This window comes from Mustela putorius, unplaced genomic scaffold, assembly GCF_011764305.1.
Source record: "Mustela putorius furo isolate JIRA1106 unplaced genomic scaffold, ASM1176430v1.1 tig00003901_pilon_pilon_pilon, whole genome shotgun sequence".
Taxonomy (NCBI): Eukaryota; Metazoa; Chordata; class Mammalia; order Carnivora; family Mustelidae; genus Mustela; species Mustela putorius.
In genome coordinates, this window is record NW_025422049.1 from 13,790,040 (window position 1) to 13,916,013 (window position 125,974).

Here is a 125,974-nt window from a genome sequence, read left to right on the forward strand (position 1 = left end):
AATTCGGGGTCTCTTCTGATTCCATATAAATTTTTGGATAATTTGCTTCAGCTCTTTGAAAAATACTGGTGGAATTTTGATCGGAATGGCATTAAAAGTATAGATTGCTCTAGGCAGTATAGACATTTTAACACTGTTTATTCTTCTGATCCAAGAGCATGGAATGGTCTTCCATCTTTCTGTGTCTTCTTCAGTTTCTTTCATGTGTGTTCTGTAGTTTCTCAAGTACAGATCCTTTACCTCCTTTACCTCTTTGGTTAGGTTTATTCCCAGGTATCTTATGGTTCTTGGTGCTATAATAAATGGAATGGATTCTCTAATTTCTCTTTCTGTATTTTCATTGTTAGTGTATAAGAAAGCCACTGATTTCTGTACATTGACTTTGTATCCTGCCACGTTACTGAATTTCTGTATGAGTTCTAGTAGTTTCAGGGTGGAGGCTTTTGGGTTTTCCATATAAGGAATCATGTCATCTGTGAAGAGAGAGAGTTTGACTTCTTCATTGCCAATATGGATACCTTTTATTTCTCTTTGTTGTCTGATTGTTGTTGCTAGGACTTCTAATACTACATTGAACAAGAGTGGTGAGAGTGGGCATCCTTGTCGTGTTCCTGATCTCAACGGGAAGACTGCAAGCTTTTTCCCATTGAGGATGATATTTGCTGTGGGTCTTTCATAGATTTTATGAAGTTCAGGAATGTTCCCTCTATCCCTATACTTTGAAGCGTTTTAATCAGGAACGGATGCTGGATTTTGTCAAATGCCTTTTCTGCATCGATTGAGAGGACCATGTGGTTCTTCTCTCTTCTCTTATTAATTTGTTGTATCACATTGATTGATTTGCGAATGTTGAACCATCCTTGTAGCCCAGGAATTGGCATATAACTGTTGATAATAACTTCTGATGATTGTTTCTACTTCCTTGGTGTTAGTTGTGATCTCTCCCTTTTCATTCATAATTTTATTAATTTGGGCTTTCTCTCTTTTCTTTTGGATTAGTGTGGTCAATGGTTTATCGATCTTATCGATTCTTTCAAAAAACCAGCTTCTAGTTTCACTGATACGTTCTACTGTATCTCTGGTTTCTACCTCATTGATCTCAGCTCTAATCTTGATTATTTCCCTTCTTATGGAGTTGGTTTGATTTGTTGTTGATTCTCCAGTTCTTTAAGGTGTAGAGACAGCTGGTGTGTTCTGGATTTTTCAATTTTTTTGAGGGAGGCTCGGATAGCTATGAATTTCCCCCTTAGGACTGCCTTTGCTGTATCCCATAGGTTTTGGACCAAAGTGTCCCCATTCTCATTGGTTTCCATGAATTGTTTCAGTTCTTCTTTGATCTCCTGGTAGATCCAAGCATTCTTAAGCAAGGTGGTCTTTAGCTTCCAGGTGTTTGAGTTCCTTCTGGACTTTTCCTTGTGATTGAGCTCAAGTTTCAAAGCCTTGTGATCTGAGAATGTGCAGGGAATAATCTCAGTCTTTTGATATCGGTTGAGTACTGATTTGTGACCCAGTATGTGGTCTATTCTGGAGAAGGCTCCATGTGCACTTGAGAAGAATGAGTATTCTGTTGTTTTAGGGTGGAATGTTCTGTATATATCTATGAGGTCTATCTGGTCCAATGTGCCATTCAATGCTCTTGTTTCTTTATTGATTTCCTGCTTCAGTGATCTATTTCTGAGAGAGGTGTGTTAAGATCTCCTACTATTAATGTGTTCATATCAATATGACTCTTTATCTTGATTAACAGTTTTCTTATGTAATTGGCTGCTCCCATATTGGGCGCATATATATTTACAATTGTTAGATCATCTTGGTGGATAGTCCCTTTAAGAATGATGTAGTGTCCGGAGCACCTGGGTGGCTCAGTGGGTTAAAGCCTCTGCTTTCAGCTCAGGTCATGATCCCAGGGTCCTGGGATCGAGCCCCACATCGGGCTCTCTGCTCAGCGGGGACCCTGCTTCCTCTTCTCTCTCTGCCTGCCTCTCTGCCTGCTTGTGATCTCTGTCTGTCAAGTAAATGAATAAAATCTTAAAAAAAATGATGTAGTGTCCTTCTGTATCCCTGACTACAGTCTTTAGTTTACAATCTAATTTATCTGCTAGGAGAATCGCTACCCCGACCTTCTTTTGAGGCCCATTGGCATGAAAGATGCTTCTCCATCCCTTCACTTTCAGTCTGGGTGTATCTTTAGGTTCAAAATGGGTCTCTTGTAGACAACATATGGATGGGTCCTGTCGTTTTATCCAATCTGTAACCCTGTGCCATTTTATGGGTGCATTTAGGCCATTCACATTGAGACTGATTATTGATAGATATGTTTTTATTGACATCGTGTTACCTTTGAAGTTTTTCTTTCTGTAGATTTTCTCTATATTCTGTTCAATGCTTTTCTTAGGATTTTTCCTCTTTTATAGAACCCCCCTTAATATTTCCTGCAGTGTAACGTATTCTTGGCTGCATGTTCTTCTCATTTAGTGCCCTGAATATATCTTGCCAGCCCTTTCTGGCTTGCCAGGTCTCTGTGGACAGGTCTGACATTATTCTGATGGGTTTTCCTCTGTAAGTAAAGAGGCTCTTTGTCCTAGGGGCTTTCAAGAGATTATATCTACAATTATGATTCCTCAATTTGACTCTCAGTTGCATTGATGTTTTCTGGAATCTATAATCTTGGGTGGAGAACGTTCAGCCTCTAGTACATGAACACTGGTTCCATTCGCAAGGTTGGGAAAATTTTCATGAAGAACTTGTTCCACTATATCTTCTAGACTTCTTTCTTTCTCCTCCCCTTCAGGGATTCCAATAATTCTGACATTGGAACGTTTCATGGCATCATTTATTTCCCTGATTCCATTCTTGTGGTTTCTAAGCTGTTTGTTCCAGGCTTCCTCCTGATCCTTTCTCTCTATCTGTTTGTCCTCCAGATCACTAATTCTATCTTCTGTCTCAGTTACCCTAACTTTGAGAGAATTTAGATTAGATTGGAACTCATTGAAAGCATTGTGAACCTCATCCTTGGTAGTTTTTAGCTCTGCCCTAACATTGTGAACATCATCTCTGGTCGCTTTTTGTTCAGCCCTAATCAATTCTGTTTGGTCATCCATGGCTTTCTCCAACCTAGCCATTGCCTGGATAACTGTTAGCCTGAATTCTCTTTCTGATATATTGTCTATGTGGATAGCCATTAGCTCTGTTGCAGAAGGTCCATCCTCTGTATTTTTCTTCTGTTGGGCATTCCTCCTCCTAGTCATTTTGGTGAGAGATGGCTGAATGGATGTAGCTGGATATTTCGACTGTGGTGCAGGTCAAGGTGCACCCTGGAACGCTTCTGAGCAATCAGGGTTCCCCACCCAAATGAGAGAAAAAAGAAAAGAAAAAGAGAGAGAGAGAGACAGGGAAGAAAGGGAAGATAAAAGAGAAGGTTCAGCCCAAATGGGCCCCAAGGTAAGATTTATGAAGTAGACAAACAAAAACAAACAAAAAGACTGATAAAAGTATATGAGAAGAGAAAAAAATTATATATATGCAAATAAAGGAAGAACCTCGTCAAAAAGAACCCCAAGTGTAAGATTTATATACTATCAGGACAAACACAAAAACCCAGAAACACTGGTGGAAGAAAAAGATGGGAGAGTGGTTATAAATTCTCAGTGTGGGTGAGGAAGGTTGTTTTGATTCTTCCTGGATGTATCTTGATATCTTTGTTAAAGGACTCAACCTTCCTAAGATAAAGGGGGATTAAAAATCGGTTTACCTATAGGGGTAGTATTGATTGGGGAAAGAGGATTACTTTGAAGTTTAACTCTATATGAATATTAGAAAATAAAAATAAAAAAGGAATAAACTAGACTAAACTAAACTAAAATTAAAAAAAAGAAATTTAAAAAATAGAAATGCAAAAGAAAAACACAGATGTATGTATCAAAAAGTTCAGGTTAGAAGGTTATTATCGAATTTGATGTACTGGACAGCTCACTGTGATGGTAAATGGTTTAAAAATTATCTATATAAAAAAATGAGTCAGAATAGGAGAACAAATTAAAAATAAAAGTTGCCCTATGAAGTAGTGCTGGTTTTTCTCTTGTCGTCTTTTTTTTTTTTTTTCCTTTCCTGGTTGGTTTTCTGGGGGAGGGGCCTGCCTCGTGGGTTTTCAGTCCATGATGTTCTCTCAGTTAAGTCCCCCCGCCCCCCTCAAGGGGGTGAGCTGTGAGGAAACCGGTTTTTTCAGGCTTTTGTTCTCTGGAGGTTTTCATGTTTGTTCACTTTTTTTTTTCCTCTCACCTTGACCGCTTTTGATGGTTTTTGCAGGTTTAGAGGAAAGGAAACTGCACCCTGACCTCCCTCTCAGAGAGAAGCCTCAGTCTGTTCTTCTGTGGGTGTTGCAGAGCCCATCTAAATTCCCCCTAGGCCACTGGCAGAGCAGGTTCCGAGTCACAGTCCCTGGGGACGCAGGATCTCTTGCTTGTACCCAAAACCACGGCAATGGTGGCTGTCTGGGCAGCTCCAGACCGCCAGAGTGGTTCCAAGCAGTGATCGCACACTGAGATTTTCCTGCTGGCCCGGGCTGGGAGTACCTGGTCTTTCTGGGTCTAAGAGCGCCGGTCTTGCGCGCACCTCTCTCAAGGAAAGCTGCGGGGCGCGTGTGTCTCAGGCTCTGAGAGCGGGGCACAGGTCCGAGAGCACCAGGCTGGACCTTTGCGCACCTTTCTCAGGGGAGAGTTTGGGGCATGCGTCTTAGGCTCTGAAACAATGGCGCGGGTCTAAGAGCGCCGGGTGGGCCTTTGTGCACCTCTCTCAGGGGAGGGTGAGGGGCGCGCGCGTCTCAGGCTCTGTAGCAGGGCTCGCATGATCTGCTGTCTGGCGTGGCTCCCAGCCCCTCACAGGAGCCAGACCCCACGCATTCTCAGGAGCGCTGGCGGCTCAGGGACCAAGACCTGGTTTCTCTGACGCACTCTTTCTGGCTCAGCGCCAGGGGAGGCTGTCCTGGGACTGGGGACTTAAGCCCCTGTCCCTAGCCGCCCTGAATCCCACAATTTCCCCCCCATGATCCTTTGCTCTTTTGGAGTGCTTTCAACCAGTCTCCAAGTTAAGCTGGTCCCCAGATGCAAGGCATTCTCGGATTGGGGTATTACTTTCCAACTGGTCGCCTCTGGTGGCTCCCTCCCCCTTTTGTTTATCTTTCGATATCAGTCCGAGGTTCCCACTCCGCTTTACCTGCCCACTGGCTTCTTCTGCCCCTGTAGAGATCCAGACGTGTATAATTCTGATTTCAGGCTGATTTCATGGGTGATTGCAGTTCTTTGGTAGGTAATCAGCTCACTTTAGGGTACAGGTTGAAAAAGCACCTCCTCCTACTTCCCAGCCATCTTGTCCCAACTACCATTTATTGAGTGCTTTCCACAGGCCAGGTACTATTCTGAGTGCTTTACCTACATTATCTCATTTAAAACTCACAACCCTAGAGGTGCCTGGGTAGTGCAGTTGGTTAAGTGTTGGACTCCTGGTTTGAGCTCAGGGTTGTGAGCTCAAGCCCTGCATTGAGTTCTGAATCTGTTTAGGTTTCTCTCTCCTCTCCTTCTGCCCCTCCCCACTGCTCTTTCTCTGTAAAAATAATAAATAAATCTTGAAAAAGTTAAACTCACAACCCTACAAGATAGGTGTAATCATAATCCCACATTTTACAGTTGAGGAGAGAGACTGAGAGAGGCAATTTATTTGATGTCATTCAGTAAGTGGCAGGGCTTTTATTTGAACCCAGATATTCCACATAGTGCACTTATTGGCTACCTGGTTCCCACATTTATTTTACTTTTTTTAAAGGTCAGAGATAAAACATTAGAATAGAGGAATAAAATCCCTTAGGACTTTAAGGTCCCTCGGCTATGGGGGCAGGTATCATTGGTTTGGTGCTCTAGCACCTTTCAGTCCATGTTGAGTATGCAAAATCCCCAGATTGGGGCCACCATTTCAGTTTTAAATTCTTTTAAAAAAATGTTTAAGTAGGTTCCACACCCAATGTGAGGCTTGAACTCACGACCTTGAGATTAAGAGTCGCACGCTCTACTGACCAAGCCAGCTAGGTGCCCCACCATTTGAGTTTTGAGTTATTTTTTTAAAAAGATCATGTGGCTCCTGAAATCAACTCTATTAATTTGATTTGTGTTGCTGTGATCCATATTCTTCTACAGCCTATCAAATTGCTGATGTGGTGATAGGGTTTGAGCGTATGCTGATTTAACAAGTTTCCAGCCTAAGGTTATTTGTATGCTACATCCTCATATTTTCATGTTTATTTCTATTCTTCTTAAAGTTCTTTTTCCTAACAACTTGATTCCTTGACTTTGTTTTCCAGTATTTGTCTAACACGTAGAGAGTATAACCCAGACAGAAATAGGTCTTGGTATAGTGCAAGTGGACAAGAAGAACTTTTAGTTTGTCTGCCCACTCTGTGGATAGGAAATCCTCATTACAGTCATCAAAGAAGAACATCAGTTTTAATGCACCAATAATAACAGACAAAATGCTTAAATCATGAGCTACAAATTGAAAAACCTACCCTATGTAATAAACTATGTGTGTAATTTATTAAGCAGTTAACTTTAGCGTGAATATGTATAAACCAATATACAAAAAATTTCAAGCATCACTAAAAGGGATTTAGGTGTTGACTTACTTCCAGCCCTTTCTTAGGAATTCACGAAAATCTTAGCCAAAAGGCTGTATGCTCTGGTTCTAGTCCAAGTCATCTTTATCTTTTGTTATCCTCTCTTCATCCGTGATCTGTGCCCTCATTTCCTTATACCAGGGCAAATATGCAAATCTCAAATGATTCTCAATCTCTCTTTATGCAATTACTCAAAATTCAAACTTCTAATGCCATGATTCCCAAACGTGGCTGATCTTCAAATCTATTAAATCAGAATTTCTGGGTAGAGAAGTCTAAACTGTGTTTTTTAAAGTGACCTAGAAGATGCAGCCAGGTTTAGGAATCACTGAACTAAGTACAGTTTTCCTCAAATATATTTCTATAGCTCTTGCTTTTTATTTACTACTGCAATGACTTTTATAAATGTTCAAAGAAATAAAAGTGGTGAGGGTTTTCCAGCATGTGCTCTGTTAAACATTTTTATCTCCAAAACTGAATCTGTTATAGCTGCCTGGAAATACTTTCTTCACTTTATGCTGTGGTGGGGTAGGATCTCTGTAGGGCAGCATTTTTTCCAAACTGCTAGTCTGCACATTACTAATGTCCTCTAGAATGTTAATAAGAATTCCTCACTACCAATGAAAGAAAGATCTGTTATCAAATGAGCTTGGGAAATAGTGGGTGAAAGAAAGGCAAACAAGTTTCCCGACGGGAGTGATGCTCAACACTAACAATACACTAATATTCAAGGCAAATACCAAGGGGCAGACTCAATGTCTGATATTTCCTACATTAATTTTTTTTATTGTGAAAAAAATACATCATAAAATTTACCATCTAACTGTTTTTAAGTGTAGAGTACAGTAGTGGTAACTATATGTACATTATTGTGCAATGGATCTCTTCTTCATCTTGCAAAACTAACACTCTACACCCACTGAGCTACAATTTTCTTTCCCCCCTTCCCCTTAGTCCCTGGCAACTACCCTTCTATTTTCTGTTTGTAAGAAAATGACTACTTTAGAGCTCCTGTCTGGTTCAGTCAGTAGAGCACGCAGCTCTTGATCTCAGGGTTATAAGTTTGAGCCTCATCCTGGGTGTAGAGATTACTTAAAATAAAATCTTTTTTACAAAGGAAATTGACTAGATACCTCATGTAAGTAGAATCATGAAGTCTTCGTCTTTTCATGATTAGCTCATTTCACTTAGCAGAATGCCCTCATGTTTCATCCATGTTGTAGCATATTATAAGATTTCCTTTTTTTAAAAAGACTGAGTAATATTTTCTTTTATGTATATACCACATTTTTATCCACTTGTCCACTGATGGACATTTAGATAGTTTCTGGGTCTTGACTACTGGAAATAGTCTTGCTATGAACAAAGGAGTGCAGGTACCTCTTTGAGATTCTGATTTTGGATAAACATCCAATAGGGGATGGATCATATGGTAGTTGCATTTTTTAATTTTCTGAAAAACCTTCATACTATTTTCCATAGCAGCTACACCTTTTTACATTCATTTCCCAAATTACTTTTGAACATGGAAATGTTTTCTCTTGGAAGCTTTGTTAACTTCTCATAGAAAATAAGAATACTAAAAGACATAGTTTGAGAGACACTATTATAAGGCACCCTGGATTTTAACAAGAAGAAGAGCAACTTCTAGGCTGAGTGTACCTCAAAGAGTATTCTTCTGTCATGTTAGGTATATTCTATGTTTTGCTACCAGATGTCCTGCCCTTGTGAAGTTCACAATCATTTATAGGAAACAGAAGCCATTGATGTTTAACATTTAGTATAATAGAAATATATGCTCAAGGCTTCAGTTTGAAAGCTAAGAACTTTCTTTTTGATAATGAAATAGAACAGAAAAGTTTTGCATTAAATAATCTCATTTAAAAGCTCTGAATTTGGGGCACCTGGGTGGCTCAGTTGGTTAGGCATCTGCCTTCAGCTCAGGTTATGATCTCAGGGTCCTGGGATCCAGCCCCACATCCCTGCTCAGTCCCTGCTCAATGTTGAGCCTGCTTCTCCCTCTCACTCTCCCTTTGTGCTCTCCCTTGTGCACTCTCTCTCTCTCTCTTTCTCTCTAGTAAATAAATAAAATCTTTTAAAAAGAGAGGATATGAGGAGAAGCAAGAGTCATCATAATAAAAATTATTTATGAATGAACTGACCACCTATAAAATTAGTCTACTCAAGCATCTCTTCCTGCCTAACATGAACCTATATTGATCATTGTCTGGCAGATTTTCTAAAATTGTCAGACAACACAAAGCAAATCAATTTCAAAGTGAAATTGCAAACCCTTTAAAATATTTAGGATTTCATGCAGTTGATAAAAGTGATGCTGAAGAAGTACTCTGATCATATGCAACACCATTGACTAATGAAGATCTGGTACAGTAAGTTCAGTTAATAAAAGAAGAATGAAAAAGGGAAACTAACAAGGATGATACCAAGAAAAACACATTGAAGAAAATGGTTTGAATATCAAAAGTTTAAGAGAAGTCCTGGGAAAGTTAAAGTCTGACTATTTCAGCCTTTTAAGCATTTTGATCCCCAAATTGTGGAGAACTGCAAGTTTTGCCCCAGCTTGGGTACATTTTGGTAAGAATAAACTTTATTTTCATTTTTTGTTTCCATTTTATGAAAATTGGAATACTTTTGTCACTATCAAGTTTTGACTTCTATAGACGTCATCACTAGTCAAACAGAACAGGCCTTTATACTGCCTGGAAGATTAGCCAAACACATTGCGTCTTCTCAGCTATGTTGCACAAGAATGGCTGTGCTTGGAGGCTTCTTTATTTACTTCAGTTTGCAAATATTCTAGACATTTGCAGGTGCCAAATATCTCAGCTCTAAATAAACAGGGTAGTATCCTACTTCATTTATCTCCCTTTCCAGATGCAGTACCTGGCAGAATACTGGAAATTTAGTCAGTGCTTTAAAAATGATTAAATTAAGTTGAACACCTTCCCTGAAGATTCACAATCAAGAAACTTTATCCACTTTGATTTCCGAAGCTTGAAAAACAAGTCCCAAAATACTTCACAACTATATACTTGTTCAACAAAGAACAGCTAGGTTCTCTCTCAAGGTACAGTCATTATAAGAACTCTGTGGATGTGGGGTGCCTGGGTGGCTCAACTGGTTAAGCAACTGCCTTTGGCTCAGGTCATGATCCCAGGGTCCTGGGATCCAGTCCCCCATCAGGCTCCCTGCTCAGCAGGGAGTCTGCTTCTCCCTTTCCCTCTGCTGCTCCCCCTGTTTGTGCTCTCTCTGTCTCTCCCAAATAAATAAATAAAATCTTTTTTAAAAAAGAACTTTAAAAAAATATATAAAAATTTTAAAAAGAACTTTATGAATGCTACAACCTATTTGGATGGAATCAGTGACTCCTAAGCAGTATGACAATTTGAGTATGTAAATGAGGATACTCTGTTTCCTCAGATAGTTTTATCAAGGACCAAAGCATGTAATTTGTTAATTAAGATTAACATTATGTAGACATGATCTGAATTAGAAAGAAGCAAAGGGTCATAACTTTTATTTCTTTTCAGAAGAGTCCTTTTTTTTAAACAAATATGTGGCATTTAGATGTACTATCACTAAAGTAAACTAGGTAGCTTCATTCATAAAGTACAACAAATGTATTAATGTGTTTTTATTTAAAAATGAAATATGTTTATTTGATGAGCACTGAGAAATGTGTAGAATTGTGGAATTCTTATGTGGTATACCTGAAACTGATAGAACACTGTATATTAACTATACTTCAATATTAAAAAGGACCAGCAAAAAAAAAGAAATATGTTTAAATTTATTTTACTATTCTTGGCGAAATGTCTGAAAGGATATTTTTATTGGCACACTCGTTACAGAGATTCATGATTACCATATTTACTTAAAATTTTCCTTCTTTGGAGGTACCTGGGTAGCTTAGTCAGTTAAGTGTCCATCCAACAATTGGTCTTGGCTCAGGTCATAGTCTTAGGGTCATGAAACTGAGCCTGAATCTGAATTCAAATCTGAATCTGGGCTCCACACTCAGCAGAGAGTCTGCTTGAGATTGTCTCTACCTCCCTCTCCCCTTCCCATTCTGTCTCTCAAGTAAATTATTAAAATCTTTTTTTAAAAGTCCCCCTTTGAGGAGGCATTTTATTCATGATAAAGGACACTATGAAGATGACTCCCAAAATCACTGCTATTCCTAGAAGTGTAATTCCCTCCATGGATGTTTTTGAAGGCATAAACAAGGCAACTAAAGAGGCTTTGAAAGTTACTAAATTATCTTCCTTTTACATTCAGCAGAATTTTTAATACCTTCTCCACTGCTCTGATGAAGCCTTCAGCGGGGTTACTCTTAGTAAATACAGTGCCTGCCCAGAAGGGAAATCAGACAAAATAATTCATTTATTTTTCCTCTTCACTGGGGAAGAGAAATTATGAGAGAAGAGAATTTTATGAGATAACAAAGTAAGGATCGAAATTGCTTCTGCCTTCAATCAACAATTGATGATTCCTTTCACAAAATGTATGGAACCTTCAGGGATGTTGTTGGCTATGCCAGAAAGTTTTGTTGAAAGGAGCAGTTCTCAAATTTTTTCATTCCTCAAGAAACAATAAGCAAGACAAAGCAAAGCGATTTTTCAAGCAAAAAAAAATATTGCACCATCCCTACCCACTCCCACGTACTTCTGCATTCCTTTTGATCCATCTGCATAACCACTCATGCAGCCAGCTTCATTTATTGAGTATCTTACTATTTCTTTGCCATTTTAAACTTCGATTTTGAGATGGTTTAAAGATAAATCAGCATCCAGAAAACTTCAGGCTCTCTAAGACATTGAAAACTCATGGCACCCAGAAAGTTCTTAGAGGTATTTCTTTCACAGGAGTTTCCTAATGCCTGATATTTAAGCTCTTGTTTCACTTATTCAGAAGACATCCGAAGTAAATGTTAATTTGAAAAAAAGAAACATTAGACTCCTACCTCTTTTTGGCTTTGCTATAAAAATATAATCCTGAGAGGAATATATGGGCTCAGTGTGCCACGTGTTGAAGTAAAGGAACATTCATCAAGCTCATTTCCTGCAGAGCAAAACCTTCCACATCATTCAGCCCAGCCACAACATCTGGATAATTGGCCCCAGCCTGGTGGGAGATTCCCCCTCCCCCACTACACAGGGTTTCTGGATAATTCTTGATCATTAAGCATATAAACTCTCCTCAGTGCTCACCTTGAATGTCTTTCCTCCCTTCTGTTTTGTCTACAGTTTGTAGTTTCAGCTGCTTACCAGCTATCAAAACAGCTGAAGAAATTAAAAATAAGGCTACTTGAAATAAACTACCATTAATTTAAGAAAAACGTGAAAATTCAGAAGTGATCTGAAAATTTCTTTTCCTTGTGGTGATGTAGATTATATTCTCTCTCCTTCCTAGGCAATACTCAGAAGGGTTTAGTTAACTCTTCCTGTACAGCTTTTTGGGTCCCAGAATGGAGAAAAAAACATCATAAATCCTTCCCCTACTGATCTTATAAAAAGGAAAACCCAATGCTTATCACTGTTAGATAATCCAAGTCATTAAGATCAGAGTTTCCCATCAGCCCAGAGTACTTCATTTTCTAGATTTCAGAGGGAGTTTAACATAGTTTCCAACCCTCATATAATTATAGGAATAGCTTATAAAATTCCTTTAGCTCCTAGGTCTTATTACAATCAGTATTCTACACGGGTTGTGGCACATAGTAGGTTTACAGTAAACAATTAATTGCATGGTTAATTAATTAAAGTCTGGCTTTATGTGTATTCATCTGGTGGAAATGTTATGGCCAATGCTGATATTCAACTGATACGCACAATTACAGCCTTAAAAGTTTTCAGGACTTGCAGGGGCACCTGGGTGGCTCAGTGGGTTAAGCTGCTGCCTTCGGCTCAGGTCATGATCTCAGGGTCCTGAGATCGAGTCCCGTGTCGGGCTCTCTGCTCAGCGGGGAGCCTGTTTCCCTCTCTCTCTCTCTCTCTCTCTCTGCCTGCCTCTCTGCCTCCTTGTGATCTCTCTGTCAAATAAATAAATAAAATCTTTAAAAATAATTAATTAATTGATTGATTGATTAAAAAAACTTTTAAAAAAAAAGTTTTCAGGACTTGCAGACTCACCTTCACTGTTGGTATTCATTGTGTTCTTATTGTTAAATATTTTTAGTATCTCTCTTAGCAGCATGATGCCATGCACAAAATCTAGATAGATAGATAGATAGATAGCCTTTTTTTTTTTTTTTACTTTAAACATATTTTCATAAAGTGTCTAGGACACAGGCCCTTCCCTCTGAATCTTATCTGAGTTTGGAAGTGGTCAAGGATCGAGAAGAGAAGTGAAACTTATCAGGAAACAGGTGAGGCATTAGGGTTGGGGTGAAAACATTGTATCATGGCTGATTTTAAACATGGAGACTAGGATGTCAAGTTATGGTTTTCCAGAGGTGGCAGTGTCAGGGACACAGGAAATCAGTTAGATTGCTATTTATAAGTTAAGAGCAAAGGAGGTCAGATATCTCTTCAAAATCCTGTTTTCATTTCCTTTGCGTATATATCCAGAAGTGGAATTTCTGGATTGTATAGCATTTCTATTTTAAATTTTTTGATGAATCATTATATTATTTTGCATAGTGGTTGGCCAATTTACATTCCCACCAACAGTGTCTAAAGGTTTCCTTTTCACCGCATCCTCTCCAGCACCTGTTGTTTCTTGTCTTCTTGATGACTGTAATAGGTGTGAGGTGATATCTCACTGTGATTTTGATTTGTATTTCCATGATGATTAGCAATTTTGATCGTCTTTTCGTGTATCTGTTAGACAATTTGATGTCCCTTTTGGAAAAATGTGTCTTTAGCACTTTGGACCATTTTTTATCAGATAGTTGCATGCCCATTCATGGATATATCAGAAAAATGATGTAATATACATAATGGAATATTATTCAGCCATCAGAAAGGAGGATACTGTGCCATTTGTCACAACATGGACGGACATTAGTCACGTTACGCTGTGTGATATAAGTAAGACAGAGAGAGACAAGTATTGTATAATATCACTTACATGTGAAATCTAAAAAAAAAAAAGTCAAACCTGTAAAAACAAAGAAAACAGAGTAAAATGGTGGTTGCCAGGGCAGAGGAAGCACAGGGGGATAATACTGATGCTGTTTAAGAATATGAACCAGCAACGAGTCCTAAATAAACCATAGAGCACTAATGCAAAGTGTAATGGTTATAGACAACAAAATTTCATTATAATTATGTGATGTGATAAATATCACTATGATGGAAACATATTAGGATATATAAATTTATCAAAATAACAGGTTGTGGGGGGAGGAGCAAGATGGCAGAGGAATAGGAGACCGAAATATCAGGTCCCAGGAGTTCAGCTAGATAGTTATCAAACCATTCTGAACAACTACAAACCCAAAAGAAAAGACAAGAAGAGCAGCAATTCTAGGAATAGAAAATTGACCACTTTCTGGAAAATAGAACATGTGGAGAAGTGAATCTGAGGCAACATTCAGGAAGATAAACTCTGGGGGGAAGGGCTTGCTCCTGGCAAGTGACAGAGCACCGGAGCACAAAATCAGAAATCTTAGAAGTCTGCTCCACTGTTGCATGTCACTCCAGGGGGAGGGGGGTGAGGCCTCACAGGAAGAGTATGGTCTCGGGACCCACAGGGTCACAAAAATACCAAGGGTGTCTGAGTGTGGCAGAGCTGCCAGGTATCAGAGTGGGGAAACCGGCTACAGAGATGGAGCTGAGGAGTTGGCTCAGCTCGGGATTATCTTAAACTGTGCTCTGTGGCACAGTTGGGCCACTGCTCTTCAGGCAGGGACCCAACAAGCACCAGATCCAGGGAGACTCACCTTCCACATCCAGGAGGAGCAGCACAGCACTGCACTGCAGGAATCTACTGGGTTTGGAGACTCCAAACAGGGCCATATGCCAGAGAAAGAAACACTCAGTAATAGGCCGGGTAGGCACAGAGTGCAGCCAGAGACCACGGAGATGGGAGAGATTGACTGCTTTTCTCTGAGGGCACACTGAGGAGGGGGCTTCTGAGCTCTTAGCTCCTACCAGCCGGAGATTGGGAGGCTGCCATTTTCATTCCCATCCTAAAGAACTTACAGAAAGTGTTCAGGGAACAAAAGCTCCCAAGACCAAAACCAAGTAGATTACATACTCTGGCCCCTGGCAAAGGTGGTGCAATTCCGCCTCAAGCAAAGACATTTCAGAATCACTGCAACAGGCCCCTCCCCCAGAAGATCAGCTAGAACATCCAGGCAAGACCAACTTCACCAATCAATGAGAACTGCAGAACTCCAGAGCTAGGGGAAAGCAACACATAGAATTCATGGATTTTTTCCCATGATCCTTTAGTCTTTCAAAGTTAAATTTTTTTTAATTTTATTTTTTTCTTATTCTATTTTTTTAGTGTTACCTCTTTTTAATTTTAACTTTTTTAAACTATTTTATCTTATCAATACCTTTTTAAAAATCTTTTTTAATTTTCATGGTTATAGTCCTATTTTATCCCTTCACTGTATTTAACCTCATTTTTTGTATACATATGGTTTGTTTTTTCTTCAAACTTTTGGGATACAATTTCTTCTAATAGATCAAAATATACTCTAAATCTAGCTCATGGCTTTGTTAGTCTCCAGCCTGATCACATTCTTTCCTCTTGTTTTTTTCTTTTCTTTTTCCAAGTGATTTCTTCTCTTATCAATTCTTTTTTTAGAATCTTTTTAAAATTTTCATCTTTACAGTCATATTCCATCCCTTCATTGTGTTAACCCTTATTTTTGTATATATATGTTTTTCTTTCTTTAAAATTTCTGGAGGTAGTTTCTTCTAAAAGACTGAAATGCACTCAAAATCAAGTATGTGGCTTTGTTTTATTCACTAGTCATTCATATATTTTTTTTTTTTCCTTTTTTCCCCTTCCTTCTCTCCCCAGTTTCAGGTTTCTTCTGATTTGGTTAGTGTATATTTTTCTAGGGTCATTGCTACCCTTTTAGTATTTTGTTCTCTCATTCATCTATTCTTATCTGGATAAAATGACAAGGCAGAAAAACTCACCACAAAAAAAAAAAAAAGAACAAAAGGCAGGACCAACAGCTAGGGGCCTAATCAATATGGACATTACTAATACGTGAGAATGACAATTATCAAGGTCCTAGATGGGCTCAAAAAAAGCATGGAAGATATTAAAGAATCCCTTTCTGGAGCAATAAAAACTAAAATCTAACCAAGTTCAAATTAAACAAAGCTATTAATGATGTGCAATAAAAAATGGAGGCTCTTACTGCTAGGATAAATGAGGCAGAGGAGAGAATTAGTGATATAGAAGACCAAATGATAGAGAATAAAGAAACTGAGCAAAAGAGAGACAAACAACTACTGGACCATGAGGGGAGAATTCAAGACACAAGTGATACTAAAGGCAAAACAATATTGGAATAACTGGGATCTCAGTAGAAGCAGAAAGAGAGAGAGGGGCAGAAAGTATATACTATATACTATATATACACAGTATATGCAGTATAGTATAGTATATGGTATAAGTATATACTATACACCTGCAAGTTTGACAATCTGGAAGAAAAGGATGCATTCCTGGAGACATACAAACTACCAAAACTGAACCAGGAAAAAACAGAAAAACTAAACAGACCCATAACCAGTTAGGAGATTGAAGTAATCATCAAAAATCTCCCAGCAAACAAGAGCCCAGGGCCAGATGGTTTCCCAGGCGAATTCTACCAAACATTTAAAGGAGAATTAATAACTATTCTCCTGAAACTGTCCCAAAAAATAGAAAAGGAAGGGAAACTTCCAAACTCATTTTATGAGGTCAGCATTATCTTAATCCCCAAACCAGACAAAGACCCCAGAAATTGAGAGCTTTTTCCCTAAGGTTACAAACACTGCAGGGGTGTACACTATCACCACCGCTATTCCATATAGTTCTAGAAGTCCTAGTCTCAGCAATCAGACAACAAAAATAAATAAAAGGCATCCACATCAGTAAGAAGAAATCAAACTCTCATTCTTTGCAGATAATATACTTTACGTGGAAAACCCAAACAACTGCCAGAACTCATACAGGAATTCAGTAAAGTGTCAGGATATAAAATCAATGCACAGAAATCATATGCATTTCTACATACCAACAGCAAGACAGAATAAAGAGAAATTAAGAAGTTGATCCCATTTACAATTGCACCCAAACCATGAGATAAACCTAACCAAAGAGGCAAAGAATCTGTACTCAGAAAACTGTAAAGTACTCATGAAAGAAATTGGGAAGACACAAAGAAATGGAAAAATGCTCCATGCTCATGGATTGGAAGAACAAATATTGTGAAAATGTCTATGTTATCTAAAGCATTCTACACATTTAATACAATCCCTATCAAAATACCATCAATTTTTTCAAAGAAATGGAACAAATAATCCTAAAATTATTATGGAACCAGAAAAGACCCCGAATAGCCAGAGGAATGTTGAAAAAGAAAACCAAAGTTGGTGGCATCACAATTCCAGACTTCAAGCTCTATTACAAAGCTGTCATCATCAAGAGAGTATGGTACTGGCACAAAAACAGACACATAGATCAATGCAACAGGACAGAGAGCCCAGAAATGGACCCTCAACTCTATGGTCAACTAATCTTTGACAAAGCAGGAAAGAATGTCCAATGGAAAAAAGACAGTCTCTTCAACAAATGGTGTTGGGAAAACTGGACAGCCACATGCAGGAGAATGAAACTAGACCATTTCCTTACACCACACACAAAAACAGACTCAAAATGGATGAAAGACCTCAATGTGAGACAGGAATCCATCAAAATCCTTGAAGAGAACACAGGCAGCAGCCTCTTCGACCTCAGCCGCAGCAACTTCTTCCTAGAAACACTGTCAAAGGCAAGGGAAATAAGGGCAAAAATGAACTATTGGGACTTCATCAACATCAAAAGCTTTTGCACAGCAAAGGAAACAGTCAACAAAACCAAAAGAAAACCAGCAGAATGGGAGAAGATACTTGCAAATGACACATCAGATAAAGGGCTAGTATCCAAAATCTATAAAGAACTTATTAAACTCACACCCAAAGAATAATCCAATCAAGAAATGGGCAGAAGACATGAACAGAAATTTCTGCAAAGAAGACATCCAAATGGCCAACAGAAACATGGAAAAGTGCTCAATATCACTCTGGATCAGGGAAATACAAATCAAAACCACAATGAGATACCACCTCACACCAGTCAGAATGGCTTAAATTAACAAGTCAGGAAATGGCAGATGTTGGAAAGGATGCAGAGAAAGGGGAACCATCCTACACTGTTGGTGGGAATGCAAGCTAGTGCAGCCACGCTGGAAAACAGTATGGAAGTTCCTCAAAACATAGAAAATAGAGTTACCCTATGACCCAGCAATTGCACTACCAAGTATTTACCTTAAAGATACAAATGTAGTGATCTGAAGGGGCACATGCACCTGAATGTTTATAGCAGCAATGTCCACAATAGCCAAACTATGGAAAGAACCCAGATGTCCAACAGAAGGATGGACAAAGAAGATGTGGGGTGTGTGTGTGTGTGTGTGTGTATACATATACATGTATATGTATATACATGTATGTATATATGTATATACATTTATACATATGGAATACTATAGAGTCATCAAAAAACACAAAATCTTGCCATTTGCAATGACGTGGATGAAACTAGAGGACATCATGCTAAGCAAAGTAAGTCAGTCAGAGAATCACAACTATCATATGGTCTCTCTGATACAAGGAATTTAAGAGGCAGGGCAGGGGGTTGTGGGGGGAAGGGAGGGAAAAAATGAAACAAGATGGGACCAGGGAAGGCGACAAACCATAAGAGACTCTTAATCTCACGAAACAAACTGAGGTTTGCCGGGGGGTGGTGGGTAGAGACAGGGTAGCTGGGTTATGGACATTAAGGAGGTTATGTGCTATGGTGAATGCTGTGAAATGTGTGAGCCTGAGGATTCACAGACTTCTACCCCTATAGCAAATAATATGTTATATGTTTATAATAAAAAAAAAAAAGTAACAGGTTGTACACCTTCAATTTACACAATGTTATATGCCAAATTTCTTCAGTTTTAAGAAAGGACAAGGGAGTTCAGAAGGACAAGCAAAAACAAGATAGATCACAAGAGTCTCACCCTGTCTCCAGCAGAAAGTTGAGCTATGTTAACACCCAGCACCCACTCTTTATCAGCTGTGGTCAGGTTACCCACTTGTTGCCCCATCAGCCTACTCCCTGACTTGGGCCTAAATAACATCTCAAATCTCAACTTCCAGCTAAATAGAAACTCAGGTTGTTCCCTTCGGAAGCTACTAAATTTTCCTCTTCTAGGAAGCAAGGCAATGTTTTTGTATAATGTGTGTGTGTTATGGGGAAGGAATGGTATCCTGGTGCTAGATCATTGTTGTGAAGGAGAATGTACCAAGATATTCCATTTTACCTTGAAAGAGACTTTTTAAATGCTAGGCAGGCTCATTAGGTATTCTTGGCCATTTGTAGGTCACAAACATGTGCCATTTTAATATTTCTCATCTTACTAACTTCATGTACATCAACCTACTTTATAAAATTGTCAAAGTACTTCACCCTTAGTTCAGAAATGTAAATACCAAAATCCTCATGAACAGCTCTCAGTGCTTACAACCCTGAGTAGCACCATCAGACTCAATATTGCTTGATGAGTTCTTCAATAATATTCTGAAGAATCACCGTGTATATGGAGAACATGGTAACTCTTGACTGGATTCAATTTGACACTTTAATGGCCCAGAAAAAGCTTTTAGATGGTGAAACAGTATGCTAAGTCTCCTAAATCAAAAGGGCGTTTACCAATATTAATCCTGCTCAAAATATGCAGGGTTCTGATCAACTGAGTCAACAGAGCACAGATAGCACCTGTCCCCAAGATCTATAGGTCATTTCAAATATACCAAGCTCTGTGCTGGTGCTGGAAGATTAAATTAAAATTGTGCTTGCTGACTTGAGTTTATAGAAAGCAGTCTCAAAAAGGAAGGGCCATTCTTGGACTTTGCCTTTCAAAATCCATTTTTTAAATGTCCTAGCAGTATCACATAATCTCACATTACCCTATTGCAGGTAAGCATTTATGCTTCAAGGTAACAAAAGACAGAATTTGGAGCATATTCAGAGTTGACAGCAAGATATTTCTTAAATTACAATACTTTACAGCAGTACTAAGCAGCGGCATAGATGGCATAGCAGCATAGAAGGCATGGCCGTAACTTGTTAAGGCACTTGCCACAACTCTGTTCCAAAGGCCCAATTCTCCACAGTTACTGACCCTTTAGGAATAAAATAATAGCAATTGATGGAGCTGAAAGCTTCCCCAAATACATGTAGTGGCTTGTGTATTTGGCTTCTCCACAGACTTGCTAGCACTTGTTACAGTAAGAGAATAGAACAGGAACCTCTTAGGAAGTGACCAGATAAACATTTATATCCTTAGAAATGCTGGTTTAGGAGGTGATAACAAATTTCCCAAAGCGTCTTCCAGAAAACTGAGAGGTTATTGGAAGCCCATGCTACAGACACTATTTATATGTATCTACTTATCACCCACCTCCTTCTGCCAAGGACTTGAAGTCATAAGCATATATAAAAAGAAGCAAACACAAATAGTTTAAAGAAACAGGGCAAACCGAAAAGAATGAAAACTGGGGGGAAATCAGCCACCAGAAATGTACACGTATGGGCCTATGAAGTTAACTGAAAGTAGACTTCAGATTTGGTTTTAAGCTATCTATTGGCCCAAGTGAAGAAGGAAACTCGATCAGTTTTCAAACTTACTGTGGGCAGAAAAATAGCTCTCTGAATGCAGCCTTTGCATCTATATGCTTGAAAGTTAAAATTGTATTTTTTTTTTAAATTTAATAAACTATGGTAGCATCTGAACCTCAGGAACCCATACCCAGAGTGTTATAATAATAGTATCCATCCCAAACGTACTAAACACAAAGGACAGAGATAGTAAATGGCAATGAATTGTTTTTTAAGATTATATATATATTTATTTATTTATTTGACAGAGAATGAGAGAGAGAGAGTGAGTGCACAAGCAGGCAGAGCTTCAGGCAAAGGGAAAAGGATAAGCAGGCTCCCTGCTGAGCAGAGAGCCCTGCAGGGCTCCATCCTGGGCCCTGGGATCATGACCTGAGCCAATGGCAGATGCTTAACCAACTGAGCCACCCAGGTGCCCCTAAATTTAAAATCTATGAAAAATAAGCCCAATAGTTGTTGAATAAGTTCTCAAAAATCAAAACATCTTGCTTTATAAAAACAAAAAGTGAAAAAACTTGAAACTCTCAACAATCAAAATTCAGATTTTAAACCACCCAGTGAAGTTTCTAGAGAGTACTTTTGCTGCCAAAGAGCAGACTGAAAAAGAAAAGTCATGAAGAACTGCAAGGGGGAAAAAATCAGCTTTTGTTATAAATTGGCTGACATAAAAGCTACAGGCTATCCCAGAATTGAAGGAAGCACCAAGTATTAAATTTGATCCAGATTTAAAATGACAGAACTCACAAAAATTGCTTCACTGAAGCAAATTTCATATTGAGGATGAAATCTAGCTGTGGAAGTAAAAAAAACACCTAGAAATACGAAGCAACCTCTTGTAACAGAAATATCCCCATACTGAGAGACTCGCTCTCTCACACACACACACTCTTGCTTATTATAAAGTGGTGCTTCTGGGGCAGAGTGAATGTTGTGTGTTTTAGAAGCCTAGTGCCATTTATTTGTATGCTAGGGGAGATGGGGACTATGTGGTTGTGCAGTTTTTAGCGGTAGCCAATTTCTACTGCTCAGCTTCTTCCTGTTACAAGAATCCCAAAACCCTAAGGAAAATAGACCAAATCAACTTAAACTTGTGGATCAGATTCAGTCCAATTGCTCCCATGCAGACATAGTGAATCCTTCTCTTCTGAAAAAAAAAAAAAATGATGAGGCCAAAAAAATTAAAGCACAAAAAGAAAACAAAACTTACTGGGGCGCCTGGGTGGCTCAGTGGGTTATGCTGCTGCCTTCGGCTCAGGTCCTGATCTCAGGGTCCTGGGATAGAGTCCCGCATCGGGCTCTCTGCTCAGCAGGGAGCCTGCTTCCTCCTCTCTCTCTCTCTGCCTGCCTCTATGCCTACTTGTGATCTCTCTCTGTCAAATAAATAAAATCTTAAAAAAAAAAAAAAACTTACTAAAGAACTGTTGAACAGAGGCGGATTAAATTCAAACCCTGGAATCCACAGGGCTACAAATGTGATAGTGACATTTGCAAGGTGTGTGCCTATAAACCAGTAATTTATACATGTGAATTAATGTCATGAAAACACTAAAGCATCTCTTCTCCTAGATTTAGAAATGTTACTGCCTTAGCGTTGAGAGAATAAATGAAATAAAATTAATTATGCTCTGCCAAAGTGACTGTTGATAATAACGAACATTCTTACACCCCTACATGATTTTACACCATTTTATAAAAGCATTTCTTGGGTCTTAAAAGATTTATCTGTATTTCCCCCAGCTTTAGTATTAATTACTTAAATTAATTACAAATATACAAAATATTCTTCGGAAATAATTTCAGAATCCGAGGAATACGTGAAACCCTTAGTCAAACGCTAATGCTAATGGGCCTAGTCCTCCACCCCAGAGATGAGAGACAAAGCATCCTGTAGAGGTATTTGCAATCTTTCTGGTTCAAATCCCTTGCCCCACCTATCCTCTCTAACCTCAAGCCCACCTGACACAAGATCTCTCATGGTCCCTCCCTTCTATCCCCAAACCTCACCTTGGTCACACCTTCCTTTCCTAAATCAGAGGATGAGGACTTCCACGTGTACTCTCTTCCTCCCATCCTATTTCTTATTCCATCATTCACCCCTTCTTCTGAGCCCTCTTCAATCTCTTCCTCTCTACTGATCTCTTCTCTGTACATTAAAAACACACCCAGGTCCCCCAGCCCCTCCACATTGTTTTTAAAAAGGCCCTTTATTTACCCTGTGACTTCGTTCAGTTACCATCCTAATTCTCCCACCTGTGACATCACCATTTCCTCAACTTGGCACCTCCCATCTTCTCATCATCCGATTACTCTTTACCTTTTGCAATCTGATTTCTCTCACAGAAACTCCAGGGAAGGGGCGCCTGGGTGGCTCAGTGGGTTAAGCCTCTGTCTTCGGCTCAGGTTATGATCTCAGGGTCCTGGGATCGAGCCCCACACCGGGCTCTCTGCTCAGCAGGGAGCCTGCTTCCTCCTCTCTCTCTCTCTCTCTCTCTCTACCTGCTTCTCTGCCTACTTGTGATCTCTGTCTGTCAAATAAATAAATAAGATCTTAAAAAAAAATAAACTCCAGGGAAGTTCCCCCTTTGCCCTTTTTATCCACTCATTTAACACATATACATTGACCATCTACCATAAGCCAGGCACCATGCTGGGAAAATGAATGTAAATATTGAAAAAACTCGATCACCATCAAGAAGCAATCGAACAAAAGTGAAGAGACTTCTCAATCTAATCTCCCTTGTTTCCTCTGCAGACGTATTTGAAACTGTTGACTATCCCTCATAAAAGATCTCTCCTCCCTTGTGTTACATGTAGATATTCTAGTTCGACTTCTTGAACTCTCCTCTATTGGCTTTGTTAGCTCCTCTAACTCCAGTTGGTGGGTTTGCTCCCAGGTTCAAGCCAGAGGTCCTTTTCTCTTTCTGTACTCACTATCTGGTAATAAAAACTTTTAAATAAGTATAATGAAAAAATAATAACAGAAAACACTTACTGAGAACTTTCTATGTATATATAATGACATACATTTAGTATCACACAAACCTCATCATAACCTTACAGAACAGACTGTCATTATCACAATTTCATGGAAAAGGAAACTGAGACACCAAAAATTAAATAACTTGACCAAATTAATAATGAAGAAGGAAGGGAGGAAGGCAAACTTCAAACCCAAACACATTACACTAAACTACTAAGGACCCATAAGCAAAAATCCAAGCGGTGAGAATCTGGATTTTTTTTAATTAATGCTCTGTAATGATTCATTTTCACACAGTCCATTTTTCTGAATGTCAAGGACGTCATGACCCAGAAGCTGAGGTTATAAGTTGACTAGAGAAAAGAAGGTTCCCATACTATTTTCTTTTTTTTTAATGAGTACCAGTGAGACATTTGAATATCTCCCTTACTGCACAATATAAATGATGCCTCTGAGTTCACTGATTAATCCATTTGTTTACTATATGTTTGTTAAGTAGCTCCTATGAGCCTACACTGAATTGGAATTTGAGGCCAATCTGCAATATGTCATGAAAAACACAGAACAACAAACAACTGAGGGGGTGAAAGACTCTTAGGAACATGGTGCTTCTGAATTTTCATGACCAATAACACTTGGGCATGGTAACTCAGTGACTCTGCTTGTACCCTTTGATCTTAAGGGCATTAAAGACTTCCTTTTAATGTCAATACAAGTAGTGATATATGAGCCTAACAAGAAATGTCTTCACATTAGTCCTTCTTAAATGGCGAGGAGGAGAAATACATATTTATCCAATCTATGTATATCCCAAGCCCATTCTGTACTCACAAAGGCCCCAAAGAAACAGACCAAGGAAAACAAACATATCTTGACTCAGTTAAGGTGCACAATGATGATAATTCATATTTACATTGACACCCAAAACGTCAAAGTATGCACTGTAATTTTTTTGCACCAGAGAGAAGTGTCCTGGCTCCACTTTATTGGTTCTTATACCAGATTTGTCCCTTCCAACTCTGGTTTTTGTTAGCTCTTACTCACACTTAGAGATATAGTTTCTAAACTCAAGTATCAGGGCTTGGTTCAGCAGCAGCTCTACTTGTAGACTATAGCCAGTGTTTGGTACCCTATATCCCATCTGTAATATTCACAGAATCTGCCAAGCCAATCTGGCTTTGCTATTTCTATTTTAATGGTAAGAGCTCAACTGGTTTGTAAGCCCATGATAGATACTAAGATCCCCATCTCCTTTCTTTGAATTCTTGCTTTTACATCTCTTTTTTTGTTCAATTATCCTCTCTTCTATCTTGGTCTTATTTTCCCCTTCCAACCCTCTTATTTCACCTTTTTTATCCTCTTGCCTGTACCCTTTAAAACTCTGGTAATCTACACTGGTAATCTCCCAAATCGCTCTTTGATAAAGCCTGAAAACCCGTCACACATTTCTTAATGGACTGTGCATATTTTCCAGACTTCCTGGATATCAAGGCTGACATAGCTGACATGGAATCCAGCTTGCCCAGTCAAAGAAACCTACCTCAGTGAAGTCCTCAGAGTCTCTCACAGCCAGCTGATTTTTTCCGGAATGTGGGAAGTTCTTCAGTAGTCAGTCTTCTTCAAAACATCCTCTGGGTCATTTGCACTTCATGGTCATCATCGTTGCTGGGCAAACTTCCACACTCCCTGATGTGGTAGAAGTAAGGCTTTGGATTCTGGTCCTCTCCAGAGGTTTTGAAAACTTCCCACATTCCATGACCTAAGAAGATGCCCATATTGCCTCAGTGGAAGGCTGGACTCTAATCCTCAAACACTCTCTGGGAACAATGTAACGCAGTAGAATGAATGCTAGATTGGGTATCAGAAAGTCTGGGTTTTCCTCCTTGCTATGCCACTGATTTACTTCAAGACTGTGGATAAGTCCTTTGGGGTGGGCTTCTGGTAACTCACATGCAGAATGGCGACACCATCCTAAATCATACTCTGTCGCCAGCTTGTGATGTCCACAGATCTATTTGTGTAGCCTCTATAACCAACAAGAGAGATTTCTGTGCCATTTTATTCTGTTTGGAAAGACCTATGTTTATGATTCTGAGACCACATGACCGTGCTGGGAGGGGCTACATAAGAACAAAAAAAACATAACCAAATTCCAGAGTAGCACAGTTCACAGTGGTCAGTGTCCTGGACACCATCACCTAGCAGTGTTAGAAGAATCACCAGTGAACCGAAAGCACCAGCACTGGTAGAGAAGACAGAAGGGGAGAGGCCAAAGTTTCTTCCTTTAATTGAACCACTCCACTAGCAGGAACCAAACTGTAACCCACTTAGACATTTAGAGGATATTCATGTTTTAGCACTTGAGCATCAGCTCTATGAATACCTAAAATGGGGCTAAGTGAAAATTGGATAACATTTGCCTGACATTGTCATTGGCCTTTCTCTAATGTCAAAGATGGATTTGCATAATTATGCTGCAAGCTAGGGAAACTGCACACAGCAGGAGGTTTCCTGGCCGGTTTTAGGTTTTAGTCGTGCTCCAGCTGTGACTCTCAAGATGAAGAAAATCTCCTTTCAGAAATGAACAGACAGGGCTCACATTTTCTAAGACGGTAGAGTAACAGCTTAATGACAATTTAACTCGCATACTGATTTCCAAGGTATAATTAAGATAGGCCTGATAAGCAACTGATTGACTGAACAACCTTTAGCTTGGTATCAAAAGGGCTTCAGAGAAGAGCGAGACCAAGCAATGTTACCTCATAAACCTCTTCTTGATTAAAATTCTTTTTAAGCTGTCCAGATGCCAGATAGAAGCCAACTTCTAAAGATTGCCACTGTAACAGGTGTGTGAGATTGGGCAATCCTCTCTTTTCAAGGTCACTGCAGTCATAAAATGTCTCTTTCGACTATGTCTACAAGGGAAAAATGCTGAAGTAGGTGAGGCCCCTTTAGCCTCCAACTTTTCCCCCTTCCATGGAGGCTCCAAATAACCTCAGGCTCTCTGTTCTGGAATGCTTTTTCACGATCCACCCCTGCTCTCACAAAAGGATTTGAGAACCCTTCTCTTTGTCCCTGAAGACTAACCTAAAGGGTTACTTCTCTTCGTCTGTCACGAGGTTGTCTAATTTTGTTTGACTTTCGATTGTAAACAAAACATCCCGTTTTCTAAGGATACACAAGCACTTGCAATACACTGAGAAGTAAAATTAGTGGACAGACACATTTCTGAAGGCAGCAGGCTCACCTGGCACCTGGGAAATCATAGCATTTTTATCAGCAGCGAGATGGGCTTTCCAAAGGAATATTTTCAGGCAGACCTAACAATAACGTTGAGATTTCCTGGCTTACAAAGCCTTTTCATATGCCATATTATGTATTTTTCATTCTCCCATTGATTAAAAGAATTTCTACTCAAAGTCTGGATTTCACTATGGAATTGATAAGGATCTAGGATTAATTCATGGGGAAAAGCAAAAATGGCAAATAACCCTTTTTCATTCACTCGCACTACTTATTAGGTTCAAAACGTGATTGTTTCTTTGTTTGGTTGTCCTGCTTCTAAGGCACTATCAACAAGATCATCTTTGCGTTGTTCTGCTCTGATCATTTTATCCTGTCCGGTATAGAAATAACTTTTACCAGACTTCAAATGCCGCAGAGCATACCTTCCAGCTCATTTCTGGTTTGAAAACAAGAGTTGCAGCTTGTACAATTTGCTAACCGGCAATTCGCCCTAGAACAATCTCATAAACACAGAGTAGGCAGATAGATTGATTCAGAATTTCTGATTTTTTTTAAAGGGCAAGAGGATAAATGACTAGCTTCTCTAAGGCAAAAAGGCAGCTGCAGAAACCAAAGCCATTTCTTACCACACTACTATCATTATTATCATCATCATCATCATCATCATTATTATTACTAAAAAACTGCACTTGGACAGCACTTCAGAATTTACAAAGCCCTTTTACAACCATTACCTCCTTTGATACTGAAACACCAGCCCTGTGGGACAGGTGCTCAGCAGGACAGGCTCTTGACAGATGAAGAAATTCAGGCACAAAAAGGTTAAGTGACTTACCCAAGGTTGCCCTGTGAGTTGGTATGCATAAGAATCAGTTGCCTTTTGTGCTAGATAAAAGAGGAACGGAGGTATCTGAAGAACTCACAATCCTGTCCCCTAGGAGTCCTGATTCAGAGGAAAATTTCACGGCAGTGTGTGGCATGCTCATCTTTATTTCCACTAGTGTTTTCAGTGTGTTAAACATGCAGGAGCAGCAGACATGCAGGCTGCTCGGTGAAACTGACATGATGCAAATGTGATCGCTAATGTTCAATAATGAGCAAATGCTCAACATTATGTGCCAAATAATCAATGTGCACTATAACCTAAGCCCCACAAAACACCCTGATGAAGGCGTGGATTCGCTTGGATTTCGTGCTACATTCCTGATAAACTTAGTAAATGAAAATCTACCGTTCTAGGAAGTAAGGGATTAATTTCCTTATGGCTTGAGTTTTACTAACCATCAGCCAGCCCACCTGACAAATGTCATACATTAGCCTGTTGTTGAATGTTTACAGTGACAGACACATCTCAAGACAGATATTCCGGGAGATCTATTGGGATTAATTTCCAAGACCTAAAATAGCCGTCTTCCCCAACCTCTCTGGAGTTTAACAACAAATACCAATTAACGAGAACATGACAAAACCTTCAGCTCCCCTCCCTGCTGATTTATTTTTCCAAAAGGGGAAAAAAAATAAATGGAGGTTCTAGTATATTTTATGAAGGCAGGCTTTCAAAAATAAGAAATGGGAACTTTGCAACATTTGTAGCAAACTTTCTTTTCCTTAGAGATGTTTTTAGGTAACTCAATATTCTGCCTTCTAAAGGCCAATTCTTGGGAGAAAATGAAGTTTATTCACTGAATTTTATTGTTGAAAAATAGCTACTAAGGCTGCTGGCGGAAATGCGTTTATGTGGAAAGCTGCACTTTGAAGAAGCTAATTACTGCTTTTATATGTTTCCATTGCCACTGCTCAATTCTCATTTTCATAGTTGAAAAAGAAAAACAGGTTTAAATAATGCAATGCTATTAGTTTACGAATATGGACTTAATTGTCCCTTTTTGCCTCTCAGAAGTAATTGGCAGTGTCTTCTGTGTAAGTGGATTAAGAAATGTGCCATGGATGCAATTATAACTAAAAACTTTCATTTGGAAAATTGCAACCTTCTCTTCATTGTCTTTTAGTAGCAGCACAATAGCTCCCCATCACCCTGCACCTTCCTTAGAGGATCTGTTCTAAGGATATGTGCAGATAGTAAAAACAAGTACACCCAGTGCATTGAATTATATCAGAGTGCCCAGTAGCCCTCCGGAATACTGCACATACTCAGGTTTCATCGAACAAAGCCAAAAGGAGAGTTGATAAATAAAAGCAAAATGGTGATTTGGCATGAAGTAGACCTTGAAATAACCCCCAATTTCATTTGTTTGTTTGTTTGGTTGGTTGGTTGGGGTTTTTTTTTTATTGTTGTTGTTTTGGGTTTTTTTGTTTTGTTTTTGTTTGTTTGTTTGTTTGTTTTTTTAATTGGATTCAGTTTCCTTTTCAACTGAACAAACCGATTCGGGAAGTAGCATGGCCTGACTGTTCTACAATTTTCTCAGAAATCTTTTCAGTGACCTTTTCTAAGACTCAAAAAATGTTTCCCCCTAACACTGCAAGTTTCTTTTTCCTCCCAGCTTAGAAAATTCCTGTCGCATTTCAAAACATGTGCCAGAGATTGATGAGATTTTAGTTAAATTTATTTGATGATTATAAACACTCACTTAAAAAACACTAGGCTCATTTCTATATATGATTGCTCAACCTGGGAAAGTAAAAACTCAAAAAAACAGATTTCTTTTTCATTGTGTATTGCCAAATACTAGTTTAGCTGATTGTGTTTGTTTGGTTGGTTGGTTGGATTTTTATCCAGAATGACTAACCAAATTGCCATTTCATAGACCCTCATATATATGAATTTCAAAATATCCTTGCTATGTCTATTCCATGAAGCCAGTTTTCAGTACATTTGTTTTATGTTATACTGACATCTATGGACTCCATAAGAGAAATTCAGCCTTTTAGAAAAATTCTGTTGGCTACTTATGAGCAACTTAAAATGTAACTCAATTGTGTAGCCCAAGAATCTCTAAATCTACTGTGAGTAAGCCACTGACTAATCTTTCAACCTTTGAACACTTAGATCAAACTCATTACCTACCTTCAATGGAAACGTAAGGAACAGGCACTGAGTCTCCACTAGTAAAGCATTAGCATCTCCTCTTTAATGAAGAGTGGTCCTTATCAATGAGATAACAAGGGAAATCCTGTCAGCGCATACACGTTTGCTTACTCTATTCTTAACAATAATATCCATTACTGTACTTACTGTGCGCTGAACACTGCACTACTAGGGATATAATGATGCATAAATAGACACTGGCCCTGCCCTTGAGGAACTCACAGTCTAATGGAGGAGATGGAGAAATAAGACAGGCAATTTACAATAGAGTATGATAACTACTACGATAGGATGGGATATATCTGTCAGGATAGGCTACATGCTATAACAAATCTCAAGATATCAGTGGTTTAACTCTGTAAAGGTTTTTGTTGTTGTTGTTGTTTGGTTTTTTGGTGGGTTTTTTTGTTTTGCTTTGTTTTGTTTTGTTCATGCAAGTCTAAGTCCAATGTGATCAGAATGAGGTGGAGGGGCCTCTACGCTGGCCAGTCATTTAGGGACCTAGACGCCTTCAATCTTATAATTATACCACCACCTTCAACACATGGTTTCAAGATCGTGCAGGAGAAAACACATCCACTCTTACCTGTCTCTGTGCAGAAGAGACACAACACTTCTGAGAGAGAGAAGAGGAGAGAACTAGATTGCTCCACTTAGACAAAGGAGAACTGGGAAAGGCAGTTCAGCTGTGTCCCTAAGAGAAGGAAACAGGCTTGGTAAACAATTATTGATAAGTAGATGTAACTAGTGGCAACTAGAGGAAGCCAAGAAAGTTTAAAAAAAATCCTCTCAAATCTAAACTTGTATTTCTTTGAACTATAAAAAACGGGGAAATGGTGGAGAAAGTTAACTAGTAACTAGCTAACTCAGAACTAGATAATGAATAACTTGAGTAAGCCAAGAGGCTTAAAATGATACTTGCAACTCTAAATTCTCATTTCTTGCTTGAATAACTATTGATAAGTTGATTTAACTAGTGCTGACTACACAACCACTCAAGTGAAAATAACTAGAATAAGCAGAGTAAACCAAGAAGCTAAAAAACTCATTCTTTCCAAAACTAACTTCTTATTTTTTGTTAGAACAGTAAAATAGGACTACAGAAAACTAGAGAAAAAAGAAAAAATGTATAATTAGTTAACTAGTAACAAGATAACTAACAGCTACATACTACAGACAACTAGAATAACTGGAGTAAGCCAAGAGAATCAGAAACATACATTCTACTTAATACTAATGTCCCATTTCTTATTTGAGTAACAACGGATATTGCTGGCAGTAACTAGGTAAATAGTTGACTAGACAGAACTAGAATAACTAGAGGACACCAAAAACCAAAAATCACATTCTTCTGAACTTTAACTTATTTCATGCTCTGAGTATGTCTAACTCTGGATTCCCACTTTATTGTAGTATGTTCCCTATTAGGATGCTTCACTGTTTCATTGTAAACCCTATCTGCTCTTACTTCACACTACCCTGATGCTGAAGATGCAATTTCATGACTGGATGGCTACTTCCCAAAATGTCAGCTCCATTACAGGTTAGAGTTCCAATACTGCTGCATTGTGCTCGGTAGTGGGCCACAAAGAGCCAGGTATGGAGCGAGGTCCTCTCTACACAAAAGGGGAAGGAGTTTCTGGAACATGGAATATATCTGAAATACGGAGAGAGCCAGACAACCAGATAGACAATAGCAGTTATTGCAAAGTACATTTGCAAATGACATAATCCCAAATTGAAGTCACTTGAAAAGAAAAAAAAGAAAATTATTGGCTCCTATAACTGGGACATCTAAGGTACGTCTGAAACATCTGGACAAGACACTCAAGTATCATGAGGAATATCTCTGTCCATCTTTTGCCTTTGCTTTTCTTTGTCTGTTGGCCTTATTCTCTTCTAATATGTTGGATTTTTCCTTATGGCAAAGATGATGACTCCTTCTCTAGCTCAAAACTGAAAACTTCAAGAAATGACTCAAATTGGCTAAGCTTGGTTACGTGCTCAACATAGAACAATCAGTGTGGCTAGAGGAATGAAGTTTTATGTTTGGAGAGGCCTGGTTCAGAAACCCATCCCTATGACCAGTGAGATAGGGCATTAGGATTAGCAGCTGCCTCACCAGATTGGACAGAAGGAGCATTTCCCCAAAGGAAGTGGGGATGCTGGACAGAAAAACCAAGATATAACCAGCATAGGGTCCAAGAACCTATAATCTATTTTTCCAAGAAAAGTCCAAACTTGGACCTCTATTCAGATATTATCCAGGGGTTTGACACAGATTGGAACTAAATTTGTTCTAGGATGTTGCTAGCTGAAGAATATTTGTGCTGTTGGGATCTTTATCAGGTAGTCATGTCTAATTAAGATAGCAGTGGGCATGGCTGGAATTGAAAGATACAAAGGTGAAGCTACATTTGGTATAGAATGGAGGATTCTCAATAGATACGTAATCTGTAAGATATGTAGTCTTATAAGAGGTCCAGTGAGGATTGGAAGGCATCCTGCATATTTTGCTCTAATAGGTATAAAAATGGAGTCATTACCAAAAATTCTGGAAATGATGTAAGAAGAGAAGTGTAATGTAATGAGTAAGGTGTCAAACATGAACCCTACAGATCAGGAGATGAATCTGGGCCATAATTGGAGATATAATGTCACAGAAAGAATAGGGAGCAGGATGTTTGCCCAAAGATGCATGTATTTGCGCATATTTTTGAGAGAATCCAGTTTCAAAACAATGGATGGCATCATAACTCCAAAGTTGTGACACACCCATGATCAAATTAAGAAGGTCCATGCACAAAATAGTGTTAGATATACTAAATTATATAACGCATACAAAGTATTTAGCACAATGAGCACATATCAGGTATTCAGTCCATGGTTCTATTATATTACTATTACTACAGGCATGGCATTATGCCTATACAATATATACAATATGTGATGATAACCCTATTTAATAGGTATTCTGCTCTAATTTAAACAATTTGCAAAGATAACAGAAATGTTCATTTGCAGAGCTGGAATTTAAATCTAGCAGATCTGACTCCAAGGTGTGTGTTCTTACCATTATGCTACATTTCACAGAATGCCGGTGATATCCCATGAAATCTGGAGTGACCAGGCAATTTATGGTCTATTTTTGATGTTTAAAGCACGGTGTAGACTTCGGTAGTTAGCATCTTCATCGCTTATAGGATGAGAAATCTGATGTTTAGAAGGTTGGCTTGACGTTTCTGCAGGTTTTCATAGAATTAATGATGCCACTAGATCCTTACAGAAGGAGGTGTTCTAGTCACTCAAGCAAGGATATTAGAGTACATCATATTACTGCTGTACATTGCACTATTGCTAAAGCAGACTGAAAGCCCACGCTGTTCAAGGGCATAATGAAGTATCATATTCATAAGTGTCTGGGAGACTTCAGGATTGTTAGATAGAGGAGAGCGATCTGGCATTCACATTGTCTATATTCAGTTGGGAAATGGATTTCTCCTAACTTCCAAATTCATATCGATTTGTATGTCTTGCAGAAACCTCGGCAAAAGAAAATGAAGCCTAAGAAGTCACGGATAAGAGGTTTCAGTCCTCAATCCTGGACGGTGAAGGCACTGAAGCCTCAATAATGGTTATAAAACTGGAGGGGGTGGATGGGCTGTGGTTAGGCCTGCTCTTTGTAAGCAGTTTTAAAAACCTTTGAGCTAATGGATTTATAACTTAAACCTCTTGGCAGAAATCATCACCCCAGGCATTTTGGCGATAGTCTAATCACACTTGAAGTTAAAGATACTGCCTTGGCGTCTCCTTACTAAGCCCAGTTCTAATTCTTACATTTCTGGGATGCTTCCTCAGGGCCGCCTTTGTCAATTGCTGGATGGTTGCTACCTAGTCACTGTGCTTCTGGGCTCCATAGAACACTAGGGTCCTACCACCTATATATTGATGTTTCTAGGGAGAAAAGTAAAAATTAAGATACAATAAAAATAAAAATAAGGGGTGCCTGGGTGGCTCAGTGGGTTAAAGCCTCTGTCTTCGGCTCAGGTCATGATCTCAGGGTCCTGGGATCGAGCCCTGCATTGGGCTTTCTGCTCAGCAGGAAGCCTGCCTCCCCCCTCCCCCGCCATGCCTGCCTCTCTGCCTACTTGTGATCTCTGTCTATCAAATAAATAAAGTCTTTAAAAAAATAAAAATAAAATAAAATAAATGTATGCAGTCAAAATGGGAACTAGTGATTAAATTTTCAATAGGTTTATTGTTCATTATGGGACATCTTAGAGGCTTTAATAAGCTCATACACGCTATGAATCTTTAGAAGTATCTAGTATGAACAGTGTTCCAAATGTATTTGACCAGGGTTTTGCTTGTTTCTTTCTTTTTGAGGACTACATACTACCATCTTATAGAAAACTAGTATGTTTCCATGAAATACAGTTTAAGGAATACTAGTCTAGACTAGTGTTGCAATAATATGTATGACGTATATCCACTGTATCTACACTAGAGTATCAAGGCAGTGTTGGAAGTTTCTGGCCGGGATCCCTATGTGGCTCAGTGAGTTAAAGCCTCTGCCTTGGGCTCAGGTCATGATCCCAGGGTCCTGGGATCGAGCCCCACATCGGGCACTCTGCTCAGCGGAGAGCCTGCTTCCTTCCTCTCTCCTCTGCCTGCCTCTCCACCTACTTGTTATCTCTGTCAAATAAATAAATAAAATCTTAAAAAAAAAAAAAGAAGAAGAAGCTTCTGGCAGCCTATCTGTAAGTTCTCAAGCCAACCCAGAGAAAGCTCAACAAGAAAGCCATCCCGACCACGCAGTATGTCTGACAAATCTTTCATACTCACAAGTCAATGTGTCTGAGGAGGGTCCTATGTGCTCCAGGCCCACGTGGGCTATACACCTTCCCCCTTGACTTGCTCTGCTCTGTTCAGTGTTGAAGGTTGGGCTTTCTTGCTTCCGGGAGTATATTGCAGTTTTCTTACCGGCATGGAAGCTCTTTTCCACATCTCAGTCATGGCATTAACCTTGTTATATTCCTAGTTCTTGTCATACCCTTCTCGCTGGCGACTACAGATGATTAAATAATTGACTACGATGAATAAATAAAATCACATATGTCTTAAGAGCTAAAGTAAATTACATATGTAAAGCACTCAACACAGTGTCATATGGCATTCACTCAGCAAATGTTAGTTCCCAAATGGGCCTTAAAAAAATCTCTTTAACAAAATCTGTACCCTCCATTCAATGCTTTTTTTTTTCACTTGTGCACATTTTGATATCATTTGGAATTTTTTAAATAAAGATTTATTTATTTAAAAGACAGAGATTATAAGTAGGGAGAGAGTCAAGCAGAGAGGGGGGAGGGGAAGCAGGCTCCCTGCCGAGCAGAGAGCCAGATGCAGGGCTCTATCCCAGGACCCTGGGATCATGACCTGAGCTGAAGGCAGAGGCTTTAACCCACTGAGCCACCCAGGTGCCCCATCATTTGGGATTTTTTTAAAGCACAAACACGAGTCACTTTTATTTTAAAAATTAAAATGACTACATACCTGGGTGGTTCAGTGGGTTAAGCCTCTGCCTTCTGCTCAGGTCATGATCTCAGGGTCCTGGGATCAAGCCCTGCATGGGGCTTTCTGCTCGGCAGGGAGCCTGCTTCTTCATCTCTCTCCGCCTGCCTCTCTGCCTACTTGTGATCTCTCTCTGGCTATCATACAAATAAATAAAATCTTTTAAAAAATAAAATAAATACAGAAGCTAGTCACCAATAGGCAAGTACTGTATGATTGCGTTTATATGGGGTACATAGAGTAGTCAGATTCATAGAGAAAGAAAGTAGAATGGTGGTGGCTAGGGTCTGTGGGGGAGGGGAGAATAGGAAGTTACTAATGGTAGCGAGTTTCAGTTTGGGCAGATGAAAAATTTCTGGAGATGGATGGTGTTGACAGCTGTATAACAATGTAAGTGTACTTAATGTCACTGCACTGTATACTTTAAAAATGTTAAGATAGTAAATTTTGTATTAGGTGCATTTCACCACAATTTAATTATCTAATTTAAAATTAAAAATGTAACTAAACAAAAACGTTTCTCCCTCTCCTTCTCCACTTTCTTAAAAGGTCTCGGCCTCCCTTTAGTCTCCCCTTCAACCAGTTTTCCATACCACCACCAGAACGGTCAGTCTAACCACAATCCTCCCTATTAACCACTATGAGAAAAAATGCAGACTTCAGACGGACATGCAAAGCTCTTAGCCTAAAGTCCCTACCTGCCCTCATCTCCTAACACTGCCCTATTTCATATCTCTGGTCAAACCATACCAAACTGCTTTTATTTTTCCACATGTGGTATTTCATGACTTCTTGTCTTTGCCTAAAATGTCTTTTCAGGGGCGCCTGGGTGGCTCAGTTGGTTGAGCATTTGCCTTCGGCTCAGGTCCTGATCCCAGGGTCCTGGGATGGAGCCCTGCTTCAGGCTCCCTGCTCAGTGGGGAGCCTGCTTCTCCCTCTCCTCGGTGCCCACTCATGCTGTCTCTCACTATCTCCCTCTCTCTCTCAAATAAATAAGTAAAATCTTTAAAATAAAATAAAATGCGTTTTCAGACTCCCTTATTTGCCTGACGAACATCTCACCCTTCAAGGCAAGGTTTGGTGTGGGCTCCATGGCTCCCCCATGCCCTCAGGGCAAGCAGAACACTACCTCTTTTGTGCCAGCACTCTACCTAATTTGGCACTCTGTCACTGCAGTAGCAGGCTGCATTGCTATGGTTTGTTTATTTGTGCGTGTCACTAGATTGGGAGGACCTCAAGGGTTCATTCATATTTGTATCCCGAGGGTTTAGGGCTCAGTGCTTGCTACATAGGAATTGATTAATGCATTGTTGAGTGAGTGAATAAATAGAAGTGGCAGCACAGATCTGCTCATTTCTATCCTGGTTTCCAGCACTACTATCAATAAAAATCCCAAAACACAGTACTTAAAGAGACTCTGTCATCAGGGCAGCAGGTAGACGGATACCTGGTGGTGGAAAAGAAAGAGCAGCGCCAACCTCAAACGCCTAAAAGTTCCTGACTTCCTTCTTTTCTGCCTCTAAAGATACCACACCAGGCTCGGAACCGGAACCACTGTCTAATAAAGGATTCAGTGCTGAAGGAAAGGGAAATTTGTTCTGGGTTTTCCACGTTGGAGCTGAACTCCGTGTTTCAGAGAAATGCTATGGTATATGATGTACACACTACTTTACTTCAAGCTTATGATGGGTTAAGTAGCCTTGGGTGAACTCATTTGGGAGTATGCCCATAATTTATAACATTGTTTATATGGGAAAATTGTTTCTGAGTTCAAAAAAACAGACCCTTGGAAGTTAACTTGGTGACTTCCGGAATTCTTTTAGAAAGTACCACGAGTGTATCAGTGGAAATCTAGAGATACATGAAAATGGAGGGCTTTAACTAGGAGAAAGCAATGATGGCTATATTTCACGGTCACATTACAGGTATTATGACTAGATTATATACCAGTTCTGTTCTGTAGTTCTTGAATTACACATTATTGCAACCAGTATCGTATTCCGTAACAAGGTAATGGAAATAAAGTCGAAAAATGCAAGTTTCCATTTTAAGCCCATCTTACAAAAGTCTACCATCCAATATATCTTGTATGACACTATGAGTATCATACAAGATGACTGCAATGTTGCTTCAGGACACAAGCGGCCTGCAAAAGTGACGCACTCTCTTTCAAGCACTTTGACAGCAAAATGTCAGGCCATGAAAATGACTCATTGACTTACAGTTTGTCATCAGGGTAAAATATTCCCTGAAATAAAACAGTCTTCTGTAGGGACCCTCTGTGCGTAAACAGATGCATTTGCAAGCCCACATGACCTAAATGGTTATTTCTGGCCATTCTCCTTCCCACATCCAAATGTTTGTGATATATTACTATGCAGTTGAAGGCTGCAAGGCAATATGCATGATTTGAGAGGAAACAGTTCATTTACTGACACTACACAGAAAAGTTGAAGAAAGAGGCTTTCTTCTTAAAAAAAAAAAATAGAAGCAGGGATCTAAAACTGCTTTTAAGAATCACCATTTTCCTGTTAGAAAAAACAATCATGGATATCTGTCAAATACTAATGACAGTCTGTCAATCACGCCCCAACCCCACCCCTCCCCGATTTCAAGAGCTTGTCTTCTTATTGTAAAACTAGCTTTTAACTATTTCCAAAGCAACAGAATTATATTGCTGCGATGTGTGACTGAAATGTGTGACAGGTTGTTTGGATTGCAATCCCAAGGCCCAGTTATGACCCTACCAGGGAACACACTCTCCTCATTCAATAGAGCCTGTGTCTACATAATGTCAAACAAATGGTAGGGCACTAAACAAATAATGAGCTGATTCAGTAACCTGTGGAGTGTCTCAGGTTGTGCCTATACCAGAGGTTGGCAACTTGAAATTCTTCCGAGAGGCACAGTCAAGGGTGACCCTCCCACATCTCATCTAGATACATGGTTCGGAACATGTAGAACACATTCATTCATTAAACACTTCAGTGAATGAACCCCGAGGAAAGACTCTCAGATCTTTCTGAGATATATTAAAATCACCTGATTTTGTCCCGTTTTAACCACCTGATTCATACTCACTTAAAGAAACCATCTACACAGACATGCAATATTTTTTAAAACGTTCCACCAGGAAAAAAAAAAAAATGTTCCACCAGGGACATCTTAGGCTAAGGCAAATTAAGGGTACTGATCTGCTTGTCTGCTGACTTAGGGCAAGGCTGGGCTCAATAGAAGCCATATCTTAAGGGTGGGTCCTATGGAGGAGAAGAGTAGGCATTGGGCTGAAGTGTTCAGGGAATGTGACAAAGATAGGGCCCTGCTTTTTCAGAGGGGTAAACTTATCCTCTCTACCTCCGCTTTTCTCTATCACTGAATTCATCTTCTCATCTTTCCCTCTAGCTTCAACAGAAGTCTTATGCCCAGTCATTGTCCAAACTCACCTTTCCTGACTTTCCTATGAACACTTTTAGTACTGAGTGTCACTTTTAGCATGGACAGCTCTACTGACTAGTACAGCCAGCGCCACAACTTGTCTACATAACTGGATTATAATCTATCGAAAGAGAGGGACCTTGACTTCTGCTTCTTAGGCTATCTATGCAATGCTGGGGATCTCTTCTCTTCCTGCTTCTGGTGGATATATTTTTTAAAGATTTTATTTATTTACTTGAGAGAGAAAGAGGGAGCACGAGATGGAGGAGGGTTGGAGGGAGAAGTGGGCTGGATCCCAAGACTCCAGGGTCATGACCTGAGCCCAAGGCAGACGCTTAATAGACTGAGGCACCCAGGCGCCCCTCCTGGTAGGTATTTTATCTTGATCTTCTTTGCTAATCAACATGCACAGGACCTCCTGATTGGTAAAAACAAAAACAAAACAAAACAAAACAAACATAGTAAGTCCACCTTCTCTTCAATCTTCTTCTCTTCTTATTATATTCTTTTTCCTAGGTGATACCACGCAGTCTCAGGATTTCAACTATCAGCCATGAAGATTATTTCTACTGATGATCTCCAGCTCTGGTTTTGCCTCCGATTTCCAATGCTACCTCTCAAAAGAGACTGATGACCTGGATAACTCGCTGTCATCTCATAACTTGGCCCTGAGAACTGAATCCCCCTCTTCCTTGCAAACTGACTTTTCCTCCCTGACATACAGATTCCTGCTAATGGAGCATGAGCCTCCAATAAGTTCAATAAATTCAGCTTATTTCAACAAATATTAATTGGGTGCCTACCATGAATAAGACATTGAACCTTGAAATCATGCAGGCATCTATAAATCTTCCCTCTCATTCCCTGTCTTAAGCCTATCCGGAGGCTCAGTCAGTTCTTGTGACATGTCACCCATACCCAAACCTTCCTCTCTATTCCCTTTGCCACCCACTCCAGCAGTCCCAGGACTCACGGTTTAAAGCTCACATTATAATTGCCTCCTCGGCATGCTAGGTATCTCTCATGCTAGGTATCTCATACTAGCATCTCTCCTTCCTCTATCACAGAGGTTTTCAAGCTTTTCTGCATATTAGTAATACTTGGGGATCTTTTTAAAATCCTGAGGCCCAGGCTACATCTCACATCATTAAGTCAGAATCTCTGGGTTAGGACCGTGGTATCAGTATTTTTATAAAGCCTCCAGTTGATTTTTTTTTAAGAGTTTATTTATTTATTTGTCATAGAGAGAGAAGCGAGAGCAAGCACAGGCAGACAGAGTGGCAGGCAGAGGCAGAGGGAGAAGCAGGCTCCCTGCCAAGCAAGGAGCCCGATGTGGGACTCGATCCCAGGACGCTGGGATCATGACCTGAGCCCAAGGCAGCTGCGTAACCAACTGAGCCACCCAGGCGTCCCACCTCCAGTTGATTTTAATGTGCGTCCAAGGTTGTGTATGAATCAATGTTTATTCCATTCCATTCACTACGGCCAGGACTTCTACCAACGCTGCTTTCATTATGTAATTTACTGGCTCAAAATCTTTAATCAGCCTCCACTGACCAACATCAAGGCTCCTCATAATCTGACTCAATTCAATCTCATGAAACCTATGCCTTCCCACCTCCGTGACCATCTGCTGAACACCTCTTCTCTGCCTATCCAAATCTCACTCATCCTTCAAAGTCCAGTCCATCCAAGAAGGAACATTCCCTAAGGCACCCAGACCACAGTGATTATCTACCCCTTGGGCACCTCTACCAAGTTTGGCCCCTATCTCCCTGTATTGGTTAAAATTCTCTGCTCTTATGTCTCATTTTCCTAATTAGTTTTTAGGACCCGGGGACATAATCTTCATCTACATTACAGCCCCCCCACCCCGCTGTACATAGCCCACTGCTATGTATATTATAGACATGCAATAAATAAGCTGGATGGTTTATGTCCAATCTATCATAAAAAATGTTTCAATCAGCATGTAACTAAATTTATATGTTTGTGCCATGTTGTAATATTATAAAATTGAGCAGTATGCTTAATCTCTACTCTTGTCAGTAGACAGACTGACAAAAAACAGGACAACATCACTTTCAGATGGGACTGCTTATCTTGAATACCTCTTGGGTATAGCTAAGGCATGTAGATATACTGTATATAATAAACCCAAGGGAGGCTATTAACAATTCAACATTTCCTGTTCGTGTGGGAATGCTAATTCCATTTATCAAACAAGGACAGAAACATTGTTTCTTTAGGCTGGTCCTCCCTTTTTGGCTCCTCAGGGTCCAAGGCTATAATCCCCATGGAGCCAGAGAAGGGAGAAAAACCCTCCAACTGACCTCCTGACCACTGGAATAGAAAGTCAGGCTGAAAATAAAGATTTCTATGTTCAGAAAAGTTGAAATGGGCCATTTGTAGTTGGAGGTAGTTATGGTGTAGTGTAAAAAGCACTAGACCTGGGGCCAGAGGAGCTGAGTTCATATCCTAGCTCTGTGGCATAATTGTCCCATGATTTTAAGTTAAACACTGAGCCTCTGTGGACCTTGGCTTCTTCATCCATGAAAGAGGATTAGTAATAAATAGCAAAGTGTTTGGGGGAATTAAGAAATAAGAAAACATGGGTAACTATCCCTAGCATACAGTAAGCACTCAATAAATGTTAGCATATTTGAATAATAATGCTAAAATATGTTATTCCTTTATTTAGCATAAAATGCAAATTTATTAACAAAGGGAAGACATCCAGTTCCCCAATTAATGTTCCATATGTTTTTGAATTGCTTTTTATTTGGTAATAATTTCTAATCGGGGTGCCCGGGTGGCTCAGTCAGTAAAGCACCTGCCTTTGGCTCAGGTCATGATCCTGGGGTCCTGGGATGTACCGTATTGTATCTGGGATTGTACCATGTTGTAGCATGTTGGCTGGGATTAAGCCTCACCTCCCACTTTGGGTTCCCTGCTCAGCAGGGAGTCTGCTTCTCCCTCTCCCCTTGCCTCTCCCCCCTGCTCCTGTGCTCTCGCTCTCACACATACTCTCTCTCTCAAATAAATAAATAAAATCTTTTAAAAATTTTTTCTAACTTAGAAAAGTTGCAAGAATAAAAGAACATCTCTATACCATTTACACAGATTCACATTTATTAGTTTTTTACCCTATATTCTTTTATCTATCTGTCCACACTATATTCCTGAATCATTTGCATCATTATGACCTTTTGCCCCTAATGCTTTGGTGTACATTTCCCAGGTACAATGATATTGTCTGACATACCACAGTCCATTCAGCAACAGTGATATTTTTTATCCAAGCTTTTTCAGTTGGGCCAATGAAGTCCTCTACAGCTAAGGATAGGACTGAAACATTTTCCATTTGCCTCATTGGTATCTCAGTCCTTCCTGCTTCCTCAAGAACCCTCCTTTCTCCACCTCCAATGTTTGCAAACTAAGAAAATAAACATATTGTAACACTGAAAGAATTTGAACAAAGAGCGCTTTAAAAAAGAAAGTAAGCAAACCTAACACCATGGGGATGGGCATACCATTTCTCCAAGTAAATTAAGATATTAAAAGCATGGCCATTCAAGAAAAATTATACATATATTTCCCCCTGAAAAAGAATGTTTGGGAGAGAGAGTGAGAGCTTGACCATGATGGAGATCAAACCTAGAGCTAGATTTGGAGAAAGATTATGTTCTTCAAACTTAATAACCAGGAAATGCTATTAGGAACCTGAGCTCATTGGGCCCTGTTGTGAGTTGAACCCTGACCCCAAAAAGACCCGTTGAAATCCCAGCCTATAGTACTTGTGAATGTCACCATCAGAAATAGGGTCTTTGCAGGGATACCTGGCTGGCTTATATGTGATTCTTGATCTCGGGGTTGTGAGTTCCAGTTCCATATTGGGTATAGAGATTACTTAAATAAATTAAAAAATCTTTAAAAGCAAAACAACAAAAAGAAGAAAGAAAGAAATAGGGTCTTTGCAGATGTAATCAAGTTAAGATAAGGTTATTAGGGTGTACCCTAATCCAATATGACCTATGTTCTTGAAGATTTTATTTTATTTATTTATTTGAGAGAAGGAGCCAGTGGGGGTAGGAGTAGAAGGAGAGGGACAAGCAGACTCCACGCTGAGCTCAGAGCCCCACATGGGGCTCCGTCTCACAACCCCGAGATCATGACCTCACCTGAAATCAAGAGTTGGATGCTTTACTGACTGAGCCATCCAGGTGCCCCAGAATGGTGTTCTTATAGGACGAAAAGGGACAGACACGTAGAGAGGAAAACACTGTGTGGAGATATAGAGACACATGAAAGAAAGATGGTCATGAGAAGACGGAGGCAGAGATTGGAGTCATTACGCTGCCAGAAGTCAAGTGACGACTGGGGTTCCCCTCACACCTTCAGAGGGAGCAGGGCCCTGTCAACATCTTGATTTTGGACTTCTGGCCCCCAGAACTGTGAAAGAATAAATTTCTGTTCTTTTAAGCCATTCAGTTTGTGCACTTTGTTATGACAACCCTAGGAAATTAATACACATTGTTATTTGGCCATCAATGAGACATTTACTGAAGACGAACCATGTGCCAGTCACTCTGCTAGGCGCCAGGGAAATACAAAAATAAGACGGGTTCTGCTCTTTCTTTGAAAGCAGACTTCAGGGACACCTGGGTGGCTCAGTGGGTTAAAGCCTCTGCCTTCCGCTCAGGTCATGATCCCAGGTCCTGGGATGGAGCCCCGCATCGGGCTCTCTGCTCAGCAGGGAGCCTGCTTCTCCCCCTCTCTCTGCCTGCCTCTCCGCCTACTTGGGATCTCTGCCTGTCAAATAAATAAATGAAAAACCTTAAAGAAAATAAATAAAAGCAGACTTCAGGTTTCTGTGATGGATTAGGCTATTTTCAGGGCCCCAAAGATGCCTTTCCCTAACCTATAACCTGGCAAACATGTGTTTTTTGTTTTATTTGCTCATGTATGTGGAGTACATATGTACTCTAAAGACCGGGTTTCTCCCATTTATCAAGGGACACAGTTACTCACACAACTCCCTCTCCTTGGGGTGGCCATGAGAGAAGAGTAGGGAAGGTTCTAGGACACCTTTCATTTTGTTTCCCGCCTATATCTTTCCTGCTGTATCCATCTTCCCAATGACATTTCTCATGCTCTAAAATGAGGAGCTCTTCACACATTTTAAGAAACACTATGCAGGGACCACAATGTGGCACTGTTTCATTCCTAAAATTTAATAAAATACACAGTTCATTTTATGTGACAATATGAGGACTTCACCTCAGAGTTTATGTTGTGGGGAGGGGAGAGTGCATATCTAAGGCCAATTAAACGTCAACCTCAGTAACAGAGTCCAGGCCTTGCCTCTTGAACCCTGGTGCCCCCATGGTAAGCCCTTGGCAATTTGATGAAGTAGACAGTATTTGTCTTTATTTTACTCTGTTATTCATGCATAGAGACCCCATTTGCCGTAATGTTCCAGCTTCTCCCCCCTGCCTACTCCCAGTAAGGTGCCCTGACTTGTGTCCTTGCCACCTTCTTGCTTTCGCTGTGGTAATTTTGCCTACTAAGGTAATAACTGTTAGCAAGGGGTCAGCTTGAGGTGTGACCCCTCACAGAAGTGTATTATTCTTAAAGGGGCCTACCTTACAGATCGAAAAGCTCTCAAAACCAAAAGAAATATAGCTCTAGTGATGGACTGGTATGCAGTGGATCAATCCTTTGGGACAGGAGTCCTGTACCCTTTCATTTTATTTTTTTTTTTTGAATTTTGTACATCTCCTGTGATTCTGGCCTGGATAACTAGGCAATGAGGTAGATAGTGGTATGATGAGGGATATAGGAAGAGACAGATAAAAATGATGGGTAGAGATGGAGGCAGAAGATATGTTTGGTTTCATGTTCATTTTTTCATGTTCATTTTAAGATGCATATGTAGCATTCAGGGGATTTCAGGAGGCAGTTTGATACATTGATCGTATAAGAGATGTGGCAGATGGTACTGATTTTGAAGACATCAGTCAACATGTTTCCTCATTGTTCTGTGAGGTTATAACCAAGTCTTTGGTTTCTGAATCTTCAACAGCAGGTGCTGCGACATTTTTAAAGGGGTAGAAACTTCCAGGTATCCTTGAAATGCTTTCATGGTCTTGACCACAAGCTGGCTTTAGCTCTCCCAACTATCTATCTGCTCTTGACCTAGGATAGGTGTGTGGACTTTGGTTGTGAAGTGTGACATATGCAGCGGTTAAGGTATTCTTTGGAGAGTGATAAGAGACCCTAGAAAGTCCAATGTGGGGCCTGTCAGTCTTGTTTCCCTCACTACATAGCATTTATGCATCAAGGAGAACTGGAGAGAATAAATATGAGGTTGTACATTCCTGGATTTCTTTGTTCTTAATGCTTTGTAAAGTCTTCCTGGCCTCCAGCTGGTACACCCTCCAAACCATTCTGTACACCACAAGAAAGTAAAACACCACTTTTATCAGTCCCCCAAACCTCCCAAAGAACAATTTCCAATTGTTCTAGTTCGCATTCAAGTTCCTCAAAACTCTGGTCCTACTGCACATAGCTGAACTAAATCTTTCCTAGCCTCTACACAGACTGTTTACTCGCTTGTACTGAAAACAAAACCAGAGATTTTCAGACTGTAAACCCTTGCTAATGCTATTATTCCCTGACTCGGAATACCGTCCACTAACTTCTCTACCTACACTGACTCTTCATTTAACACATAACTGTGCACCTACTTTGCCAATCAAACTTCATTCTGCTCTCTCCTCTCTCATCTCTATTATAATGAGCATGGTCACAGCAACCCTATATTCAGAATCAAATGACAATTTGGCAAATACATGTGTGGTCTGGGACAATTAAGGAGAGGCCATTTAAGATTGAGGCTATTCATTCCTCTGAATCATGTCAGAGAACCCCTCGCATTCTTATTTTAGTATTTTGTCTCTCTGGCTACACTGGAGGTTTTGGAGGCTGAATACCAACTTTAGACTTCTTTGTACCCCACATGGCACCAGTCACATGGTAGGTATGTAATAGTTTTTCAGTAAGTATTTGTGTTAGGACTAGCTGCTGATGTTCTTTGTTTGAGTTTGGCAACATTCTTTAGGTGTGGCCCACCCTCTAACTATGAAGGTAGTTCACAAGGAAAACCAATGACTGTCGATTAAATTCAGCAGAAAATACATTTTAACAGAGGAGATTAGCCCTTCTGCTGAGTAAGCTGAGCCCTAGTAAACTGATCCTGCCTTCTTCCAAAGAGCTACGGAAATAAATCACCTTGTGGGTGAAACAGAGTTAGTCTTCATTTGCAGGGGGATTTTAAGTGTCTCCATGGTTTTAGGCCTCCAGAAAAATGTCCGCATATTTAACATCTGCTCCGTCTTCAAATTACCTCAGCATTTTTCTTAAGACTCTGTGAAAATGAGCAAGAAGCTCTCACTTTACAAAGTGTCCACCAAAGCCGAAGGGACATTAAGGAGAGGCAGGAGGGGTAAGCAAGAAGCCAATCTCACCGAAGGAAGTTAGTTCATTCCTTGGGAAAGAAAAGAAATGTGAGTTCAGAAGGTAGAACAGAAACCCTTTAAACTCTTCATGGCAAGACTAGAAATTGAATGGAAGAGATAGATGAGATGATAAAATGTGGCAATAAATAAGTCAGAAATTTCCTGTAACCTTGGGAGAGAAGGTGATAGGGTCAAACTCCTCGGCATTGTTTTTGGATATCAAGAGAAACTCTGGGAGTCAGCAAACGTTTTCTATAAAGGGCCTGATTGTAAATGTTTTAGGCTTTACAAGCTGCAATCCCAGAGCCTCGGTGGTACATTCTCCTTAGTTTCTTTTAACGACCCTTTAAGTATGTTTTTTAAAAAATTGTAGCAGCAGCTTGTGCTCCTTTGCTCTAAAAGATGGCATACGTGTAAATTTCAATTAGCTTTCAACTCGGAAAATTATTTTCTTATGGTAAGATTAACTGCAGAATCAGCAGTGGAAATATCGGCCATGGAAACCCTCTCCGGTAAATGTGAAGAGGATTTTTGAATGAGGGACAGACTAAAACCAAGACACTCTAATCAGGGATCCTTTGCCAGCAAATAGAGCAAGTACTCTGAGCACGGAGTGCTAGCTGGAGGAGGGAAGCAGGTTTGGGTGAATCTAAGGGTCTGTGCAAAAGCTATTCAAAACGGAAAAAAAAAAAAAAACTGGTGAGTGTGATTTGAGCAGGACACTGAGCATCTGGCCAAATTAAAGCTGGGGAACTCCCCCAGGAGCTTTCAGAACAGACCCAAAGGCAGTCTGGAAGCTGGGGTCAAGGAGAGGCAAATGCTGAGGCTGTTTTTTGACCACAAAGGCAGGGGGAAGTCCTGGGCTTTGTTAATTACCAAGCAGCTGAGATTGCACTTTGGGAATAAGTGAAATTTCTGCAAAATGTAACTTACCTGCCTGGGATCAGTCTAAAATACCTTACGGGGTATACCCTGATGGATATAAAGAAATTATGCCTGAAAAATTGGAGTCTGGGGACACTGGGAGTTCTGGTGCAAGAGAGGAAGAGGTTAGAAATGTTCCCTTTCCCCATCCCCCACAGGAACCACTTTCCACTAGGGAGCACAAAGCAGGCCAGAAGGTAGAAACTTCAGAGTATCTAAAGCACACCTGACAAATATGCTTTTGAGAAACCAAGGGAGCCCCCCCCCCCCCACCAAATGCTGACTGAAAAGACCTGAGGGCAACAAGTCTTAAAGCTGAGATCAACTTGTCAGGAAGATAGGAATAACAATGCTTTCCCCCACCCAACTATTGCCCCGGGCTAGAGTGTTCCAGACTGAATAAATGCTCAGTGCCTAATTGGGAGGAGGAAGGGTTAGTGTGGGTGGGAACAGTACTTACCACAGGTGTCCTAAAAATAACCGTGTATTTCAGTTTCCAAGGTGTTTTCACAACCATTGTTTGATCTGAAGCTCACAGGCCAGTGTGATCCTAAAATGGGACAGAGATTATTTTCCCAAGTTTTACAAGGTAATGAAACAGAGGCTCAGAAGAGTTGAGCTCCCTGTCCAATTTCGCACAGCTTCAAGCAATAGCACCACGCTCAAATTTCTCAAGATTCCAAATGCAATGCTCATGTTTACACAACTGCCTGTGTTCTTAGCGAGAAAACATCAAGGTGGGAAATGACTGGCCAAGAAGTACACCCCTGGGAGAGGTGACCCACTTGGGAGCTACAGCGGTTAGGATGAAAATGAACAGTTAGAAGGTGAGGATAGAGTTGTGAAGAAATGTAAGGCTTTCTAAAGGCTGGGAATTGAAAAGGCTCTTAGAGATTTATTTGTTTATGTTAGGGAGAGAGTAAGAGAGCATGTGTATGCACACAAGCGCAAGAGCTTGGTGGGGGGGCTGGGGGAGAGGGAAAGAGAGAATCTCAAGTAGACTGTCCAGGAAGCATGGAGACTGATGTGGGTCTGGGTGTCAGGACCCTAAGATCATGACCAGACCTGAAGCCAAGTCCGAGGCTCCACTCACTGAGCCACCCAGGGGCCCCTTTAAAGGCTTTTAAATGGAAACGGTTCTAAAGCCAGAGTCTGCATTCCAAGGAAATAGGGAGATGAATTTTTAAAATGTCGAGGGTAACCTGGTAAAGCCACAGAGATGGTCTTTTCCAGGGTTTTCACCTGGCACAGAGGGATACCCTAGAGCAATGACTACCTGCTCGGCTGGTCACAGATACTGAGAAAAAGAGCTTTGGTCTTGGATTTAAACACAAAGTAGGAAGGGAGAATTGAAAAGGGTTATAGGGCGCCTGGGTGGCTCAGTGGTTAAGCCGCTGCCTTCGGCTCAGGTCATGATCTCAGGGTCCTGAGATCGAGTCCCGCATCGGGCTCTCTGCTCGGCGGGGAGCCTGCTTCCTCCTCTCTCTCTCTCTCTCTGCCTGCCTCTCTGCCTACTTGTGATTTCTCTCTGTCAAATAAATAAATAAAATATTAAAAAAGAAAAAAGAAAAGGGTTATAAATGCCAGATGTTGGGGATACAGCAGCAAATTAAGACACTGTCCGTGACCTCAAGGGAACTTAAAGTCTAGTTGGGAATCCAGAGAATAAATAGCTACAAAACAATGTGATAAGTAATCTGATAGAGAGAGGAACTAGGATCAGACCTGAAGCCCAGGGTAAGGAGGAGGAAGTCCATGGCGTACCATGCTTCCCTAACACCCTGACCCAATGCCTGTCCCACTCCAGCACAGGAGGGGAGCAGAAATGTGATAGTACAGGAAACATGACACCTCCTGAAATGAACTACATAAACTGTGAAACGTAAGTCGTGGTTCTCTTGTTCTATAACAAGGTAAAAACTGCATTTTAAAAAAATCAAGCTAGGAACTATGAACCGTGAAAACCTATGAGCAGTATTCCCTTCTTTTCCCTCTTCTGACATTATGCTTCTAGAAAGGAGACTATGGGACTGGAAGGCTGGAACACCAAACTTTTTTGCTTGGTTAGTGTCACCTGGGTAGGAGTATGACTGGAGAGCTCGTAGGATAATGTTAGGATCCCAGATTTATGCTCCTCGATTGCCTGGAGATAACAGAGGAAAGTTTATCCAAATGGAGGTTCAACCTACTGCTTAGGGCCACCCTGGGCTAAATTTTGCCACAAATGGAACTGCTGCTGAGGAAATGATAGTAGAAGAACATTACCACTTAGGACAGAAAAACTCACACAAGCCTCCGCTATTACCATATTGCAAGAACCTCAAGGACTTTGTTCAAGCCATCTATTGTCTCTTAGATAGAAATTACTTGGCTTCACCTGAGTTTTTTTCTTTGTTTCTTTTTGACAATCCTTTGTATAGCAATTTAAGCTTGTTTAGAAATTACCTGGTTTCACAGATGGTGATTTGTTTATTTAATAATAATAATAATAATAGCTACTATTTATTGAGTACTCATCATATTCCAGGACTGTGTAGACAATATTCTAAATCTTCACAGATTTAAAGTTCTACCCACCATTCCCACGTCGCTGAAAAATGCAATCTTCATAAGGGTAGGCATTTGCCTGTTTTGTTTTCCAATGCTTCCCAAGTGCTTAGAACAGTGTTGAAGACATAGTGGATCCTAATACACAGCCAACAGATTATAAAATTGAGACTTCAGAGGTTAAGTCATTTATCTAAGGTCACATAAGCAACTGAGTGTGGGGATCTTAGCCCAGTTCTAGCCAAATGAAAATCTCTTTGTTTCTTCCACTGTACTAGGCTGCCTTTTGGTAAAATCTATTCCTGGTTTATGGTTGTGATGGACATAGGAAGTCACACCATCCATAAAGTCATCTGGAACCGTCTTCTTGACATCAAAGTCTCTGATGCCTTTCTCATTCAGCTACTTTCCAGCACTCGTGCCATGCCTTTCTTCTGATCTTGAAGCCTTCACTTGCTAGACACCAAATAAACATACCACCTTCTGCTGAAACTGTTCACACCCAGATTTCCACAGCGCTCTTCAAAACTCCCCATTATACACCTAGATCAAGGCACTGGGAGGAAGGAAGATGTGGATGGCACTTCTGATAAAGCTTCCCACTCCAGCATTCAGAAAACCTGTCAGCACTCCGACAACTGTCAGCAGTGGAGACTTGCAAGGAACCCCAAACATCATCTACTTCAATGTCCCCACCTAGAGCAGGAATAATTCTAAAAAACAACTAACTCGGGCCAGGCCATGACCATCACTAAAGGAGTAGGCAAGAGAGCACCAGGGTGCACACAAAACTACAGAATAAGCCTGAAGCTTCTTCCTGGACCAGTAATATTCTAAATTGGGAGACAAAATTAAAGAATTCACCTATTGAATAAGTTAAATATCTTTTTTTATTTTTAAACCACTTCTGATATAGTTTATCACGGGGAATACCTAATTCACACTCATGTTTAAAGATAAACAGGAGGGGCGCCTGGGTGGCTCAGTGGTTAACCATCTGCCTTCAGCTCAGGTCATGATCCCAGGGCTCTGGGCTCAAGCCCCATGTCGGGCTCCCGGCTCGGGGGTTGGGGGGGAGCCTGCTTCTCCCTTTCCCACTCCCCCCGCTTTTATTCCCTCTCTCACTGTGTCCCTCTCTGTCAAAGAAATTAAAAAAAAAAAAATCTAAAGACAAATAGGAGACAGGGATAGAGGTGACTGCTCAGGGACTATTTCCCTAGAGAAGTGATATTTGAGTTGAGGCCTGATGAATAAGATTCAGTGAGCAAGCAGAAGGATGGGAAGAGAGTAGAGCGGAGGGAGGTGTGTATAGTGTCCTTGGCAGGAAGGATGACACGTACAAGCAGAGTTCCAGCACAGGGAAAGAATGCAGGATCTAAAGAGCTGGAGGCCTGAGGGTCCCAGGCCCACACTCCACAGTGAGAATGTTCAATCATCCCTGGATGTCTTGCAGGCCCTCCCAGGAGTTCCTTTTTGCTCACATCCTGCCCAAATGCTGAAAATCTTGGGGGAGGAGGTCGCACAGCCTGGACCTGAGATGTCCATAGCTGCTCCAGCACCACCCCCAAGTTCCTTAGCTGAGACCAGGAAGCCAGGAACACATAGCTGTCATTGTTTAAGGATTTTCAACACGCTTGCTTGTATTGAGTGGCAAACCACCACTGGTTTAGATTAGAAACTGCTTGGTGTAAAAAGTAAACTAGTCAGCACACTGTATAAACCACTGTAATGAACAATATCAACTAATATTTATATATTTGATCTTCACCACCACCTTTTGAAATAGGTGCTATTATGACTCTTCACAAATGAGGAAACAGGCTCCAAATGTACCCAAAGTCACACAGCTAGTGAGCAACAGAACAAAGACTATGGCACTAGGTTCCTTTGGTGTTACAGCCCATATACTTAGTACCACACTGCACTTCTGAGCAGGGTTCCTAGGGAAGAACGATTATAAGGGCCTTAAATCCTAAAGGCCACTAAGCAAACCTGTTGTCCTACCCCCTGGGATTCCCTAAAATTGAATGGAGGGGCATGAGGAAATAAACTGTTAACTAGCTACTAAATGCCAGGCATCATGATAGATAACCCTAAATGTGTTATTTCATTTAATTCTCACAGCAACTCCTTGTGGGGGAAGAATTATTATCCCCTGTTTACACATGAGGGAACCATGGCCCAGAGTGGTTAAGCTATTTACCTCATTGGTAAGCACCAGAGCTGTGACCGGAATCCAGGCTCTAGTGACTCCAAAAAGTCTATACCCTTTCCATCAGAGCACACCGAAGACGGCTTAATATTTAACCCTTCCCTGGTTACATATTTGCACTTTAACAAGGGTCTTTCCTGTGTGAATCTCACAGGACCATGGCAGACTGGGAAGGAAGGCTGATTGGGGAGGGCAGGGTGGGCCTGCCTTAAATCACACCGGAATGGCGTTGACCTACCTTCTTCCTGTAGTTCCTGAAGTGGGGCAGTGTGCCAGGGAAGATAAATCTCCACTCTTGTTCCAGGCTTCTTCTCCTCCAACTGGGGTAACAGCTCTCAGACTCTCTGGCAACTATAGAAACAGAGAGAGAGCAGAATCAATCAAGAGTTTATTTGCAAAGGGTAATGTCAGAAGACGGACTTCCTCTAAATCCTGCAAACTCTATACGGTTGAAGGGCTTACTGGCTCAGGAATTTGAGGGAATTTGAGGGAAATTCTGTCTTGCTTTCACTGATTTGTTTTTTATCATTGAATAATGATATTTTTTTCTCTCATCCCACCACCGACCTTGTGGAGTGCAGACTTCGATATGTGTTCCTTACAAAACCTATTGAGAAGTATGGACAGCCAGGGCCTTTCCAGAAACTCAAGCTGCTGAAGGAGATATGGTATTTAGTTAAGCTGAAGTGAAGCCCTGCATAAATCATAAAGAGGCGAACCCGGGTTACTCAAACAGGACCCTAGGAAGTGCTTGGGGAATAGTCTTGCAGGCAACTTTATTTTTCTACAGCCGATTTACTTCCAGAATGCTGGGGCCCACAAGTATCCCAGGAGCAACTTGGCTCCCAGATGCTGGAGCAGGTCTTGGCCTTGGAGCGCAGTCGTGGTGGTTGTTTCCTGAATTCCCACATTGCTGTTTTCCACACATGGATCAGGCTTCAAACTTCCTGTGTCTGGACCATTTGTGTGCACATGCACGCGTGCGCACGTGTGCATGTGTGTTTATATGCTTGCAAAGGGTGGAGAAGGGGGAGGAGGGATCCAAAATGAAGAGTTTGTATTGCATATGTATCCCTTTGTTCCTTTCCCATTCAGATAAAGCCGCTATATTCTGATCAGCTGGCTTCTGCCTGTGCATAAATAGAAGTGAGTTTAGAAGATGTCCTCAAGAAGGCTCCTTTTCATTGTTTGGCTGATGTATTTTGCACGGTGCTTTTTTGGAGGGGGGAGGGGAGAGTTATGCCGAGCCATAAATCCTTAGGATTTATTTTCCCTGGTGTACGTGCTTCCCTCTGCTTTTGTTTCTAGATGCATTTAAATGATTTAGTTGTTCACCAGGCAATTAGAGGAAGATGTGCTCGGTTCACACTCCCAGTTGACTTGGTGGGTGGAGGAGAATGCCACTCAATACAAAGCACTCTGGTTTTGTGGTCTTTTCCTCTAGAAGAACCTAGCCAGGGGTTGAGAAATAGATTACAAGCCACATTCTCCTTCCTACTTTTCCGATATGCTGGGCAAAATATTGCATGAAAAGGGCAGATTTTTAAAAATTAGAACATTTCTTAATTGCCAACATTAAAAACCAGGAAATTTTACATTAAAACACTTCACTTTTGGTTTCTCTTTCAGAAGTCCTGGACACACTGGGCCTGCATTTCCTGTGGTGTTAACCAAGCTGCCCCCTCTACATGCCCCCTTTGCTGCCAAGAAGGTGGCCTCCATCATCAGTCTTGTCTCCTGACACCTAACCTGAGGGTTGTTACCTTAAAAAAAGTTTCTTTTTATTGCAGTAAAATGCATGTAAATAAAATTTACAATTTTAGCCATTTTTAAGCACACAATTCAACGGCATTAAATACATTCCAAATGTTGTTCAACCACCACCACGGTCTATTTCCAGAACTTTTTCATCAACCTAAACAGAAACTATGGTCATTAAACAGTAATTCCCCATTCCACTCTCCCCTCGGGCCCTGATCACCACCATGCTACTTTCTGTCTCCATAAATTTGCACATTCTAGGCACCTCATGTAAGTGGAATCAGACATTTGTCCCTTTGTGTCTGGCTTCTTTCACTTAGCATAATGTTTTTCTAAGGGAGAAACTGATTTTTTAAGTTGCCTTTAAAAAAAAAAAAAGCATAGACACTGATTTTTATTGCATTTTATTGCAAGGAGGAGTTGCATTTTATTAGAGAAAAAAAGACCAAACAGGACAGGTGTTTTGGTGTAGAGGCTCTTTACTTATAAGCTTCAAATGATCATTATATCCATTATTAATATACAGAGGGTCTTAATGTACTTAGGCAACCCAGTGTCTTTACACAGGTGTTTTACAGTTAGTGGTTAATTCTCCTGGTATCCCCCAGAGGCCTCTCCATATTTTATAGTCAGGCTATGAAGACACAGGGATGCTCTGGGGATTAGTTAAATGTGTGTGGCATACTTTGCTGTATAAACTCACTCTCTGGAACTAGTTTTCGCTCCCTGCTCTCAACTTCTACAGCTTTTACTGTCAATCCCATTCATTTAGCACTTAGCATACGCTTGTTAGTTGTCTTTTTCTGTATATACCCTTGAAGGCAGGAGCCAAGTCTCATCCCTCTTTGTTTTTTCAGTCCTGTCCATAATAGCAGCTTGATCAATGTTTGTTGATGTTGGCCTCCCCCTCCCCCTTCCTTTTAAGTAGAGCTGGCAATGCATAACTCTAAATTCAAGCCCAGTTTAAACAAACTCAAGGGTTTTCAGGGTAAAAACAAAAGGAAGTCTTGCGTGGCGGGAGAAAAGGAACACCTAAGACGCTTGAAGACCTGGGCCAAGCCCAGGTACCAAAAAACCTGTTGTTAGTTTGCCACAGGCCTAAGAAGTGACTCACGCACAGCCTGAATCCACCATTAAACTCAGAGCTCTTGCTCACTCTACTCCATCAAAATTCACATTTAGGGAAGAACAGCAATGCCCCAGGCAGGATCTGAGGAGGGGGTATTAAAGGATTTAAGTGTTTTAGGGGTTTCCATTGCATGAAGGGCCCCATAGCTGTAGGGAAGACAGGCTGGAAAAGTCTTTTGAGGGCAACTTCAAAGCTGGGGACAGACAGCCGATAAAGAGCCACCATGCCTTTGCTACTAGGATTTGCTTCCCAGCGTTTTCTGTAATGGCAAAAGATGGAAACTAGCCTTCGTGGCCTCTCAATAGGGGAATGCATAAAGGAATTTTGGCACATTTGTGCAATGGCACACTGAGCTATCACGGAAAAGAATGAAGTAAAGGAAGTAATCCTGAGATGGAAGAGTAGTAAGAGACCTTGCTGAGGAAAGAAATGCAAGGTGTGCTGTGATTGATGATCCCACTTAGAAGGGGCAAAAATGGAACATCTATATGTAAATAGTATGTTTTGAAGATTGTACACAGGCAGAGAGAGAAGGGGAGAAAGGGACTGTGAGAATAGTGGCAGAGAGGAACTTTTTACTCCTTTCAGTACAGTTTTGGTTTTACCATGTGCACGTTACTTTTTCCATTTGACCAGCATTGTTCATTTTAACCAGAATCCTGTTGCCATTGTGATCGGTAGTAGTCTGCAGCATATACCTATCCAGTCTAGCTCTGCTGTCCACCCCTCCAAATAAGGCTGAAATAGTCTTCCCTTGCCTCACAAGCCATGTGCCCATGTTTTGAACACTCAAAATCTTACTTTCCCCATGAAAAATCACCCAAATACCTTCACCTCACCCATAACCTCAATCACACCAAGAATCTACTTTACTCGTGTTCCTGCTTCTGAATCTTCGAGCAGCCCTAGCAGAGCACCCTGCATACCCAGGCTACCCCACAGCATGCCACCAGCCTATTACTCTTCCTGGACCCCGTTATATTCGGGGACCCCGTTCACAGTGAGATAGTGTTTCCTTTGAGCCCATTTCCTCTTGCATGCCTTGACCCATGGCTCTCAGAAGGCTTCCTTTGGGGGACTTGAAATGGATGTCATTTTTTTATTTGCACGAGCTCATTGTAATAGCTCTGCATTGCCAAGACCTTTACAATTAAACTCATTTCCACCTTGCAACGTTTTCTAGGAAATATGGATCTGTGGAGAATGGTGATTTCCATGGTAAGTGTTCCCTCATGTTTGTTTTCTCAAGTTCACTTTGGAGATACACAGCATGATTTCCTCTTTCAGTACCAACGCCACAATAGCTGTAGGTTGTGGCGCCACTTCAGAACTGTTTAAAAGAGAAATCTCACCCACCCTGGTTAGAAAGGGGGTAATTTATTATTCTAACTGCAGGGATCTGACTTCATATCCAAACTCAGAACTGTAGAAAAAGAGTTGACTTTTAAAAATAAAGCCACAAAATCTACACACCTTGGATGTAGATGCTTAACACAGAGGAGCAATATGTTTGGTCCCTGGACATGGGACATATGCAAGGAGAAAGACATACATGTGTGGAGTGCTCTGTGTTTTACAGAGTTTTCACACACAATTCATTTGATTTTCATATATCAGTGTTGTTAAGTTAATAAGAAATGTCTTACAGCCTTTACTTAAAGATAGATCAAGGCTCAGAGAAGTTAACTGACTCAACAAAAGTCGCACAAGTAGGTGGTAAGTGCTACAGTGCAAAAGGAGTTCTTCCTTTAGTTCCAAATTCCATGTTATTCTGATAATCTTACACGGTTTCTTTGTGCTTTTGTTTCCCAGATGTAAAATGGTAGATTTTCAGTGTCCCAGGATGCTGTTCTCAACTCTGTGTTCTCAGGCAGTCAGTACCTTTTTTTTTTTTTTTTTTTTGGGCAGCCGGGAAACGTGAACACCACATTGGCACTTCACGTACTTTTTACCCCTCCTGGCCTAACGAATTAAGGGGGATGAAAATTTACCTATTCCCAGAGGGCCGGACAGTGCCACAAAGGTGTACGGGAGACAGCCGACACACTTGTCGCACTCTCTCAGACTGAGAAACCAACCGTCTCTTCTTTCTCTTAGCAGTAGCTGGGGGAGAACGGAGAGCTAGACAATAGTCTCTTGTTCAGTTTTATTAATTTTGAGGGCGGGTGGGACAAAAAGATCAGATCGACGATGCAAGTGGCCAATCGCGAGCGAATCCTGAGCTGGGATTCGCCAATCGGTAGCAGCAAAAGACGGGTGGGTGGGATTACTCTTCGAGACCTGCTCCGTCCAGGCCTGCCCTCCCAAGAGGCGGAGACTCCGAGGAGCTCCGCCCAGGCCCCCTGTCCCCCGCGCGGCCCGCCAAAGGGAAGGGGGGCGGGGACGCGGGGGTGGGGTGGGAAGGGGGGAGGCTAGGGGGAGCGGAGGAAGAAAGAAGGGTGTCGCGTAGGACTGAGACCTGGGTGGGGGGCCTGCTGGTAATAGGAAGCAAGAGGGGAAGGAAGACGAAGGAGCGCTGCTCCTTCCTGCATTATTTTGAGCAGGCTCTGCGAGTAGCTGCTTTTCAGCATTTCTATTATTTGTGTTTCTTCCTCCCGCTGTGGGGCGGGGAGCTGCACGGGCTCTCCCACGCGCCTCCGCTCCGCTGGTGTCGTAGATTATTATTGTAGTCTTTGCAGAACCCTTTCCTTCCTCCCAGCCAGTGCTTGCGTAGCCTCTCAGGACTGCAGCGAGCGCGTTAAGCCACGTTACTGGAAGGACAAGAGCTAGGAACCCCCCACTTTCGCCAGAGTGGCTGGACCCCGCCGTTCAATTGTTTGAAACTTCCCCGCCCTCTAGCCCCGCCTCTCTTCCGCCCCCCCCCACCCCCCCAGTCCCTGGGTCCAGGCCGGCTCCCTCCCTCCATTCCCCGCCCTCTACTCCGCCCCACTCTCCAGTCCACCCTCCCGCTCCGGGGCGGTCCTAGCTGCTCACCGCAAGAAGAAAAGCCACCCATTCGCCCCCCTCCCCTACCTCCCATCCTTTGCCCAGGAGCTGCCTTCATCGCAGTCACGCCCCTTCCTTCCGAGGAGCTTTCTGGCTGCCCAAGCTAGTAGACCCCCTGATTTATTCCTCCATCTCCGCTCTCTTTCGCCTCATCTTCTCTTAGTTCTCACCGCCCCCTCCACCCCCACCTCCAGCCTGTCTTGCCTCCGACCATCCGCTGCTCCACCCTCCGGCCCGGTATCCTGCCTGTCCACTGCCACCAAGGAGAGCCCGGACGGAGCGGCGAGGAGCGGAGCAGCCGGGAGTTGGGGCTTCCCCCTGCCCATCCCTGGCCTCCGGCCCGGGACTGAAGCCACTTGAGCGCACAGAGAGTCGTCACCTGGTCTTCGGTGCCTTCAGGGGTAGGAGACGCATGGTTACTTTTCGCGGGGAACTGGGGCAGGAATCCATGGTGGCATGAACTTGATCGTGCCCTCGGCGTGAGTGAGTCGATCTAGATGCGTGTGGGGATGCCTGTGTGTTCTACTTTCTTTGCAGCTGGCCGTGAGTTTTCCGGGATGAGCAGCAACTTAAATCGGTTGAAGAGTGTGCGCTCCTTTCTCGTCCTACAGAGATGCTAGTGGGTACCACTACTTCATGGTACTTTTACTTCCTTGCCTCCTGGGGTCCTTGTGGGTCTCTAGGTAACTAAGCACAAAAGGAATGAGGGAACTTGAGGTCTTCATTTACCTCAGAAGGAATGTCTGCGCTTATCTCAGATTGCTAGATGCGTTCCTCCAGAATGCTTAGAGTTGGGGTGGGGGCTCACACTGTCCTCCCCCGGGGGCTGTGAATTCTTGAAGTTTAAAAGTCTGGGAGTAATCTACAATTTTACACTCCTTTCGGTGTGTGTGTGTGTGTGTGTGTGTGTGTGTATGTGTGTGTGTGTGTGTGTGTGTGTGTGTATGTATGTGGTGGTGAGGATGGAATTGCCCAGTATCTGGTTTATAGATGTTAGTGACCAGTTTTCTCAGGATCATGCAGGTGTCTTGAGGGTCCCAAGTCTGGGTCCCTGTACACCGGTGCTTCAACAGCAAGATGGATTTATCGATACATAAAAAAAAAAAGAAAAGGAAAAGCGAGACGGAGAGTGACAGCCTTTGTAGCCTGATAAATTGCCAATAATAGTAGTATAATAATAATTTGCAGCAAGGGACTAGATACAATTAAATGAGAGAGGAAAGCGGACGTTTGTGAGAAACCGCATTTTCAGTCTCTAGCATGTATTTTTGAAAGAATTGTGGAGTTGTGTTGGATGTAGTTCCCCTATCTCCTTCTGTTCCCCACCCCCACGTTAAGACTAGAAGTTGGGAGGCATTTAAAACTTTTAAAGATATGACTCTCTTTTATTCAGAGAGGAAGATAATTAGTCACCATAATCTTCAATAATGGAGGGCTAAGGTAATTTAAGTCTCCTTGAACTAGGTTTTGTGAAAAGCCCTATCTCCTGCCAGCCTTTGTGAAGCCTTCTCAGTTAGACCTTTCAGCACCCTTGTTTAGTAGCTAAGAATACTTCGCAATACCATTTTGGATGCAGGATAAATTTTCTCCCATTTCCCACCTATCTCCAATTGGGCGAACATGGCCAAATGAGAAGGGTGGTAGTATTCAAAGTCCTGTAACCAAATTGTCAGCAACCCATGGTTTCTTTGGGAACAGATTATTTACTTATTTTTTTTTTTAATAGTTGTGTTGGTTGATTTTAACGGGAAAGGAAAGCACGAAGGGAGAGAAGGAACGGCACAGGGCGACAATTTTAAAGGCTATCATCTTTCAGATCAGCTGGGAGGGAAAAGTTGGCCTGACCAAACTACATTTTATAACTGGCCTGGGACATTTTAATAGCCAGGTGGTTGTAGAGTAGTTGCATCTATTTACAGATGATAACTCAGGTTCCAGTTATTCTGTATGGGTTTATCTGGTGTCATTTACAGACACTTTCTGGCACTACATCATACTTCATTTTAAGATACTTCTTTCTTTGGAAAACTCTGTGGCTCTGTAAAATTGAAAGTGCTTTTTCTAACTTCATAGTCTAGATAACACAGTAAACCTCTGACTATGCTTGTATGCAGAGTAACTTTTATGTGAAAGTTGTGGATCTACTTACCTATTTAAAATATTTTAGAAGGAAATTTTAAATTCAATACTATTTTGGATTTGGGTATTGAAAGCTCATTTCTGGTTTGTGAAGTAGGAATTATTAGACAGATGCATACCCAAGGCATTTTGTGGAGTTGCTTTTTCTAAAGTTTTGTAAAGAGCGAATGAGACTCTTTCTAGAATGCCCTTAAGAACAGTCTATTCAGAACACAGAGGGATGGATGCTATGACCTTGAGGTCCCATTGAGTGCCAGAATTCTAAGTGGGTACATCTGCTTCTGTGCCTCTCCTAAGAGCCCTCTCCCAGGGCCTGTGCCTTCTTTAAAAGGGTGTCTTTGTAATTAAGCAGCCTGTCTCCCCCATCCCCCTTTCTTCCTTTGATCCAGCTTTTTAAGGCCCTTTTTCCATTTGGAGACCAGAGGAGTTTCTCACACTCTCCTACTCCCCTCTTAAGGTTTCTTTTCCTTTCTCCCCAAAAAGCCCCCCTAAGTTCTCAGGATGGTTAGAAGTTGTTTTGTTTTGTTGGGGTGGAGGGGATGTTACCAGTGAGGAGAAGTAGGGGATATATTCCCTCTTGGGAAATGCTTGTGACCAGGTAGCCTCCTCCCTGGAGACTGAGCATTTGGAATGCATGAGAACAGTCTATTCTTAGGGACTGTCTGGAAGAAACTGTCCTTTGCACCCATTAAGTGTGGCTAAAACCCACTGAAAGGGGTGGAGAGAGGTGTGTGTGGTCAGGCTGAGCCTTTTAGGATGGTAAATGGGTAAATGTTCCCCAATCTCCTATTACATCACCTCTTTCCCCCATGGATTCAGTAGGTTTGGAGATCCGCTTGACAAGTTAATTAGCTTGGGACTAAACCAATTTGTTCAGAATTGTGCTCCATTGATTTCCTGTCCCCAGGAATTTTTGTTGGTGGTTTTCTATGATGTGTTGTCTTTAGTCTTGCTTACTTCTTCATTCCTTGCTGCCTTTTGTGGACTTTGGTCCAAAATCTAGGGTCCCACCCCCAAGTCAAAGGTTAGAATTTGGTCCCAGGAACTAAGGGGGCATTAAAACAGGCTGTGCATCCTGCACTGCTCTCCTCCACGGTGGGCTCCTGACCCCTTTTAACCCAGAGAAAGGAGGGAAGTTGCCCCTCACACACACACACCACAAAATCTGAACTTAAAAGAAAAGGAAAAGGAAGGAAAATAAGAGGTCATTTGCTTTATAAAAGAATCCACTACAGGTTTCTTTGAAAGAACTAGCTTTCCTAGTTTGTGCTTTTGAGCTATGACTTGATATATACAATTTACTATAACTGGGACTTCTCAAAAATGTATTTATTGCATAAAGAAAGATATTAGAATTTTGTTGTAGTGACTATAGCTTGAATTAAGTGAGGCAATTATTATTTGGCCTTTGGAATCTTTTTGTTATGTGGGGTGGAGTTAATTGTCTAAATCATTCTGGCTTGTAATAATGCTGGCCACGTTCAGCTCCAGCCTACAACCACTTGTAGAAGGGAGCTAGTATGACTTTCTGGAAATAAATCAGACTTCGCAGAGTTTGATAAATCTAAGGATGGGACTGTATACCCCAAATAGGTCAAACAGTTTAATTCTAGTTATTGTATTTGAATAATCCAAGATCCAGAAGATTGTTTCTGGGAAATAGCAGCAACTAATGCCATTTTTATTAGAAGAATCTAAAATAAACTTTCCTAGTGAGCCTCTTGGAGATTGGGATGTGGGCTCTAGGCCCACCTCTAACTTACTTTACCACCCTTGGCAGGTCCTCCTCTGTAAATTGTGAGAATTTGAACAGGGTGATTTTGAGAACCAGTTCTCAAAAGTTTATGGTTCCCTTCCTCCACCTCTACTTGCGGTGTGAATTGAATGATTCCTACTAGAAGGAGGCACAATAATTGTTAGAAAATGCAATCATGTAATCATCTGGATGTTTAAAAAAAATTCCTTAAAGGATATATCAATATAAATGCATTGTGCTTTGTGTTTTAACAACATATCAAATTAAAAAGCTAGGATCCTGCCTAGAACTTCATCAAGAATCCCATTGACCTAACAGATCATCCACTTTCATTTTTCTTAGTTCCTTTCAAGTCTTTGTTTTCGTACTTAACATGAATTTTATGTAGTTGGGGTGGGGTCACAGAAATTTACAGTTTCTTTTAAATAAGTGCTCACCTAAGACTTAACTTTTTAAACCTGTGGGGAAAAATGAAGTGAGAATCTGACTAAGTACGCATGGAGAATCATGTATGTCTGTTCCTTGAATGCCAAGAGAGACTAATATTAATTAGTCTCTAGATTTAGTAAGTAATCCCTCGCCCTTTCTGTGATTTAGGGGTGTTCATGTATCTAGCAAGGCTGCTCAGTCCACTCCCTTGACCTCTTGTCACCCCTCCCTTATTCTATTTAAGCAAAAAGAAAACTACATTCCACTGTTTACTTTGTCTAAACCATTAGCGATGGATTCTCAAATCACTGTATCATGATAACGCCATCAAGAGAGTACAAATTTGGGTGGACTGTAAAATTTCCCCAATGAGAAAGGAAAAGCAGGAAGGCACAAATTTTTGTTTCATGGCTTTGAAAATAATATGTTGAAATTAGACTAAAAAATAGTAAGGAAACTTACGATTTGAGACAAAGAGATGTAGGTGTGGCAGGATAATCCACACGTAATGGGTTCTTCATTTGAGGCCTTCCCTCTACAGTGGAAGCTCAGTTACCGGTCCTTTAATTTTCCTTTGATAAAGAGGAGGTATATTGCACATATGATCTCCATTTTGGAGAATTCATTCCTAGAAACCAGTGGCTCATTGTAAATTAGATTATATTTCTTTAACCAGGATAGGAAAGTGAAGTATGGGTTTTTAGTCCTTAGAAAGCTCCAAGTTAAGTACATTTTTAATGATATGTATTCATGGGGAAAATGCAGATGGATCTATTTCCTAATACCTCTGAAGATATTTTTTGAAAATCTACTTTTTTTTTTAAACTCTATAGGCTGCCCTTGACGTTTGTAAAGTCACTTTCATTATTGCCGCAACTGCATGAAATACCATTAGACTGTGTGACTTGAAGCCAGGGTCTATGATTTCTGTGCCCAACCCTCTTTGACTTGCCATGTGACCAGGCGTAAATGAATTAGCTGCTCTGAGCTTCAGTTACCCTTCTGGGAAGCAGGGATATTAATACTTCACAGAGGTGTCTAGGCATGCTTCATATTGGACACATGCTTCGAGGTCATTGGATGAAAGGTGTTTGCATGATGGCAGAGCCCGTTTATTATAAGGTCCTGAGCAGGTGTTCGTTTTAATGAGCTTTGCTCTCTCATAACCTGTCACACCCTTTGGTGCTCCATTGCCTTTACTGACTATAACTGATCATCCCAACATTTGTATTATTGACCCTCTTGGCTCTTAACAATTAAACATTTTCATTCTATGTGGTAAGCTGAAATTCTAGTAAGAGGACTCTGGCCTCTTCCAGGGTGATGAAAAATCGCTTCGAAAAGAGACATTAGTTGAAATGTGCCATAGAGATCAGCGAGTTCTTCAGAGCACTTCCAAAAGATTAAAAAGAGTACAACAAATTTCTGCGTGTGTCTGTGTGTGAATGTGTGTGTGTGTTTTAAGGGAGAAAGTTTTGAGTAATATTTGCTTGTGACACATACTGATGATAGCCAGTAACTGAAACTCAGCCATTGTAGTGTTTTATACACAGCTGGTTTTTATTAATGATGGAATATTTATGCTTGCTGTACAATTCGTGGCTCATTTCCATGCGTATGTCAGAACTCAAATACCCCCCAAAGCAACATTAAGATAACATTAAATATACATGTGGCCAAGCTAGAAAGGGTGGATTTTGGGGGGTCTCCCTTATTTTTACTGGTGTTGCTTCAGATGACCATAACTGCCCCCCCCCAACTTTAGGCATTGGTGCCGATCTTTTTCTTGCTTTATATATCCCATAGCAGACTTCACATTTTGATCCTTTTGATATGGACAAATGATCTCCCCCCTTCAAAATGCAGATGAAACTGATGTATGTGTTTTTTAAGAGCATATTTTCCCTGCACATGCTTCTCATTATCCAAGAGGCCTGGACTCAATCAGTAAAGGAGCAGAGAAACCACATAATTGAAAGGAGAATGACGGTGGTGCATACTTGGAATATTTGTGGGAAGGGGATTGCTGACATCAGAAAATGTAGTGGCCTGAGTGTTAACAGCATTGAAGAGAAATAAGCTTTCTGTGTTTCTGTGCATTGAGAATTATTTTTAAGGGGATAAAAATATGGGCCAGGTTTGACATCCTTTTATGAAGTTGCCCTGGAAACTTTGATGAAGGTTCAATTAAAACCTTCCCCATTAGGAAGCTAATTAGTACATCACTTACTCATTTTGGTTGTTTTCAAGGGGTAGGATTTGCATTGAATTAATGGCATTTCTTTCCATGTGACAGCAAACTAAGATAAAAATCACAGATGGGGAAAATTATTTAGATAGCCTTATTTGAAGAAGTTTAATTTCCTCTTTATTACATTTAGGTTTTCAATTCAGATTTTTGTTTCACTCCGTTTATATACAGTGATAACATTTTAGTTCAGTAACCAGTTTTACTTTTGGGATCACCAGCTGTAAACCAAAGCTTATTAATTTGAGTTTTCCATATGAATTGGAGAAATATGATGAATGACAATAAGCCATTTTATTAAGTTAACATTTGGGGTTTTTTTTCCCCCTGCAATTAATTTCTCTTTGCTCTTTGTGTGTGTGTGTGTGTGTGTGTGTGTGTGTGTGTGTCTTTGGGGCAGGCAGATTGTTTCTTTAAAAGCAAACAATTTTTGCAGCTAAGAAAATTTGGATGACCCCCTCTATCCCCAAAGAGCATTCTGTCTGCCCTAGGCTCTCAGTTGGGCTTCCATGAGGGCAGTGTGATGACTTTTTTGACCTGGTACTTTTTGTGACTAGCTAAGTGGTTGTCTCTTGGCAGCCTGAAGGAGACTGGTCTTGACGGGAACTGGAGTCCAGGATTCTTAGTGTGTTCCTTCTACCGTACTCTGTATTTTCTAGAGGAATGAATACTTGTGCGTGAGGTTTTAGGGCCGTTTCCAATAGAATTAAGTACTCTCTAGCTAAATACATAACATGGGCCTGCTGTGGTCCTCCTTTTCTCCATAGCTAGCAGGGGAACAGTCATTCTGTACACATATCCCCCGACGCTATGCCTGCGGCATATGCCTACACTAGCTTCAGTTGGCTGAGTTATACGATTTGTACTTTTCACTGATTTTACCCTAGGCCTTCCTTGAAAGTCAGAGTCTAGATTTAGTTTTGCAGTGGCAACTTGGTCAAGACAGGTTCTTGGGGCTTGCAAGTCAGTGTGAGGAGGAGGGGCTGCCTTTGGGGAGTGACTCAGGCCCTTTGGTATGAAGATATGAAACTCTGGCTCCTGTCCATGCACCTGCTGGATGCCACACCTGCAGTCAGCACCTGAGCCCCACTCAGACACAAAAACCAGACCGAAGGCAGATGGGGCTCCCTTCGAAAGGGGTGCAGCAGAACAGGGAACTCCTGATTATTTTAGTGCAGCACCACTGCAAATTATAGCTCACCATTCCAGTGTCGGTACAGGAAAAGTCTTAGATTTTTTTCTTATGGGTGCAGTGCCCCGGCTTGCTCAAGGTACTGTTAGAGTCCTGAGAGAATTTCGCTTTCCTAACGAGTTTCTCTTGTGAACAGTCCTCCTTAAAAAATGGAGAGTCCAGTCCACAGGAATTTGTGTCTAGTAACTCTGCAGAGGGGAGGAGGTCACCAGACCCAGGTTCTGATCCTGGCCCCACAAGTGTGCTACGGTGAAACCTTGGTCAAATGAGTTATCATTAGCTATCTGTTCTGGTCTTAAAGCTTCTCCAGTTGTAAAATAGAATCAATCACATCTGCCTCTATTTCCTCACAGAGCGGCTGAGAGGGACAAATAAGATAACGGAAGTGAAAGAGGTTTCGTCTCCTTAGAAGAAAAGCTGAGAAACTAAAGGTAACAGAATTATTGTTCTTGCTGTTCTGTGTCTTTTATCCCTTGTCTTGTCTTGCTGTTGCCTCCAGCAAAGTCTTTGGGAAGTTGTGATTTACTCAATAGGCGCGGTTCTTCTGGGTATCTCATGTACCAGTTAACGTTGTAGCTGTTGGGAAGGATACAGAGGGAAATCACTCACCCAACCCGTGATCTCTAAGATCTTCCATTATCTGGCTTAACCTAGCAGAGTGATTTCTGCCTTGGTATTTAGAAGCTTAGAAGACAAAATTAACTTCTCTCTCTCTCTTTTTCTCTTTCTTTCTCTGGCTCTGTCTCCCTCTCTGCATTGTAACTGCAGACTTCTGTCCCTGGAGCATGTTTTCCATCGTCTAGATTGAAGGCATGGGGTGGGGGGTACAAAGCACTGGGGTAAATAAAGAAATTTCCCTCTCACTACCACAATTACAAAGTATCTGACCCTTGAATGATGGTTTCTTTCAGAGGTCCCTCCTTAGTTTTTATCCTTCCTGTTCTGCCTCCTGCCATGCCTGTTCTAACCCACTCTTTGACCTTACCTGTTATCCGAATGCTAATGTCTCCAGAAGATCTATCTCATCCTATCTTCGGCTCTTCCCTTTCCAACTTCCTCAACAACAAGTTGGTTATCAGATGTCTCCTATTCAGCTCCTTGGTCTTTTCCTCTGGGAAGCTTTGCTGGGTGGGGGGGCGCAGAGTTTTTGGCAGGGTTCTCTGCTTTGCCAGAGCTTCTGGCTGGATTGGGCCCCCTCTGCTTGACTGGGAGCTTCTTGAGGACTGATCTCTGGTTTCTTTCTTTCTTTTTTTTTTTTAATCCTCCCTAGGGCCTAGACAGTGCCTGGCTACAGCAAACACTCAATAAATGTTTGTGGAAACTACATGGTGTGTGTGTGACTGTCTTGCAGTTGAGCTGTGTACAAAGTCCAGGGTGCCATCAAGGAGAGAGAATTAATTTTCCAAATTGAGCAGAGTTGAGGGCAGAGGCAAGATGGAGGAGGCTTAGAGAGAAACCTCCAAGGGCTCGGTGGCAAGTGGACCTGGCCTCTTAGGAGAGAACTGACTAAGCAGCCCAGGAAAGAAATGCCTTGTGGTGTCTGCGCTTGCTAAGCCTGTTGCCTTCTCTGTTCAGCACTGGTTGACTCTTATGGTTGAGTCTGCAAATAAACCTCTGTCTATAACACGTTGACCATTTCAGATCGGTGCCACATAACTCATATAATATTAAACAGAGCTGACCTTAAATGTGCCACCTTAACTGTGGCCGAAAATAGAGGTACACACACACAGGCTCATTGGTCATGTATGCTTAGTTCTATACAGAAAGATACCCTTTAAAATAGAGGGAAGATTGGTGTCTGAAAACTAACAGATTTAATTCTCAGAATGTAGCAGGCGGGGTCACTAGAACTGAATGTCTTCAAGCTGACTGTCAGATCTTTCCAAGGGCAAAAATGAAACATGATATAAGCCATTATAGGCCATGAACCTGTTCTCACCCACCTGATGCTTTTACTAATTAGCTTCTTGGCCGGGTGGCAATTTGGGGCAAGTGCATGCAAGCTGGATTCACAGGGGAGCCCACATTCCACTCTGCCATTTCGCAAGTCTCTGGGATACTACAGTGCTTCTCTTGGCTTCCTTCCCTCCCAGGAGTCCTGCGCTGCCCTGGTGGAAAAATGGGAGAGGAGAACTCTTCATTAAATGAAGGAGAGATTTTGTGGGGCTTTGGTGTTTTGCTGCTTTTATTTCTTTAGTGGACTGTCTAAAAAACATTCCTTCACCTTGACTCATTAATTTCACTTGTGGGATTCTGTCATTAGGAAACAATCCAAAATATTGAAAAAGGCTAAGTCTTAAAGATGTTTTCGTAACATTATTTAGACTAGCACAAAATTGAAAGCAATTTAAATGTCTTAATAAGTAGAGAATGGGTAAGTGAATCTTGATACACTCCTGTCACAGACTATTACACAGTCATTGGGATGTTTTTATGAAGTCTACACCACAGTCTGTCTATGCCATGGAGAAAGTGCTTATGAGAAAGTGAGATGTAGGATCCGACATTATATATATGTCAATATTTCATGACTTTGTAAAAACACAAATACACAGAGGAGTAAAAGAAATAATCTGTACCGGTAACAACGTTTAGGTTGAGGTGCTGGGACCTTGGGCAATTTCTTTTTCCTCTTCATTATAGATATTTGCATGTTGTGTTTATATTACTTATAAAAGTAGGAACAAAAATAAAAGTGAGTAGTGTAGCATCAAAGATCGGAAAATGGTAAAGCAGGCAGCTTCTAGGCATATTCCTGAACTTGTCTCAGTTTATGCTCAGTCTGATGTCACGGACTGCATATCGTTTTTCTGAAGTAAGGAGACATGGGATGTCATGACGGGCCTCTTCCTCCCTTGAAATGGGTGTGTGTGGAGGGAGGTGGTGTGGTGGCAACAGGATTTTTCTTGTTACTCAATATGTCATTGCTCATGTACACTTCAGGGTTAATCACCTCGGTTGCCTATTAACATGTTCAAGTTAATTGCTTTAGAGTACAGAAAAGTAAAACTGGGATCCAGTTGGCTGCACCTTTGAGTGAACCATCTCAGAAACAGATACCTGACACTGTCGGTATGATTTGGAAATGCCAAGGCCTCGCTGTGGTTCTTAAAATAATCTTCCAACATCATCTAGATAGCGGTAGGGCTCGAAGCAAAGAAGCAGGACCACCTCAATGCCTTTTCTTAGTGCTGGACTTACGTAAGGGCAAGTTCCGAGTTGGTTTGATGTCGGCGGGACCAGGAACGGAGGCCTGGAGACATTGACCAGTGGAGGTTCATGTTACTCTCTGGGTAACCCTAACCCTACAAATCTTGGCCTAAAGAAGGAAGATTTTGCAAGGCCCTTCTGCCATGCTTCTAGCTACACACATCTCTCTCTCTCAACTCTGAATTTTTCCTCCTGCTGTTAACATTTGGCTTCTGGTGGAATTGGAACATGGTAGCATTGAGCCAGGTTTATAGTCTCTTAAAACCAGAGTCAATTCAATTCAGTAAATGTTTATTAGGCATCTTCTGTGTACAAACTAATATGCTAGATAATATATTATAGTGGAAGGACTGTTGCCCTGGGAGTCATAAAACCTGCATTCTGGCCCAGGCTCTGACCATTGTTAAGCTCTGGCACCTTCATATATAGAAAGAGGGCTTTGGACCACTCGATGGTCTCCTTAGAGTCTTTTCAGTTCTGACCTTCGCTGATCTGAGAACCCTTGCACAAAGACTGAGTTGCAAATAAAGGTTTTAAAGAAAACTTTAATTCATAAAATTGCTATAGTCTTCTAGAAAAAAAGGCCACTTTGAAATAATAATAGCAATAGATTTTATTGAGCCTTTACTTTGTGCCAGGCTCTGTGCTTAGCACTTTACATGAATTACCTCCCTTCATCTTTATAACAACACTGTGAGGTATGAGCACTGTTCTCCCTATCTTGAAGATGATGAAATGAGATTTAAGGAGATCAAAAGAAATGTATGAGGCCAGCTAATAAGCCATAGATCCAGGATTTGAACTTAAACAGTGTGAATCTAGGCCCAGGCCCTTAACCATAGACATTACACTGTTTGCCTGTCACACATTGAAAGGTTAGAGATAACTTGTGCAGGGATTATTATTTCTTACCTTCCAGAGGAAGTGATTTAGCATCCTGGGTGGGAAGACTGTCAAGCGAGGTGTTCTCTAGGACACTTCAGGCCTAAACCTGGACCAACCTGAGAGGATGTGAGACAATTCAGAAGGCTGTTTTGCCTCTTTCTGTGGGAGGCTTTGCGTGCACGCGTGCATGTGTGTTTTCTGCACAAATAGATATGCACGTAGATATGTAGACATAGGGGAAACTTTGAGCTGGCTCCTTTCCATTTAGCTCAAAGTAATTGTAGGGAACAAGTTGATGGAGATTTATCAGAGAAACAGGTTTCCTAGACTTAGGTTCTTCATCTTGGTTGGCAGAGTGAGGGTTGAGGGAAGATTAGGAAGAGGAGGCAGAAAGGATAAAAAGAAGGTCTTCCAGGCATATTTCACATTTATTCAAAGGGCGGGAATTTGGTCTATCCTGGTCAGCTTGTAACACTGATTTTTCTGGGACGTAGCTTGAGAAACATCCGGGCTCTCACTCATGTGATTCGGTTTAACCAGAGCTGGGTTTAATTGAGGTATACTGGGAGAGGCCAATGATTGCGGGTATAGTAAGAATTTAGATTGGCCTTGCTGCCCTGTTGTTGTTATACAAGAGATGACTATATAGATTCAAAATGTATTTTTAAAGAGAGAACAATTGAAAAGCCTTTCTTCCCATATCAAATGTCCTCGGAGACCATCTGTTTGTCCAGGGGAAATGAGGTTATTTTATTGATTGATGATGACGTCAGAACCCTGGCAGTGGCGGGATTAAAGCTGCGGGCAGACTGAAGGTTGTGGAGTTCATACTATTTTACTTCTTGGCATGAGACAAGGCATCTTTTCCCTTCCTTTCTCTAATAAATAAATGGAGTAGTGTTTTCCTTCTTATGTGACTCTTAACATGTAGACAAACATAAGTTCTTGAAGGAAAAAAAAATCAGTGTACTGGAGAGGAATCAGCAAAGTTTTTTTCTAAGGCTGATTTCTTTTCCTCTTTTAGATAGAAATGGAAAAGGCCAGGGCCCTGGGGTGGTGGGGAGGGACAATCTCTGTTCAGTTGACATAAAGTGATTTGGGTTTTGAAAAGGATATGGACAAGAGGGAACAAAATTAAGGGAAGAGAGTGAGATGTTGGGCAAGGAAAGTTTTCTTTGTAAGAAGCTAGGTATGAGGAACAAGGCAGTCAAAATCGGCATGAAGAATCGAAATTGTCCTGGAAAATAGTTGTATGGTGCTTTCTCGCCAGGGGCTCGAGTTTAAAGGCCTAAGGCTGTTTTCTGCCTGTTTTGGTTGGAAAAAAAAAAAAAGACAACTGTTTTGTTCAGAATCACACAATAGAAGCACGGTGGTTATTTACCACACTCTGTTAATAGTCCAACTTTGATTCCAACTAGAAGTTGTTCCTCTGCTTTGAAATTAGGGAAGACACCCTAAAATAATCACCTTGCAGATTGGAGATGATTTTCCTTTTGATTGAGATTATATGTTGGGCCAAAACAAGATTGAAAGACAAATTTCCGTGTTTGCTCACTCCGTATCTCTTCACTTTATTTTTGGCAACATTGCAAGGAAATAACGTTAAATTAATCACTGTGTGGTTTTGTGGATTTTTTTTTTTTAACTTGGATGTTTTGGACAGGCTCCCAAAATACAGAGACGCTGTGGGCTTCCTTTGCATTGCCTTGCTCTTCAAATGGCATCTCTAATGTGGATTAAAGCCTTTCTTTTAAGTGACATGAGTGAGTCATGGTGAGTCTGGGACAGAAAATAGGAGTGGGGATCATGTGCATCTCACCTAAACACAAATTCCTCGGTTTCGTAACCATTTTTGCTTGGCCCTACTGGGCTTGTCAGAGGGCAGGCGCAGTAATTAGAAAGGAAGACTATCACAGATCCATACCTTGGCAGGTGTTTGCATCTAGCCCCTTATCGTGTGAGTCTAGGAGTTTACTTCTGGGGAGATGCCCTGGGCCGGGCCGTAGAAATGCTGAGAAAGCAAGTGGAGGGAGGCATCTTGTCCTCAGAAGAGTTGCTGCTGTGTGTTGAGAAGAGCAACCACCTTTGCTTCTCCAGTAAGAATAAATGGGCCTGCAATTAGATTGTAAGCTCTGAGAGGGCAGGAACCAGTTGTTGTGTGTCTTTTGTATCCTTCTTTGTGCCTAGCACAAGGCTGGCGAACAGCTGGCATAGCCAGCATGCAATAAATACTTAAATGACTTGGTGGAAAAGAAGTTTTGGTTTCCCTCTGTCCATCTGAGGTGTGGCACTTAAATCGGGAGCTTTATGGAGCATCCCCCCCCCCTTTTTTTTTTAACCTAAAACCTGTCTTCTGATCCTGGCCTTCCCTCCCAAGATGTGGGGAGTGAGCCTGACTCATGTGCCCTGCTACTGGTGGCAGTTGCAAGGTCGCACCTTACAAGTGACATGGGTTATGTCTTTTGTCATCATCCCCCATTTCAACTCAGAGTGGAAGCAGCAGCATTTGGGGGCTGCGAGGCTAGAACAGAGCAATCTTTTCCGGTCCCAGACCTGAACGTTTCCATCCTCTGGAAACTGGGTGACCTCCTGAACACAGCTGCTGGTAGTGAGGTTTCTTTTTGTCCTAATGGAAATGGATTCTGTCACTCACGTAAAAGGCAAACACACGGGAGGTGAAGTCATTCCCTTGGAAAGACTGGTTTGGTGAACGGTTTTTATTTCTCCCTCCCTCCCCCTCCTGAACATTTCAGAGTGACCAGTGGTTGGACTCTTGGCGGCGCTTACCCTGAACCTGAGTGTTAGGGGAGAGGGAATCTGCCGTTGCGGTTTCTGGAGCTGCTCATAAGCAAGAATTCCCTATCCTGATCAAGGCTTTAAGCCTAAAAGAAAGCAGAAATAGGTATGGATCATTCGTGTGTGTGAGTCTGTGTGTGTGAGTGCACACACGTGCCTTTGTGTGCTCCTCTGCGTGTGTGTGAGCCTGTGTGTGTGCAGGGTGGGGCGGGTGTGGACTGGGAGGGGGTGGTGTACTTTCAGGGTCCTGGGCCGCTCAATGTCAGGGTTTCTTTCCCTGCCTTGTAGGATGGGTTTGCAAGTGATTGTGATTCAACCACACAGGCTCCCATTCCCATTTTCTTGAGAGAGGAAGGTTAGCTTAGTAGTCATCTTCCCAGTTTAAAGGCACCAAAAGACATTTACACGTTCTGCTTGTCAGCCTATCAGAAAACCCCAGTCTGACAGTTTAAATACAGGAGTCCCAGATGGTCACTGGGAGGGAGGGAGAGCACAAGGCCCTTTGGTGCACCCTTTTTCAGAGAATATGATGAATGGGATTTAAAAAGGGCCTTTGGAAGGTTAACTGTGGGGTCAACTTGTCCCTAGAACAATTTGAGACCAGGTAGCAGTAATCATGCAAGAAGTGCAAAAAAGCAGAGAAGATGACCTTTTGCTCTCTACCATACACATCTTCTGGCCATTCCCTGCACAACTAGAGGAAAGGGGTCATGTTTCCAGAGAGATTGGAGGCTGTTTACTATCATAGAAATCAGAGCCTGGGAGCCAGGATTCCAGAATTCTCATCTAAGAACCCGAGGCTGGCTAGGTTGACCTTTATTGTGACTTTTTCTGTGACATTATGCCCATGCTCCAACACCGCTTAAGATCCTTAGAGTAAAACTTTTATTACTGAACGTGAATACTGAATGGCAATACTTCACATGACAGATTCTGTCCAAAGATTTTATGGATTTTATGATTTTATGATGAATTTGTGTGTCCGATACCATGCAGAGAGAAAGGGAAAGAGAAGGAGAGAGGGGTCATCTACGACTAATTTCTCGGGCGGGAAAATCGAAGACAAGAAAATAGAAATCAGTTGCTTAGGTTACCCTGTAAATCCACTATCATGATTAGAATTTGAATCTTGAGTTGTCTCTTACCACCGACACCTGTTTCACTCAACCCATATTTCTTCCTTAAGAAGAATTAGTGGTGGTGGTGGTGGTGGAGGGGGAGGGATATGGTAATCGGACCCTTTCTAGAAGGGTGACCTTTTAATTTTTCAATTTCTAAATGCTGTCAGAGGCACACCTCAAATGAAAGAGGGCTTTCCATTTAAGTTCCTCCTAGCCAAGAACAACAGCAAAAAACCTCACAAAAAAACCCCCAAAACTCAATGATTATTCCTGGATGGCCGAAAGAGAAACTTTGTCAGTAGCAGTTATCTCAAGCCCTTCTCTTATTAAGCCAAAGAGAATCCAAAATGGACAATACAAAAAGGATTTTTTTTTTTAAAAAAGGCTATCTTTCAAAGTTTTATGAGATCAGAGAAAATGATTTGCATCAAGTGGGGATCATTTCCACTAAGTGCAAGCCAAGCTCTCTTCACCTCTTACTTATTTTAGTGATTATTTGGCATTTTGTAGCTCCCTTCACATGATGACCTGCTTTACAGATCCTGCCTGTAGGGTAAATTCTCCCTACTGGCCTGCCCCCAGTGTCATGGCCTTAAGAGTTGGATTTTTCATTTAAATAGAATACAGAGAGGTGAACTTTCTGAGTAAGGACCTAGGAAAATTGCCCTCTCTGGTCACCCTACCTGACTGCTCCAGGTCTCCCCAGTTCTCTCAGAAGTCAAATCAAGATTGTATATTTAACCCATGCTAAAAGCAAAAGAGGAAACAGTGAGGTCTTACGTCCCCATGTTCCTCATCATATCAATGCTAGAACCAGGAGTCACCAAACAATTAACCTATTAATTCTAAGTTCAATTCTCTCCTTTGTCTCTGGAGTGGAATCCTCACCCCCAAATACCATTTTCTTCCCCTTTAGAAGAAATGATTTATCCATCAACTGGGTGTTAAGCTTCCTGTTTCCCCTTCCCAGGTCAAGGGCAGCCCAGGTGCCCAATTTCTCTCTCTCTTCACAAGGCACCACAAGCAATAGAGATGAGAAATTCTGAAGAACAGCCAAGTGGAGGAACCACAGTGTTGCAGCGTCTGCTACAAGAGCAGCTTCGCTATGGCAATCCTAATGAGAATCGCAACCTGCTTGCCATACACCAGCAAGCCACAGGGAATGGCCCTCCTTTCCCCAGTAGCAGTGGGAATCCAGGCCCTCAGAATGATGTGTTGAGTCCCCAAGATCACCACCAACAGCTTGTGGCTCATGCTGCTCGACAAGAACCCCAGGGGCAGGAAATCCAGACAGAAAACATCATCATGGAGAAGCAGCTTTCCCCTAGAATGCAGAATAATGAAGAACTCCCAACCTATGAAGAAGCCAAGGTCCAGTCCCAGTACTTTCGGGGCCAACAGCATGCCAGTGTTGGAGCTGCCTTCTATGTCACCGGAGTCACCAACCAGAAGATGAGGACCGAGGGACGCCCATCAGTTCAGCGACTCAATCCTGGGAAGATGCACCAGGATGAAGGACTCAGAGACCTTAAGCAAGGACATGTCCGCTCCTTGAGTGAACGACTAATGCAGATGTCACTGGCCACCAGTGGAGTTAAGGCCCATCCACCTGTTACCAGCGCTCCCCTCTCCCCACCACAACCCAGTGACCTCTACAAGACTCCCACAAGTTCCAGTGAATTCTACAAGGCCCAGGGGCCACCTCCCAGCCAGCATAGCCTGAAAGGCATGGAACACCGAGGTCCCCCACCAGAGTATCCCTTCAAGGGCATGCCACCCCAATCTGTAGTGTGCAAGCCCCAAGAGCCAGGGCACTTCTATAGTGAGCATCGTCTGAACCAGCCAGGGAGAACAGAGGGGCAACTGATGAGGTATCAGCATCCCCCTGAGTATGGAGCAGCCAGGTAAGAGAGTTCCCTTTCTGTCATTTCCTGGCATCCCCACCCAGCTTCTGCTGTGTGTTGGGAATCTGAAGGGAAGGAATGGGCAGGTGTTTGGTATAACAAACTCTGCAATGCATGGCTGGCCCCTGGCTTAGTAAATTTCCTGCCAACCTGGATTTCTAGTCTCTTCAGCCATAATTAGTGCTGTATTAACATTCTCTTGACCTTATAGGTTGAGCATGGCCCCAACTGCCTAATGGATGAACAGGAGCGCAAGTCTTGATTTCTACAGCTACATGCTGTCCTGTCTCCCGGGATTGTGAAGGAAGGGTCAGTGTTGGCTCTTCTTCTGAGTTGTTAAGCCCTTCCTGGAGGAGCAGAAGCAAATTAAATTGGACTTCAATCTGGAATAACCTATCGCTTTCAGTTATTCCCTTCCATAGTACTCTCTTCACTTCCTTTTAGGAATGAATCTTTCTGCAGAATTCCTATGATTCTTTTGGGCACAAAACAAACACCTAGATAGTACTGTGGGGGGAACTGGATATGTGCAGGTTCAGATGTGACTTGCCTTTGATGTCCTTGCAGTTCATGAACTTTGGACTGTTTCATCTTTCTTCCTTAGAGCGTTTGTTAGTTGCCTGTCACGTTTTTGTGACATCTATGCGACATCATGTCACATAGAACTTTTAGTCAGTTGCCAAAAATGCAGAAAGAATCATATTCCCATGATTTCTTTACCACATGTCATTAATTCAGGAGGACGGTTTCATATTGTCCAGTTATTCAAAAATGTACGTTTGCATTATTCAGAGGCCCATTGTGCCCCCCTCGCTGTGTCGACTGGACCTTAGGATGCCATGATTCTGTTTGTTGTTTCTTTTGTTACTGTTTGGGCTGTGTCTCTGATTGGTAGGAGTTCAGCATATGGGGCAGGGGGGAGGTTTGGACCATGGCCAAGAATGATGGCAGTTTTGTGTGGCATTCCTGCCCTGTTACCATGGACAATTATGGGTGACCGTGAGGTTTGAAGTCCCTGCACCTAGGGGGGCCCTTTCCCAGGTTAGGCCTGTGATCTCTTTGATGTCTAACTCTTCACCTCCTATCTCCTCACTTACTTGGGAAAGAGCCGCCTGGCTTGAAGTTCATTGGGTGACTCAGGAGAGAAGGCAGTCAGGGGGTCAACTAGGGTGAAGGTAAGAGAATGCACCTGGCATTTCCTGGTACTTCTTTTTTTGCCCCCTCCAGGTCCTGTTTTATAGCCAGAAGCAATTCACTTTGGGCTCCACCCATAACTTGGCCAGTTTAGGACTTTTTTCTTCTTAACCCAGGTTGATATCCTAACTTTTTTCAACCCCTTCTATACAGCTCTCAAAGGGCAGGAGCCTAAGTTCTGATAAGTGTCTTAGAACAGGATATGGGGTAACAGACAGGGCCCTTCCCGTTTAAATGAGAGCAAGAACCCGATTCCCATCTGCCCAATGAAACGGAAGACCCAGGGAGGGGTTGGTCAGTTGGACTGCTTAGCTTAGTGGAAACCCATCCAAACCAGCAAAATGTCAATGAAGCTGGGGATTTTTGTTTTGCTCTTCCCTTCAGCACGGAAGAGTCTGTGGGACTCTGTCCCTTATGTGGATGGGCTGACGTCTGTTGCCTTGTGGGAGGGGGAGTATGTTGGCTGGGGTGTGGAGCAGAATCCAAAGCCCCGCTTAGTGCAAGGCCCGCCTTCCGAGGAAAGCTATTTTCAGAACTCATTCACCAGTATTGTTTGTGATCTGAAATGACTCCCACAGTGTTTGAAGCTAGATGGAAAAGCCCTTTGATCTGCCTAAATAAATAATAAGGAGCCCAAAGAGATTTTTTCTTCTTCCCTTACTGATTAAGCCACCAGAGAAATTTAGCTCCGTATATTTCACAGGAAGATACTTGTAGCTTCTCTTCCCTCCCATGTTATCTATGGAGCTCTCTCCCTATCCCCAGAAGCAGTAGAGCCCATGCTGATTCCCCTCTCTTGAGCAGAATTTTAATACACAGGTTAGCTCTGTAGTTTTTTTTTCCCCTCTATAGGGGAGGAACAGGGTACTTGATATGCTTGGTGAATAATCAGACTTAAAATGGTCCTCATCAGAAGATGCTCTGTGTGAAGTTTGGGTCTGCATCAGACAAATTCTGGCAATAAAATTTCTTTAGGACCTGGGGTGAGGGAGTGGCACCTATTGACAAATTACTGGTAAGGGGAAATAGTTGAACCGCTTTCCAGAAATGGACTGCTTTTAGGTGGTGACACATTTTTCCTCCTTTATTTCCTTGAACCAACTTGCTAGACACTTTGTGAGTACCTTTCCAAGTAACTGCCGCTAACATCAATTAGACGATGAAATTCTTAGTTCTTAATCCATAAATTACAGATCAAGAATGCACAGCAAACTCTTTGAACAAATTGCTGTTCAGAAAACCTTTGTTTGCTTTTAGAGGTGCAGTGAAAGGCTAGAGATTGGCTGTTAGAATTAACAAAATGTTATAAACAATTTTTTTTTATTACTTCATCTTCCCTGTGCCCTCCTCCCCGCTTGAAAAATAAATATCCTGAATGCCCAGAACTCCAGATGGGAAACAAGGCCAAGCCATCTGAAGAATTAAAAAAATTTCTGAAGCTTTGTCTTTCTAAGTGCTGAGCCTTTTCTGCATCTGGGGTTTACGCATTTATCAACTGCTTTTAAAAATTAAAACCTTTCTGTTTGTAAAGCAGCCACTTCCTTTCAGTTGTTGAAATCCTGCCCAGATCTGAGGTTTCTTGAAATCCTTTCTTAGTGGAATCTAAGGGTGACCTAACTCTGTAGTTCAGAGCCGAGCTGGTTGTGCAAGAGAAACAATCAAGAATTTGCAGCCCTCTCCAGGATTCACAGATTCACGGTCACAGAGCCTGGGAAAGGCAGTTTCTGTGGGGAGAATAAATTGGGTTCCAGGCTGTTGGTGGCACCTGCTCTGGTGAGAGTGTGCATGTGTGGGTTTGCACACGTGTGGACCAGGATTGTGTGGGGTGTGGGGGTGTGGGGAGGGGGCGGGGGGTGTGTGTGACTGAGGAAGGCAGAGGCTCCCAGTGAGGTGGCAGGGTGGAAGGTGCTGTGTCAGCTCCATGGACCGGCTTTTGCTTTCCTTTTGTGTCCTCACAGGCCATCTTCGAGAAGGAGTCCCTCCCTCCCCCGCTTTGGGGAAGGATGCTGATTTTGGTCCTTGGTCTCAGCCTTGCGTTTAGGCCCTGCCCTCCCCTTTTCCACCCAGTCCCAGGGACCCAGGTTGTCTTGGGAAGGAGCTGGATGAAGGGAGGGAAAGGCCCGGAGGCAGGTCAGGGCTTCCACGGGAATCACGTGATTCTATTGTCTGCTGGCAACTTGTTGTTCCTGGTTAATATGTCAGCGGGAAGCGATTCACACTGCTGTGCCGTTGAAGCACTTAGGGAGCGCGCCACTCACCCAGCTGCCACCTGGATTACTACTGTCCTTACTATTACTCTTATTATTTCATCTTGAATGTACTTTTGCTTCCTCTGACATTCGCCCCCCACCCTCTTCTGCATCCCTGCCATGCCTCAGTCCCCTCCTCTCAGGGGGAACTTCACAGGAGTGTTAATACAGTCCTGCTTTTTTTGTGGTGGGTGGATGCTGGAGCCCAGATGGAGCTGGTTGGCTGGAGGGCTTTCTCTCCTTTTGTGACTGCCCAAGCCTTGCTTCATGTTTGCAAACCTGCCAGGGACGGACTGCCTTGGTTTTCCCAACATCATAGTGCGCTGAAATCTGCTTTCTTTCCCAGGCTGGGGAGCCGAAGAGGGGCAGTTACCTTGTCTCTGTTATCTCTAAGTAGAGCTCAGAGTCATGCCCAGAGCCACTGCTGTGCTGGGCTTATCTGACTCAAGAGACCTCTTCCTGGAGACCTTGTGGTCTCCTCCTTCCTGAGGCCCCTGCGAGGCCATGTACTGTCCAGGGCATGGAAAGGCCTATCAGCCTCCAGGCAGGAGGGAGGCCAGTGGCCAGCCTGTTTGAGAGAGAGGCTGGACTGCTGATGGGGCCCAGAGGAGCTGAGGGGAGGAAGCGCATTTCAGAACTGGGCATTCAGTCTTTAAAAGAGAATTACTTCCCAGGCCCGGGATTTCCAAATCCTGACAACAAAGATGAAGATTAATTTGGCCATTTTCCCCTTTAATTTTCAGAGCTGGATTGGAGAATATGAAATTTAAGCCCCTCTCTTCTGCCCAAGAGATCCAAAAGCCTTAACAAATCCAGTACATAATATTTTAACTCTAGGGATATATAAAAATTATAATAGTTCTTACTCAAAGAAGAGAAAGAGCGCAGTGTCCATTTGACCCTTAAGGAAACTGAAGATCCACGGTACAGAAAATGGGTTAAGACTTCCCCAAATAAATTTATAAGTAGCTCCTAGGCTTTTGATTGGACAAGTGTTTTGAACATTTCCAAAGAAAGGTAATATACAGTAGCAACTTTCCAGGTGTAATAATGGGAATCATGTAAATTCTTCTGTCCACAAATAGGTCGCATGCCCTCTTCAGTATTCAGCAATTATTGATAGTGTTGTGTATATGGAATTGTAAGAGTAGAAGTACGACAGAGGCATCCCTGGGACTGAGATACAGAACTGAGGGCTTGAGAAGATTTGAGGGCTCTGGCAAGCATCTGGGTTATTGGGGTATGTAAGTGTTTGGAGTGACTTTGTAGCCGTAAAAAAGCCCTTACAGTGAGGATCTCTTGTTGGGATAGATATGTGAACAATAATGATAACTGAAATGTATGTGGGAGGGATGTGCTCTAGCTTCTGGAATGCAAGTTAAAAGTTAATTGCTCCTAGTGATTTGTCCCAGTTCCACCATGTATTCTGTGCAATGTAGTGCAATGATTAAATGAATATCCCATAAGTAAAATCCCTAACAGGGTCAACCTATCTTACTGGAAGGTAGATAAGGGACTCTTTGTAATTCCTGTAGAGCTCAAAAATGAGAGGAGCCCAGTATTTTTGTAATTCATCGGTGACCTCAGGAACAAAACAGGCTCATGCAGATTAAGTAACATGAGCAAGGTTACACAGCCAGTAGGCAGTAGAAAAGGTCTCACAATTCTATTGGGATCCAAATCCCATGCTCTTAGCCATCTGTCTTCCCTGGATTGAGAAATATCAACTGTAGGACAAGCATCCACAGGATGTGGGAGTATATGAGGTTAGTTGGGCATGGGCTGGGGGGACGAACAAGCTTTTCGTCGTTAGTGTATACTTCCAAATATTCTTGCTGATGGTGGAGATGGTGAAAGTGATCCATTTACATACTGTCCTTATTTCCCTTAATGGCTAACAGTCCAGTAGGAGGTACAAAAATGGGAGAGCCATATTAAACAATGTACCGAAGTTCTCTTTCTGGAACTTTCTATAAGAAATCACTTGGGGATCTGAATATCCTCGTGTGGAAGTCAATGTATTATGGTAGTGGAAGGAGCAGAAAAATGGAATTTGGGCATAGGTTCTACCCTGGTACTACCAATAAGTCATTCTGTAATATCTGACAAATTGCTTCCTCTCTCTTGGACTTCAATTTTCTCATTTGTCCAGTGACAGAGTGGATTAAATGATTTCTTGAAGGCTTTTCCAGTACTTACATTTTGTGGTCAGGTCATTAAAAATAGTATGACAGTGTTGCCTGTAAATCCTCTCCAATTCTTGGTATCATCACTGCTAATAGACCTTATTCAATTATTAAGTGTAATCAACAATAATTATTTGGTCTCTAACATAATAAGGACCTACACATCCTCAAGTAATTTTCTGTGAATATATGAATTATGAAAGAGAGTTGCCAATAGCGAGCAGGGGACTAATTTTGACTGCGGTTTGCCATTTCCCTGTGGGCAAGTGGAACACATTTTCTGAATTTGACCCTTTACATGTGCTGACCACATACAGAATGTCAGAGGTTTTGTTTAAAATAATGATGTGAAAATTACCTTCTGGAAGACTCATGTATGTCACTCAGATTTTCACCAAGCGACCCTGAAGGTCAACTGGTTCCATCCTCCGTGGGATCACACCTCCATCAGTCACTCACGGGTCAGGCCTGGAAAGGGCTGTGGAGCTCTTTGCAGAGACTTCCGAGTCTAACCCTGCCTGCTCCTCGTTTTGCAGGTCTCCTTGGGGGCGGGGAGCGGGCCCCGGAAGCCTCCTCATCTCACTTTCTCATGCCCTTCTCCCCCGCCACCCCCCCACCCCCCCAGTGCCACGGGAGAAAGCTTAACCTGAGCGTGTAAACCGTGTTTTCCAGGCCAGCGCAGGACATCTCATTACCACTGTCGGCCCGGAGCTCACGGCCTCACAGTCCTACTTCTTCCCTCACGTCTGGGGGTTCCTTGTCCTTGCTGCAGTCTCCACCAGCCACGAGATTGTCTCCTGCCCAACACCCGTTGGTCCCAAACCAAGGAGAGCACTCAGCTCACCTGCCTAGGCCTCAGCAGCATTTCCTCCCGACCCCGGCTCACCAGAGCGATCATTACCGGCTCCCTCAGCCCAGCCTGAGTCAGCCACAGCAGCAGCAGCACCACCACCATCACCAGCAGCAGGCCGGCGAGCCCTATTCAGCTATGCCTCGGGCTCAGCAGTCCTCCGCTTCCTACCAGCCAATGCCAGCAGACCCATTTGCCATCGTTTCCCGAGCCCAGCAGATGGTTGAGATCCTGTCAGATGAGAACCGGAACTTGCGGCAGGAACTGGAAGGATGCTACGAGAAGGTGGCGCGGCTGCAGAAGGTGAGGCCTCCGTTTCGGGCTAGCAGAGTCTTCTTTCAGTCACGTGTTGCCTAGAGATGTACGTCTCCACTCGCTGGTGCCTGCGTGACTTATACTCGGGTCTTCTGGAGTCTTGTATCTGAAGGTTAGATATGGACCAAACTGGAAAAAAGCCTGTCTTCCCAGGAGGAGTCACATTTTACATTTATGTGGGGGAGAAAAGAACATATTGGTACAGTTTTCCCAGATACCATAGCCCTAAAGAAAACGTAATTGTTTTCCAGAAGGCTGAGAAACTTCTTAGGGTCAAGAACACTGACAATGCCTGTGTAGGTGAGGGTCCTGCCAGCCTAAAGACCTTTTGTCTTGATTATATTTTCCCTCGTAACTGAATTTGGATCTTAAACTAAATTTGGATCTTAAATTAGATAATTCCCACAAACATCTCACCACTGAATTCCCACAAACAGCTCACTCACAATCACCACTGATCGTGCTCTGCCTTGTTCTGGAAAGGGCTTAGAACACTTTTCCAAGTGGGAGTTCTCATCGTAACTCTTTTTCAACACCTCTTTCTTTGCCTCCTCTTTGCTTTGGTTTTTCCCTGCAGCTCACATTCAACATCTGCTGTCTTTCTCTGGTGTGTGGGGGGCAGGAGGGGCTTAGCACCACAGCTGGGTGACAGGTGACAGCCCTAGGCTGAGGAAGTAGGAAAAGGAGTGTCTGTCCCATAGAGTTCTTATTCTTCCCTGGGCCCCTCTTGTCTCCTCTAGCTGGGACTTTAGCTCTTGAGTGCCCTAACCTAGGAACCTTAGCTCTTGGCTTCCAGTGGCTGTCCCTGAATAGGGTTATACCTTTGGCAGCCTCTTTGCAGCTTTTGTCATTGTGGATCTCATGTGGTTTGATCTCCCGACAATGTGAACTGTTCGGGGAGGTGAGGGTGAAGGTGTGGGAGGGAGGGTACATTGCCCTGTTTTGTTCAGCAACTCTGTCCTTAGGAGACACCCAGGAGTGGAAATTTCAGGGGCCTGAATGAAACTGAGAATTTATAAACACCAGATCTGGGTCCTAAAGTAAAGGAGGGCCTACTGTCAGCTGAGTATTTTTATGTAACAGAAACACCCTCACCGTGTGCCCAAATCTGGGTGGGGTATGTTGGGGTTCATAGAGGACTGTTTCTCTGTGGCTTTACCCCCAGTTTTCCATTTTCTGCTTCCTCTCATTTAACTATATGCCCCACCCCCAAATCACATCGGTGCAACACATTAATCCTACTCACGCACTAAAAGCAGACTGGCCTGGTGTGGCTGATTGGGTTTAACTGTTGACACCCCTCCCCAAACTCTATTCAGGGTGGCCCCAGCCCCATCTCTGATGCAGGAATCAGGAAGGTGGGTGACAGGGAAGAGGAGTGGAACAGGATTTGCGGCGTTGTTCGTTGTTGCTTGTTCCCAGCGAGGGCCAAGATGCCTCCACCAAGTGTAATTGAGTGCTGGGGAAAGTGAAGGCTGACCCGATGCCGCAGTGGATTAGAGGCCTAAGTGGGGTTAGAAGAGGAAAAGGGAGATATGGGAGATACCAGCTGGTGATAGAAAAAGATACGGAGGCCCGAGGCTCATGAGGGGAATAATGAGACAAAAACCCACCACCATCCCCAACCAAACCAGTGGGTCTGCCTTTCTATGACTTCTTTTCCTGGAAGAGCCTGTTGACAGATGTAAAACTTGCCCTTTTGGAGGGTACAGTATTTCTACACGGGGCGGGGAAGAGAAAGATTGGTACAGATCTCGGAATAGTACTCTGAACAAGGTGAGCAAAGGGCCTGCTTTCCAGGTGTGGCATTCATTCTGTGGGGAACTGGAAAGCCTTGCCGTCCGTCTAAAGGCTGCCCAGTTCAGACTAATACCAAGACTGCTCTTTCAAATGGAAATGTTTATTTTCTGTACCCCGCACTTGAATTTCATGCAAAAGCTTTATCAGGCCCAGGCCTTGCAGATCTTGTCTCTAAATGCCATTCACTACCAGTTTTCACCTTCTGTGCTGCTATCTTGGTGCCATCTGCAAGGAGAAAAACACTCTGGAGCCTGCTCTTTTCTGTGGTGTAAGCCTCATTTGTTTGCAGGCAGTCCTGCCTTGGGCATAATTTTGGAGCTGGGCAGGTGGAATCTGAGTTGTTTGGTAACCCCACCTTTCCTCCAGTCTCCCACTGGGGACCTGATAGTTCTCCCCATAAAGTACCCTGAGCTTTGTTAAGAAGGCTAGTGGGAAACTGAGAAGGAATGCAGAATGGCTGCAGGAGTCAAATTCAATTTGCAAATTGCTGAGTAGGCCACAGGGTTTATTTATCTTATACAAATTATATGCAAATATCTCTGTAGTTATTTCATGTGCAATGAAGCTGTACTGGTTACAGAAAGACTCTGGAGTCTAATTTCTTAGTTTCTTCTCGATTCGCGCTGATTTGGGGCAAGACCCTTTCCCTTCGAGGTTTTGTGTGTATGTTTTATTTTTCTCCCCCCATTTTATAAGATTTGCAGTGGCATCATAAAACATAACTCCGATCGTGAATTTCCGTTCAAAAATCTGTACTGGTTTCCCACTGACTATGGGATAAAGTCCAAATACCTGGCATTAAAGCTTTTATGATCTGCCTCCAGTCTATCTTTACAGCCAGATCTTACCAGCTTCCCTCTTTGTACCCCACAGAGTCTAGCCAAATGAGACTACTGGTCATTCTGGGAATGCATTCGCTCTCTCAGAATAGAATACCCTTCCCCTCACCTCTGCTCATTGAAATCTGACCTAGCTTTTAGGATCTGACTCAAAATGCCTGAAATTGGTCTCCTCTCCCCTCACCCCAACCAGGAGTAACCTCTTCCTCCCTGTACTTTTGTAGCACTTACTTCTACTGCTCTGAGTAACGCATCCTTCTCTTGATTCTTTTACTTGATTAGATTGAAAGCTCCTTTAAGGGAAACAGTAATGTCCTCATTCATGCCTACATACCCCACGGGTATTTAAAAAATTAAAAAAAATTTTTTTTTATTTATCTGACAGAGATCACAAGTAGGCAGAGAGGCAGGCAGAGAGAGAGGGGGAAGCAGGCTCCTCGCTTAGCAGAGAGCCTGATGTGGGACCCGATTCCAGAACCCGATCCCAGGACCCAATCCCAGGACCTTGGGACCATGACCTGAGCCGATGACAGAGGATTTAAAACACTGAGCCACCTAGGCGCCCCTGCCCCCACGGGTATTTTAAAGATCTCTGTAAATATTTAGCCCTTGGTAAAGGTTTGTTAGAGTGAACTGAACCACTGGATAAGGCCGAGATTTCGAGTTTTTAGGGTTCGCCTCTGCCACTAACTTGATCTCAGAAAGGTCAGTTTCACTTTTCCCTGTGCTAAAATGGGGAGCGGTGTCCCTGTGAAGGCAGATAGCAGGGCAAATAGAAATAAACATGTGAAAGCCCTCTGGACACTCTGAAATAATGTTATTGACATATTATATACATTATTAATCCTATTTTCAAAATTAAGAAAATTCTTGTGCAGAAATTAAAATCATTTATAACTGTACTTATGAAATTTATTTTCTCCTACCACCTTCTCTGAAGGCAGAAACCGTATTTGTTTTGAACCTGAGGAACTCTCATGACCCCCTGAGCTGGTTGCTGAGCTAGCTGAACATTGACTTTAGAAATCCTTCTGGGGGCGCCTGGGGAGCTCAGTTGGTTTAAGCGACAGGCTGAGGTCCTGATCTCAGAGTTCTGGGATTAAGCCCCCCCCACCCCACCCCGCTTCCGCCGTGGGGCTCCGTGCTCAGTGCAGCATCTCCTTGAGATTTATTCTCCCTCAACCCCTCCCCTGATCCTGTGCATGCGCAATAGATCTCTCTCAAGTTAAATAAATACATCTTTTTTTTTTTTTTAAGAAATTCTTCTGGGAAACTTTTCTTATCTGTTAGGCAGGCCTCTTAGCCATCTGTAAAGCCCTGGGAGAAGCTGTCATTAAGGATTTGCATATATCCTTTCAGACCATCTATTCCATTAAGCTCCTACCATCCCCACTATCTTTCCTTTTTTTTTTTTTTTTTTGGTCTTTTCCAGGTGGAGACAGAAATCCAGCGTGTGTCGGAGGCGTATGAGAACCTTGTAAAATCATCCTCCAAAAGAGAGGCCCTGGAGAAAGCCATGAGAAACAAGCTTGAGGGTGAAATTCGAAGGATGCATGACTTCAACAGGGATCTGAGAGGTGAGCGACTCACTTCTGAAGCACTGGCCAAGATGGCGAAGGGAAGGGCTGAGGAGCATACATTGGGGCTCTCAAGGCTTGTCCAGCCCAGTACTTAGTATGACCAGTCAATTGCAGGGCATAGACCAGGCTAGGTTTTGGGGATGGCATCAGAACTTGCTTCATGAAAGTGGGATGTGCTGACGTGTTAAGCAGGCAGTATCCCCCCAGGACTCCTGGATCCACCTGGCTTGTCCCCACAATCCGTGTTGCCTCTTTCCTTTCTAGGTTTCGCAGAGGTCTGTCTTTTGGCCATGCAAGCTTGAAATAGTGATGTCCTCTGTTGTTTCTGGGACTCACTCCTTTTATTTTTACCTTAACATGATAATACTGGAGATGGTGAGAAAAGACCACCTTAATCACCTTCAAAACTGATGACCTTGGGAATGTTATTTTCTGTCTTTGAATTTAAAATGTCTTATTGATAAAATGAGACAACTGAACTAGATACTGCCCATGGTCCCCTTCTAGCTTTGATGTTACATGATTTTAAAGACATCATGATAACTTTGATGCTCTTTTTCCTGGCAAATGAAATATGTCATGTATTCAGGGATAGATTCCTTCATTAGAATTAAGAATTTTGCACTTCGGTTTAGTGAGGGAGGGGTGAAGTGTTAAGTGCTCACCTCCTCCTTCCCAACCATGGCTTAGATTGGTTTGGGGCTCCACATTGGTGAATCTGTGTCTGTGTGTCACCTATTCCCTGGTAACAAGAAGAAGCAGGCTTGTTTTGCCCAAGATCAGTATTTAGAGAGCAAACACCATGTGCTTGGAAATTTGTATATGGAGCCCTGTTGATTGTCTCTGAATTCCACAGAGCGTCTAGAGACTGCCAACAAGCAGCTTGCGGAGAAGGAATATGAGGGATCAGAGGATACTAGAAAAACCATCTCTCAGCTCTTTGCAAAAAGTAAGTCTGAAAGCTCTGGCAGCAGGTATTAATGTGTGGTTGGGAGCCAGATGTGTAAAAAGGTTACACAGATCTGCATATCCTTCTAGAACAGCCAGGACAGAGCAAATGACATCTAGGGATTCTTTTTCCTGTTCAAGCATCTTGTTCTTTTATCCTTTGAGGCCAAGAAGGCTGCTTGCCACATTTAGTCACATCAGCATGGCTCCTTCTGTATTAAACCAGGGAAGCCCCTCGAAACCCTTGCTTTTGTCACGGCTAGCTGAAAAGGACCCTAATGAACATGGGGTCTCTTAATGTTGGAGGGATTTATTGTTGAAGGCTCTGTGGGCTGGCTGTGGTGGGATTAACATGCAGGATGGTAGCGTTTGGAAATACCTAATCACACCTGCGGCTCCCTTAGTTAAACACCCTGTATTATATCATATCATTCCTTATTGGCCAAGGGCAAAGGGAGCTAGAGGAGGACCACTGCCGTGGCCTGAGCTACTGACTCTGGTTGCCCAGTTGGAGGATGTGGGGGAGGGCAGAGCTACGTCTTCCCCATAATAGTGTTTCCTTTGTCTGGAAATACTCCTAGGACCGTGACAATGAACTAATCCTCTTCTTTATCGGTCCCTAATAGACTCCACCCAGCTAGACAATGCCTCATTCTTTGCAGTTACCACAATAAAACCGGCAATAAAAACTCTGCAGTGGATTGAACCCATAGGGGGAAACAGATGAACTACCCTCACTCTGCATGTGCCCGTAATTGGTGCTGCCGACCCCCAGCCTCCCTCCCTGCGGCTCCCAGCTGGAGTAGCGCACGGAGGGGACTTGTCAGGCCCCATCTTTGCTGGGCCTCCACATGACCCTTTCAAGTCATTCCGTGCAGCTTCCAGTCCGCTTTTACAAGTTTGTTTGATCTTCACTTACAATATCCCCCTCCCTCCCTGGGTTGCTCTGTGGTGCACTGGCCTCAGAAGTGGGGCTTTTTTCTTTCTCATTTCCCTGAGCCTCCTGTTCCTTTGTCGGTATGTCTCAGAGGGAAGAGCGCAGTTTTTCTGGTATAAATTGTTATGCAGTTGCTTTGGGGGTGTCACGGTGCCCCTGGAAGCCGGTTGCCTCGTGGGGAAGGTGGTGACCTCCCAGGATAAAACAAATCAAAAGAGAAAATGTATGGATTCTTGCCCCAGGTCTGCTAGTTCATACCCCTCCTCCCTGTATGGTAATGGTATTTCAGGGGTCCTGGGAGCTCTGCTACTGGTTTATAAAATGTGGGAATGCAGTAGATAAAAATTGTATTAACAGCAAGGGGAAAGGCTGCCGCATGGTTCTAGACGGGAAAAATGGACTCTACTTAACAAGCAGAGAAGAGGGCATGACTTGTGGCCTCTTAGTTCTTTTTGCCTTTGGACATCGACAGGGTGCTGCGTGGATGGAACTGTGGTAAGAGGCAAGAAAGCCCTCTTGAAGAGCCTCCGTGGGGAATGGGGTCCACTCATCCTTGAGAGGCCAAACCAACACAACCCTAGGAGAAGGCAGTCTGGTTAGAAAGAGTTCAGAACAGCCTGGCCGTAAGCGTGGGTTCTGCTGTGTATTCATTGACTAATTGTAAGACCTCATACAAGTTACTCAGGCCCTCTGGGTCTCTTGTCTTTTCATATACAAAATGGGGAAGAGAATAACACTTTTCTTGCAGGGGAGTCCTTGTGAGGACTAAGAATACAGTACTTGGTAGGTAATAAGTACTCAATAAATACTCATTTCTTTCCAAGGTACAGCTGAATAGATATGTAATGTCAGAGTGGGGAGGGAGGTAAGGCTGCACTATTAAACCCAGGTATCATGGTCTCCAGAGGAAGGGCACTGTACCTCCAAATGAGAATCAGAACTGCTCTTTTGAGTTTTTGGTATGAGGTCTGCCCTAGTTAAAAGGGAAGGGACCTGGGGGCACCCGGGTGGCTCAGTGGGTTGGGGCCCTCTGCCTTCGGCTCGGGTCATGATCCCAGGGTCCTGGGATCGAGCCCCACATCAGGCTCTCTGCTCAGTGGGGAGCCTGCTTCCCTTCCTCTCTCTCTGACTGCCTCTCTGCCTGCTTGTGATCTCTGTCTGTCAAATGAATAGGTGAAATCTTTAAAAAAAAAAAGGGGGGGGGACTTGAAAGGCAGAGGGGATGACGACACGTGTCTTGGTCTTCTCTCCCTACCATGCAGTCCTGGACTTATACTTCAGTTGGAAAATTACGTTAGGAAAGAGTGGGATTTGGAATTTTACACAGTCTGTGAGATTCCATTTTTAGATTGATTTAATATACTGTCCCAAGATAATAAGGAAAACTCTGGGGGGCTCAGTGGCTCTTTTGCTAATACAAGACCACTTGAAGAATTAAAATTGAAGAAACAAGCCTGCCTGTTCTTCTGATGTGTGTGTATTCTTTCCATCATACTTTTCATCACACTTTTTACATCCCCTTTCACATTGCTTCTGCACAACAACCACTGTTAAGTGACTTTTCTGAATTTACATCGCAAGTTGGTGGTAGAGCCAGTGAGAGAGTCCCGATCTTGGGTATGCTGGTTCTTTCAGCTGTGTGTTAGACAATGCTTAACAATGGGTCTCATTGTCAGTTTTACTCAGGTAAGGTTTTGAGCCAGCTCCGGAGTGGCAGTAATGACAACTCTTGTCTTGATAGATAAGGAAAGCCAAAGGGAGAAGGAGAAGCTGGAGGCCGAGCTGGCCACTGCCCGTTCTACCAATGAGGACCAACGGCGACACATTGAAATCCGAGACCAGGCCCTGAGCAATGCCCAGGCCAAGGTGGTCAAGCTGGAAGAAGAGGTATGTGTAGTTTCCTTAAGTAGCATATGAGGCTGAGGTGGGGAAAAGCTGGGAAATCAAGGGATCAAGGGTGCAGGGGACTCCCCACTTTGGTGAACTGGCAGCTACACAATCCCCCAGTAGGAAAGTACCATCTGCCACTTCTTTTTTTAAAAAGATTTATTTATTTATTTATTTATTTATTTAAGAGCATGGGCTAGAAAGACAACACAAGTTGGGAGAGGGGCAGAGGAATAGGGAGAGAGAGAAACCCAAGCAGGTTCCCCACGGAGCGCACAGACTGACTCAGAGATCCATCTCACAACCTGAGCCAAAATTATGAGTCGAACACTTAACTGACTGAGCCACCCAGGCGCCCTGCCATCTGCTACTTCTAGTTATAGCTGTGCTGATGTGAGTGGACTTTGATTTCTTTTCTCTTCTCTGCAAGTTCCTTTGGCTCCAGAATAGAAAATCACCAAGGTCAAGGAGCAATTTCCATTTGCTCATTCATCTAAGAAGCTAGCCACCCCCCTACAAGTTCTCACTGTAGACCTAGCCTTACTTCAGGCCTGTGACCGATATATACTTTTTAATTCCTGCCCTTATAGGGCTTTAAAGCTCTTTTTTTTTTTTAAAGAAGGGCTAAAAAATGATTCCATAATTTTAAAGTACTCCGGGGATCTTAACATCAAAATGGTCCTTGTCTTCCCATACTCAGTGGGAATTTGGTCCCCTTAGGTGAAAATTAATAAGATAAATGAAATTTGATGGCTATGCCCCTTGTCCTAGGATTTATTTTACAGATTGGTTTTGAAATAGAAGCAGTCTCAAACAGGATGGGACCCAGGGACAATTTACAGTTCGTGGCAGGCCACGAGCAGTGCCTTGGCTCTTCCTGGCTAGGTTGTAGAATGTAGGTATGTGGTGGGGTAAAATTGTCACTTTTTTGGTGTGCAAGGATGGAGTCTTTCTTTGACAAATACAGGGGCTCCCAACTACTAAGCATATGATAAATACATATCTGATTAGTCTTGATTTAGATGTTACTCGATTGCAACACTGAACTGTGTTCATGTGAAATACAGGCAGTGTTGCTGCTGGCCTGTCACTAATTAACCTTGCCTGTCAGCTGTCATTGTATTGAAGTACTACTAAGTCTTCGATGTTTTATACTTCAGGGAATGGGTGTGTTCCAGCAAAAATTGATGCCAAAGTGTAACGTGGTGAAGAAAATTTCATATCTCACTATCTCTTCTAAAATTTGAATTTTGTTTTAAGAGGAAAAAATAGCCTCCATTGTAACATTGGAAGCCTTATAAACTGGAGACCCCCCCCAAAAAAAAAAAAGTGTTTCGTGACCAAGCCCTCAGCACTGTAGCTCTTTTATATATGAGCTCTCCTTCCTGCCTGCCTTCATTGCCTGCTGCTCCTCCCTCAGTAAGAATGGGTCTAGTTCCTAGAGATCTGACTTACAGATACCCTTTGGTTTTGGGGGTAGGGATTAAAATGCTTTTTGGAGGGCACCTGCATGGCTTAGTCAGTTGAGTGTCTGACTCCTGATCTCAGCTCAGATCATGATCCTCAGGGGTTTTGAGATGGGGCTCCAAGCTCAGCGGGAGTCTGCTTGAGATTCTCTCCATCTCCCTCTCCCTTTGCCCCTCTCATTGCTTGCCCCCTGTCAAATGAATAAGTATTTATAAAAAATGCTTATGGGTTGTGGGTTCATAGATTTCCACTAGGTAATGTCACCTAACCTGTATTATCCTTGACCTGATTTGCTTAATCATTGAACTTCAGGTTGGATAAATCGGGCTCATGTCCTGCTTCTTGAGCTGTCTACATGAGAAATACTGCTAAGTTTCTTTATTGAACATGAGGAATGCTTGTATATGTCTGGTATCCAGACCTAAGGAGCACACCCTTGAACCTTTTGCTATACCTCATTAATGCTTTTCCTTCCCCTTTTTGTGAGGAAATCACAGAGTAAATTACAGGACAAGGATAAGACTGTATTCTTTGAGAGAAGGGAAAACTGAGAGACTGGCTGAGAAGTAGCTTGCTGGTGGTCACATGGCAAGTCTTGGGTAAAGCCAGGAATAAAACTGGAATCTCATGACTCTTCATTCCCTACCCTTGCTGCTTGTCTCCCTGTCTGAATCATCCTTTGGTTCTATTCCCAAAGACAAAATGTGGGCGCTTGTTCAAATTTAGTAACCCCTGCGTCTTTTCATTTAAAAAAAAATTTTCACTCATAGGGCCCCTCTTTTTCAACCAGACTGTGAGGAGCTTGTCCAGAGTGGTTTGAGATTGGGCTGTATACACAGCCCTGCTAACCCTCCAGGATGGGTGCCCATCCAGTAGGAGGTAAATGGGGACAAAGACTCTGCAACTATCTTGGTTTGCTGTGTTCTAGGCCTCAGTGGTAACTGGTGGTTAATCATGAAAATAACATACAATATACATCTAAGGAGAGGATGTTAATTTGTAGTTCCCACTGGGCAGCCCTCACTGCAACAGTTGCCTGAAATATATTTCTGGCTTCTGAGGCTTTTCTGGGCATCCGTTCCAGAGATTTTTAGGATTTAGATTTCTAGGGCCCTGCCCCCAAAACACACAGATTTATGATTTAAAGAAGAAGTTCTGAATATTGGGCTAGGTTTCAGTCATGGCACCTGGTGGCCAGGTATCTTAAATGAGCTCATTGATTATTGTTAATTTTTAGTCTTCACCCAACTTGGACTTCTGCTCAGAGTCTGATTGTTGGGAAATCTGAGTTGCTGTTGCTAAAGGAGGTGCAACATTTCATGGGCCAAGAGCCTTCTACCCAATGGAATCACAGAGGCAGAGGTCGTGTAATGTCTCCCAGGCACTTAAGCGTGGTCACCTCTAGCACATGTAGGGGCTTGAAACCATGTCTCAGGAAAAATCCACTGATTCTTATTATCTTTTCTGTCTTAGCAGCCTATCTGACTTTGGTTTGCACCTGGGTGGTGGTTGCCTTATCTCCTTTACAATATTCAGAGGAAAACATTCTTTATCCTTAATCTCAAATACAGGAATTGATTATTGAACTTCCGCTCACCTGCTGTGACTCAACCTCCATTAGGCTTCTTCTGTCTGGGGTAAAATTTTTAAGTATGGAACATTATGGAAGGTAGCTCTGGAACTAATCTAGTAAGGAATCTTCAGTGTTCACAAAATTAGTTAACATCTCTAAATCGAGGAGGGTATTCAGGAATAGAAAATGTAGTTCTCTATCTGGAGATAACTCACATAAAATCATTTTTGAAGACAGAGGGATATGTCAGATATTAGCTATGTCTCCTATAAACAGAGAATTTAATTATGGCTTACAAATGGTACCATTACTGTCCCTTAGAAGTTCTTCCAAGAGAAACCTCTGTAGTCTACTTAGCAAATGAGAGTTAGGGAAACTTTTCCCAAATTAAGTAGTTGGTCTAGGGAGTATTTTCTTAGCCTTAGAATCAGGTCAATACATATAGCGAATTATTATGTTGTATACCTGAAACTAATAATAATGTTATATGTCAAATATATCACAATTAAAAAGAAGAAGGCCAGGGAAAGATTATGACTAGTTTAATGATCCAAGGACCCTTGCATGTATTTATGTCTTTCTGTGTATAAAGTTCTCATTTAGATGCTCTTCAAATACATTTCATTTTTCTAATCCCATTAAGTCTCTGGCCCATGGTACAATTCACTGTGCTCTAAGCTTTATACAGAAATGTGCCTCAGGCTTACAGAGAACCCTTTCCCACAATCACAGCTTCTTCCTCTTCCAAGCTCAGCAGAGATTCTCTGATGGACCTCGCTCTGTTGACATCTGGGGAGGTATCTTGCTGGAAGGGGCTAGCACTTTTACTACAGGAGAGACCTGGTTTTTCAGTGATTCACTATGACCCAGGTCTTGCCTTCAATCTGCGGCGATGCAGCCACTAGCAGCCAAGGTAAATGGTGCCTTTCCATCCTTGCCCTTATCTCTGTGGACACATAGGTCATGTTGAAGTGGAGGCCCTTTAAACTCCAAGGCAAAAGAACTCTGTCCACAACAATTATGGTATTCTTCCATGCAAAGGGACCTCCCCCAACTTCCCTCCCACCCCCAACACACGCTGCCACTAATTTGACCTCACTGGAGAGTTTCGACAGATGCCTGGCATATCCACTCACAAGGCTCAAGGCCGCCCAGACTTCTGGCTGGCTACTGTCTTATGATGATCCAGAGCTGAGCCACTGCTTGGGTAATTGTTTCAGGAATGGTGGGAAAAAGGCCCTGGCAAGATCAAAGAGGGAAGATGCTGCGGGTGGGCTGCTTACTGCGCAGAGGGCCCTGGAAGGGAGAGAGTGGAATGTGGGAGGGCTGGCAGAAAAAGTCAGTGAGCCTTGTTCTTTGGCTTTAGGCTAGAATGACAGCCACAGAGATTCAGGGGAAAGGGGCCCAAGTGTTAACCTTTTCTGAATTACCGTAGCTGGTGATGATTTAGACATCACACTGCTAACTCTTGATGCCCAGGCATTTTCCAATGTCCTTTTGCTGCTCCACTCAATTCTTCAAAACAAAGTTCATGTTGTTTCCTTCCATTTCCACTGTTATTCTTTTATGGCTGATATTTTTTCTTTTTTCTAATTCCCTTGCTACTTACTTGATTTGTCATTTTGGTTTTAGAGATGGGCAGTTTTCTGCTGTCACACTTATCCACATAGTACCATAAGAAGGTCTCCTTTCCCAGTAATGGAGGAAGATGTACTAGGCATAGACATTTATGTTTCATCCAAAATCATCTCCAGACAATAGCGCATCGCGTGAGTAGGTAAAACTCACACAATAGTTACGATGGATTATAAATGTGGATGGAAGATCTGAGGTTACTAATTATGTGTGCATTTAGAGTATTGATAGGAATTCAGATAAAGTACTTTATCTACCCAGGATGGATTTTTGGCTTATTTGAAGGGCATTTCATCTAAGGATGACATTTCCCATATTTATGGCGGTTTTGTTGTTGTTGTTTTGTTTTGTTTTTTGTTGTTGTTGTTGTTTTTTTTTTTTTTTTTTTTTTTAGAGAGAGAGTATTTGTGTTGATGGGGAGGGGCGGGGGAATCTTAAGTAGGCTCCATACCCAATGTGGAGCCTAACAGAGGCTTCAGTCTCATGACCTGAGATCGTGAACTGACCTGAAATTAAGAGGCAGACACTTAACCCACTGAGCCACCCAGGTGCCCTGGCAACATAGTTTTTTGAAGTAGGTATTGTTGCACCCAGTATGTTAAGAAATTATGTCCCCACCCCAAATAAAGATTGAGTGACCACTGAAAACTTGATTTTCTCAGTTTTTCCTATGATTTTCACTTTTTAAATTCCCAGATGGAAGCCTTGTATAATTTCTTTAGTCTTCTTAACAGAATGTACTTCATTCTCTTGGTAGCAAGTTTCTAGAGATGGTTTCTACTCTTCAGTTCTTTTAATATCCACCAGTGGACCACAGCCTCTTGGCAATAGACAGAGGCAGCTTGCTAATACCAGGGTAGTGTTACCAAATTACTTCAGAGGGAACTCTTACTTGGAGCCAGGGGCTCCTGAGTAAGGCTAAATCAAATTACACAGAAATTACTGAAGGCTCATGGAGCAACATATGAACTAGTTTTACAAAGGAGAAGAGCAAAGAAAATACACTTGAACTGTGACATCTGTGACATAGTGAGTGGAGTTGTGGCAATGGACAGGAAGATGAAAATCAAACATAATGAAGACTGTCCTCTATGGCACTGCACTTAGTTCTGTGTGACCAGTTTTAGTGTCTTCTAGCCAATGAAGTAAGTGTATGCCCATGATGGTGTTAGTCTAGCCAGTAAAATTGGCCTAACCCCTCTACCTATCCATCTGTATATATTTTTTTATTATTTATTAAGACTTTTCAGAGCAGTTTCAAGTTCCCAGGAAAATAGAAAGTAAGGTATGGAGATTTTCTGTCTACCCCTTGCTTCCGTACCTGCATAGCCTCTGCCATTATTAACACTGCCCACCAGAGAGGTCATATTTGTTACAGTTGATGAGCCTATGGTCACACATCAGTGATCTAAAGTCCATAGTTTATGTTAGGGATCACTCTTGGTGGGGTTTGGATCAATGTATAATGACATGTATCGACCATTATGGTATCATATAGAGTATTTTCACTCCCTAAAAATTCTGTATTCTGTATTCTGTATTCCTCACCCCCCTACATACTTTTTTTTAACTTTTCAAAAACATTTCCAAATCTGTATTGTATCTCCCACCATGAACCTTGAAACTTTTGTCTTCTTTTAACAGATTAGGAAATTAAAGTGTAGACAGATTATATAGTTAGTGATAAATCTAGGACAAAGCCCAGATCTCTTAATTCCAAAATATCCTACCCTACACTTTGTCCACCAGTGCATACAAGCAAAAGGTCAGTGACTAAATGACTTCCTTGCAAATGGCTGAGACAAATGGGTAACTTTAGGGTCTGAGAAGCAATTTTGTATGTAGCCATCTTTTAAAAAATAAATTTGAAAGACGTCCACAGTTGTTGGAGGGAGGGAAGAGATGCCATCACGTGGTATTCATTTGCAGGGATCAGATTTTCCTGAGTCAGAAGGGGGTTAAGAGATCTGCCAAATGCTTGGGAATGGGTTCAAATTATTGCAGAAGTGTAATGGAAAAATATGATTGATTGAGCTCGAGAGTATTTGCCCTATTCTTCATTGGATTGCCTTTCTGTTGTTCCTCTCACTTTATGATTCCTTTTTAAAAATTTATCTCTGAATCAGAGTGACTTGAAACCCTTGACTTGCCAAAGTAAATACATTGATGAATGTGTATTTATTCATATATTTGTAGTGTTATAGCTAAACTATGCTATGCTCATTTTTATTCTTCTGTTTGACAGCTAATTAATATTAACTGGTTACCAAGAGTGTAGTGAACAATAAACTAGAACTAGAACAGATACAAAGGAGTAGAAGGTCCCTGCCCTTATGGGGCTTATAGGATACTGCTCTCCAGTGGGGCAGGGGCTTAATCTTGCTTCCCATTATTACATCACTACTGCTCTCCGATGCAGAATAGCGCCTGACATATGATAAGCATTCAGTAAATACCTGTTTAATGAATAAATGAATCCATACATGAATAAAATCTCTTATAGTGACTGCTAATAGAGTATACATTATGAGAGGCTTTTGAGAAAAGCAGCAATCAGGGTCAGTTAAGATTAGTAAAGGAGAAACTCGTGGAGAGTTTAGTGATATGGTGAGGGGGGATGAAAAAATGATCAGACTAAAAAAAGAAGGAGAAATGATCTGATCAGACTAATACAAAGGTTGATTATTTGCAAGGTAGGCCTGGTTGAGTTTTAAGGCAGTAGGAGGCAGAAACATTTTGATAAAAGCAGTTTTAAGAGCTGGGTCTAGACTAAATAGGGGTGATAGCAGACTGGGGGTGAAATGAAAAGCATCAAGTAGCTTGAGATATGAATGAGAGAGAAGAGCTCTGGCCTAGAGAGTGAGAGGGGTGGTATAAAAAGTGCCTTGGATATAGTAGATACCTAATCAATACTACTGGAATGGATATGCTAGCAGTAGGTAGCTTTATTCTTAGATAAAGAAGTGCCTTAATGTACTCCTTGAAGAAGTCTGTTATAGCCACTGTATATAGGATGGACTGATTGTGCATGTGTGTTTATGTGCACAGATGCTTATATGTAGATGGGAGAGGGCAGCTGAAAGGACATCTGTTAGGTTATTATTACAATAGCTCTGTTGTGAAATGAGTACTTAAACCTATGTAGGCCAAAGGGGCGCCTGGGCGATGCAGTCGGTTGAGCATCTGGCTCTTGGTTTGAGGTCGGGTCGTGGTCTCAGGGTTGTAGGACGAAGCCCGGCATCAGGCTCCACACTCAGCGTGGAGTCTGCTTGAGATTCTCCCTCTCCCTCTGTCCCTCCCACTCATGCACGCGTGCTCTCTCTCTCTCTAAAGTAAATAAATCTTTTAAGAAAAAAGCCATGTAGGTCATGAAAATATAAGGAAACAAAAGAATAAGCGATATGTTAGAATTAACACATAGTAATAGTGAGAGATTGGGTATGTTAGACAAAGGAAGGAGGGAACAATAATTTCAAGATTTTGAGACTGGAAAAATAAAGTGATGATAATGACTGAACTATCAAAAGGATAGCCTTTTGGAGAAGGTGAAAGCAGTCTGGGACACAGTAAGTGTCAGAGTGAGAAATCTTGCACTCAGCTAGAGGTCTGTGACTAAAGAGAGCATGATAACATTAAAATGTGAATATAAGCACTTGTTCAAAGTATGGCATGAATGAGATCTCCAGTAGTGCTGAAGTGTAGATCCAGGATTCTCACCCTCAATATTATTGGCATTCGGGGCCAGATAATATTTTAATGGTGGTAATAGAGGAGGCTGCCTTGTACGTTGTGGGATGTTTAGAAGTATACCTGGTTCCTACCTACGGGAAGCCAGTAGTAACCTACCCCTAGTTCTAACAACCAAAAATGTCTCCACACATTGCTCCATGATTCCTGGAGAAGAACCATTGGTATAGAGGCAAAAAGAATAAACTTCAGAGATTAGACCTTTGTGGTATAGTGAGATGTAGGAATGGGGTTGGGAGGGAAGGTGGGTCTAAAATATCAACACAGAAGGTGGGTCTAAAATTATCTGAAGTGATTTAAGGAACCACTTTTGGAGAATACAGAATTAAAGAAAGCAAGGGAAGGGGAGCTTTGGCAAGTTTTTGAAAATTGGCCTTTGGTAAGAAAACTTGAATGGATGGAATGATTTCCCTATTCACAGAATATCCAAAGGGAATTTGGTTTAAATGATGGATTAACTTGGCTTCTTCTAGAGGTGCATGGGTACTCGTCTCTAGACCTGAGGCACTACCTTGGCTTTAGAAACTTTTCAAGTGAACTTTGACTTCCTTGAATACTGAAGACATAGAAAAATAAATCATCTGGGATCCTGTGGGGAGCGCAAACATTGTATGTTCTCTTTTCCATATACTTACACACAAACTAAGGCACAACTTCTGTTTTGTTTTTACTTCCAAGAATGTGCCCATATAGAATTCTAGGATTTCATTTTGCCTCCTTTCTTAATTATTGGTCAGTGTTGAAGGTGAAAAGGGGAAGAGCAGATCCATAGAATACCTGTGAATTGAAAGACCATCAGAGACCATCTGAGACTGTCTGTCTAGCCTATGTAGCTTTTTTTTTTTTTTTTTAACTTCTTGAAACCTACTGGTCAGTGGTTTCTCCTAAGAGAGAGAATGCCATACCCAAAGGCAATGAGGCGTGAAATGCCATGGGGTCCTCGGGAACCTTAAATAATTTAACCATGCTGAAAAGTTAAGTGTGAAAGACAATGGAATGAGGTAATGCGATATATATGTAGTAATCTTTTTTGGAAGTTAACTTTTACGTAGAACCCTATATATATAAATACATATATATAGAAAACACCTAAAATACATACATAATATATAAATATATATATAAAACACATAAAAGAGAAGCCATCTGATACAGCTTACCCACCATAGTGGCCTCTGAAGCACTCCACAGAACAGTTTGAAAATCACTCCAGGGCCTGGCATTTTATCTTCAAAGGACCGGATAGTAAATAGTTTCTGCTTTGTAGACCTTAGGCCTGCTCAGCATTGCTGTTCTAGCCAGAAGGCATCTGTAGCCAGTATGTATGTAGATGGGGTTGGATGGATTTGGCCTGCTGCTGACCAGTTTGCTTGGCTGACTCCTAAAACCCTCCTCATTTTTTACAAATGGGGACTCTGAGACTGAAAACAGGGAAGCAAATTACCATCAAGAGCAGTGCTAGGACTAGAATCCAAGTCTCCTGATTCCCACTTTGTTCCTTTACCTTTCATTTGTTGTCAGATAGAAATACCTGATTGTGTATGTGCGTGTGTGCATGTGGTAGGGAATGAGCTCTGCCTGTGGCTCTTTGAACAGTACCTTTGACCGTAAGTATTTATTTCTCATAAAACTGAGGTCATTTGGAGAAAATACGGTGTCCTTGCAGCTACTTAGTGCTTACTTCTAATTGTACCACCAATGACTGGCCTTGACCTATAAAGATCCTGAAGCTCTGTCATACGAACTGTTTGAGGCTTAGTTGTTTTTTGGGGAGAAGGAGCAGAGGGAGAGAGAGACTCTTAATCAGGCTCCATGCCCAGTGTGGAGCCCAACATGGGGCTCAATCTCATGACCCTGAGATCATGACCCCAGCTGAAATCAACAATAGGATACTTAACCGACTAAGTCACCCAAGTGCCCTGAGGCTTAATTTTATTATGTTTTCCTAGGGGAAATGACTGTATTTTTAATGTCTTTAAGTTTTATTTTTTTAATCTTTAAGTCTAGTTGTCCTATACTACTACTTGGTGGTATACAACACAGTGATTCAACAATTATTTACATGATAACATGCTCACCATGATAAGTGTATTTCAGTATTATTAGCTACATTCCTTATGCTGTACTTTTCATCCCCATGACTTATATATTTTATAACTGGAAGTTTGTACCTCTTAATCCCCTTCACCCATTTTGCCCATTACCCCACTCCTCTCCCCTTTGACGACCGCCAGTTTGTTCTCTGTATTTATCAATGTGTTTCTCTTTCGGTTGTTATTTCTCTGTTTGGTTTGTCTTAATTAGACACTGATGTGATAATGAGAGTTACTGAAATAATGAAAACCATATCAAGGCTATCTGGCATGAATGTACCAAGTTGAAAGTCTTAGAGCATGTGTGATTTGGCATTAACTTTTTCTTTAAAAAAAAAAAGTCCTTTTTGTGCTGGGTGATCTACTAAGCACTTCATGTGTTATTTCATTTGATTCTCATAGAGGTATAACACATCTTCATCATCTCCATGTTGTTGATGAATGAATAAATGGAAGCTCAGAGAGATTGTCTTACCTCAGGTTGCATACCTAGTGAGTGGGAGAACCAGGTTCTGAACTCAGACAGTCTGAGGCCAAAGCTCATAACCACAACCATTGTACTATGTGGCCTCTCTCTTTACCTAAGAAGGAATCACTGACATTTCTGATGACATTGGAAGGTGAAGTTGGGCACCCACAGTATCCTAATTACCGATCTAACATTTGAGGAGATACACACAGGAGATAAGTATACAGAAGAGAGTCAGAAAAGAAAAGGGGAAAAGAAAAGGGGATTTATCATGATGAAGGTAAAAGTGAAGCTTATAACAATAGTAAAGGAATTAATAAATTATATAGACCTTTGTTCCTTTTTAAATATAGATGAGATCTAGGGGTACCTGGGTGGCTCAGTCAATTGAGTACATCCGACTCTTGATTTTGGGTCAGGTCATGATCTCAGGGTTTTGAGATCAAGCCTTGTGTTGGACTCCTCACCAATGGTGAAGCTTGCTTAACATTATTACTCTCCCTCTGCCCCTCCTGCTCCCTCTCTAAAACAAAGAAACAAATAAATATGAGATCTAGAAAACAGAGTACATAACTTAGAATATAGCTGACTTGTTGATTTAATCTATAGGGTCTTGCATTGGTAGCATCCTAGAGTTGTCCTTTTCTGTCATAAGTTATCTAGGGATAAAGCATTTCCTAGGTGACCCTGGTATTTATGGGTGAGCTATCCTCATTCTTCTTGTAAAAGAGGTAGGAGGAGAATTAGGCCGGCAGCAGTGGTCCTGGTACCTTACATGTAATCATCCCAGTGGCTCAGTGACTCCGACTGCTGGAGATGCTTTTGATAAGATATTAAGGTTTCCTTTCTCAAGAAAGGGAAGACATGGAGATATCCACCTGGCCCTGGACTGCTTCTTTTTCAGTTCTCTGTGCTTATACCAGAGTACTTTACCATCAAGGCAAGAACTGCATGCTCACTTTAATTGCCTTTAAGTATAACTGCTGTAAGCCTGAGTAATTATAGTTAACATCCTCTGCATTAACATTGCACTGTTCCCTTAGGATTTTCAGTGATTCACAAATAAATGCATTCAACTTTAAATAGCTCATGAGGATTATAGAACCCAGAAGGTGAAGATAGAGAATATTCCCTGCTCTCCAGTTATTCAAAGCTTAGCAAATAGGAAGGCAGAGACATCTGGGGCCTGACAGTCTTCACTGCCCTAGTCACTGTTGTTACAGTCACCCATTCCAGGAAAGAAAAGAGTTAGCTTACTGAGAGGAAGATTACGGTGATTACTGTTCATTTTATTTCCTAGGCAAAGGTCTTCTGGATAAAAGCATGTAGACTTCCAACTCACCTCAACTGGTTTACAAGGCTAAATTGAACTAGGTCTTGGAATGAAACGAAATGACAAGAAACTAAGAAAATTTCTAAAAAATATTTTCTTTATTTATTTGACAGAGATGACAAGTAGGCAGAAAGGCAGGCAGAGAGAGGGGAGGAAGCAGGCTTCCCACGGAGCAGAGAGCCTGATGCAGCGCTCGATCCCAGGACCCTGGGATCATGACCTCAGCTGAAGGCAGAGGCTTTAACCCACTGAGCACCCAGGCACCCCAAGACAATTTTTTTAAGTTTTCTCAGTCACCTAGGCAAAGCATTCCACAGGTCTGGTGGGAAAATATAAGATAGGTTTTCTGCAACCAAGATAAAGTTCAGCAATCCCGACATTAGGAGAAGACAGTTCCAAGACAAGGACAGTTCAGCACATGCTTTTGCTGTCTGACCGGACATTCTAGACAGCAGTGATTTGGTCTCATTACCATTAAGAAGTTACCTGGTTTCTGCAGTGGGGAAGTTGGGGTGGTTCTGCTGGCTTGGCCCCAGCTAAATGGGGGTGGGCAAGGCTGGAAGGGTGGGTAACCTCCCACGTTGCAACTATCTGCCTAGGTAGCTCAGGGGCTTGGGAATTTGTTGAAAACTTAGAGTTGAGCTGAATTCTTCAATTTCCTTTTGACAAGGTTAACAATAATATTTTTATTTGGATCTTAATAGTAAAAGTATCCCTAATCTCAGCTTCCATGAAAGTGATAATGACAGCTGTGACTAGCTTAGAGGAATTTCTGTTTGAGAAAGAGTCCATGCCTTGATTTTATTGGCAAGATAGCACCCCACAAATATGATGAAAAGCAGAACCTCCTCATTGACTAACAAGCTGGGAAGGCTGCATTTACCCTCTCTTCTTAAATGCTGAGGAGGTATATATATGCCTTCCGTAAAGAGCCCTGAGATCCTCTTCATTCCTCCATTCCAGAGGAGCCAGGATTAAGTTTATGAATTACAAGGGTACAAAGAACTCAGTTTCTTAGTCCCAACCTGCTTCCCCCTTTGCTTTTAGTTGTGGTTCATAGGCTTGGAAAGAGGAAGAATCATGTTTGACTCATTTACTCTTAGATTCGATTCATTATTTCAAGTCTTTAGATATCTTTAAAGGTCCCAGAATGAAGTTGAGAAATTACGGTCCACTGTTACCAGCTCAGGCTCATGACTGAGGCAGAAATTGCAAATAACTTGTGTTCTTTTAATAAATATCTAGTGGGGCATGTGCTAGGTAATGAGGAGATTAAAAACTCTTCAACGTATGGTAGCTTCACTTTTGAGAAGCAGAAACTGTCCGGGAGAGCAGTGATCACCATATTGGGTAATTACAAGGACCACAGACTTCAAAGAGACAATTCTGGCTTCCTTGTAACTCCAGCACCCTTTCTCTATATAAGGGTGGGGGTAGGTTTCCTTTCCATACCAAATTAAGGTTTTCTCCCTGGAGAGTCCCCATTTTATTTTTTCGAATTTCTGTACTGTAATGACCAAAATAATACATTGTTGCTCCCAGAGTATTCCATTTTAGAATGAAGAAGAGCAGATAATCCATCAGGATTATTATTTTAATAATGGTAAAAGTTTGCCATCAAAGACAGACTTTGGGGGCACCTGGGTGGCTCAGTGGGTTAAGCCTCTGCCTTTGGCTCAGGTCATGATCCCAGGGTCCTGGGATCGAGCCCCACATCGGGCTCTCTGCTCTGCAGGGAGCCTTCTTCCTCCTCTCTCTCTGCCTGCCCCTCTGCCTACTTGTGATCTCTGTCAGATAAATAAAGAAAAAATCTTAGAAAAAAAAAAAGACAGACTTTGTTGATGGAAGTAGGTCTGGGGAAGACAGAGAGGTGGGGGAAAGAATCAAAAATAAAAGGGAGCTCCTAATTCCTCGTCCTCGTCACATTCTGTGTGTGCTAACTACAAGGCAACTACTCATCATGAAGGACCTTCTTACCATTCATTCTTTTTTTGGAGCTGGACAGAAAGTGATCGAAACACAAGGATGGATTTGGGAGCTAAATACCTGACCCTGTTATTCTCTTTCCTTCCACCTTGCAACTCTCCCACCCTGGAATTTCAGCTGAAAAAGAAGCAGGTGTACGTAGATAAGGTGGAGAAGATGCAGCAAGCCCTTGTACAGCTCCAGGCAGCGTGCGAAAAACGCGAGCAGTTGGAGCATCGTCTCCGGACACGGCTGGAGAGGGAACTGGAGTCCCTCAGAATTCAGCAGGTATGGAGAACTTAAAGAAAATGAGATTGTTCCTGGCCAGTTAAGTTTCATTTGGTGCCTGACGTGAAGATTGGCTCATCTTTTTGTCCCGCCCAACTTTACTTCCAGATTGACTCCTCATGGTAAAGATGAAGTCGGCATCCTTAGCTTTCCTGTTCCAGCAAAATCCTTAATGCCTGTTATCTTGTGCCTTTTATCTTCAAATGAACAAGTAGACCCTGTAAGAAGTCAACATACTGTACAAATAGACTTCTTGACATTTTAGAATTGAATGTGGTCTTTAGAATCATCTGGCCATACTCCTCCTCATTTTTATTTATGTATTTTATTTTTGAAAATGCTTTATTTATTTATTTGTCAGAGAGAGAGAGAGAGCGAGAGAGTGAGCCCAAGCAGGAGGAGCGCCAGGCAGAGGGAGAAGCAGGATCCCCGCTGAGCAGGGAGTCCAACGTGGGGCTCGATTGCAGAACTCTGGGATCATGATCTGAGCCAAAGGCAGACATTTCACCAACTAAGCCACTCAGTTGCCCCATACCCCTCCTCATTTTAGATGGGAGAAAATCAAGACTCAGAAAAGGTTGCATGACTCACTTAAGGCTACACAAGAAGTTAGGGGCAAGGTCAGGCCCCAGTCCTAGATTTTTTTTTTTTTAAAGATTTTATTTATTTGACAGACAGAGATCACAAGTAGGCAGAGAGGCAGACAGAGAGAGAGGAAGGGTAGCAGGCTCCCCACTGAGCAAAGAGCCAGACTCGGGGCTTGATCCCAGGACCCTGGGATCATGACCTGGGCCGAAGGCAGAGAGGCTCAACCCACTGAGCCACCCAGGTGCCCCTAGTCCTAGATTTTTAATGTCTTATTTCTGTTGTGTACCATGGGACACATTCTCTCCAAGAATGGGGGCTCTACGAAGGGGACTTGGCCACCGTGGTTGGCTCACTAACCTGAGGCTTCTCCACATCTCCCCACCCAGCGCCAGGGAAGCTCTCAGCCCACCAACGTTTCTGAATACAATGCCACGGCATTGATGGAGCTCCTCCGGGAGAAGGAAGAGAGGATCCTGGCCCTGGAAGCCGATATGACTAAGTGGGAGCAGAAGTATTTGGAGGAGAACGTGATGAGACATTTCGCTCTAGATGCTGCTGCAACTGTAGCTGCTCAGAGGTAAGGCGGTGGGTGGCTGTTAGAGTCAGGCCCTTCAAGGGGCTGGGGGTGGGCGTGGGGGGCAGAACAGAAAGGGGACCGATGAAAAGATTTTTCAGTATTTTTCCTGTCACGCTCTTTGCTCTTTCCCCCTCCCCTCCCCTCCCCTCCCCGGCCCATCTCTGCTTAAGTGTGTTTTCTTTCATCTGATGAAGCAGGGACTGTGAGGGGAGAGGGTCAGGAATTGGTAAATTAACATTAATTTATAAACTTAACCAGAATCCTAGCTCGGCTTTCCTTGGGAGCCAGAAACATTGCAGGTGGGATCACCCATGACGTTCGCACACCTCTTTCCACCAGAGCCACAGCTTCTTGCAGCCACGTGTGTAGCTTTCTTTGTTTGGCCCTGGGACTAGAGTGGAGGCATCTCCGGAGAAATGCTACTCGAATTAAATGTCACTCAGGAGTGGTGGCCGCCATTTGATAGCTCTGGCTCACCCCAAGTATGCCAAAGGCTGTGCTCAACACAGATCCATCCCTGCCCTTTGAGCAGGTCTATATTTGAAGGCCACATTCTCTGCATCCGTGAGTGGGTCACATGGAAACGGTCACATTCCATTTGGTCAGGGAGAGAAAGTGGCAGGAGGATTTCTTACCTCTGACATTTCCCCCTTCCACATGCTCACATACCAATATTTCAAATATTGGTCTTTGGAGGAAACGGTGCTCTTACCTCGTCTGGCTGTCTTGCTGCTGCTCGGAATCATGAGTTGGAAAAAAAGAAACAAAACAAAAATGAAGTTTGAAGCAGGAGGTGGCCTGGGTTGTTGGAGAGACGGACAGAGCCTGGGGTGGGGTTGGGTGTCTGAGGGAGTCCGGAGCCTCTACCTAGAAAGTTATTAAAATCCACGGTGCTCCTAAATGAGGTGAGCTGGAGGAATCTGGAAATGCTTGCCAGAGTTTAGGGCTGGGATGTGTGTGCTGTGCAGAGGCGGTGGCGGATACATTTATCTGTAATTCCTTCTCATGCCTTCACTTCTTTCTGAAGAGCTGGGCTGGTGGTTTGCAAACCTACTCTCAATTCTCCAGGAAGACATCTTACATTTCTGTAACACACTCTGCCCGTCTCCAGGTATCTTCTATAAACCTTAAATGGATTGGAATTGCCTCTGCCCCAATTTCGAGGCCCTCATGGGCTTAAGCTTACCCGCCTTTGTTTTTCTGCAAATGGTAGATTAGAAGCACAATTAAGTGTCATTTTAGCTTCTGTCTCCCAAGAGAAATATCTGTGCTCTGTCCTTATCTAACAAAGGTTGTTCAGGCAACCCTAATACTGCAAAGGAGATGCAGGATGATTTCTGTCATCTTTGTGCAGAAACTGAGACAGACACCGCTTGCAAAGGTGTGCAGTGTGAGAAAATATTGGGCAGCCAAGGTTCTCGGTGCTGGGATGTTCGCTATTAAAACTGACTCCAGAATAGACTTCAGGTCAGGAGAGGCAGGAAAGCTGGGAGGTTGTCCCCAGGATCTTGTATAAAGAAAGGACCTCCTTCCTTCATTCTGGAAGTTTTGGGTATCGAGGGGAAACCCCCTTTCAGGCATTTCTTTCCAGCATCTATTGGCTTCTGTAAGGTAGATTTAAGTCAAATTTGTTTAAATCACCAGGTAGGAGGTGGAATCATTGTTTCCAGTTAAATGTGCATGCTTATTATTTCATATGATAAAAAGCAGCTAGTTTCTGCCTAGCAGAAACACCTTAAGTTAATTCCTCAGGCAGACATCCTGTATCTGAACTGTATAGTTTTTGCATGCTTGTCAGTCCAGTCCACAGGAGAAATTGAGAGATTGTATTCAAATTCCTGCAGAATGAGAGAACCGGACTAGGTAGTTCCTCCAGAACCTTCTATTTCTAGGATTATACTACTTTTTTCCCAAAGATAATGCCTCTTACACTTGGCCACGGAGACTGGTTCCCTTTCCTCCTTTCTCAATGAGATTTCAAATTTGAAAGGCAGCATTCAGAAAACTTTATTTCAGGACCTGTGAGTTCTTCTGCCTTGCCTTCTAGCATCTCTTGTCATTCCTTTCCTGTCCAGTGGTTTCATTCTGTCTCTTCTCAACCCTAAAAATTTGACCACGGTTCTGCTCTTTGCCCCTTTCCGTGGTAAAAACCTTACATTCTGTTTTCTTTCTAAATAATATTTAAGTGCCTAGGGTATTGGTGGCAAATAGAATGTGCTCAACATGTATTTGAATAAGGAAGGAGAGAAAGAAATAAAAAGGGAGGAAAAAGAAAAGAAGAAGCGAAAGAGAAGGCAATGATTTTCAATTCTATAACTTAAATCTCTAAATCTAGTGCCATATTTTAATGACCTGCTTGGTTCCTGTGTGTTCTGCCGGTATCTCAGGCTTAATCTGTTCCCAATGTAATAGCTTATACGGAGGTAAAATTTGGGAAATGTTGCTTGGGTGATATCAGTGGTAGTTACAGAGTTTTTTCAATTGAGGTATTATTGATATATTAAGAAAACACCTATTTCAAGTGTATGGTTTGATGAACGTGGGCAGGTGAATACAGTAATGGAACCACCACCCCAGTCAAAATAGAGGAAACATTCTAAAGTGCTCTAGCATTCCTTCAACTAGATCCCTTCCTCCCCCACATGACCAGAGACAACATTTTTGGGCATTATTGTTTTGCCTTTTCTAGAATGTTGTAAAAAAGGGATTTATAGAGTATATACTCTTTATGTCTGATTTCTTTCACCTGGCATCATTATTTTGAGATTCATACAAGCTGATGCATGTATAAGTAGTTTATTCCTTTTCATTGCTGAGCAGTGTTCCATAGTTTGGGTCATACCACAGCTGCTTATCCATTCACTTGGTGATGGATATTTGGATTGTTTCTCTTTTTTGCCCATTGTGAATAATAAAATACAGATTTGAATATAATAACAGACAACCGTCTTTTCTCAGGTGAGAAAACCTATTAGGTGATCAGTTTATGCCCGTGTTAGCACTTGGATTCTACCAAGCACCCCTTGTCAAAGGGAAAGTGGTCAATGTAAGAAATCACAGGTAGTCTTTTCTGTATAAGGTACTCTGCTAAGTAGTTTACAGTTATTGCTTATCCTCCTAAAAATTCTTTGAGATAAGACAATTGTTTATTGTATAAGTGAGGAAACTGAAGCAAAAACAGGTAAAATAATTTGTCCAAGATTACACACAGTTAACTAAGAAGAAGAACTGGGATTGAAAGTGACATTTTGACACCTTGACTACTATCCTCTGCTTCTTCCCAGATATGATGATTTAAGATGGTACAATAGGGATTAGGAACTGTTCAAGAGTTCCCATTTGAGGCTTCTTATTTAGTGACTCAAAATACTATATAATCACAATAAGATGGCCCAAATTATAATCCCATATTTTTGTGCTCCTAGAGGTTCTCTAGATGCTTAATATAGATAAGGGATATTATTACCAAGTAGTTCATCCTAGAAGAACAGATTTGGCAGTGCAGATTGAAGTTCACAAATGGTGAATATATTTCTGAATAGCAGCAAAAGGATAAAAAGATAACAAACTTGATCGGCCCTGCAATTGACAAGTGCATTTCCTGAATTAGGTTGTTAACCTTCTCCAGACATGCACTGTTTTGTTTTTATTTTGGGTGCTGTAAATCTGGGAAAGAAGGAAGAAAGGAAGGAGAAAACAGGAGGTAGAAGCTGCTTGCACACATCATACATGCCTTCCTAGCCCTTCCTTGTAGGCTTTCCTCACTTTCCATCCTTGGCTTTCTCATTATACCTTCTGTCTTAGTTATCTTGTTCTCTATTACAACTTCAAATAGTAAGTCTGACATCCCTTAAAGTTAGAATTGTCAACAACTTGGGGCGCCTGGGTGGCTCAGTGGGTTAAGCCTCTGCCTTCAGCTCAGGTCATGATCTCAGGGTCCTGGGATCGAGCCCCGCATCGGGCTCTCTGCTCAGTGGGGAGCCTGCTTCCCCTCCTCTCTGCCTGCCTCTCTGCCTCCTTGTGATCTATCTCTCTCTGTCTGTCAAATAAATAAATAAATAAAATCTTTAAAAATAAAAAAAGAATTGTCAACAACTTATTGGGTATTGTCATATGGCTATTCATAAGACATGTTAACTCCAGTGTAACTAAAAATCAAGACGCATTATTGTGTTTTCCCAGAGATCTCTCCTTATTTTCATAGCACAGAAAATGAGTGGTATGCCATCTTCTCTAGGCATTTGGATTAGAAACACCGAAGTTCTCATTCATTCTTTCTCTAACAGCTACCTTTAAATAGTCTCTTAAGTTGTAGCAATTCTGCCTCCTGTAGCCTGTTCCATTCTCCCTGCTGTTGAATTGGTTCATGATTTCAGTATCTCTGGATGGGATTATTACACTAACTAGTCCTGACTGGTTTGCCCAAGTCCAGTGTATCCTCCCCCACAACTTCCCATCACGTTTCGGCCAGAGAGAATGCTATCTTTCTAAATCACAGCTTGGATCATCGCAGTCCCATCAAAAATGTCTAATGGTTTTCAGTGCCTGTTGGAGTAAAATTCAGACTCACTTCTGTAATAACTAATTATTTACCTGTTTTTTTTTTTTCACCTCAGCTTGCAAGTCTCCTGCAGTCAAGGACTAGTCTTATGCATGTCTAGCCACTTTTTAGCATCACAGTGACTTCAAACACACAGTGCCCCACTCATGGTCAGGTTCACATATTAAATAAACAAAAGGATGCTATCAATAAGAAAAGATGGATTTGAAGTATAAAAGGTTTTTTGTGAAAATTTTATTTATTTATTTGGCAGAGAGAGACACAGTGAGAGAGGGAACATAAGCAGGGGGAGAGAGAGAGGGAGAAGCAGCCCTCCCAGCTGATGAGGGAGCCCAGTGTGGGGCTCGATCCCAGGACTCCTGGATCATGACCTGGGCCGAAGGCAGACCCTTAACGACTGAGCGACCCAGGTGCCCTGAAGTGTAAAAGTTTGAAACACTAGATGTTTTAATGAGGAAGTCATGGGTGACATTCGAGAAAAGAATGTCGGCAACAGGATAGGGATAACTTCATTGGAGAAAGGGAGGAGAGAGATGACTAGAGGGGGAGGGTCAACCAGAAACTCCTTTACTTAAGAATTTAGATGTAGGATGTCAAATTTGGGGATCTGTATTTTGGAGTATACACGTAGTGTTTTCAAGACACGAGCTCACTGCAGATGTGCCTAAGGATTGGAGTATTGGAAGTTACCAGGTCAAGTTGCTCCTTCCAGCACTGTGCTTGCTTGCTTTTTGCTTAGTAGTTCCAGTCTTCTAGAAGGAAGATTGATGTTGAAGGCCATCCTGGCAGCTCTGTAGGAATTCACTAAGTGTCCCACATTTTCAGGCTCCATTCCTGAGGAACTCACAGTGTCCATATCAATTAGCTGGCAGGGCTCTAAGTCCCCAAAATGGTCTTTTATGCAGTGAAAGTGGCAGTAAGCCAGCATTGGCTCCCCCAGTGACAAACCGTATGCTCATGTCCCCAGTGTCCATAGACACCAAGAATTCTCTAGAGAGGCCTGGCTCTGAAGCAGCCATTCCATTGGAACTGTGAGCTGTAGGAGCTGCCTCCGGGATATAATCCCAGAGCTGGAATTCTTTAGAGTCACACTCTCCTGTATGTTACTCTCCTTCTATGTACTTTTCTCTCTTAGGTAATAGGTAACTTTGTTGAATGTTTTTACTGTGACTGGCACTGTGTCTTTTACATGCATACTTTGACTTCATCCCCCCCAAATGCCACAAGATTAGAGGTATAATTATGATTTCTATCTTGCATATGAGGAGACTGAGCGTTCGAGAGGTTAACTGACTGCCTGGGCTCATAGAGTTTGTTAGTGGCAGAGTACTTGAGAAAGTGGGATTTGACCCTGGTGTGGTCTTTAGTAAGAGCCTGTGTTCTCCACCTACACAATGCCATTTCCCCTTGGGTACTTTGGAACACAAGAGCCATCCCCAATGGGACTGGAAGCAGGTGAATTCACCAGAGCAAGTGTGGAATTCTGAGATGCTAAAATGTTTCAGATTTAGCAATTGACGTGAGCCCCTGTAGTCCTTGTGCTTCTTGCAAGCATTTGGGGGAAACAGTAGGTTTATAGAAACTCACCCAAATTCTCTAACTTTAATACCAACTTTCTGCCTCTTCATTCCCCTGCCCTTTCCTTCCCATCTGCACTGGTCACAATCTCTAAGCTGAGAGAACACAGCTAGCTGCCAGCAGAAAATTCTCCCACAGATCCTCATTCTCAAAGGAAGTATAATGAAGCTGTGCCAGTTCATTGTTTTCTTGGTCTATTGTCGGCTTTCCTTGAAGACCCATATAATGACATCAATATTCTTCCTAATCCCTTTTTTTCCCTCCAAGTGATTCAAAGAAGATCTAGTTTTCTTCATTCCCTTCCCTCTTTTGTCTACCACTCGTTCTAAATGCACTGAAGAAGGATGCATGACCTCATTTATCAGGACAATACAGGATTCTGTATATCTTTGACTTGTGCTGTTTAGACATCAGCCTTGTCCATGGGCTAGACCCTCTTCCCAGCAGCGTCTTCTCCTCCTTCTCTTCTTACTCCCCCATGCCTTCTTCTCCTTTCTATCTCATACACACACACACACACACACACACACACGCACACACATGCACACACACACACACACGCACACACACACACTTCACTCATTACTTAGTCTTTGAGTAAATGGCCTGAGACACTTTCAGATGAAACTGGGTGGTGCCTCGTGCAGTTGGGACTCTGGCAAGAGACCAATAGTGTAGTTGGGGAAGAGACTCCTTGATTTGGCACTAGAATGTTTCTGATGTAGGTCAGATAGGAATTAAGTGGCGCTGACTCAAAGGCCCTACTTCTTAGTCAGCTCACATGCTCTGTCTGACCTTCACTGTTGACGTGTCTCTAGTTTGTTTCTAGCACTCGGTGTAGTTGTTGTTATACATCTGTAGCAGTAACTGTCTAGTACATTCTCTGTCTTTTGGCAAAGTCTAGCCTTTTCCCATTTATAACTGTCATGAGAATAAGGTGGAAATAAATAATAATTATTATTTATATTACATATAAGACAGTATATATAAATATAAATATAAATAATAATATAAAGTGGAAATATAAATATCTTCCTATTACCTGGCCATGATCAAAAACCTCAAAGCGACTCTGCCAGAAGGCTTTGGGAGGCTGTCTGTCTAGTTCTGAAGGCAGGCCTGTGCTCCTCGTGTAGAATCCCTTCCTGACTTCTGCAGCTGTACTCATGCCAAAAACCTCTTCTAACTCTGAAAGCTGTGCTTCCCCATCTTGGAGGTTCTTCTCAGTAAGTCATCCAGAAATCGACCATTCCTAATGAGTTTGACTGTAGCTTACTGCTTTCTGGCAATACCTTTGACTTGAGATGGAGTTGATAGGATTCATTGATTTTGCTGCCTTGTCATCATCATCACTGCCATCTTCCTTCTCAGGGACACAACAGTCATCAGCCACTCTCCCAACACCAGCTATGACACGGCCCTGGAAGCTCGCATCCAGAAAGAGGAGGAAGAAATCTTGATGGCCAACAAGCGCTGCCTTGACATGGAGGGCAGGTAAAAATACCGATCTGGACCCTGGTAGAACAGAGAAGAATGTATCGAGACCAGATAGGTCAGAAGGGAAGGGCAGGCATCTGTATTCACAACCGGAAAGCTTGATAATGCAGCCTCCCCAACCCCTGCACCCCTGCCAGCCTCTTACTTGGTATTTGAAATACAATGACTTTTACCTAGCTGTTCCCATTGGCCTTGGTAATTGCTTTCCATCTTCCCTCTGCCAGAACTTTATTGCTGGTATTTGCACTCTGGGGTATTCTTTCTAGCATTGGACTTCAACCCTGTGATACAGCAGCATGCACAGTAAGAGAATATCCATTCCAACTTGGAGGTAGGGTACCTGATACCTTTTATAAACTCATGATCATTTACTTATTAGCTGAAATTGTGGCCCATTCATAGTTCTCATCTTTTCATTAAATACATCATCCATTGACGCAGATCGCTCACTTCAGCACCCCCTGCATGAGTTTACTCTCTCATATACAGTCTTCTTTTCCACCATGACCTTACTTTGGCCTCCTAATTTTTTTTTAAAGATTTTATTTATTTGACAGAGAGTGGTCACAGGTAGGCAGAGAGGCAAGCAGAGAGAGAGAGAGAGAGAGAGGAGGAAGCAGTCTCCCTGCCGAGCAGAGAGCCTGATGTAGGACTCGATCCCAGGACCCTGAGATCATGACCTGAGCTGAAGGCAGAGGCTTAACCCACTGTGCCACCCAGGTGCCCCTGGCCTGCTAATTTTTAAAACAAGTCCTGGATGCTCTGCTATACTCATCTAGGTATTAAGAAAGGCATTTTAAGAAATGTGACACGCCGTCCCTTGCTTTACACCCCAGAAATAACTAAGCCACTCTTCAGTCGAAAAGATACTGGAAGCTCAAGTCCATGCAGGCAGTGAGACCATAACATGGAGGAGGCAACAACGTTTTTTATGTTCTCTTTTTATGGCTCCTAGGATTAAGACCCTCCATGCCCAAATTATTGAGAAGGATGCCATGATCAAAGTACTCCAGCAGCGTTCCCGGAAGGAGCCAAGTAAGACAGAGCAACTGTCGTCCATGCGACCTGCAAAGTCTCTGATGTCCATTTCCAACGCCGGGTCAGGCTTGCTCTCACATTCTTCCACCCTGACTGGCGCCCCCATCGTGGAGGAGAAGCGGGATGACAAGAGCTGGAAGGGGAGCCTAGGTAATGGCAGTAAATGAAGAAGATGAAAATGACGCCTTTAAGGAGAGCCCCGACTTAGATATGTACCCACTCAGCAAGGAAAGGGAGTGATGGTCCAGAATCTAGAAAGGACGATGTATCAGGTTGGGTTTCTGATTGGGTCGCTCCTAAGAGGAGCTCCTCCACGCTTTGATGAGTCACTGAGAGAATACTGGTTGAAACCAAGGCCTTAGAAGATAAGAATTCTGAGTTCTGTTTGGGTGGGAAGGAAGACAACTTCAGTTTCCTTTTAAAAATTCTCAGATCTGGTCTTGCCAAGTGAGACCCTTTGTCTTTGTCCAAAGCCTATGTGTCCTTCATGTCAGTCAGTATCTCAAAATTTCACATTTTCTCTGTTTTTTCCTTTCATGGAATAGGAGGACTCAGAATTCTAGTTAAGCTAAATGGAGCCGGGTGGCAGGTTTTTGTTACCAGTATGTTCTGAGATAAGAACTGAATATACTTTTTCATTCCATTCCTGTCCATTCCTTTCCCTCTAATCAAAACCCCAGAAATATTGTAGCTACCACAAGGCACATTTTTAAAGCCTGAGAAAGCCCACTTTGTATTTTTATTTTGGGTCTCTTTGTTGCTTCTAATACCTTTCTTGGTCCTCTGACACTTGCAGCGTCCTTTGGGCAGAAGAGGCATTCTGGGGATCATGGTCAGGATTAGAATCTTCAGTTGCACAATTATTATCACCCTCATCCATGACCACAGACTTCTTTCCCCAATCCTTTCTAGTTGTCTATTGGTAAATGATGTTGGCGATAAGTGGAACTGAGTGGAAGCATTCTGGAAGCTTGCTGGAAATGAGTTGCCATTGGAAAAATAAAACAGATTCTCGACACTTCAAGGTTTCATACCTTGGTTTGGGGTGGAGAGCCAGGACCAGGAGGGATGTGCCTGCCAAACCGATTCCTGGGTTCTCTAGAGGCACAGGGAAAGTTTCTCCTGAACCTTCTGCAGGAGAGAAGAGGCAACCAGACGTCTGCGTTTGAAGAGCCTGTACTTCTCTGACCTCTTTCCCTCTTTCCCTCCTAGGTATTCTCCTGGGTGGAGACTACCGCACTGAGTCTGTCCCTTCCACACCATCGCCGGTGCCGCCCTCCACTCCCCTGCTCTCGGCTCACTCCAAGACAGGCAGCCGAGACTGCAGCACCCAAACGGAGCGGGGAACAGAACCGAACAAAACCGCAGCTGTCGCTCCAATCTCTGTTCCTACGCCAGCCGCTGTCGCCGCCACTGCTGCCGCCGTCACTGCCAATGCTGCCACCAACACTGCCGCCGCTGCTACCAACACCACCACCATGGTAGCCGCTGCTCCGATTGCGGCTGCCGCCGCCTCTCCGGCTGCTGCCGCCGCCGCTGTCGCCACCCCATCTCCGGCAACTGCTGCTGCTGTTTCTCCAGCTACTGCTGCTCAGAGTCCAGCCTCTGCCTCTGCTGTGGCCGCTGCTGCTGCTGTTGCTCCCACTGCTGCTGCTCAGGTTGCTCCAGCTGCTTCGGCTCCGGTTCCAGCTCCGGCTCCGACTCCAACAGCACCTCAGGCGTCTGCTCCGGCTCCGACTCAAGCACCAGCTCCAGCTCCGGCTGTGGCTGCTCCTCCAGCTCCAGCTCCAGTTCCGGCTCTGGCTCAGGCTGAGGCTTCTGCAAGTCCAGCTGCCAGTTCTGGGTCACGTCGTTTGTCTATACCCAGCCTGACCTGCAATCTGGATAAGACAGGTAAAGATTCTTTGGGTTCTGTCCTCAGTTACAGGTTGTTTTTTGGCACCCTGCTGCGTAGACACTGTTGGTCATTTAGCCAGAGTTGTTCATGTTCTCAGAGGGGATTGATCACAAGACATAAGTGCAGAGTCTGTAGATGACTCCTTGGGACACCAGGATAGGAACAGGAATGAGCCAAGGCCATTCTTCAGTAGAAGTAAATGCTCAGGTGAACAGTGGGAGAGGGTGGCAGGCAAGTCTCACTTCGCCATTGGCTTCATGGCTCCCAAGCTGTCTATTTTTAGGAATCTGTGGCTTTTCCTTGTTCCTAAGTGCTTTCCAATCCCTGTTTCCATTTAGATGGCCCTGTGTTCCACTCCAATACTCTGGAAAGAAAAGCTCCCATTCAGATCCTGGGACAAGAGCCTGATGCAGAGATGGTGGAATATCTCATCTAAACGGCGTATTCGAGAGCTGCAGTTTATCAGCGAGAGTGCTTTTAATCATTTTTCCCTTTTGTTTGTTCTTATTTTGAGGGTGAGGACAAGGGTTGGGGGGGATGTTTTTTAAAGGGACTTTTTATTGAAACGACCTAGTACTTAAGTAATACTATACAAACTCCAGTCTATTCTGGTACACACTTAGAGAGTACCTCTAAAGACCGATTATCAGAATGTGCTCTAAAGTTTACTGTTTGGAATTATACAAATACTTGGACTGTTGATAGCTGACTATACATGAATGTTTTCAACGTGCATAATTTTATTTAGCATTTTGGAGAGCACAGTACGTTTGGAAGACAGTTTGTAACATGTAGTTCAGAAGTGGGAAGCCGGAGAGAATTTGCACATGTGCTGTTTTGTATACTTACCATCTACACAGCGTCGAGAGAGAGAGAGCTCTATGGCTCGGGCTCGTGAAAGGGAGTAGTTTTGGGAGCTGTGTAAGCTAGAGAAAAGGCAGGGAATTTGGGGGTGTGGAAGGGTGCTGGAGCTAATTTTCCCTCCCAATTTCCCAGTTGCCCTGTACCAGGAGATTGTGTTTATCTTCATTTCAGTGGTGCTTTGGAAGTGGATTCTTTTGGTTCCCTCATGGAGGTTCATACATTCATATATATACTCTGGAGTAATTTATGCATTTGGATAATTAATATATTGCTTTCAGATGCTAGGAGAGTAAATTAGCTGCGTGATGTACAACTTCCTCTTTCTTAGGGAGTTAGACCATCAGAGGCCTTGATGGAGAGTTGTTTGAGGTGCTGTGTGCGGCCACGAACACAGCTGGCTTGCCTTTCCTGAGACCAGTCTGCTTAGTGTTTATTTCTTGTCCAGCATGAACTCACTGGCTGCATCACTAGTCTCAAATTTCCAATCGTTGACAAAACCAGGAAGCATATTCAGTGATGGGCCGAATGCTTTGAATTTCTGGTGACTCCTCTGAAATAACTCCTTTTGTTTTCCCCAATTCTTAGCATACGTCTTAAAAGGCATCATTGACTCTCACCTCCAAGGGAATAGCATCAGAAACCCAAAGTACTATGCTGCAGCGGGGGGAGAGGTGGGTTGCAGATGTGTTCTTAGCTATCCCCTCTCACTGCCAGTGACTCCATCTCAGAATACCTTCGGAGAGCAGCAGGAAATGTGCATGTGGACAGGGACCAAGGAGACTGTGGCTCCAAGCTTTGCCATGGGGCTGCCTCGAGGGACGAAAGAGCTGCTTTTTGCCACAGGTCCCTGCTCTGTGTCACCTCTCTGCCCTTCATTAAGGTGACAAATCTGCCGACAATGTCATTAAGATCAGTTTTCAGGGGTATGGGAGGGTGAGGGAAGTTGGGGGGGGTTAGGTAAGGGTGGGGGGTAGAAGTTTGGGGATGTGTTAGTTAGAAACCAGATTAATAGAAGAGTAGGCCTGATATATTACGTTGTGAGGCATAGTGGCTGGAAAGAACTGTAGCAGTAGAGCCCTATACTCTCAGTTTAGTGATGAGGCATCTGAGATCTGAGAGGTTACGTGACTTTTGCAAGATCACACAACACAGCTTTCCATTTTACCATGCTTCTTTCGGGAAATCTTATCTACAGCAAGCCTCGTTTTAAGAAAAGGAATCTTGTCAGACCAGGGCATACGTATTTTGTAAAACGTTCCTGGCTTGAGTAGTTTGTCCAGGGTTCTGAATTCCTACTTTGCCTCTCCTGCAGTGCCTTTTGCAAGGTCTCATTTCCACACTGAGTCACATGAAACTCTCCCCACCCCAACCCCAAAGAAATCGGCCTCACTTCTTCTCTTGCTGTGGATTGACTGCCTCAGATCATCTTACAGGGTTCCTCTGTGACCACGGGAATGGTGGCCTGTTTAACAGTATTTTTGCGCCATTCCTAATTCTCTTCCATAGGGATCATCCTGCACGGTGGAGGGAGAGACAAGAGGGAGACTGATGTGATTTTCAGCCAGTCTTGACATTTCAGTAATGAAGTGATCATCCTACACGTTAGTCCTCTGTCATCAAGTGAATCCCAAATAGAAATTAAAAGTGCAGTTGTGTTAATACTGGTTCATACTACCCTTTAGTCATAAGGGGGGAAAGTCCTCAACTAGTAGAAGCCACAGGTAAGCAAACTTCGGGACTGCTACCTTCTAGCCAAATAAATAAATCCAAATAAATTTAAACCTTTCATCTACTCCTTTTATGGTTATAACACATTGCCAGAATTTTTGCTAGCTCTGGGAGCCATCATTCTAATTACATTCTGTAAGGTGACAAATGTCATACATTCCACATTGTGTGGCAGCCATCTCTTTAGACTCATGTCATTTTGGGAAAGGAGGAAGTTCTTGGCTGAGTGCTACCTTGAACTTTCCGCCGCATCTCTGCCCCCTCACACCAGAGGCAGTCTGGTTTGGCTCAGTTTTTACTCCCTGGTAATTGGCTAAAGTAATAACCATACATCCGAGAGATGGAGGAAGTCCATGTCAGTATATTATGTTTACGAGGAAGGTAGATTCAGCCTTTTCAGAAAATCTCTAATAGGTGTCCTTTTAAAATTTCAGGTTTATGGGAGAAATGTCAAGTTAGTCACCTTTTCACAATTGTGTGGATATGTAACATTTGGGGGATCTTTGTGGACTCCCGCTTATCTATGCATTTTACCGGCACCTCAGGACAGAAGGGTGACCTTGTTGTCTTAACGTGTACTGCTCGGTGGTCTCTGGGGACCTTTCCAGTCAATTGTACCCCAATGTCCCATGTACAGAAAAACTTCATTAGAACAAACTTTACTTGATATAAAACTCCTATTAACGATTTTTATTAAATAAAAGTAGCTTGAATGTTCTTTTAAAATCATGTTATCTGGATTGTTGTTTCAATGAAGGATTTATTTTCCATGCTGCTTTCGAGCTTCGGGATGACAGGATAGCAGAAACCTGAGATATCTGCCATCATCTGCTGCAGGAAACACCAAGTGTTCTCTTGTTACGCAATTGGGTGGGTACAACGATTGGAAAATGAACAAAGTGACTGTGCAAACTACTTTTTAGGAACAGCCTAAACACTCAGAATGCGGCAGCTTAAAGTGCATACATATGGACTAACTTTTATAAATGATATTCTCATGTCTGTTAGCCATACAATCTCCTGTTATCTCAGTTACTCATTTCACATATGGAATGTGTTTACTTCAAATGTGTGCTTTCTTCCTGAACATATTGTCAAAGGAAGGCATCAGCTATGGGCTAATTGCCATCAATTTCAGCCCGCCATGATCCTTGGAAAGAGATCTCCCAAGTATCATTCATCATCAGTAGGACAAGTGTCGGGAGTTTGTTTATTTTTTTCCAGTAGCAACGATGGTTACATGGAGTTGTCAAACCTCCTTCTGGCCTCCCTTGTGATTAATGGCATGTGTTTATAAGATGGATAGCTAGGGTTGGCAGATGGCTAGAGAAGAAGCACTTCGGTTTAAAATGTATGTGGCCCCGTAATGATTGAGACCCCATTCTGTAATCGACTGAGCTAGTTCCAATAAAGATAAGCAGGTTTGAATCCACTTTGTGCCTATCTTTTCACTGACAATAAAGTTAGCTATTTTAAAATGCAGTGCCGTGTGGAAAATGTTTTGGTGTTTACCCAGCAGAGGCTTTATTTACACTGTACGAGTGATCACTTTGAATTTAGTATGCAGTGAAATTGCCTTTCAAGGGCAGCTTAAAGTATGGAGTGTGATTATAAAGTATTAAGACAACACCACAGGCCACATGCTCTAATCGGTTCCTTTCTGTATTTGGGCAGCATATATTAAAAGCTTTGCATCTTTTAATCTCCCGTTTCTGAGGGATAAAATGATGGCCACCCAAAGCAGAGAATTCATCCTTTAGTTAGCAATTTGGAAGGCCCCCTTGATGCTTCTTTTGTACCCTTGTTCTTATGCCAATTCATCAGTTTTGGTTGAGGGAGCTTGTTATTAAAAGCAAATCAAAACCGCAAACAAGTTGGCTTTTTTCACCGAAAATGTGAAAGTGGAAAGTGCACCTCCTGTTTACAACTGGGTCTTTACAACACGGGCTTTGAAATGACACTTCTTACAGGGAAATTGGCTGGATGCGTGTTGCAAAATGTATGGGAAGGGGATATAGAATTCATTAAACTCTAAATTTGATTTGTTACAATGAATTCGGGCTGCATTCCCTCCATATTTATGATGAATACATTGGAAACGTCACACTAGGTATGAAAGCCCACTCCTCTCTTTTGGGATGAAGATGGCTTTAAGTGAACCCATCTTTTTTTTTTTTTAAGATTTTATTTATTTATTTGAGAAAGGAAGAGAGAGGGGGAGAGGGAGAAGCAGGCTCCCTGCCTGAGCTCGATGCTCGCTCCATCCCAGGACTCTGGCATCATGACTTGAGTGGAAGGCAGTCGCTTAACTCACGAAGCCACCCAGGCGCCTCAACTGCACCTTACAAAGCTCTGTGAAACATTTTTTTTTTTTTCAGAAGTATATTGTGACCAGTTCTTAATGAGCGGTCATTTGCAGGGAGAAAGAAACAGGTTCCTTCAAAAGTGACTAAGATTGCGTTGTAGGAGCTTTGTAGAATGAGCTGGTATTATAACTGATCTGATCATCTGTGTGGGTTCTTCCTCTCCCCTTGCTGTGGGCCTCCCTACTGTGAAGCTATTCGCAGTCTATGTGAGTTCCACAGTTTCAGGGAAAAAAAAAAAAAAAACAAAAACACCTGCTGCTTCCCACTTTCCTCACCTCCCTCTTCTCCTGCAGGGAGGTTTTTATGGGAGGAAAAAAGTGTGTGATTTCGTTTTAGAATACTTTCTAAATTACTTGGCTATCACCATGATAATTGAGTGAAGACCTGTGGAGGACAGGACTTAGTTTCCAAAAAGGAAATGACACCAAAATTTCATACCACGCCACAAATACTCAGATGCACCAGCTGGCCAAATCCAAGGTATTTATTTAGGCTCCCGTGGGTTTTTTGCTTGCTGAATACCTCTAATCAATGGTTTCAGGCACGTATGAGTTGTGGAATCTCACTGCGGATTAGATGTTGCCATTATGTAAAAGGCCCCAGAGTTTGAAAAAAAAAAAAAAAAAGAACAAAAACATAGCCCATGGTTCTAATTTACTAGAGAAAATGACACATATGCATGCGCATACCTACATTTACAATTCTTTCTGGCATATGAAATGAAAAAAGTTTGAACAAGATTCAGAACTAGTGCAAAGGACAGAATGATTGCTGGGATGGCACAGAGTATGTGTGTAGGGGCCGGGAGGTCTAAGAGGGGGAGGTTTGAAGGATGTACTGGCATTAACCTGGTGAACTAGGGAATGGGGATGAACATTCCATGCAGAAGGAATAGCATGTGCAAAGGCAATGTTACTTTGTTGGACCTGTGATCAAAAGAAGACCACTGTTTCCAAGATGAAAGGCCTGAGAGAACTGCGAATTCTAACACCTCTCAATGGAAATTTACAAGCTTCCCGGATTAGGTGGTAGAATGTAGTGAACTGGTCCAGTAGTTGAAATAACATGGGTGTCTAGTCCTAAATCTGCAGCTAAACAGTTGTTTACCTTTGGGTAAGTCCCTTAACAGGATCAGAGAGGTTTATCAGTAAAATGGGGATAAATACTCGTTTTTGTGGACCCCATGGAGAGGAAGTAAGAGAGCTTCATAAAATGAGAACATAAAAAGGTACTAGTCAGAAACAATGGGATGAATTTATAAGGATGAGGTTTCTGTAACGTCTATTAAGGAAAAATTCAAACATACATAGAACAGAATAAGACAAGGCCATTCCATGTGTCCATTACTGGGCTTTAGCATTATCAATGTGTAGTGAATCTTGCTTCATTTATCACCCGTGCCCATCAGCCCCATATTATTTGGAAGCACATCCCAGACATCCTAGTGTGCATCCATAAATATTTCAGTATTCATAAAAATGAAACTTTTAATAATGAAAAGTGTAAAGTGCTACTCCTGGAACCCAAACAAGATGACAGCCCGTCTGTGCTTTGCCATTGACAAAGCTTCTTTGTTTGATCTCACAACTCCTGCCTTAAACAGAAACCTACTTTCTCAAAAATAGAGGGGTTCATTCTCCCATAATCTGAATATCAAAGGGGAATATATTTTCTTTAAAGGCTCCCCAGTGCAGCTTCTAAGCTATTATTTCTCCTCCACTCATATAAAAAGCTCCAGCTTCTTTAAAGTCCCTGTCCTCCACCTGTTCTTTATTTATCTTCATCTACTGATTAGGGCACTATCCCAAGCTCAGATGATTTTGGCCCCTAAGTCACAGTTGTCCTCTCCAGGCCCAAACTACCCAATCAGCATCCTGCACTATTAGCTCACTGTCCTTTCCAACTCTACTGACCTCCACATCCACTCTGCCTTAGCTTGCTGTGCTCACGGCTAACGCAGACCTGATCACCAGGGAGAACTGAACAGCCATGGAAATCACATACAGCAGTACCCCACACTCTGTCCACAGGCTCCCATCCTTCCAGTTCTTCTAGTCTGACTTTATCTGCCCTTTGACTTCCAGGAGACCTGAAATCCTTTGATGTCCCCCTTTTCTTCCTAGGTTTTAGCCCCAACCTACTTAATCTGGACATCATGCTCAATTACCTGAAATCATACATAACCCTTCAAATCTCAACCATTCTTTGAAAACCAGAATCTCATAGGTCATCCTTGACACCTCTCTCTTCCTCATAGCTGATATCCAATCCACCATCAATCCTAACAAAATGAAAACAACTCATCCACTATTTAATTATAGTCAACAACCTATTTTAAGCTACCATTATCTTTCACCTAGCTTAGTTCTTCTCTTCTTTTAAATTTATTGATTGATTTGAGAGAGAGAGAGATAGATTGATTTGAGAGAGAGAGAGAGAGAGAGAGAGAGAATGGGCCAGGGGTGGAGGGAGAGGGAGAAGCAGACTCCCCACTGAGCAGGGAGCCCGATTCCGGGCTGGTCCCAGAACCCTGGGATCATGACCTGAGCTGAAGATAGACCCTTAACAGACTGAGCCATCCAGGTACCTCTTGCCTAGCCCATTTCAATAGCATATTAACTTATTGGCCATGTCCACTTTTGTTCTACTATACATATACATGCATATGCATACAAATATGTGTTCCATATATACATATGTATATATACATATATAGAACATATATTCTACTTATAGAACATATATACAAATATATATTTATATTTACTCAGCAGCAAATATAAATCATATTGTGTTATTCTCCTGCTTAAAATCTTTTGAAAGCTTCTCATTGCAAAGTGAATAAAATGGGGCCACAAAAGGTAAAACAACTAACTGAAAGTTTTACTGTTGATGGATTTAAGACTAAAAACCTAGATATCTCAGACTTTTATTCCAGCAGGATCATCATCATGCTTTGTTTTGAATATCTTTTGTTCTCATGCTTATAGGACACTACTGCTATGATGTCATTATCTTCTCTGATGTTAACTTAAAACAGTACTTCTTGCAGTCATCTCCAAGCCATCTGTCTTGGAATCACCTCAAGTGTTTATTCATTGCACACCCCATGATCTTCCCCCCAGAACAGTTTACCCTGTTGTTCCAGGGCAAGCCCCTGGAATTTGCCCTGTAACAAGCTTCCTGGGAGATTTTGATGTAGCTCCTCCTGACAGCACATACTTGGACACATACTGGCTGAGAATTTACGGGCATTTATCTTATTTCCTTTCCACTCTTCCACCCTTCCACCCTCCTACATAACTGACACCCAAGTGCACATAGTTAAGTGAATAAATCCAGTTTGGACATTAGCTATTAACATACCCTTACTTCAATAGGCAGCCATTTTATTTTCTTCATTCACCCTTAGTACTGATGGCAAAATGGTTGTCTTTTCTTTTCAGATATGATCTTAAGTGGGTAGATTTACTGCTCTGATCAAACAAGACATGCCATTGGTTACTTTTGTTATTGGTTTACATGGTTTATAGTCTTTGAAACAACCACAACCATATTTATCATCTTAGCCAGCTCATTTAGCCCCAGTGACCGTTCTGTAATATGAGGTCACAGGATTATGATCTCTAATATCCCTTCTGGCTCTTACATTCCTTGATTCCACGAGACTAAATACTACCTCTGAGGTCATAAATTCTTTCACATGCATCCAAAATTGACTATGCAGCACAGATAAAAGACATTTTAAAATCTGAATAAACTGAAAGTATTCTACAGGCCTAAGATCTGTTCATCAAGCTTCAGTTCTTTTCCCCACTGGTTGTGCCCACACTTGATTTTTTATTTGGTCTTGGCTATACCTACTCTATTCTCCTATTAGGCCTGTCATTTTCCAACGAAGACATGTGCACAAGAATAAATCTCCCAGGAAAATCTGAGATCAAAACAGGAGGAAAGTAGGGTAGTTTACATTTCTTTTAAACCATGAGTCCATGGTAATTTGCATTTATCCGGTTGTAAGGGACTGGGTGGCACAAACAAGGGAGAGTACAAGGGAAATAGTCAAGACATGTGTCATGTTGCAGTGGATGGCCAAGTAAATGATGACAGTTGCTGGGTCACCATTACACCCAAGGAACTAAGTGAAGCTGGGGAAAGGGGAAAGGGAAATAACTTTTTTTGGTAACCTGTTAGGTGTTAGAAACTAGCTGTGCAAAAAACACATGCAATAAATATTCTTCAGGGGCACCTAGGTGGCTCAGTGGTTGAGTGTCTGCCTTGGGCTCAGGTCATAATCTCAGGGTCCTAAGATAGAGC

The 125,974-nt window shown here is 42.3% G+C and overlaps 1 protein-coding gene across 4 annotated transcripts; it reads left to right on the plus strand.

The window, feature by feature from the left end:
* Positions 1–57,872: 57,872 nt before the first annotated feature.
* Positions 57,873–120,773, plus strand: AMOT (angiomotin). Of its 4 annotated transcripts, none has more exons than XM_004769094.3 (14): positions 57,874–58,326; positions 66,043–66,120; positions 72,541–72,689; positions 74,675–75,608; positions 81,910–82,390; positions 86,474–86,618; positions 87,478–87,570; positions 90,248–90,393; positions 104,814–104,963; positions 105,938–106,128; positions 113,639–113,761; positions 114,720–114,952; positions 116,015–116,695; positions 117,038–120,773. In XM_004769094.3, exons 4-14 carry the CDS (start codon positions 74,737–74,739, stop codon positions 117,133–117,135), a joined length of 3,213 nt encoding a protein of 1,070 aa, XP_004769151.2. In that variant the 5' UTR covers positions 57,874–58,326; positions 66,043–66,120; positions 72,541–72,689; positions 74,675–74,736; the 3' UTR covers positions 117,136–120,773. The 4 variants fall into 4 exon arrangements, with proteins under 4 accessions (XP_004769153.2, XP_004769151.2, XP_004769152.2 ...); XM_004769095.3 differs by lacking the exon at positions 57,874–58,326 and adding an exon at positions 58,341–58,544; XM_013064838.2 differs by lacking the exon at positions 57,874–58,326 and adding an exon at positions 65,579–65,768.
* Positions 120,774–125,974: the final 5,201 nt, after the last annotated feature.

Bases quoted from the DNA above. Each gene is read 5' to 3' on its own strand.
- AMOT (XM_004769096.3), top strand. From the start codon at position 74,737: ATGAGAAATTCTGAAGAACAGCCAAGTGGAGGAACCACAGTGTTGCAG. The intron at 75,609-81,909 runs GTAAGAGAGTTC...CGTGTTTTCCAG, and splicing joins CCTGAGTATGGAGCAGCCAG to GCCAGCGCAGGACATCTCAT. The intron at 104,964-105,937 runs GTATGGAGAACT...CTCCCCACCCAG, and splicing joins AGTCCCTCAGAATTCAGCAG to CGCCAGGGAAGCTCTCAGCC.